General features: G+C 43.1%; 4 protein-coding genes across 8 annotated transcripts; 1 reads left to right on the top strand and 3 right to left on the bottom strand.

Moving 5' to 3' along the window:
* Nucleotides 1-3,501: 3,501 nt before the first annotated feature.
* Nucleotides 3,502-13,645, bottom strand: ftcdnl1 (formiminotransferase cyclodeaminase N-terminal like 1). Of its 5 annotated transcripts, none has more exons than XM_078263098.1 (6): nucleotides 13,326-13,642; nucleotides 12,070-12,206; nucleotides 11,274-11,369; nucleotides 10,162-10,317; nucleotides 8,344-8,532; nucleotides 3,502-6,593 (listed from the first exon to the last, which is right to left on the bottom strand). In XM_078263098.1, exons 2-6 carry the CDS (start codon nucleotides 12,182-12,184, stop codon nucleotides 6,157-6,159), a joined length of 993 nt encoding a protein of 330 aa, XP_078119224.1. In that variant the 5' UTR covers nucleotides 12,185-12,206; nucleotides 13,326-13,642; the 3' UTR covers nucleotides 3,502-6,156. The 5 variants fall into 5 exon arrangements, with proteins under 5 accessions (XP_078119224.1, XP_078119222.1, XP_078119223.1 ...); XM_078263096.1 differs by having other exon boundaries at nucleotides 12,070-12,220; nucleotides 13,326-13,640; XM_078263097.1 differs by lacking the exon at nucleotides 13,326-13,642 and adding an exon at nucleotides 13,216-13,314 and having other exon boundaries at nucleotides 12,070-12,220.
* A 51-nt stretch (nucleotides 13,646-13,696) lies between these two features.
* c11h2orf69 (chromosome 11 C2orf69 homolog) lies at nucleotides 13,697-25,479 on the top strand. Its single transcript, XM_078263101.1, has 3 exons — nucleotides 13,697-14,315; nucleotides 21,465-21,703; nucleotides 22,464-25,479. The coding sequence occupies exons 1-3, from the start codon at nucleotides 14,073-14,075 to the stop codon at nucleotides 22,939-22,941; spliced, it is 960 nt and encodes a 319-aa protein (XP_078119227.1). The 5' UTR covers nucleotides 13,697-14,072; the 3' UTR covers nucleotides 22,942-25,479.
* Nucleotides 25,052-37,874, bottom strand: stk17b (serine/threonine kinase 17b (apoptosis-inducing)). Its single transcript, XM_078263095.1, has 7 exons — nucleotides 37,272-37,874; nucleotides 32,515-32,727; nucleotides 31,360-31,498; nucleotides 30,218-30,344; nucleotides 29,762-29,810; nucleotides 29,222-29,401; nucleotides 25,052-28,568 (listed from the first exon to the last, which is right to left on the bottom strand). The coding sequence occupies exons 1-7, from the start codon at nucleotides 37,391-37,393 to the stop codon at nucleotides 28,334-28,336; spliced, it is 1,065 nt and encodes a 354-aa protein (XP_078119221.1). The 5' UTR covers nucleotides 37,394-37,874; the 3' UTR covers nucleotides 25,052-28,333.
* Nucleotides 37,875-42,311: 4,437 nt separating this feature from the next.
* On the bottom strand, nucleotides 42,312-107,469 carry hecw2a (HECT, C2 and WW domain containing E3 ubiquitin protein ligase 2a). The gene is made up of 30 exons (XM_078263094.1): nucleotides 106,981-107,469; nucleotides 95,694-96,431; nucleotides 89,976-90,083; nucleotides 86,525-86,619; nucleotides 85,343-85,409; nucleotides 81,320-81,489; nucleotides 80,583-80,722; nucleotides 80,284-80,384; nucleotides 79,324-80,180; nucleotides 74,763-75,066; nucleotides 74,450-74,542; nucleotides 72,529-72,679; nucleotides 70,816-70,922; nucleotides 70,379-70,503; nucleotides 69,000-69,185; nucleotides 67,594-67,728; nucleotides 64,587-64,689; nucleotides 64,397-64,493; nucleotides 63,946-64,029; nucleotides 63,344-63,426; nucleotides 59,088-59,208; nucleotides 57,553-57,666; nucleotides 56,239-56,391; nucleotides 53,117-53,215; nucleotides 49,676-49,805; nucleotides 48,840-48,986; nucleotides 46,577-46,691; nucleotides 43,841-43,926; nucleotides 42,731-42,843; nucleotides 42,312-42,557 (listed from the first exon to the last, which is right to left on the bottom strand). The coding sequence occupies exons 2-30, from the start codon at nucleotides 96,070-96,072 to the stop codon at nucleotides 42,446-42,448; spliced, it is 4,575 nt and encodes a 1,524-aa protein (XP_078119220.1). The 5' UTR covers nucleotides 96,073-96,431; nucleotides 106,981-107,469; the 3' UTR covers nucleotides 42,312-42,445.
* Nucleotides 107,470-117,418: the final 9,949 nt, after the last annotated feature.

Here is a 117,418-nt window from a genome sequence, read left to right as displayed (position 1 = left end):
TGATGTAACGAAATAAGCTCCTCTATCTCTGTGCTGTGACACACAGTCACATCTTGGATGGTACGCTGTCAGGCTAAGTCATATCAAAGGCCTCCTATGGTGCTTCTGCAGCAAGGATGCACTTAAACTGTAGCAGCATGCAGGGACATCCATTTTGTCTTTCTTGAACGCAGGCGCGCACACACACACACACACACACACACACACACACACACACACACACACACAAATACTTTTAGGCTTCAGTGGTAAAGTGTTTCTCGAATGAACTGATCGGCTGTAGAAAGTGCACTTAATGAAGGAAACAAAGGCCTTGTAACGATCACGAGAGACATTAGACTGAGTCACATAACCAACGAGGCTGTTGGGGAGGGAGAGGAAGGAGACGAAGCTGGGGCGGGGATTTTTGAGAAAATATCTAATTCACCGGATTTATTTATGGTCTTCTTTTCCTTGGGATGTGAGTCTGTTGCTGTCAAAATGAAAAGCAAAGGCTTTTCACAGTCAGGTGAGGGGAAATTAGTCAAGTCGAAATGGGATTTTATACCCGTGGACCTGAAGAAGTGATTTTGCTTGGAAATTTAACAACGTGCGTGCATATGAGCGCATGTGTTTGTGGAGACCAGGATACCTCTGGGTTTATGCTGTGACCTAGATAAGGCCTTGATGCTCCCAAGCCTGGCAGGCTGAGTGTATATGTGTGTGTGTGTGTGTGTGTGTGTGTGTGTGCCATACGTAGAGAAAATGCATATGCTCGTGTGTGTCTACATGCAGAAGAGAGAGGAAGACAGCAGAGAGGAGAGAGAAAGGGTGTGTGGGTGTGTGTGTGTGTGTGTGTGTGAAAAAGGGAGAAAGTTGTGTATGCACGCATTAAATAAGCAAGCTGCATGGCTGCGTTGCTTGTGTGACTAAGAGCCTCAGCTGGATGACAAAGAGGTGAATGTTCACACAGTAAGAGAGCTTACACAAAGAAGTGCACACATTGATGAAAATTGCACAGCTTCTGCCTCAAAGGGCAACTTTACGTAACTTCAAATGCAGAAAAATTACACAATATAATAAAAGGATAGTAAATTCAGACATTGACGCCAAAGCATACCAATGTCACTGGAAGATTTTGTGAATCCTACTACCTCGGTTTGTGCGTAAAGCTGAACAGATTAGCACCCACTCTGTGCATGTAGATTAGGCAGTTATTGGCTCTGGAGTCACTAATGTCTCCTACATATGGCTTAAAATTAAACATCAGCTTGGGGGGGGCTTTTAAAACTCACCCTGCCAAAAATGGATATTAAGAATTTCACAATTCTTATTGTATTTGACTCTATTTTCATATAACTTATTTATTTCTGTTCATATTTTCTTTCCTCTCTCTCAGGTCCAATGTTAGGGAATGTTCTAAAAAAATAAAATAACTCCCCCTGCCTTTTTGCCACATCCATACAGTATAGGCCAAGCCATTATTACCTCATGACTCAAATCCATACCTCTTTATGAATGTGCGGCTATTCAATATTAATACTGACCTTATGTAAGAAATGAGTGGAATCATCTCGCCCCAGTTAATTCCTGACCTGTCCTCTGGCCAAATTCGCCTCTGTGCTATTAAATGGTTAATCATGTGCGTCACAAGCTTACACTGTGTATAGAATTGCTTTATTAGATGAACTACAAAAAAAAACAATCATACATTTCCAAATTGGGTTGCACAAGTTGGTAAAGATGGATGGATGGATGGATAGATAGATACTTGATTCATCCTGAGGGAAATTTTAGACTGTAACATGCTGCCAAAGCGCTGGATGGTTCTAGAAGATTCAGTCCGTGACTTGTGATAAAAATAGCTGTTTCACACACAGATGGTGACTCTCCCACAGAGTCATGTATGCGTTTATCTGTGTTTTTAAGCCCCCAACGTCTCCTTCCAGGCAGCGCTGCCTGCCTGCCTGCCTGGGCACTAGGATTAGGCAATGGTTAGGGTTAGGGTTAAGGGTTATGGTTAAGGTTAGGGTTAGGGTTAAGGTTAGGTGCCTTGAAGTCAACGGTCGCAGTGCTGCCTGGAAGGAGACGTTGGGGGCTTAAAACACCATGGGGCCATGTATGCTAAGGCTGATGGTGGAAAAGGATGGGAGAAGACTCAGCAGAGAATCAGCAGAGACCCAGCAGTAAACACAAGTGTCCCATTTGGTCCAAACAGGAAATGACAGAAAATTGAAATTGCACTCTGAAAGAATGATATGCTGGGATTCCTGGGTTTGGTTTTGGGTTGGCTAGAGAAGAACTTCTGAAATAAAAACCAAAATCTTTTTGTGTCAGATTAGGAAGGCACAGAGCAGACAGGTGTTAGGATGTGGGAATATTTGCCCCAGTTTGTCTTTAACTTTAATCTCAAATGGGTCGGTCTGAAGTAGCTACATTACTCATAGGTGTGGTTTGGGCGTAACATGCAATAAACCAATCACAGCGTTATCTCACATTCCCTTTAAAAGCAGGCAAGCTTGTTCCATGGCGGATTGCAATTATAATGGTGGATTTGCTAGGAGCACGCTCTTAATACACCCATGGGCGCACGCCAGGAGCGGTTCACCGCCGAGGAGACCAACGTTTGCTATTGATTTTTCGTTTTGACAAAATGTAAATAAATAAATGTCACAAAAACATACTTTCTGATGTTTTGGGCTCACTCTCACTGAATCACGAGGTTATGAATGCATGCTGATATTTTTGCAATGTAGTCTAACATTAGACCGAGACGACCTCACTATAGACGATGCAGCTCTTCTGTCTCTCCTCTCCCGTGCTGCTGCTGCTGGGGAATTTGGGTTAAGTGGCATCGGCACATGCAGTTCAACATCACATCTCCTTAAGTCCTCTAATATTTCCTCATTTATGTCATCAACACATCCATGATTCATGGAAATGTGTAAAACAAGGTCATATTTTTCCTTGTATTTATGTACGGTTTGCAAAAATGGGAACTGCTGGGTCCGTGAGATGAGAGAAGCAAAGTGTATGCGCGGTGTGCACACTCTACATTACGGCCAAGCATGCGCCCTTAAAATAGCATCTGAATAATACACCACTGACTTTAGACTAGGTTTTTCCTGGTCTGTGGCGGAACCGTTTTCTGAAACTGCAAAATAGCACTAGGGGACGTTTGCGCCTGAACACGCCTCCTCTTTTTGCTGAACCGCCCCCGGGAGCGCAAGTTCATTCCCTAATTTACCGACGTGAGTCTGTGGAGGGAAAAGTCCGCTGTGCGTCGGGTGCAAAACAGGAATGATACATGCGTCGGTGTACAAAGTCAATTGTGCTGGGTGCAAGATAGGGCCCTGATCAGAGCCAGAGGTGGGAGTGAGTCACGAGCGAGTCACAAGTCACTGTAGTGAGAATCAAGTCAAGTCGGGTCTCTGCTTTCAGTCAAGCAAGTCACAAGTCAAGTCATACATAATTCTGATGATCCCAGTTTCCACATTTAAATCAGTTTAAAAAAGACAGACGTCATGAGAAGTTTTGTTTTATTTTCAAAAGTACAACCTCATAAATCAAATACAAAATCGAATTCACTTCAGCAGCCCCTGTTATGAGCCCGTTATTTAGCCAGCCGCAGCACCACATGTGCCCTGTTTAGAATTGCTGGATTAAGTTAGCTTGCCCGTTCTCACAATTAACGATTAGCATTGACATCGTTTGATTGAACAATAAACCACATTTAAGTTACATAAACGGTTCAGTTCTTCACGTAATCACACTTTAGACAGGTGTGCTGCATACGATTATAACACAGACAGTAGTATTAATGTTTAAACTTGATGTTTTTAGTAGTACAGTGCTCCAGAACTCTTACCTTGCGGAACACAAACAGAATCCAATTTTATAACCTCCGGCGGCTGCGGAGGGTCAAAAACGCTCCGCACTACGGCAAGCAGAAGGAGCATTTCAAAAGGGTTCTTAATATAATACAAGATCGCCATCTGCTGGCCAACATATAACACTCCCTTACAAGTTGTATGGTATATACAATATATTGAAGGACGGAAAGCACAGCAACAGTTGACAATAATGAACAGTACAAAGCCCGTCTAAAGTGGGGCTTGAATTTATGATCTACGCATTCCTTTATAGCCTGGCTGGCCTTGGTGCAGTTGGTAGAGCATCAGACTCTTAATCTCAGGGTTGTGGGTTCGATCCCCATGTTGGGTGGTAGTATTTTTCACCAGCTAAGTGCTGGTCAAAAAACAGGTAACACAGAATAATGCAAAAATATATATAAATGGGTCTGTAATTAAAATAATAATTAAAAGAAAGAATCACGGGTCCCTGTACAGTTGTCATGAAGGCGTAAATTAGCTATAAAGGACAAAATATTTTTTTGTAGCCTACTAGGTTGGGATTTTTTTAACATGGGGGGGGGAGGGGGTCTATGGGGATTGACTTGCCTCAAGTGGGCACTCGAGGAACTGCAGTTCAGCCCCGGAGCTGCTGCTTCAACAACACACACCGACAAACATCATTTACAGCATCTTACTGATATAATAACTTAAATAAAAAATACTTTACCTGACATAACTGGCATTATCCAAATTTAGTATCAGGACGGTCACTTAACTTAAACTTATTAGCTGAAGGATTAACGTTATCTCTTGTGATATTAAATCCAACAACAGTAAAATATTGTAAAACATCTTTTTCATCTGTGAAATTCAATGCTGCTTCAATGTTTTGGCATTTCTTTTGCATGAACATCCAAAAACAGCACAAAAGTCTGTCTTTTTCTATGAGTCTTGGTCAGAACAGCAGCAACGGCAGAGACACACCTCATAAGCCGGAGGCAGTATTTACGTATTCATATATTTATATCAATGTGCCTGTGGGTCGACTCGTGCACTGTGCTTGTCATACCCCCTCTCTCTCCCCTTTCATGTCTAAGCTGTCCTATACAAATAAAGGCCTAAAATGTCCCCCAAAAAAAGTTGTCACGTCCAGATTGCTTCCATGGTTTTGAGTTGTCAGGATGAGCAAAAAGGGACTTCAGGTCTCCAAATGGAAGGGTGTGTTCAAATCCCACTTCTGACAAGAGCTTTTTAGCTGCAAGTTTGATGATGTAGATATGTCTCCTGTAGAGGCTAAGCTGAGCTTTGAGCAACTGCAACGGATGACATTTTTGGACACACTATTGCTGACTACTGCATGGATGTATTAAGGACTACTGCTAGAGTGTGTGTGTGTGTGTGTGTGTGTGTGTGTGTGTGTGTGTGTGTGTGTGTGTAACTGTTAACCTTCCGGGCAGAACACCTGCCCAGACAAAGATAGGTTCCTCCATATAGATTGAGGTTAGTCATTAGCTCCGACATATACGTTTTTTTTCTGTGCAAAACAAGTTCTCCTTGAATATGTACATGTAGCAAACAGACTGAACAAAGTCATGATGAACATAGAAAACAGAACTGCTGTAAGGCGTGCAAAATGGACGTAATTATGAGTTATACATTTAAAAAAAAAAAATGTACTGAACTGAACAGAAGTTACACAGAAAGTCATTGTAAGACATCAAATTCCTTAATAGTGTTGGACCTGTGATGGATGGACACAGACTGACACCTTGTTGTACACCATGTGGAGCACAGTATGCATGTTATACTGTAGTCTCGGTTTGCCAGACCCTCCTCCAAAGCGCGCTGAACAAGCACAAAGAAAAAAACCCTTGGTGTCTGCCCAGGACAGTGATCACCAAATATCAGCCCAGCCCCCACACACCACTTAATATCAGCACTCTCAAGTGGATGAAAGTATCCTCTAAAGTAACCTAGACCTTCTAAATCGTCCTATTATATGTATTAATAAGTCCATATTCTTATACATAAGTAAAAAAAGGTCTTCCATATGTTTGAACTGGATGTTACATGTATGTATACAGTGTATCTAATCATTTAGAAAAGTAAAGACTGATCAGTTTTTAAATAAACTTTAAGGTGTACATTTCAGAGCAGAATTTGATAGTTACCTTTTAGGGCTATATATATATTTTTTAATAGGGTAATTTGTTATTTGTATTGTTCAATAATTTGCTAAAAACTTCATGAAAAAAATCATAAGATCTTTTTGCCAATCCCTAATGTTGCGTGAGTTTTCACTGGTTTTGGCAAGCTTTCTATTTCACATACGGATCTTGTCCTGCTCCTTCCAGAACTCGGCAATCCCTTGGGACAGTGCTAACTCTGCCAGGCCCCTGCACTCACAGGGGGTGAACCCCACCAGCGCTGTGCCCACGGCGCCGACCCCGTGCCTCCCTGCCAGCTCCGCCACCCTCGCTGTGATCAGGGAAGCTGGCGCGTGACGGTACAGCTGGCCGCCGATGCTGAAACACGGCCATGGTTTACCTGCACTCGTGTCGCCAGTTGGGCTCCCCTTCACGCTTTCCACATTACAGGCGATTTCCACGGCACCCTGATGTGGCAAAGCAAGCACCTGCACCCCTGGCAGCCCCCCCGGGGCCGACTCCCTGATGGCCGCGGCGATGCTGCGTCCCATGGCCATGTCCTGGGTGTCGATAGTGACGTTGCAGTTCATGACGTATGGACTTGCCCCAACACCTGCAGGACATCAGCCAAAATCAGAACTAAAGAAACATTTTCCAAATGTTAGACATCCTCTGTCTTTTATTTTCTTTGTGAGAACCAGTGCACCTTAGTCTCATCTAGTGATAGACCAATTTTATCGGCCGGCCGATATATTGGGCCGATATTTGTGTTTTTACGTGTATCGGCATCGGCCGATACGCGACTGCTGCGTTCGCCGATAGTTTTCCCCCGGCATTATTTACAGACAGGCGTCCACAGGCAGCTCTGTGTTGCTGGAGACGCTGCAGTTCACGTGCAGACCATGCACTGCCCCTCCCCCACTAGCAGAGTGCTGGTGCTGGAAGCCTGGCAGGCTTCCAGCACCATGGCAGTCTTAAATTACAAATCAAGCACTTTATTTCAATGGCTACTTTTCAGGTTTATTGTTTTCTTAAATGATTTAAATGTGTCGACAAAGGACATTTTGTGATGACCTGATTATATCTGTCTCATAATATGTCAGCAAGCAATGCATCATCAAGGCTGTGTTGTAGATATGGATGAAAGCCTTTTACCCTTGCACAGTTAACCATATGCAGTGCACCCATCCATATGATGCACATTGCACACATAATTTGGGTGATATGAATGTAAGATGATTGCAGAAGTGACACTGATCTGTGTTTTTGTTTATTATTTTTAAAGAAATGACAGAGCAGATTCTGAAAACAAATCCAGTGTGGCAGGGTTTACATTTTTATGATGTAAATTGAGGGAGCAAAAGCAGTATCGGCTCCAAATATCGGCTCAAGAAAATCAGCAGCCCGTATCGGTCATCGGCTAAGGCTGATGAAAAAAAAAATCGGTATCGGCACTAAAAAATCCATATTGGTCGATCCCTACTTTTACTTAAGTGAGAGTAAAAGGCCCACCTAAAAAAACAACAACATCAGTTTAAGTGTAGGCAATATTTAGAATATTTTAATTGCTTTACCTTGCTGTCACAAAGCCCTTTCCTCAGGCACTACATTTGCTCAACCGTAGAACTTCTGTATTCCTCCGCAGAAGTGCAACTGTATTACGCCGCAGATCTGCTGTTTGGGTCTGACTTTCAGTGGATTATGGAAGAGATATAAGAAAATAAAACTGAGTGATTACACAACAGTGACAGCGTAAACTGTGGAGACGAGACGATACCTTTATGAGCCAGAGTAAAAAGAAGAACTTTTCCAGAGTGAGGTTGAACGGGCCCCAAAAGGGAGAGAGGGGAAACTTCCGTGGAAAGGAAAGGGCTGTCTGACAGCAACGTAAAGCAGTGAAAATATTCTAAATATAGCGTACACTTAAACTGACATTGATGTTTTGGTGGCTAAGTACACTGCCCGTGCTGCCCCCCTGTCCACAGCAGTACATTGCTCAGCTTCCGTGTCTGTACTCCTGTCTGCGAACGCCATCTACTGTAGCTAATACACTGTGTTAATACAACCTCACCAAAATATCCAACTATCCACACATTTTTAAACAGTTCTAGTAGAAACCCAAAATACAAGTACGATGAACCTGACAATGAGCAGAATACAGTATGTCCCCTTTAAAAGAAGAGTGTTGTGGCCTGGGGTTGGGCTGATACAAACAGTTTTGTAAATACAGAGACAAAGTCACCTGCATTGTACAATCCTAGCAAAGAAATATTCTAACCTTCCTTACAGGCTCAAACATTGTCCCACGGAAGCAAGTCTGCCGTATCAAATTTAGCGTAGACTTTCTAACAGCTCTGGCTCACCTGTGAGACCAAATCGTTTCTGTGGCTGCGGCCCCATGTCGGGCCTGACTGCCTGCATGTCTGGCGTCTTTTTGAACCAGCCCATCTCCTTCCTTCTCTGTGCCAGCCCCCGCTGAAGGGGGGAGTCCGCCCAGCCAAACAGGAAAGCACTGGTGCCCTGGACCCGCTCCGTGAGTCCCTCAGCCACAGCTGAGCCTCGGCAAGAACACAGACATGTTAGTTCACCAGCAAATGGAGCGCATGTCATCACATGCACACAATTTCGGAGACACGAGAGTGATAAGAGCGGGACAGACAAAACACACCTGAGGGTGTGTAATTCAGTCAGAGGAGAATATGCAGACACATGGACCGCTCATTACGCGCATGCATAAATACAGTGCGTTCGCCAATTATGATTCTGCAATCAACACCACACACATTAGCATGCAGAGTGAACACATCGGGCATGCAGGCACACATGCTGGGTTACTGCTTATTATCAGCGAGACACGTGGCTGCTAAGTCAACTGGGAAACTGTGAAAATAACCAACAGCACAGGAAGCTAAATATCCCATCATATAGACACTCTGGATCAACTCATTACACTATACAGACATGATACAGATACTCACTTACTGTACTATAACTAAATTACTGTGGTATCATATGCTAACAAATAGCTAAAAACAGGGTTACGTGTAAATTACAGCTGCCTACTGTAAAGGAGAAATTGCAGTTTCAAGTAGGACTGCAACTAGTCTCGCTTTGCCAGACCTTCCTCCACAGCGCTGCGGAGGAGGGTCCGGCTAGTCCACACGGCATTCTGGGACGGGATATTGTCATTTCTTTAAACCAATCACAATCGTCATGAGCGGCGCTAAGTGCCAGACGGAGCAACGGTGCCTCTGCTAAATAGCCTCTGGAAGGAACTTGTTTTGGTGGAACGTGTACGTTCAAAAGTTGTTTTAGTCGTGCAACAGAAAACTCAGATTGGACAGATTGTCTAGCTAGCTGTCTGGATTTACCCTGCAGAGATCTGAGGAGCAGTTAACCATAGTCCTCAGAAATCCAGAGTTTAGAACGCCAACACAAAGAAAGGGGAAGGGGACGGACATTCAGCTGAAAAGAAGGACATCCGGTGGAGTTTCCAGCGGCACCGGAGCAATCCCAAAAGTGGATATAGACTAGGCTGCATCTAAAAATTATTTTCATTGTCGATTAGTCTGCCGGTTCGTGATTAATCGATTAGTTGTTTGGTGTATAAAATGTCAGAAAATGGTACAAAAATGTCAGTCAGTCAGTCAGTCAATTGGACCAAAGCCCAAATTGACCCAAACCATAACCCTCAAATGTCTTGTTTTGTCCACAACTCATAGATATTCAGTTTACTGTCACAGAAGAGTGAAGAAACTAGAACATATTCACATTTAAGAAGCTGCAATCAAAAGAATTTTTACTTTACTTTCAAAAAAAAAATTAGAGATTAATCGATTATCAAAATAGCTGGCGATTATTTGAATGCATGTGCCATCCCTGTGTGCACACACACACACACACACACACTTCTATTTAAGCCTCTGGGCAGAGTCATAACATGCTCATCTCTGACCTCAGCAGGTGCTGGACTGAATACAAAGAAAGAGAATGTGGCCTGAAAGCTAAGAAATACAATACAGGATCAAGACACACACACACACACACACACACACACACACACACACACACACACACACACACACACACACACACACACACACACACACACACACACACACACACACACACACACACACACACACACACACACACACACACACACACACACACAATCTCACCCCTAGCCTCTGTAGCGCAGTCCTCCACCCCCACGTCCTCCCCCAGGGGGTAGATGGGTATGAGGTCGACAGCACCCATACATGGGTGCACCCCGCTGTGAGCACGCATGTCGATCAGCCCATAGGCTTTCTCGCATGCAGACAGAACCGTCTCCCCTGGAGTACGACAACATGACATGAAAAAAATACTACAAAGCAAAGTAATGTGTTGGTAGGAGATTAAAGTATTCATCTAAAGCAGTCCGTTTTTAAATTGAAAGATGTGTGTGTCCTTGAGCAAAACTACTGATCCGAGTCTGGAGTATTCAATAGGATAAAAAATGAGGGATGGAACGATGCATCGTGAGTCGGTTAAAGTGGATATAAATGTGTAGAACAACCGGTGAGATAATAAATGAATCAGACTGCCTAGAGCGTAATCTACTTTTGATTTCACTATTTTGAGTTCAGACGTCACCACGTCTTCTTAGTGTATTTATTTGAAGAGATTCTTTTTTTCTATTTATTTAGTTATTTTAATGTGGGTGAGTTGTTTTAAAAAATCTCATTATAAATTTTTTTATTACATTTTTGTTATTTGAGATAAAATACAATTTCAGTTGCACTTTTGATAAGAGAACACATCTGTTGTTTTGCACACTTCATATAGATAGACAAAGGAATCTTTCTTCAGTCAATTGTCTGCAGCTCTTTCTGTTTAAAAAATAAATGGTGAGAAAATCGTACCTTGAACATAAAATCATGAAACGACTCGTGAGTTGAGTGTACCGTTACATCTCTAATAAAAATCAAAGATTTGGTCAAATGAAGCTGATGTATCTGGTCTTTAGGAGTGAGCGTAGGACAAACAACTGTAGAACCTCGACAGCTTTGGCTGTCAGAAGGTTGTGTTCAGGATAAGTATTCAAGAAAATGTCACTGTGTTGTGCTGCCAGACAAATGTTCATCCTGAATTAGTTTGTGTTTAAATCCCTGACAAAGCTTATTAAAGGATCCCCCCCCCCCCCCCCCCCTCAAAGGATTAAGTAGCTGACTCTGTTCTTCCCTCTAGAGTAAGAGCATGAATGTAAAAGCGTGATATTTCACCACAAGTGTAAAGGTTCAACACTTACTGATAGAGTCGATACTGGCCACAATGGTGATGACAGAACGGTTGTAGTCGTGGTCATTGAAGATGTTCAGCACTGTGGTCCCCTCGCGTCTAACACCTGGTGTGGAGTTGTATAAAAAATGGATGTTTTAGGTGATTTGCCAGAGTCTTCTCAGCTCACCAAACCAGAAACCACGTCTAACAGCATCACCAAGGACGGCTGGCGAAGTGGTTGCGGGGAAATATAGTATTGTGCTGGTGCGACTACGTAAACTCAGTAATGTGAAAAATGAAGAGTAGCGTGACAAGGAAAATTTGCCTCCAGACTGAGGTTAGCTGCCTTATCATTGGCTTTTAGCCTGCTTTGGGTTGTAACGCAGCTTGAGAATAAACGTTTTTTTAGGGCTGCAACTATCGATTATTGTCATTGTCGAGTAATCTGTCGATTATTTTCTCAATCAGTTGTCAGAAAACGGTGAATAATGTGGATCAGTGTTTCCCAAAAACCCGAGATGACGTCCTCAGATGTCTTGTTTTGTCCACAACTCAAAGATATTCAGTTTACTGTCACAGAGGAGAGAAGAAACTAGAACAATATTCACATTTAAGAAGCTGCAATCAGAGAATGTTTTTTTTTCATAAAAAATGACTCAAGCTGATTAATCGATTATCAAAATAGTTGGCGATTCATTTAAATGTTGACAACTAGTCGATTCATCTTCGCAGCTCTGGTTGAGCCGATTTTGATTTGATCAGATTACTGATTATCGCCAGTCTCATTTGATTCAAGACGTGATACAAAACAAAAGTGCACTTGCCTTCAGCGTTGTATAAGGCTGCCTTGGCCACAGTCTCCACCAGGTCTTTCCTGCGAGCCTCGGAAACGTTGAGAAGACACGCCACCAGTCTACTGCCCAGGGAAGATGAGGCCATGTTTCTGCTACAGCTGCTGCTGCTGAAAGTGCAGGACTGAAATATGAAGACTAAAGATGAACCAAAAGCTGGAGAACAGTCAGTCATATACAATATTCCACGCACACCTAAATGATTCTGTACAGAAACAAAGCAAAGATAATGACTTTCTGTGTGCTTGACAAAAAGATAAAGTCCCTTTTCAAAATGAAAAGTTAAATTCATAAGCAACACAATAGCCTTACTTGTTCTGGTAGCAAATAACTTTCAACGGTCACTCTGCTGACTTCTATCTACTTGTGCTATTGTTAGAATGTTACCATTATCATCTATTATTGTCAATTGTGGCCATCACGGCTCCTGTTCAACAAAACTTAAGAGCTCCCTTTGATTATTAATAATTTGTTTTCCTTTTTGTTTTTGATGCGACCGCATCTTTAAATGTGTCACACTGTCACTATAAACATCTATCTAATAATGTTATTCTTTTATTTATTTGTGTGTTATTTTAGAAATAAGTGGAGTATTTCTTTACTAAATGCATGGCTAAACATAAACCATAAACTGCTGAATGTCAACTGTTCCTTCTAGATTGCCTTTAATGACGATGATGGCATCAACACACATGAGCTGCCCTTTACTACGGGAAATATAAAATACTTGTTTTTGGCATAAAAAATAAATGCAAACGTTTACCATGACGACAACAGCTTATAAAAAAACTGTGAGATGTGTTTGAGTCCATCACCTTGGCAATGCGAGACTACCTTACGTCTAGACTGTATATGACAAATGATATATATGATGTATATGATAAATTATTGAAGTGTTAACGTTAAATAGTTTATAAAGTCGTCCAGTGCAGCCTATGGGAATTATGAAACCGAGTAGTGTTTCTTCATATCAGTGCTGACTGTCAGTACAGTTACAGAACATGTTCAAAGTCCACGCTGGAGTAACTAACTCGCTATTGTATGCAAGTAAAAAACAAAAAAACAAATGTAACGTTAGGCTAATAGTATCTAATATCAGTCCATAAACTAATGGCGTACCTGCGTTACATTGAATTATCTTTCAGCATTGACATGTAGTCTGGTGTTGCACCACGGTGAAAATGAGCAATTCACTGATTTCTGTAAGTAAACACCAACAGAGCACTAACTTTAGAGCAGCTGCTGTCAATCCGTGTAGGTCCTCATCCACCAAAATGAACACAAGTAGACTTTAGCATGTGTAGCTAAAGATGGTTCACTCCTGTTTTCACCTCACCCTACTGGAAACCTTGGGTTTTCTGAAGCACGCTAAATTGTCAGCATGTGACGTATTTTGCACAATTTTGTAACTACTCTTTCTTGTGCGTGAATGTATTTATGTATGTGTTCCTTTCTGCATTTATTTCTCTATTTTATTTTACCCATATGTCCTCATCCTAAGCCCTCGACTAACCGAACGGTCTGGTGTAGTTGACTGACTAGTCAAACGGAAGTAGATAGGAGTTCACCATCTCGCTCACCACACCACAAATGCTTTTGGTTTCCTGGCAGCTATGGTAGTATGATAAACAGCGCCCCTTCGTGGACAAAAAGACCCATAGGATAACTGTCAGAATTAAATATTTTAGTTTATTCTGAAACTGCTACAATGAGAGACTGACGAAGGACATGGCACCGTGTGCAATGATAAGTATTTGCGCTATAGCTCCATGTTTTGTCGTTAGCTGCAGATAATGTGATGATGTGTTGCTAACAGAGACAGCTCATATATAGCCAGCTAGCTAGCTAGGTGACAGCAGCAGTAGCATGGCGTGACTGCGTTGAGAAAGAAAACGCCAAATCATATTCTTATTTTAGAGTCCAGTCGATGCAAGCCACTCGAGCAGAACTTCACTCTAACAGTTGTGGCCAAAACGATGACTTCTGTGGCAGCGACGACATCCTCTGAACCTCCGGGGCTGCACGTAGCAGCCAGCCGAGTTGTACGCTCTGGGAGCCCGCGGCAGAGGCTCCAGAAGCTGCTCGCGGTGCCCGGATACGACCCGAGCCGAGTTAACGACCTGCTGCTCCTCCGGCCTGATACAGACGGTCAGACTGCAGCAGAACCGAAGGAGGAGAGCAGCAACGCGCATGTTGTGTTTTTCCACGGGGATATTCAGGTGAGTGCGATGGACGGTAAGTGTGGGGTCTCAGGTTATCCACGGTGTTAACAGAAGATGATTGATGACTGACCTAACTAAATGTTTTTACTCACTGACAGTTGTTACTGTGATAGGCTTGTTATACGAATGCCATTTACTGACACCCACATAAACACAGATGGGTAAATACAATCCTGTCAGGGCTCAAAGCCACAAGGAGATATGGATTTCAGATATATATGGGTAGCTCCATCCCTGGCGTTTTAAAGGGGATGTTGTGGAGAGGTGTAGATCACACCCATTTAACTTTTTCAAACTTTACAAAGACACACACTATAACAATACAGACTGACTTACTGACAAATAAAATTATGGATTCTTTAATCAGAATCAAAAAAAGTTTTATTGCCACAGTTAGTACACTTATGTGGAATTTGCCTTGGTAGTTGGTGCATACATAAACAGACAAACAAACATATTAAACATTCATAAGAAATAAACAATAAATACAGAAAAACAAATATATACATACAACATAACTGTTGCATAAGAAAAAGGAGGCAGAATGGGTTTAGTGCAAAATTTGCAAAGAATATATAGTATGTGCAGATGTAAGTCCAGGATGAAGGTTAATGCTAAGTGTAGTGACTAGGGATTGTGTGTGTGTGTGTGTGTGTGTGTGTGTCAGTGGGGGTCATGGACCGCAGCCTTTTGCCAGAGGGGAGGGGTTCAAACTGTTTGTGTCTGGGGGGAGAGGGACCGGCTACAATCTCTCAGCAGTGTCCTGGGGGCGTACAGGTCCTGGAGATTGCAGCCAATCACCTTCTCAGCAAAGCGGCTGATACGCTGCACTCTTCAGCAGCGTACCAGATGGTGATGGGAGCAGCTAAGGATGGACTCAATGATGGCAGTGTAGAAGTGCTCCATCATTGTCTTTGGCAGGTTGAACTTCTTCAGCTGCCGCAGGAAGTACATCCTGTGCTGGGCTTTTTTGATGAGGGAGCTGATGTTCAGCTCCCACTTGAGGTCCTGGGAGATGATGGAGCCCCAGGAAGCGGAAGGACTCCGCAATGTTGACTGTGGAGTCACCCAAGGTGATGGGGGTGGGTGGGGCTGCGTCCTTCCTAAAGTCCACAACCATCTCCACTGTCTTCAGAGCGTTTAGCTCCAAGTTGTTCTGACTTTACCGGGTGATTTTGACAAAATTGAACATGGTTATCTGAGTAGGAGCTGAACCAGACTTCAATTTCCAGAATCCCACTGCGATATAATTGTAACACCTTTTAAGTGATGGTATCAGGCATGTAATACAAAAATGATCAGTATATCAAAAAAGCTTTTTAAACTAGGAAATGCATTTCCTGCACAAAATGCGCGCAAACGCTGAAAAGCTAAATTGCTAAAGCTAAACTGGATTGCTAACTTAACCTCGTAAGAAGAAGGCGAAGAAGTGAGAATAGTTTGATAAGTGGGAATGGTTTTAATAAGTATGAATTTCGTTAAAAAAGATGTGGGATATTTAAAGTGAATTCCAGTCAATTCCAACACGTAGCTCTGTTGTTTGGAAATTTGGAGTGCTGGCAGTAGCAAAAAAAAACAATCAGTGCTGCCTACACCGTGTTATCCCCCTGCTAGCGTTAGCACCCAACAGGCTTAAACAGGGCAGGTTTTAGAAGTGTTTTAAGCCTCTGAACATGCTCGAAATGTCATTACAACTGCCTACCCATGTGCAGTGATTCCTTCCGAGGGAACACAGCGAATCTGACTGCAGTAGATGTGACAGGAAGGCATAAAAGTTGTGTTAATCCAGCCAGTGCACATACCTCTGTTTATTTCCTGTTTTCCGGTCAAGTCCACACTAGTCGATTGTCGAACTCGTACAATCCAATATTCCAGTCAAATTTGCTGTGTTCCCTCAGAAGGAATCACACGGGTAGCACATGGGTAGGCACTTGTAATGACATTTTGAGCATTTTTAGAGGCTAAAAACTTGCCCTGTTTAAGCCTGTTGGGTGCTAACGCTAGCAGGGGGATAACACGGTGTAGGCAGCACTGATTGTTTTAGTTTTTATTAAAATTTTCAAACAACAGAGCTACGTGTTGAAATCAACCGGAATTCTCCTTTTTAAAGTTTTCTTTGAAAAACTAATGCTAAACTGAATTGGCTTTAAAAGTTCAATAATGCCAAAAGATGTAGAACATTGTACGGTTTGAATTTGATTTCTAGCTGAACGTATAAGTATGTCTAAAACAGTCATAGTACAATATGTCTAAAAAAAGTCAATACAGTATGTCAAAAAAAAAGAATAGTTGTCGCTAATATTAGCGGAGGTAGAGTAACTAAGGAGGGACAATCTACACCCAGACCAAGCTTTCACTGACAAAGTTGGAATCATATACAGTACATACAAAATAGAAAAATCTGCTAACACACTTCACTCGAGCCGAAAGGTGAAATAACTGAACTTGTAAAAAGAACCGTGGAGGTAGAAGGCCATATTAGCGCAGCAGAAGATATCGAGAGGAGACACGAGAGAGCAATGCAGTATTTACTACACAGGGAGATGGACCAGACGGCCAGCTGGGAAGACCTGCAGAACAGATCAAGACGGAATAACCTAAGAATGTACAGAGTGCACGAAGGAAGTGAAGGAAAGGATGTAAAGGCTTTTGTGAAGGAACTTTATTCAATTGGTTCTTCAACCGATGCCTGGAGTGAATGTACAAATAGAGAGAGCCCACCGATCCTTAACAGCTAAGCCAAAGAAACCTACTGCTGCTCCGAGATCTCTGATTGTCAAGTTTATAGATTATTCAGTGAAAGATGCCATTCTGAGACAAGCATGGAGCCAAAGGCAGATCCTGTCCAAAGCAGCGCCGATGTCAATGATTTCTTTAGAGGAGTTGAATGACCCCGAGTTTTACATTCTGGAGTTTGAAAGTTAACGTTAGGATGACAACACCACGATTTTCTACAATGGAAGGAACTTAATGAGCCGTGTGTAATACGCTCACCGAGCAGCAACGACTGTTTCACAGGCAGGACGTCAGCAGCTCCGCCACTCTGTGTGTGATCCCCACAGAGGAGCAGTCAACCTCCTCTGCCCAGGCTACACCTGGGACTGGTTACTGTTCAGGTTTGAAATAAATGACCGAAAAAAATTAAAATCTGATGACACTGAAATCCAGTTTTGTATGTGGAAGTTCACCTTACTTTGTTCAATGTTATTTGTTGTGTTCTGCCTTAAGACTAGATATGGGCCATTGTCATCATGCTGTAGGCTATACCTGTTTTCTTTGATGTGTGTATTTGGAAAGAATTAAGAGCACGCTAACACGTTCAAACCAATAATACATGGATAGCTTAACCTTGATCAGTTATGAAGTAAAGGGTTTGGGTAGCCCAATTAAAAGACAAAAAATACTCAGCCAATGATGATAGTTGGCAATTGGCCTTCCCAGTTAGATGACCTGGTCTCTTTCAGAAGATCCATTCAGGGATTTAGATATTTCGCGGTTGTCTTTACACCTAAAACCACATGATAAACTGATTTAAGAAAATTAAAAAGGATCTAAACAGATGGGATGTGCTTCCTTTGTCACTCTTTGGCAGAGTAGAGTCCCAATCTCAAAATTCATCTGGCAAAATACTATACTGTAGACTTTTTTATCACTTTTTTCAACATAATATACTATGACTTTTTATCTTTTTTTGTACATGATATACTATGACTTTTTACCCTTTCTTTTCGACATACTATACTATGATTTTTAATTACTTTTTTAGACCTACTATGACTTTTTATCCTTTCTTTTCAACATACTATGACTTTTTATCACTTTTTTCGACATACTATACTATGACTTTTTATCACTTTTTTTGACATACTATATTACTTTTTATCCTTTTTTTTTGTACATGCTATACTATTACTTTTTTTTATTACTTTTTTTCAACATACTATACTATGACTTTTTATCCTTTCTTTTCAACATACTATGACTTTTTATCACTTTTTTCGACATACTATACTATGACTTTATTCTTTCTTTTCGACATATCATACTATGGCTTTTTATCTTTTTTTTTTGACATACTATACTATGACTTTATCATTTTTTTTAGACCTACTATCCTTTTTATTTTTTTTTTGACATACTATACTATGACTTTGTATTATTTTTTTTTTTTGACATTCTATACTATGACTTTATTACTTTTTTCGACATGCTATACTATGGCTTTTTATCTTTTTTTCGACAAACTATACTATGGCTTTTTATCCTTTTTTTTGTACATGCTATACTATGACTTTTTATCATTTTGTTTTCAACATGCTGTACTACGACTTTCTTTTTGATATACTATGACTATTTCTCACTTTTTTTTGACATACTATAATATTACTTTTTATCCTTTTTTTGTACATGCTATACTATTACTTTTTTTATTACTTTTTTCAACATGCTATACTATGACTTTTTATCACTTTTTTTGACATACTATACTATGACTATCACTTTTTTCGACATATACTGTGGCTTTTTATCCTTTCTTTTCGACATACTATACTATGACTTTTTTATAACTTTTTTTGTCCATTTTTTGACATGCTATACTATGACTTTTTTATAAAAAAAATTTGACATACTATATTACAACTTTAATCACTTTTTGACATACTATACTATGGCTTTTTTCGACATGTTATACTATGACTTTTTCATCACTTTTTTCGACATACTATACCATGGCTGCAGCAACAGGCTGCTGCACGACACAGCGACATCTTGATTGATGAACATGGTTGAGGAGTACAGATACCTGGATGTTAACATCAACAACAGGCTGAACTGGAAAATCAACAGCACTGCTGTTTACAAGAAGGGGATGAGCAGACTCTATTTCCTGAGGAAGCTGAGATCCTTCAACGTGTGCAGCAGAATGTTGGAGATGTTGTGGCCAGCGCTCTGTCCTCCTCCACCATCTGCTATAGAAGCAGCATCGGAGCCAGTGACACAAACAGACTTCACACACTGATCAGGAAGGCTGGCTCCGTTATTGGCTGCAAACAGGTGACATTTGAAGATGTGGTGGAGGGGAGGTCACTGAACAAACTTATCTATCATGGATAACCCTGACCACCCTCTCCACCCCACACTGGTCCTTCTCTAAGAGGCTCTGAAAGCTTCCATGTCGCAGGGACCGCTACAAAAAAATCATTCTTGCCACAGCTGTGTTTGAGATAATTTTCTCATTACCTAACACATTACAATACTGCACTATTAGGCCTCCTGCACACTGGTTACTTCATATTTAATATTCTACATGTTTTATTTTGTTATATATATATATACTATGTATGTAGGTGGTAAATTGTATTCTACACTTGTATATACATGTACATTCTTTTATTATCCCTCTAAGTATATTATATATATTATTATATATCTGTAGTTGTTCTGGCATTTTTATCTTTGCTATCTTATTTTATTTATTATTTCTAGTAAATTTCTTGTTTTTTCTGTATGTGTGTGACTATGTCCTTGTAACTTGCTGCTTGTAACAGTAATTTCCCAATTTAGGATTAATAAAATCTATCTATGACTTTTTATCACTTTTTTCAACATACTATACTATGACTTTTGACATAATACATTATGACTTTTGACAGACTACACTATGCCTTTTTCAGTATAATATATTTTTTCTGACTTTTTTCAACATACTATACTATGACTTTTTTTTTTAAAGATCATCATCATTTTTTGCCTTTATTATGACAGGCTTGCTTAGACATTAAAGGGGAGAGAGAAGGGAATGACAGCAGGAAAGGGCTGCTGCGTCAAGGACTGAGCCTTTGTATATAGGGGCGCGCGCTCTATCAGGTGAGCTACCAAGGCGGCCATACTTTTTTTTGACATACTATGACTTTTAAAAAAATTTTTTTTTATATATACTATACTATGACTTTTTTGTATCAATTTTTTTCGACAGGGGCTGCATTAAATGTTGAAGTTATTGTGCAATACATTTCAGGTTTTTTCCCCTGAGACATCAGTGTATGTTTGAATCTGCAGAGCTGAGAAGCTGTGTGTGTGTGTGTGTGTGTGTGTGTGTGTGTGCGCACAGTTCTGAGTAAACCGCTTTGGGGACTAGGTAGGACATGGTAGTGTCTCTCCAGCCTGTGCCAAACATCTAATTGCTGCAGCTGTCATATTATGCAAAACTGTCTCATCAGAGGCCTATTGTTTCTTTTCTTTTTTTTTAGTAAGTGGAAGGGACACTTACTAATCAGGTGTAAAAAAAAAAAAAAAAAAAATCACCCATTTGTTTTCCTTGTCTAATTGCTATCAAGAATTCAAGAACGGGCCTTATGTCCTGAAGCTTTTCTTGTGCCCCATCCATCCATCTATCTATTCATTGTCCTCATTTGCAATTCATTATGCAACTTACCAGGCAAGTGTTAATATTCCCACCGTGTGCTGGTATTTGCCAGGAGACATTTGTATGTGCAGGATGCTGTCACAGTGATGTTTCCATGTTAATAAAAATGAATGAAGTCATTGTGTTCAGGACCTCACAGTCTGACGGCAGGCTGAAGAGATGCTGCTGATGGAACTAATTACGCGCGTCAAAGAGAGACTGATGCGTGTAATGTTTTCAGTCAGGCTCACTGGAGAGGCTGTTTGGCTCACAGATCGAAGCTAACATTTGTCAGAGAAACAAATTAATTTTAAGATGTTTTTTTTCTTTGCATCGTTCTCTCTGAATTTCAAGTGTTTAAAGGCCCAATAACACAGCGTAAGTCACCCCCTAACAGCTAATTTTAGTAAAAGTGGACACGATCCCCGGTCTCCTGGGTGAAAGTCCTGTGTTTGACCCATCCACCCCCCCCAACCAATCTCTCTACACGTATTTTCGGCCTTTCATACCACTCCCTACAGCGTCAATTCACACACAATTGCAAGGTAATGTAAGTCAATGGAGGCCAAGCGAGTATGCGTCTTGATAACACGCCAATAACGGCATACGAATTGGCGTGTCATACATACGCCACTTCATGAGATCAGTCTGTCCAGTGTGTAAAGTTGTGTACTGCAGCTTTAAACAACCTGTGTGTGTGTGTGTGTGTGTGTGTGTGTGTTTGTTTGTTGTCTATGCAGAACTTTGAGGAGGAGATGGCTCTGCAGCCTGAAGGAGCCCAGTGGCTCTCCTGGAGTCTGGAGCAGGTGGCCCTCACCCTGGGCCGACGCTTCCCTGACCAACATGTTTGGGTGGTCCGAGCCTCCCGCATGTATCTCCACAAGTTCAGCTGCTACCAAAACTTTGTGGAGAGCAACATGTTCGGGGCACCGGAGCACTCGCCCTACTCACCTGACATTGGAGTGTTTCACCAACTCAGGTTTCTTCTTCTTGTTGTTGTTTTTTAAACTTTTTCTTCCATGATCAGTTTATCCAACATATAGCATCTGAATTATGTTGTATGGGTTAAATCCCATTTGGTCACTTGGGGGGCAAGCAAACAAGCTTTGAACTCAGCACTTCTTACAGACATGTAACTTATGATGTAAGTCCAATAGTCGTTCCTCCTGTAGCTCTGCTTTGGTCCCTACCACCTCTTGAGGGAAATATTTGACTAAATGTTCCACTATGTTCACCAGCTAGTCGCTAACTTTGTCCGTCTGCTGAGCAGGTAGTGTACAGTGTGTTTATAAAGGCACCAGACCCAACCAGCCAAGGAGCGGGCCCAAAGCCCAACACAACAGAGGAGCGGGAATCCTCCAACCCGAGGTGTAGGACCCATTAAATAACTGTGCTATGGTTAAGTAGAGGCCGACACCTTCTGTGGGCAATATGAAGGTGTAGATGTCGCCAGGTCTGGACTCTTATCCAGCATGTGAAATTTGGGGCAGGCAATTTGCATGTTTTGCCACGGTGACTCTGTTCTAACTAATTGGGGGGCTGTTACGGCCCTAGAGGTTAGCCTTTTGCTTTAACAGTCGGGTTTACTACAGCACTTTTACTAACACAGTTAACGTAGTACTAGCACAGCGAAAACACATTACAGTATGAGCTTTACCCAATGACTGCATGGTGATTGGGTTGCGTTCCAGTTAGCTGTATCATCCTCGCACTGAGTCTAAAAGCCTTTCTGATCACAGGGCCCTGCTGAGCCACGGCATGGAGCGAGCCAACTTACCAAACCCCCTTCAGCCACAAGGAGGCGCTGACAGCATCCCCCCAGGGTTTTCCCTGACACTGGTGGGCTTCAGCAAAGGCTGCGTGGTGCTGAACCAGATGGCGTACGAGCTGGCCGGCGCCCGCGCAGACCTGCAGATGTCGCACTTTGTCAGTCGCGTCTCGGACATTTACTGGCTGGACGGCGGGCACCCGGGGGGCAGTGAGACCTGGGTGACCAACAAGCAGGTGTTAAAGGAGCTGGCTTCCTGCGGGGTGTCGATCCACGCCCACGTGACCCCGTACGAGGTGTGTGACCCGATGCGGGCCTGGGTGGGCCGTGAGCACGCACACTTCATTAAGACCCTGGAGGAGTTTGGGGCCTGTCCAAGAAAGAAGCTGCACTTTGAGGACGAGCCCCCCTCCATCGAAAACCACTTCAGGGTCATTCAGGAGTTTTGAGTTTGGCTTCGATTGGTCCTGAGCACTTAACACTGAGTGTCTCATTCGCTGGTCTTACCTCATTTGTTTTGAATGATTTAAGGGCTCAGGATTTAGAACATGTAACAGATGCTGGTGTGTTGCACTTCCTACTGCTAAATGCACTTGTCCTGAGGTTGATGACCCAGGAGCCTTTCCCCTGGAATTTCTCTCATTTCCGTTGTATGTGATCAAGTGTAACGTTGTGACTTGTTTTAATTTCTGCATTACTTTTAACTGAACTTAAAAAAGGTACAATCTTGAAGATCTCCGTTTCGATGCCGATCGCAGGTGTGTTTTCACAATGAAACTAGTGATCTCACGTTCACTAGTTTCATTGTCCGTAGACATCGATGTTTTCTTTCTTTGTTCGGCCAAAGTAACCGTTTACTCACAACGGCAACAGAGACGGGGAAGAAAACAGCACGCCGCTCTACACAAAAGTGAGGTCTGTTGCGTTAGCGCCGCCTACCGTCTCTGGACCAATCACTGCTGGCTGATGGAAAACGCCTCTCTAACTGTGCGCTGCTTGTGATTTTCCCCGGGAATGTCGCCACAAGGGTTGGGTCCCGAAACCCGGTTCCACTATGGAACCGGTTCCTACGCAACTGGTAGGAATCGGACCTGTATTAGAACGCAAATTTCGGTTCCACTTAATGTGTCGAATGAAATATTTTCCCTCTGTCGCTCCGAAACGGACGTAGAACTATCACACTTTCTCTGTAGTCTACCGTTAGCTAGCTACCGTGAATGTAGGCTGCTTTTAAAATGTCATATTTTCTCTCTGGGCTCACCAACAGACGTAAAAGCATATTAACCATTCACTGCACGTGATCGCTAGTAAACATGTTACACTTTTTCAAGAATCGGTTTAGGATTCTGAATCGTTTTAAAAGTACCGGTTCGGCATCGGAATCGTAAAAATCCAAACGGTACCCAACCCTAGTAGCCACAGACACCCAGTTTGTAATACTGCAAACGCAAGGCCATAGGCTCAATCACCATCGTGTTACCTCATTCAGCAATAGATAGTAGCAGACATTTATTTATGGAAACCTTCTTCGAGATTACTTCACGTTCGGCTGAAGCAGAACAGCTGATTACGTTGTGTTTCTATGTGCACTTGTGTTGAGCTACTTTAAGACATCTGAATGTCTGATGCTGAATTATTGATTGTTTTCAAACGTTTGGCTAATTTACTTGGTTAACAACATAAAAAAAAAAAAAGGTTCTGTTGTCATTCCTTTACTTTAGATCCCAACACAATCGAGGTCAATGTAGTAGCTGTTCCGGAGCATTCAGTCATATCACAGGTTCTTTTTCAGCATATGGAGTCGATTAGCTTTGAATTTCATCTGCTGATGAAGATGATGTGCACCCTGAGGAGAGCTTTTGTCACGCGCCGTTAGGAATGAACTCAATGTAACGTCGCTTTGACATACCGGACCATTTCATGATGACATCCTTTTAAAATATTAACTGAGCATGTTAACTTTGGAGTAGTCCCTTTGGTTAGTTTTGACACTATATCAAATTACCTTAAACAATTGTTCTAACTAGACAAACTAATAATGTTATGAGACAAGGCACATTTAAACTCTCGGGGTTTTTTTTCCCCTCATGGTGGCAGAAATGCATTATATACAGAACATATTGCAATATGTGAAAAATACACATGCCTGCTCGTTTTGCGCGAATGTATCAGAATTTCTATAGGATATACTCCAGTCTGTATGATCTCTGTGTAAGCATCTTTGCACTATGCTGATGGCTGCAACTCATTTTGCTGAATGTAACTTTAAGTCATTCCATTAAGTTAACTTCTTGTATGCTAATGCTGACTAAAGAGGACATGCTTTATTTAAAATCATCTGCTTGCTATTTGGTATACATTGTCACCATGCTATTTAGTCCTATGAACGGTTAGCCAATGAGAGAATGCAACAGAGACATTAGTTTGTCACTAGTGGAACAGAGCTCTCTTGAATCAGCAGGTGGCAGCAGTGTGGAAAGAGTAGGACATTGAAAAAGATGCTGACCTACGCTGGATTGATTCAAGGCAACAAATAAAGACATACAATACTCTAACAGATATTTTTCTACAACCTTTAATGAGCTTTTTCAGTTTGCTTTGTGATGCCTACATATTAGCCTGCAGTTGATCAGAATACAATAAGGATTATGTCTTGTTTTTTTTAGTCATTTCAGATGCAATCAGAATGCTCATACATTAAAAAAAAACAAAAAAAACAATATAAAATGCAAAATAAACATACATCTCGAACATTTATTTGCTTGTGCTTGTGGCTGGTTTGACTGTAACCTACAGTATCCTTCAGTCTCACTGCGGTCTAACAGGAATGTTGGGAGACATCAGTGGTGCTCCACCTTGTGAGGATGACGGCCTGACTGCTCAGCTGAGCACTGCTCGGACCACACACACACACACACACACACACACACACACACACACACACACACACACACACACACACACACACACACACACACTATGAGTGACTAGCTGATGAAAATAACTAAATCAACACCACAGCACAAGTCATGTTCAAGTGGTGGACAGACAAGGGCCAGCAAACAGGAGCCACTCTGTCCGACCCATTCGAGCGTTCCGTCATCCTGCAAAGTGAGCTCCCTGACATCACTGCACTGCAAAACAAGTCCAATCTGCTCAAGATCACGCTACTCGTCAAGTCTTAAAATCGCTTTTTCACAGATGCTGCTGCTGCGACAGGAAAAGCTTTACTTGTTTCTGTACAACTGAGCCAAGTCACATCATTTCAGCATGAATTAAGATTATTTCAAGACGCCGACACCTGTTTGGAGAGGTATTAGAAAAAGCAGAGTAGACTGACTGGACGTACTTTTACTCTTCAGATTCAAGCTTATTTCTTTATACAGTAGCAAAACAGATGCTGCGACTTCTCTGGCTATACTTTCCTGCTGTTTAGAAAACAAATCTTAACAAGGTCAAGTAGAATCTGCTAACTCGGTGAGATGAAATGACTCGTCGAGATGAAAAACGTTATACAGCGTGGTGTTCCAGTTTTTCTAAGTATGACAGCATGGCCGTGGCTGGAGACGCCCATCTCCCACACAAAGGCCATTGTACCAGCTGGTGACAACAACATACAAAAACACAATGTGGTCTTATTCGGTTTGGCACCTCGGAACAAAAAGCGGAATGTTTCACTGGAGATTAAGAGCAATCAGAGTTGCCAGCTCTGCACTTTAGGAGGTGGTGTTTTTTTAAAACTCATTCAAGCGAACAAAAAGATGGCAGATCCTGTGAATCAATAGCACCTCATATTTCACATTATACAGTGGTTCGCTTTCTTGGGACAAACAGTCTCTTTTTCAAAAACACACAAAAAAATATCATTTCTACTTTCTCATCACCCAAAAAGCCTTCGGCGCCTACATATCTCAACACTCGACTTAAAAAAGGACTAGTTCGACGTTTTGGGAAATGCGCTCATTTCCTTACAAAAAAAATGGAATTAGTCCTTTAAACGCTTCTTTCAAGACCGACAGATTTCCAACTCCACGTTTGCGGAGTATTTCATTATCTTCCTCTCGACTGAAACCATCGGACTCATCTCTGTCTTTACTTCCCGGTACCATCATCAAACTCTTCTTTGCTTTCGTCTTCCCCGATCCACTGCAATCAAACATTCCCATTTCATATTCATTACACTAGAACCACAACAGCTGGTTTTAAATAACACCGTAATCATCCTCTCCCACCATAATCAACACTTCCTTATAATAAGACACATTAGCACATTATTTACATCAAAATATAAAGTATAAGTCCAGCACATAAATAATAATGATAATAATAATAATAATAATTAGGCCTTTAAGAATAACATTAGGAATACAAAACACAGTGAGCAGAGAGTGAGCAGCATGCCCTGAGATGAGAACAGGAGTATTATATATATATATATATATATATATATATATATATATATATATATATTTTCTATTACTTCGGGCACCCTGAGCCAACAGGACTGGAGTAGCTTTTTAATGAAAAGGACACTGAATGGCTTTGGAGAGGCTCTGAAAAACCCAGCGGCCACCTCTCAGGAACAAGCACACAGACACTCTTTCATCAACAGCTCCCCGTTTTTTGCTTATCGGTTCAACGCGCGTGCTGATGAAGTAAGTGCTAAAAGTTGTGTTTCTCTTTTTCCGGCCAACAGAAGAGGAACTTGCAGCTCGGTGAGGAAATCATTTGAGTAAGTGTTAGGTGTGGCATGTGAACGACTGCATGAGTCACTGGGCTTTTTTGTTTAGTTTTTTTTCTTAGCCGGTACAGTTTTTAAGTTTCTATCTTACTACAGAAGAGTATACAAGAATGCAGAAAATACTGCGATTTGTTGCTCATGTTGGCATTGAAAAAAATTCATAGTAAATGTGGGAGACGTTGAATTCTTTGGAGGGGGACTATGCTATGATTGGAATTAATAAAATGAGTTTTATATAAAGCCCTGAGCTAAATAGAAACCCTCGTGCTACTGCAGACATGGAGAAAAAGACAAGATATAAAGGAACGTTTTAGGCTTGTGTTGTAACTCAGCCTCTCTGCTGGGTGGATGTGAAATACAGCGATGTTTGCAGGTAGTAAGAGATGGAGCTAAGGCATCAGCAGCAGCATGTTTTATGAATTTTCAATGAAACGGTGACTGAATGACATGTACCCAGACACCGAGAACAAAATCGGAGTCGGAGCGTTTCCCGTAACGCGGCTGTCCAGCTGTCCCTCAGTCTGGTCCTGCATGCAAATAAAGGACGTCTGTCATACTTCCTCAAAGCAGAGGCGCTTATCTCGATTCTCAGACGAGATAAGCATAAGAACACTTGACTTCCCGGTCTTAAGGCAGAGCGCTACTAACTTCTTTAAAGGTTTTAGAAAATAGATTTAAAATGTACAAGAGAAGCATTGCATAGATTTCCCTGGAAATACTCCACGCTAGCCTTCATCAGTACAGGAACAGCGATACCCCCAACACAGAGTGGAATTGGAAAACACCAGAGGTTTGAACAATGAAAAGGTATTGAACACTTGAGGTTAAACACACTGCATTCATTAAGACATACTGTACCATTTGCACACTTTTTAACAGCGCTGGATCAGAGAAAGATCTCAACGTTTTAGCTGGTTATCTTTGGTCTGAGTGGTCGATCTTGGAATTTTTGAAAATTATTGAAATATAAACACAACCTAAGTACTTTTGAGTGGTGACCGCGGACTGCTGGTTTTTCCGGAGGCTTAAAAGAATTTAAAAGCTCACAGGAAGGAGTGTGAGCAACTTCAATTTCTTCCCGTTTTCTTTTGTTTACGTTTTCAAAAGTCACCGTCTCCAGCGGCGGGCCTTTCGTCGTCGAAGCGAAACCTTTTTGCGTGAGAGTGGGGCGAGTCCAGGAAGTTCTCCTTGTCCTCGGGGTCCTCGGGGGGGGCTGCCCACTTGGTGCCGCAGCTCCTGTCGCGGACGGTGCGGGTGGCGGTGGTGTGGTCGGGGCTGAGACAGAGCTGCCACAGCCAGGGGTGGCTCATACACTCCGCAGCGCTGGGCCGGTCCCTGTGGGCCGAGCACAGCGTTAAACACTCCCACTCCCACTCTAACAAACATTAGCATTCATGATTCACAGTAGGGCTGCACCATATGAGGAACATATCTTAATTGCGATTACTTTGACTGATATTGCGATTGTGATATGATTCACGACATTGGAGGGAATGATGGGACGTCTCTGCAGCACCACAATACATCCAGAATAATGCTCGGACACATACATCGAGAAAATTAACTCTAATTAACATGCAACAGGTTCTTTTGGGGATCATTCCATGAACTATTTAGTCTATAAAAACAGCAGAAAATGTTCCTAGAGCCCAAGGTGACCGGACTTATTCCTATGTATAGATTACAACCTAAAATCTCACTAAAACACGACAGAGAAGTCAGAATTAGGACTGCGGTGTATTCCCCCCCCCCAGTTCATCCTATCATACTTGCTAGCGCTACATGTTTTGACGTCTGTGCGGGGGAAATGGAGCTTTATTTGCTCTCAGCTGTGCAGTGCGCAGTGCGTGTGAATCCCCCTCGAGCAGACTGTTGGGCTGTCTCGTGGAAACTCCTCTCGAACCGGCTCCGTGCTAACATTCCATTTGGATTTCATTCAAAAAGAACTCACTTGAGGGCTGAATGGAGTGCGAGGTGGTTCTACTCACTCGGGGGTTTTGACCAGCAGCTTGCGGATGAAGTCCACGGCCAGCTCAGACACCCTGGAGAAGGCCTCCCTGCTGTAGTCCACGTTGACCTGGGACACGTTCAGATACGTCTCCTGCTTGTCGTCCCCGACAAAGGGAGACTCGCCCGTCACCAGCATGTAGGCTATAACACCCACACTCCTGAAGAACACACACACACACACACACAGCGAGAACACCGTCACAACACGTACAGGAGCCGAGTGGGCTGAGCACCGCAAGGCTGGCTGATTTAGTTTCAATCGTTCTGTGAAAACTAAATCCCATTTCCATAATTTTGGGCCACTTACAAAAGTCAGAACAAAGGTGACCATTAAAATGATTACCCAAACTGTAAACAGCTATTAGCTTTAGCAGCAGCTACTTTGTGGCTTGTGGCTTCTCAATGGATCCCCCTTCATTTTCATTTACAAAAGGATTTAGTTTAGAGTCCAGATGATAGAAGTGACGGTCCAAGCGGCACATTTTCGGTCACTGCCAGTTTCGCCGGATCGGACTCACCATAGGTCAGTGGCTGTTGTGATTGGCTCATAATTCAGGATCTCAGGAGCTGAAAGAAGACATGAGAGTGAAAAAGTCAGTTGTCATTCGATATTGCAAGAATGCCTTCATGTAATTTCCTGCCGTAGCCTTTCACACCGCACGCTGTTGAATTTCACCACGGCTGACGTTTTGCATTTCTGTTTGGGCTTGGTTATTGTTGTGTTGAGTCATCGACTTATCTGTTTCAGGAATGTACAAAAACATGGGAAGGCCGGACAAGAACTGTGGGACAGCAGGGTTGTATTGAAAGACAATGCCTCAATCCATTAAGTGTAGTGAGACCTACAAAGGCATTTCTATTAGCGTTACACAAGAGCGGTTTGACTCTGGAGCAGGTTTCCGGACTGAATGTGGGCATACCCTCCTGTGCATGTTTTGGAGTAATCAAAGCGCGTTTCATGAACACCACCTTACCCACATATTCAGGTGTGCCAAGAATCTCTCTGAGCTCTCCAACCGCGCCCAGTCTGCGTGCCAGGCCAAAGTCTACGATCTTTATGTCTCCTGGAGGACACAGGCTGGTCAGGAGAATGTTCTGCGGCTGAGAGAGAAGCAAAGTGGACACACATCACGCCGAGAGCCGAAGTACGTACTTCAAACTTATTACACAACACGAGTCAGGTTCTCTTTTGAATACTTAGTCAATAATAACAATCTTTGCCCTCCAAGGGAGAGGTGTTTACCTTTGTGTAAAATGATTATTTGTGTGCTGAAAAACACTCTGAGCACATGACACTGTTCAAACATTGCTGGAGTTAAACTATTGCAACATTCTCTACAAGAGAAGTTACTGTACATACAGTACAGCACAAACTCCTTTTGTTTACACCAAACACACACATTTATTTTGTGGTTTTGAAGCCGATCAGCATCTACTGCATGTTGAAATAACACACAGTGGAATGTAACATTCTGGGGACATGGGGATCCATCCGAAACAGGAGTGTATGAATCATAATTTGTTTTTACACTGTGCTGTTGAGCTTTCCCACTCTACCCTGACCAAAGGGTTCTGTTACCAACTAGAATGCTACTCCTGGGCTTGACTGTGTCATGAAAATAGGAAATTGGGGTTTTGAGTCCACAACTTAAAAAAAAAAATTAAAAAGGGAACACACAGCCAAGCACTTAAGTGGGCAGTTTGTGGTGAAGCGAGTGAACGTGTAAAAATAGATTCCCTCGACTCCAGCTCCACTCATGCATGTGACTGTGTGTGTGTGTGTGTTTAACTATATTCGTGGGGTCCAAACACCGGGAGTCCAGTATACTTGTGGGGTCCCGACAGCTTTGTGGGGCCAAAATGCTGGAACCCAAAACTTTAAAGGGCTGTTTGAGGCTGTTTTAATACTTGGTTTTAGGATTAGGGTTAGAATTAGGTTCTGGTTATGGTGAGGGTAAGGGTTAAGGTTAGGCATTTAGTTGTGATGGTTAAGGTTAGGGTAAGGGGCTAGGGAATGCATTATGTCAATGACGGGTCCCCACAAAGATAGTGCCACAAACCTGTGTGTGTGTGTGTGTGTGTGTGTGCGCGTGCGTGCGTGCGTGTGTGTACAGACCTTGAGGTCTAAGTGCACCAGGCTGCTCTGGTGGAGATGGTGGACTCCCTCCAGTGTTTGCCTGATCAGACGAGTGATCTGGGCCTCTGGCAGCAGCTCCTCAGACACGCAGTGGTCAAATATCTCTCCACCGGCCGCACTGGGCACGGAGAAAACACACTGTTAATATACACACACACACACACACACACACACAAAAACACACACACACAAACACACACACACAAACACACACAAACACACACAAACTGCATCGACTGCTCATCTACTGAAATGTCCAAGGAAGAGTAAAATAACATTTAAATGCAGTTTTGTATGTGACGCACTTTCAACAAGACAAACGGAAATATACTGTAGTCATGGATTGCAGGGTGGCCTAGTGGTTTCAGGGGCCAACCCATCGCCAGAGGGCCACTGGTTTGATTCTACATGTCCTGGCAAAATGGGGATCAGCAAGATAGCAACCTCAATCCTGCTTACTCACTGTAAAGCACTGTAGGTAAGAGTGTCAGCCACAGACTGATTTTACAACATTTCAAGTTATTCAGGTTTGTAATTTGTTAATTTCCTTAGCCCTTTTGGAGCGGTCCAGAGATCAACTAAGTGCTGTCCTTTGCTCTCGGGAAGGGATTAACATGTCTCCAACAACAACAACAACAACACCACGTAATAGAGGTGTGGTTGGATAATGATAGCGATTCGCTCAAGACAGCCCCTGTGTATTCTTCTTTCTAATGTGGGCCTGACATCTAGTTTCTGTTTTGATGGTACACAGAAACAAGATGAATGTCAGGCAAGGAAGGCCGGTTCATTTGAAAAAATGATTGAACGTGAAAGGTCAGGAGGTCAGAAGAACATGATACCTAAGACCATGTTCGTTCAGGAGTTTCAGCTCTAAGCTGTACAATAATCTAGCTATCCAGACAAACCTGTTAGGAAGAATGAGCATTACATGAAAAAGCAGCGAGTTTTAAGATTGGACTAACAGGACTGTGCCCTTCAACGGGATCATACTGCTGCCTGTGCATGTTTTTACTTGTTTGTGGAAGAAACATTTAGCCTAGTGTTAAGACTCAGGTTCAGAGCTTGTTAAATATGATGTGCCACATTATTAAATGAAAAAAGAATATGCCACTGGTGTTGTTGGGAACTCACTATTCCAGCAGCAGGACGATGTCGTGATCTGTCTCGTAAGCAGCGTGCAGGTTGACCACACGGGCGTTGTTACGGGCCGCCTCCAGGACGGCCATCTCGTGGATGACGTCGGCCCGGCAGTCACGGCCTCGCCTCCTCTTCCGTAGGAACTTGGCAGCAAACACCTTCCCCGTGGCCTTCTCCACACAGTGCTTGACCACCGCAAACTTCCCCCTAGGAAGCAGAAAGTGGGCATACGGTTTCGGTCATATTCATTTTGCCCCGATATCACAAATCATAAGTTTGCCTCGGAGGGCTTTACAATCTGCACAGCAAATGACACACACTGTCGTCAGAACTAGAAAGTCTCCCATAAAAAAACTAGTTCAGATTGAATTCATTTCATCCATTAAAAGATCTAACATTCTCCAATTAGTGAAGTTACAGGGCTTAGATTTCTAATGTATTACACATCAGGTTAAGTGACATGGAATTTAAGAAAAAGTCCCATTTCAATATGGCTGACAGTACATGTTAAGGGTGGGAAATCACAGGTCAACTTGTCCAGCTGATGTCCCTCGCATTACAGTGGATGGGGAAAGCTAAAAGGCAGTTTGGTGAAAATGATGTTCAGTATTTACTAAATTGTATCTCTTTAGAATGGTGACTTACACCACAACATGTTTCCACGACACTTTTAAAATAAAACAATACATGATATTAATGAATATAGTGGATATATTCTCAAGCCTAATGACATATGGCTAGTTGTAACTGATTGCAGCATTGGGACAATGGTGCTATACAAGCATTGGCATTAGATAACTGTGTGTTATCTAACTCCATGTCTTGATCATTGGGGCAATTGTTCACGTTACTCAAGACTGGGAAGATACAAGTGTCTATCTGCTACTAGATGGAAGGGGAAAGAATTCATCACGGCTGAGCAACCTGAAAAGCAACAATCCAACAATACGGAATCATCAGAAACATGCCGTGCTTATTTGGTATTCAGGACACATTATACGGTCTTTTTTTTTTTTTCCTTTCTTAAATGATTAAAGTTTAGCTCCTAAACTATACCTGAACAAGAAGGCCGGCAAAATGAGTAACCCCCAAATTGTCCTGAGAACTAGACCTTCCTTCCTCTAACTTAAACATTTGGTATTTAGCGGATACAGTATTTTATGCCATTAGTGGAAACCCTTCTCCCCATGGCCATGGAAAAGCTATTTCAATCCAAAAATATCCTGAAGGTTTCAGACCCAGAAGGACATTGATAGAACAATAGAGCTAAACTATGCTATTTCTCTGTAGCACCACCTATCACTGTTAACTTACAAGTCATGTTTTCATGCAGTTTTAGCATTTGATACACAACATTTTCAAAGCTGATAGCACAGCAATGATACTCCATGCCATACTGAATAGTCCTGCTTTCCTGTAGTATCTGGCAACCATTTATGAACTAAGCTGAATACATGTTGGGACTTATCACACTAAATGTGCAATTTAAGACATGTGATGGCCATTTGTCATTATCATTGACTTTTAATTATACAGTAGTAGTAAATGGTTATAAAAGAGGCATTCCAGAAGTTCAGGATTCCACTTCACTAAAGTCCTGGGTCTCTAAGCACTGATGATGTCATCAGGGGTATTTTCTCTTGACTAAACTTGTTGATATTGTACAATATACAGCCTAACTTACACTCCTCATAAAAGGTAAACTCATCTTCATGTATACAACTGGTCGACTGCCCTTTGATAGATTGCATTTATCAACTTTTGGCTACCAGGGGGAAGGAAAACATTAAAGTGCTCATATTATGCTTTTTGGCTTTTCCCCTTTCCTTTATTGTGTTATATATCTTTTTTGTGCATGTTATAGGTTAACAAAGTGAAAAAGCCCAAAGTCCACCCCAAAGGGACTTACCATCTCCAACAGAAAACACTGTTCACAAACTGCTCCAAACAGCTCTATTGTAGTCCAGCCTTTACTTCAGAGACAAACATGGTCACTTTGTAACACACGTTATGATGCTCGCCTAGCTGCTAGCATGGCACGGCCTCATACTCTGCTTCTGACTGGCTAGTAGTCCTTACCTAGCTACTGTCAGGGAACGCCCTCATACTCTGCTTCTGACTGGCTAGTAGTCCTTACCTAGGTACTGTCAGGGCACGCCCTCATACTCTGCTTCTGACTGGCTAGTAGTCCTTACCTAGCTACTGAGCATGTGCGACTCCTAACAAAGATGGAACAGAAGTGAGAGGTCTCACTCTGTAGCTAAAACAGAGAGCTCAACACACAGGGTGAAAAGAGGAGCTGCAGCAATGTGCAGTACAACAAAAATATGGTGGTTTTTGAAAAACGAAACCACATAAACCTATTCCGGTACAACCTCTAAATACAATTATGAACCTGAAAATGAGCATAATATGAGCACTTTAAAAAAGGTGACAGATACTAGGGCTGAACGATATGAGGAAAACATGTGATATGCAATAACGTTGATTACCGTGATAACAATATTATTTGCGATAAATAAATATTAAAGTCTACTCAGTTCTGCTGCTTTCAGTATTCTGCTTGAATGCAAAAAGTGCTTGTTGAATTTAAAACAAGTGAAAGAAAATCATTTTCAACATTCTTGTATTGAACAAATTGAACATTGAATTGAATATAAAAGGCACTACTAAATTGACAGTTACATTATAAAGTGCAGTTTTCTACTGATATTTTCTTTCAAATAACAAAAAAAAATCTCTAAGTGTCATCGGCGATGTGTCGCAGCTTTCCCGATATGTGTATGCTGCACCAGTTGATATTGCGACGATAAAAAAAAATATATTGTGCAGCCCTAACAGATACACAGCCACCACATGGTCTACACCAAACATTTCTAACTCTATAGCTTGCTGGATGCTAGTCTAACCTGCTAGTCACTAACTTTGACGTGTGACGCTGCGCAGGTAACAGATTTTTATCAGGGCTTTAGTTCAGCTGCGTACCATAAAACCAAAACAATGCTAAAACAAAGTTGCAGACTGGGTTTTATAATTATTTCTGTTACTGTCTTTCACCCTTCTCACATTACCAAGTCATCCCATACCATGTGAACAGAGAAAATACTGATGAATGCACAACCAGTTCCAAAAAGAAATATTGACAGACTGACAATAAATACCACTCAAAGTTCCAACCTGACAAAGAAATATGTAAAACGCGGTGAAACTGAATTTCTCCACTGTTAAATGTCACTGTTTATTACCTTAAGACTTTGCTGTACTGAAGCTGACAATAAACATTCCTTAAAAGGACAAAAGCAGAACTAGAATTGCCCTTATCATGTTCTTATAAAAATATCGCACCTCAGAACTTCCTGGTTTGACAAACTGCACACACATAAGTGAACAGAAGTGGCCTGTACCATTTCTTCTTTCTAAACGTCTGGTTTCCACATGTGCGCATTTCCTCCCCCACCCCCTGTTTTGAAATCAGAATTATACAGTACATGCTTGCATGACACATCCCTTCAAACACACCTCAGAGATCTTAGGGCATGATCATCCACCCTCAGCTGTTGCCATGGCTCACACACAGTGCCGAACACATGACAAAGGTCTACTGTAGCACCATCATTCAGGTCATCCCTGCACTGCGAGGCTCGTGTATTTACAGTGGTTAAAGCGCACAGTCCAAAGTCCAAATGCAGTTAAAGTTTCAATGACTTGATCTGTGCTACTCATGTATGAAAATACAGAAATTACAGACAATGCAGACTTGAACATATCATTATAATTGGTCAGATAAAATGTTTCTGTTGTCCGTATGTGATATGTGGCAGTTATTGCGTGTTTATTCTCATGTTTAAAGTTGTCTTCAATCTGTACTGACAATATAACTTAATTTAGTCTCAATACTCCGTTTCTATAATACAGAATTGGGATTTTCTTTTTCTTCTTGAACAAAAACTAAAGTGGAATAATACACTTCTAGAGACAATATATCATGAGACATTTTCTAAAAACGGATTGTTTTCTGAAAAAGAATGCAGTTCACATGTCAGTCAGTCAGTCTGACATTTATTTCATTTGTAAAGAAGTACAAAACGTGGATTTTCTGCATTTTCGGTATCATATAAACACAAAATATTAAGGTGAATCATTGGTAAACAAATAAAACATCGAACAAAGAATCGATTTTAAAAATCGTCGCAAAAATCATGATACATACGATTTTCTATTTTTTCCCCTAACAGAAACGGACTGTCATTTCTAACTATGTAATAATAAATTGTATGGCACTAGCACAAGTATCGATTATAAAGAATGATCAAAATTAGAATACTTCATAAACTACCACTGAGTTGAATGACAATGGAAATGTATGACAGTCTCAGGCTCTCCTTGCTGTTGCATTGATAAGGCTTTCCTAAGCAGTCAGTCAATAGTTCCCAAACTTTATGTTATACAATTGTAAACTGTGGTCTATATATAGGCTACTGTGGTTATGAGCTTATCAGAATGTTGTAATGCAATGCTGCCCTGTTAATAACGTTATGTATCAGTTGGACTTCCTATTAACAATCCAGATCCATTTCAAATGCAAATTGTACAATTGATACACTCATCCCTATGAAAGCCTAGCATACTAGTGCATAACGGAACAACTTTTAACATTCGTGCAAACAGCATTCTGCCCGGAGGAGACCCTCTGAACCTCCCTCAGGGACCCTGATAGTCCCGGGACAACAGTCATATAATGTTGGACTCACCTTCCAAGCTCTCCAGTGATTTCATACACACTTTCCATCGGCTCCGTGCTGATTGGAGTCTGAATTTCGCCGAGCAGACCAGCTGCGAGCCCGCTGCGACTGTCCAGCCGCCTCCGAGACATCTTTCTCTCCGTAGGTCAGTCCTGCTGCCAGCTACCCGGCTGGATACGTTAACGTCACCGCGCTGAAAGCTAAATGAGAGACGAACGACCAAACTAACCAAAGTGGCTATCTAACGTTTACACTGCCAGTTTAACATTAACTACATGGTAATGTTAAATAAGCCGGTTAACGTTACCATGCTACTGTTTAGTTTGGCTACTTCACCGAGTCCGGTTAGCTCAACTGTCGCTAACTAAGTTAGCTCGACGGTCAATGTCGCGGGTCCAAAAGTAAGTTAAACCTATTTCCTCAGCTCAACTGAAGAGGAGTGGTTAGTCTATAACATTTACAGCTACGGCTGACTCCAGGGGTTAAGTTATCCAAACTGCCGCTGTGGGCGACTACTAAATATCCTAGTAAGTTTATCTCGAGTGTTTTCGATCATTTTTACATCCTTCTGTTTGACACTTACTCGACACGTCACGGCTTGACGCATGCGCATTATTGTTGTGTTTGAAAAAAAGCAATAAAAAAAACGAGGTCAGAGGATCTTTGATATTTCTTTTCCTAGGATGTCGAAGGCATGTCCCGCCCTACTCTGCCTCTGATTGGCTTACAATGGTATACCTAACCCTGACCAGACCAAACCAAACTCCTTAATGCTTAAACCTAACCAATCCAAGCCAATCAGAGGCAGAGTAGGGCGGGTCATGCCTTCACCATCCATGGAAACGCAGATTTGAAACGTAAATACCGATTTAATTATAATTGTGCGATACAATCGTTATGAGTGTTTATCAGACCTTTCATTTAATCCGACCCCAGATTGAAATCAAACAATTACTATTTCCATTGTATTTCTTTTCCTTTTTTGATTTATTCATAATTTCTTTGTCATTGCTTTCATTGTATCTTCTTCACTTTTGTTTATATTGCACTGTAATACTGACTATTATGTTTTCAAATTGTATCAATGTGAGAAATGTTGGCCATAAGATTTGTATTCTGAAATATTGTATAATAAAAAATAAAATTAAAAAAATTGAGCTACGTAGAAACGTTGACCGTCTAAGTAATAAATATGACAAACTAAATCAGAAGTTTGACTTATTATTCAAAGTTTTCCTTTTTATCTCACACGACACTTAAGACTTTAAGATTTTACTTGTGACATAGTGTTAGTTTCTCATAATTTTAACATAAGCTACTGTCTAAAAATGAATCAAAACAAAAACAAGTCATCATTTTTGAGATAGCACGTCCAAAATATGAGATATATTGCCTCAAATGTGTGAGATCAAAAGTCTAAATTATGAGATCAGCTGAATTTTTGACTTACAGTCTCATTTCTTTCTCATATTTTATGTAGAAAGTCAAACTTACTTAGTATGTTTTGATTTTAGCTTACCATTAGTTTTTATTTTTGTCATTTCTAACATGAGCTTCCACATATACATTTGTTTAATGTGCACATGTAAATTCAATAACATGTGGCAAATCATCTGCAGGGCACTGACACCTCAGGGTCTAAATACTGCAACTTCTTATAGCTCCATGCAATAACAAATGTATGAAGAATGTATAGGGATAGTTTTGATATTTTTAAAATACATTTTTCTTCATATTGTCTTTAAGATTTTTATTTAGTCAATTGCCCTTATTTTATTTTTCTATTCCTTTTACGGACATATCTGTCTGGACAACTTTGGGTTTAGGAGAGGATTATTTAATCAAGGAAAGATAGTGGTAACCTAATGATGAAGTGTTTTTCTAATTTCCTAACAGATCGAGTTTGTACTATAAAGATAATACATTTATTTATTGTACTCGTTCAATTGGTACCAAAACTCTTGTAAAAGATAAATAAGGGTCTTGTATCGTTAATCAAAATTTGCCATTTGTTCTCTTTTATTACAATCATTGGGGTGAAATGGAGACACACATACAGGAGCTTTGCATAGAGTGGAATTCTGAAAACCGGAGCCTGTCTTTATTTGGGTGTGAAGCAAGTACTCAATCCTACCAATCTTCTGCAGCAGAAAAGCCTCGTTATGGAAAACGTCAAACTGTACTGTACTGTATGTCCTAACGTGAAGCGTTGTTGCCCATGCCACAAATCTGCCCCTCAAGCAAACATGAGGTGATGCTCTGTAAGGATTTGGCAGAAGCCAGAAGTGGGATGTGTTTGTTAGACAGAAATAGAGAGCAGGCCTAATGGTTGACTTTGCAAGCCCCAAACCTTTGGTACATTCGGTGCAAAATAGATATATTTATACACACAACAGGACAGACATACATATACATTTCTATACAAAGAGACAAACAGGACCACACACATGGTACACGTACATGTGCTCTCACGTTTCACAAAATCAAAACAGCCCTATTGATTCATGAGCAATGAACCATAACCATCGACCTATTACTAAGATAGGCAGACACGCACATGTGAAAGTAACATTTTTTTGAAACATGCTGCCGAGATACTCGCCATTACACTGTCATAGATAAAACAAACTATTGCATTTGCACATTGTCCATTACCTGGAGCTAAAACTAAGTGACTAAAGCACCTATTTCCCACACCTTGTTCCCATGAGCTTAACACTCAAGGTATGACAGTGCCAGGTAAGCATAAGGCCGCATGCCTCAAGTGAGCGCCACAACCAAAGTCACGCAACCTAATTGTCTCCCTCACACCTTTTTCTGAATGGATAGCAATATCCTCATGCAAAAAAAGCTAGTAAGGACAGTGTGTTGCACTATTTCAGCATGCAATATCGAGCTATAACACAACGCCATCTAGGGGGTTTCTGCTCCAGCACAGCTCACAGAGCTGACCGGGAGGATCCCGCATGCAGTATTGGACTGGGAGAGGGGGGGGGGCTGGGATATGAAAGTCTGCCTCCACATCTCGCATCACATGTGGGGCTCACTAGCACTATTCCAGCCCCCTGTGGTGTAGCTCCAACAGGACTCTGTACAGTAGGTGTAATCGTGCATGCACCCCATAGAAAACGAGTATGTGTGTGTGTTTTTCGTGTGCATGTAAGAAAGTGTGTGAGAGACTGAGTGAAAGGGTCCTCAGGGTTTGGGTCGTGCACTTAAGAGTTAGAGAAATGTTTTATCACATGCTTTATAGACAGAACTATTGCCTGGCATGGACTTGTATGCCAAACGTTCTAAAGTATAATATCCATACAGCACTAAAGGCTGCTTGCTTGTTCCTGACAACATCATCTTCATCACACCTGGTCAGGTCATTCAGAAAGGAGGAAATCCCTGGCTCTATGCTTTGAAGTTGCCAGAGTAATGACAGCACACTTTACTGCCCCCTTGTGTTGATATCTGTTTGGGGAATTTAAACCGCCCTTAGTTTCACCATCTTTTTTTACAAGGAAATAAAATCACTTCCCTTACGAAATTTCACTTTATGGTCAGGAGAACCCAAGAGGCACTAAAGAGATCCCAACACTGCTCCCTGACCAGGTACCTGGGTGACACCAGGTCAGTGTCTTTCAGTTTACAAGGCCTAATCCGGTGCCAACATGGAGTGAAGCGCATCCTCATTCCTCAAGCAACCGTGTCGCGTTTGATTCCCTTTTCCCTCCACCTCCAACTCTCCACTTTGTGTTTCCCTGGAATCTTCTTCAGGGACCCACAAACAGAGTTGCTTGAGGTCCATACATTCAGTCACTTATTTGGTACATTCATCACTTTCATAGGATGGAAAGAGGATTACATCAGTGAGAAGGACCTCGTGGGTCATACTTATAAGCTGACGTCATCTGTCTGTGTGAGAAAGTGCATCTATTGCCCATGATTAATGTGTGGAACAGTTTGGAGGACAGGGACCCTGCACATCCATCTGACTGAAGTGTGTCTGTAAATCTATCTGTATTAGAGTGCATCTGTTACACTGTAAGAAATTGCACCCACAGCATCCAGGCTAATGTTATAATATTGTGTGTGTGTGTGTGTGTGTGTGTGTGTGTGTGTGTGTGTGTGTGTCTGTGTGTGTTTGTGATACTGGACACCTTGTTGAGTATATGCAGAAACAGGGCTGCATGTCTCAGATATGTCTTTACCTTTCGTGCCCATGTAAGAGCTCTGATGTCGCAATATTGAAGGTAACAGTCCTGACCAGAACCTGCCATCATTATCACGATGGGTCTGTAAGTGTCACTGATGAGTTGTGATTCATTGTCCAGCTTTTTCAGGAAACACAACTGTGAACACAAGTGTATTTTCACACTTAGAACAACTGGTTTTATGCATTTGTGTATGTTTATCTGTGTGTGTGTGTGTGTGTGTGTGTGTGTGTGTGTGTGTGCGCACTAGTGTATCCCCTGCTCTCAGACAGATAAGGAGGACCAGCCAACATCCAGTTCTAAGTCTAAAATGTCACATATTTCCATGCTGATAAAAAAAAAAAACACATCTTGGGGGAAACACTGGTTTGCACCATCAATAAAAACAAAATGTCTCATGTTTGTGTGTGTTTTGTGCAAAGGTGATTAGTGTGTGTGTGTATTATAGTTCATAACGTTGCAGCCCCAGTGCAGAAAGGACACAGTTTAGAGGTCCAGAGAGGGAGAGGAGGGTGGGGGGGAGCTTTGTGGTTTTTGAGTAGCTGTCTCTGAGGTGCAGGTTGGAGGAGGAGGAAGAGGAGGAGGAGGAGTGGGAGGGGGAGATGCTAGAAAGCCAGTACACAAGGCCATGACTGAAGAGATAAGCACACACGTAAAGGTAACCATGAAAACAAGAAATGGTACTGTACAGCTTTTCAAGCCACACTCCGATTCTCCGCCTTTCTTCCAGAGGATGTTTACTCGACTGACCTCTAGTAGACATGTGACAGAAAGGCAGGGAATCGGAACGAAGCCTGAGTGCTGAGTGACGAAAAGCCAGTCGGGAAAAAAAAGCATAGTTGTTGGGGGGGGGGGGGGGGGGGTGTTAGTTGCCATTTGAGGATATTAGTTTTATTTTTCCACGTCTCTCTTAAGTGAGATGGGTGGATTTCCAGATGGTTCTGTCTCCCAAGTTAAACCTGGGCGTGAGCTGATTTGAGGTCACTCCAAACCGAACGTGCTGGTTTCCTCTACGGCGGTGACCAGCTTCTCGTACAGCATGGAGAAGGAGGGGTACGGTGGAAGGTCCAGACGGTTAAAGCAAGTGTGAGCCCTATGGAAAGACACACACACACACACACACACACACACACACACACACACACACACACACACACACACACACACACAGGTCAGGGTAAGAAAAGAAAAAATACACCTTTTGCATAGTTAATCATGTCTGTGCAGTCCCTAAAGGCTGCCTAGTCATCCCATTGGGCATCGTACCTGGGTAAGGAGGTGATTTTCCCCCACTTCTCCACACAGAATCTGCGGGGTCCATTACTGCCCCGTAGAGAGGCGAATCCCTCGTAGGGAATACTGGAGGTGCCTGTCACAAACTAGAGAAAAGAAGGCCACAAACGTCACACAAAGTATAAAAACAGCCTCCTAAAACATTGTTATTATTTATCACTCAAAATTGATAAATAGTCTGTTTTAAACAGAGGATTTTCCAACTTCAATGAAAACTGAAAATTGCATGGAAATTGTTTAATCTAGCCTCAAACACATTAGCAAGCTACAAGTAAAACCACCATCATCTGTGCAACGCATTCTCATGAACGGGTTTGTTGAACTCTAGACGCACCCTAGTGGCAGCAAATGTAACTTGCAGCCAGGGTCAGTCTAGCAACTCTCCGTTGGCTTGCAAGCTGGAAAAACCAAATTCTGGTCAGACCAATCACGTCGTGTATAGAGTCGGTGGGCGGGCTTAACATAAGGACGGCAGAGTTGCAACGGTTCCGCGTGAATTCCCTGCTACTTGAAAACAAAGAAGATGGCTGCTGCTGCTGGAGAACAGCGGCCTTTGGAATCGGCTTTGACCCAACATCTGGATGTGGGTCTGGCTTGTGCGGCTATGGGTTTGTATCATATCCTACGAAAACGTATGCACAACAATTTGCATGATATCCTACAAAATTAGGCTGGTGACGACCGGTCACATGACAGTTAAGTTTAGCGGTCTTTACAGTTACATTTAGATAACAAAAATGGTGACTGGGAGCCGGCTATAGAGCACCATGAGGTGCTGGTTGTTTCAGGGCCCGTTACTAATTGAGTTTAGCCGACAAAAAGATTGTGGTTTGGATTAAAACACACCCGTCCTCCCCAACCTCCTCCCTGCGCGGACCTGAGCGTTCTTTTTACAGCAGCTATCAACGGGGTGCATACAGCAATACATACGTGGAATACGTACAAATTACAGTGCTTTACTTTTCGTAGCTATATGTACGAATGGTTCATGAGAACAGCCTGGTCTGTGATGTGTGGCGCCTGCAGGGCACCCAGCCTCCACATGACGGCAGCCTGTGTGCATGCGGTCCCCCCATGCTGTACCTGCAGTAGTCTCAGCCTCTGCTCGTTGTTGAACCTCTCCACAGCGGCCCAGAACCAGCGAATCACTATGTGGTTGTCATGGTAACCTGAAGGGAGATTGAGGATGACGATGATGAGTCAGATGAATAACAAATAAGGCCTCTGTAACCTGTTCCTCCCTCTGCTCCTCCTTCCACCTCACTATTTCTCCGGTGTGATTCTTGAATGGGCTCTGCTGTTTAATGTTTAATGGCCGGAGCTGTTCGGTCCGTCTCAGTCGATTCCTCTATTAAAAGAGCCTCCCGCTGAGTCATGGCCGATTGTCCGCTGGGGTTCGCTTGTCTCCCTGCTGCTGGCTGCTTTTCAACTGTTTTGGCCAGACCCTCAAAAAGACTTTTAATGTGATCTCTTAGAAAGGGTTCGGACACTCGTACCGTACACGGTATGTATTACAATCATGAAATAGCAACAACTCCCCAAAGTTTCAAGTGCTCATTATACAGTACTTTACAGTAGAGCCTAATAAATAGGTAATGAAAATATTTCTCAAACTCAATAATCACTATTTATTGTATAGTAAGTAGTTACACATACAGTAAGTACAGCAATGATGGCAGGGAGTAATATGTAATTTACCTTTTTAGATTAATTAACAGAAATTCAGATTCAAATGAATTGATTTCAATTTTAAAATCCAGGTAGCTAGTTTGAACCCTTTGTGAAATTAACGTAAAAATAATACGAAATGTTTGACATCTTTCTCACTGATCAGACATCGTCGTGAGAAACATCACAACTTCACTTATGCTACATTTAGGACTACATGTTGTAGTTAAGTTACGCATCATGTCCACTGTAGAATGTGTATTTCCTGGAATTCTATGTAATGACAACAATTCTGTCGGTGCGTCCACATGACACAAGTCTTCCGTGATCGCGCTTCACCCCCACCCCTCCTCAATACAGTTGCCAGTAGCCAAGGAGTATGACACGGAGGATAAAAAACCAACATGATGGTAATTATCTTCACTTGAGTTTCTGTGCGCGAAAGTCGCCGGACGACACCATATTGTAAACATAGCCATACTGAGAAATACAGAGAGAGTGGAGCTGATGGTCTTAATTAGCTCTGTATCAACTCATTTGGCAATGGCTTCAATGTAACAGACGTTCATTAATATAAAAAAGTTATGCACTAAAGCTTTAAGAGGTTAAGATGTATTCCACCCTGTGACAGCCCAGAGCCTGTTGTCTTGTGCCTGGTTACTGTTTTCTGTCTTGTGCACTTGCAGGTCTGAGGCTGAGGTGCTAACGACATGACTGGGAGCCCATGGCCAGTCCTCCCAGTCTATTTAACCCCAGAGACCAGTGTGCAGCGTTCTCTTCACCCAGCACCAGCATCAGTTCATCTTTATTTAGTTACTTCCTTGGTTAGACACTGGCAATGTTCACTGCATCCATACACCCTCATACACCACTGATCCTGACTACCTCACTGTTCACTGCATCCATACACCCTCATACACCACTGATCCTGACTACCTCACTGTTCACTGCATCCATACACCCTCATACACCACTGATCCTGACTACCTCACTGTTCACTGCATCCATACACCCTCATACACTACTGATCCTGACTACCTCACTGTTCACTGCATCCATACACCCTCATACACTACTGATCCTGACTACCTCACTGTTCACTGCATCCATACACCCTCATACACCACTGATCCTGACTACCTCACTGTTCACTGCATCCATACACCCTCATACACCACTGATCCTGACTACCTCATTGTTCACTGCATCCATACACCCTCATACACCACTGATCCTGACTACCTCACTGTTCACTGCATCCATACACCCTCATACACCACTGATCCTGACTACCTCATTGTTCACTGCATCCATACACCACTGATCCTGACTACCTCATTGTTCACTGCATCCATACACCCTCATACACCACTGATCCTGACTACCTCATTGTTCACTGCATCCATACACCCTCATACACTACTGATCCTGACTACCTCATTGTTCACTGCATCCATACACCCTCATACACCACTGATCCTGACTACCTCACTGTTCACTGCATCCATACACCCTCATACACTACTGATCCTGACTACCTCACTGTTCACTGCATCCATACACCCTCATACACCACTGATCCTGACTACCTCATTGTTCACTGCATCCATACACCCTCATACACCACTGATCCTGACTACCTCGTTGTCTTTCTGTTTGCACTTTTATTTAATAAATGGCAGTTTGCTAATACTAAGTTGTTGGCCTATGAGCCGGTTATAACACACTCTCATGCATCCACTGGACATTGGCACGTTAGCTGGAATGGCAGGGGATCACAGTTGTGATGGACCTGTTATGCGTGGTATTGGTATTGGGTGTAGCTGTTTTAGCCAACGTAAAGTTGGTTTTGTCATTTCATTTTTTCTTACATCTTCCTAGTGGTCAGGTCAGATTTCTGGGTTCTGGCTCCTCATACTTTTACCCACTATAGCAATAACTTAAATCTAGGCCCTTACGCAAGGCATCTATCTAATCCCCCACTGCTCAAAACAAAGGGTTAGTGGTTGCAGCTTCAAGTTGTTGGATAAATATGTCACCTGAAAATGAGCCAACTTGGCAAGTTTTCTCACCTTGCTGTCAGCGTGCCATGAACGCTCTCATCTACATCTCCGCTCTGTTGCCTCACCCCTTCCCTCAAGCTTTACATACCTCCTCTGTACTCGGTGTTGTTTCTCCAGTCTGCCAAGTCGATCTCTGCAGTGCCTGCAATCACCAGCTCCAGCTCCCTGGCATCAAACACTGACACCAGTCGCACATCCACCACCTAACACACACACACACACACACACACACACACACACACACACACACACACACACACACAGATGAACACATTGTATACATACTGTATGGTAGAGCCTATTTATTTATCACAGTCTTCCCCACATACATCAGATAGTTTGAGGAATTTCAGAGCATTCAGACAAGAGAGCTACAGTAGATCCTTACTGTGGAGATACAAAGTGACACAAATGTAGAGCTGCAAAGATGAATCTATTAATCGTTTAGTGGTCAACTTTTAAATTAAGCGCAAACTATTTTGATAATTGATTAATCTGTTTGAGTAATTTTTTATGAAAAAAGGTAAAAAATTCTCCCATGTTAGCTTCTTAAACGTGAATATGTTCTAGTTTCTTCTCTCCTCTGTGACAGTAAACTGAATATCTTTGAGTTGTGGACAAAACAAGACATTTAAGGATGTCATCTTTGGCTTTGGGAAACACTGATCCACATTTTTCACCATTTTCTGACGTTTTATAGACCAAACAACTAATGGATTAATCGAGGAATTCATCAACAATGGAAATAATCGTTACTTGCAGCCCTACACAGATGGCAACAGAATAAACTGTACTGTGGGAAAGGTTTCCATCAGCTTGTCTACAGTAGATTTGATTTGTTTAGCAAACCGAGGCCTGTAAACTCACATTGACACACAAGTAGCCCACAAAGACCCGATAATCTGTCATCCCGCCGAGCAACGGATTTAAACAGGGGTCTGTTGGGTTTGTACCAGTTATGAAAACACACGAGAAAAAGCAGAATATGAGCACCAAATCCAGATTACAGTCTACTCTTGGTTTACTTTGTCATGCTGAGCTTCCACAGCTTGTAGGAATGTGAGCTATCACATGCCAACATCCATCTTCTTAAGTTCTTTCTTGTACAAATATTATAGAGAAATACACACGTTTATCATTATTCAGAGTTTGAACAGACCACTCACACTACACATCCAAACTGAGGAGTGCACAATATGTAACCATTCTCTCTGTTACAAAAGTAACTATCTACTGTAGTGTAGGCTATATCCACTGGGGTCACAACAAGCGTGACACAGGTAGGGCTAGGAATCGCTCAAAAATGTGGTGCGTCAAACCGAAGCAGAGGGAGAGACACAGAGCTGTAGCGGAGCCACTTTTTAATTAATTAAAGGTGCAGTAGGTAAGCCTTCTAAAACTAACTTTCTGTCATATTTGCTGAAACTGACTCTATGTTCCAGTAGAACTACATGAAGCAGGTCATTTAAAAATAAATCCAGCTCCTCTGGCTCCACCTACAGCCTGTAGTGTGATTTACAAAAATCCACAGCTCCCTGTTCAGATGCACCAATCAGGGCCAGGGGGGGTGTCTAACTGCGTGTCAATCACTGCTCATGCACACACATTTATTCTCCCTTGTGGGGGGAGGGGCTTAGGAGACCGTTTTGGGCTTTAAGCAGAAAGGGGGGAGGGACTGACAAGTTGTTGATGTTCACATTTTTTGGCTCAGTCCTGGATCTTCCTACCTACAGCACCTTTAACTCTATCAGTTATCAGGCAAATAAAACGCCGATACAGATAATCTGCAAACGGACCGATAATCGGCCAGGGGGCGATAATCGGTCTATCCCTAGTAAGCTACATTCCCATGGTGATAGGTGGTGATAGGTAAGCTACATTCCCATGGTGATAGGTAATCAATATTTCCATGGTGATATAGGTAAGCTAACTAACACGAGCAAAGATCGAAAACATATGTCTGGTGAAGAGCTATTATGTCAAGATGTAGTTTGCTCTTTAGGCTGGATCACAACTCTTCTTTCGCCTTCTAGTTAAAACGTATTGGGACACCAGTAGCTTGCTCAAAGCATACTCATCCACCCCTGAATCAGTCCCAGATGTCAGACGGTGGGTGTGGGTGAAAGGATGCTCCTGGGGTTTTGAGTTTATACTGATAAAAAAATAAATCTCAGATTCTAAGCAACCAATGCAATGACGTCACCACTTTGCGTCATTGGTATTGATCAACAATACTGTCATAGAGTGTATTAGCCATCGTGTGCTATAGAGAAGAACATCGTACTTATTGCCCTTTCAAGTGGAGCTCAAAGCCTCGTTAATACCTCTAACACCGATATTAAGTACTGTACCTCATAGAAGCCTCGGACCAGGCTCTCCGTCTGCTGGGCCACTCCTCGCTCTATACGCCACTTGACCATACGCTCGATGTACTCCTTTTTGTTCTTCTCTGACACGGGGATACCAGCCCCGCCTGGCTTCAGCTCTCTCTCTGTAATCTGCACAGCCACATGCACACATGGAAACTTCAATCTCAAACGTAGATGTATTTTTACCAGGCTGCTGTCACACATTTAACAAATGCATCTGGTGGAATGTAAAAAACTAAGTACATTTACTTAAGAACTGTACTTAAGTACAAATTTGAGGTACTTGTACTTGAATAGAGACTTTTCATGCCATTTTCTACTTCTACTCCGCTACATTTCAGAGAGAAATATTGTACTTTTTACTCTACTACATTCATCTGACAGCTTTAGTTACTAGTTATTTTACACATTAAGATTTGTGCACACAAAACACATGTAGTTTATAAAACACAATGTTCAGCTGAAATGATTAGACCATTAAACACTTAGTTAATGGACAGAACTGTTTGGATCGTTTCCAGTTTCTACAATGTGAGGGTTTCTCTGCATTGAGTACTTTTACTTTTAATACCTTAAGTACATTTTCCCGATGATGCTTACATACTTATACTTAAGTAGCATTTTAAATGTAGTAACAGAGTATTTTTAAAGTGTGGTATTAGTACTTTTACTGAAATAAAGGATCTGAATACTTCTTCCAAAACTGAACAGATGCAGGAAGAGTCATGTTGTCCAATCACACACACACACACACACACACACACACACACACACACACACACACACACACACACACACACACACACACACACACACACCTGTCCAAAGACCTCCTCATTGACAGTGAAGGTGAGGTCCAGCATGTCTTCGATGTCGTTGTCCTTCATCCACTGCAGGCTCTGGTGGAACTCCTCGTCCAGAAACTCCAGGTCGCTCAGGTCACAGGGGCTGCATGAGCACAGGCAGAGCTTAGACCACGGCCCATTGTAAGCAGGGAGGTTAAAGCTTAATTAGCTGATGTACAATGGCATAAGACAGCGTTCCTCAAAGATAGTAAAATACAAGACACGGCGTGATGCATGGCAGGATAATATGTAATATGCTGAAATGTATTATGTATCAGGATAAACCCCTCGGGAATGTAGCATCTCAGTTATAAGGGATGTGAAAGCCACGTGTGCAAAACTCTAACTACAGTCTGCACAGCAGCAGTTCATGTGGACCAAACTAGTTCATTTTTCATAGCTTGAACACAGTTTTCAAAACTCTACACACTAATCCCATGGCTTTAACCACAACGTGCACAACACTGTGGATTCACAGCACATTGTTCAAATGCTAACACACTGCTGTCAAAACTGGATTTCTGGGGCGCCCGGATAGTGATAGTTGGTAGAGCAGGTACCCATATATAGAGGTTTACTCCTCGACGCAGCATGCGGCCCTTTGCTGCATGTCATCCCCCCTCTCTCCCCTTTCATTTCTTCAGCTGTCCTGTCAATAAACAGAAAGCCTCAGAAAGGCTCAGAAAGCCTTTCTTTGTACACAAACACCAAATAAGAATGAAACAATTATACACTGTACCGTTTGCGAGAAACAGGGAAAAGAGCAAAGATACCAACATGTCCAGGTAAGATGTCTGAGGTTACATACACAGTTATAATAAAAAATGTGAAAAACATTATATCTTTACTATAGTAAAACTGCATTCTTACTGTTTTTCAGAAAGTAATGGAGGTGAAAGCAATGGGATCACCACACTCATTTGTATTTCAGTCCCTCCAGAAAAACGTGATTATGCGATCTCATATTTCAATGCATAATGAGCCAAAGTCCGCATAGTTATGCGGGGGCCATATTTTTTCAAATATGCCACACTTTCACCCGATTTTCACCCGAAAACCGCAGTTTTTGCAAGTTCCTGCAATTTCATCGCATACAATTGCAGAAATATCCCGCATATTCCATCGCATTTTTTTTTTTGCCTGCAACAATCACAAAAAAACTCTGGATTTTTCTGGAAGGACTGGTATTTAGAGGTGATGCAGACATCCGGTGTGATGAAGAAAACTTGCTGCATGATGCTGGAGAGAGGCAGGATTAGTCACACTACTCTTTGTTACTGTTATGTACCTTTAGTTTTTTTTCCAGTAATTCCATAAATTACTAGAGACAAAATACTATATTGAAGCAAACTGCTGATTTTCATTCCTTCTTGTTTACCTTATGTAAAAGTGGTATATTTTAAAATCTATATCTTTTCTTTAAAGGTCTAGTGTATAACGTGTTTAGTTGTGTTGTGTTGTGTTGCCCGTTCACTAACATGTCCTTTTTATGAATATTTACCACCACCATCAATTCCAAGTATTCCTATTGGCTTGAAATTTTACATTTGCGATTGCATGAACTGGGGTAGACGCTCCATATTCATGCTCCATCTTGAAATACGTTAGCCGGTAAGGGACATACAGGACATACTGCTCCACCTTTCACGTTTTCGCTGTCACATGATAAACTCACAGGTGCTGCTAATGCTGCTAATGGGTATCGTAGCTTCCCGGCCCCGGCAAGTTTGAAGAAGGAAACGTGGAGGACCACACGTATTCAAAATCCAAATTTCAGGAACAGGAGTCTTCTTCTTCTTCGCCCAGAAAAAGAAAAAGGATATTGAAAAGAGCAAGAGACCGGCTTTTTGGAGCGTGAAGGCTACCGTAGCTGTAATACGTACTTTGAACTGCGTGGCGCGAGAGAGTTGATTACGATATATGATCTCAACGCTAGATGGGAGAAATTCCTACACATTGGACCTTTCAAGAAACTATTGAGTAGTGTGAAGTTACTTCAATTGTTTAAACTGTAAAGATGAGAAAGTTTGTAATTTCTGTATTGGTGTGTGTACTCTCAGTGTGTTCTGAGTGACTGTGTGTGTTGTCTCAGTGAGGATTGTTCTGAGTGTTTGGCTGCTCTGAGCCTGTTCTCAGACGTGTGTGAAGAGCTGTGTTGTTGTGAATGAGTTCTGCAGGTGATGTCAACTGTTTAGCTCAGGTGACTGTTGGTAGTGCAGACTGTGGTTAGAGCTTTGCACTGTGCACTGTTTCAGCTGTGCCCAGTGTCCTTTAGCAATCGAAAAAAAACAAAAAACCCTGTAAGGTAACATCTTGAACATCTTGACTTTTACCTTTCATTTTCCAAATATCCCCTAAATGTACCTTTAACCCTTCATTTTATTTGGTTTTTCAACACATAGAGTAGCATAGAGAAGGGATATAATAACCATGGTGACGGGGCATGCTGAGCCTTGGTAATGTTAATTATTGTGCTGACATGTAAAACCAATGAAAGCACTATCCTATTCTGTTTTTGTTCCTTAATAATATATACTATCCCCATCATGCATTGAGTGATGTAAACAGGAAGTATAGTGTTGCTATGGCGACAGTGAGTTAGGTATTTATAGCCATTTTTTTTAGCTTATATTTATTGACTGAACAGTCGTGTGGATCACTTTTTTATACCCAAAACAAAAAACATGAATTCTTTATATATATATATATATATATACACACACACTTCACCATTATAACAGATACAAAAATTCAAGATATCATTTTCCCTGTAATGCAGCATGAAATATTTGATGTCATTAGAAAATAGAAATTAGATTTTTAGGCTCCGGAGGTTACACCTGATGATCCTGAATCAAACACAAAAGGTTTTTTTAAGAGCCACACACTTAAACCTAAAGAGAGACGAAATGGATAAAGATAAAGGCTTTCAAAGCCCTTCCAGATGGTTCTCTCCACAATACTAAAGTTATATATTATTATATGTTATACAGCATTACATGTTATATTTATATTATATAATAGAACTTGAGTATTAAAAACGTGAAAAATTTTGCTTTTAAAGTGCATTTAGAACAGATAAAAAAATTTGTGATTTACTTGCGATTAATTGCGAGTTAACTAGGGACAATCACGTGATTAATCAGGATTGAATATTTGAATCGATTGACAGCCGTAGTAAACAGCTGTCTTTAGTGCAGACATTTGGCAGGGTTTATGGTGGTTTGGACAGAGCTATTAATAAGGATGCTGCTCCTACTGCCAGCTGCTGGCTGAGAGGATCTGGCTCAAACGCTTAGATTCTCAGCACGCTCTCACAGAGTTAGTGAGGGGGATCTGATTAGAAGTGCTGGTGCCCTGCAGGCTGGCACGGAACAGGAAGTCAGAGGAAAGCAGGCTGAGGGAGGGTCTTACATGCGAAGAAGCCCCTTGTAGAAAGGTCGGGTAAAGAAGGCATCCAGCAGGTATTGATGGACCAGGGCCAGGCCCAGGATACGCCCACTGAAGCGAAACCTACAACAGAGAACATACAGGTGAATACAGGCATCACAATTGAATTAGTCCTTTGAAATGATTTTTTCAGATCCTCAGAAGCAACCATTTGCATAGTTTCCTATCAGGTCCCACAATTACACCTTTCTGGACTCATCTTTCAAAACATTTCAGATACAGGTGCTGGTCATATAATTAGAATATCATGAAAAAGTTGATTTATTTCAGTAATTCCATTCAAAAAGTGAAACTTGTATAATGTATACATTCATTCCACACAGACTGATATATTCCAAGCGTTTATTTCTTTTAATTTTGATGATTAGAACTGACAACTAATGAAAACCCCAAATTCAGTATTTCAGAAAATTAGAATATTGTGAAAAGGTTCAATATTGAAGACACCTGGTGCCACACTCTAATCAGCTGATTAACTCAAAACACCTGCAAAGGCCTTTAAATGGTCTCTCAGTCTAGTTCTCTAGGCTACACAATCATGGGGAAGACTGCTGACTGGACAGCTGTCCAAAAGACGACCATTGACACCTCGCACAAGGAGGGCAAGACACAAAAGGTCATTGCTAAAGAGGCTGGCTGTTCACAGAGCTCTGTGTCCAAGCACATTAATAGAGAGGCCAAGGGAAGGAAAAGATGTGGTAGAAAAAAAGTGTACAAGCAATAAGGATAACCACACCCTGGAGAGGATTGTGAAACAAAACCCATTCAAAAATGTGGGGGGGATTCACAAAGAGTGGACTGCAGCTGGAGTCAGTGCTTCAAGAACCACCACGCACAGACGTAAGCAAGACATGGGTTTCAGCTGTCCCATTCCTTGTGTCAAGCCACTCCTGAACAAGACACAGCATCGGAAGCGTCTCGCCTGGGCTAAAGACAAAAAGGACTGGACTGCTGCAGAGTGGTCCAAAGTTATGTTCTCTGATATAAATATACATTTAGCATTTCCTTTGGAAATCAAGGTCCCAGAGTCTGGAGGAAGAGAGGAGAGGCACAGAATCCACGTTGCTTGAAGTCCAGTGTAAAGTTCCCACAGTCAGTGATGGTTTGGGGTGCCATGTCATCTGCTGGTGTTGGTCCACTGTGTTTTCTGAGGTTCAGGGTCAACGCAGCCGTCTACCAGGAAGTTTTAGAGCACTTCATGCTTCCTGCTGCTGACCAACTTTATGGAGATGCAGATTTCATTTTCCAACAGGACTTGGCACCTGCACACAGTGCCAAAGCTACCAGTACCTGGTTTAAGGACCATGGTATCCCTGTTCTTAATTGGCCAGCAAACTCCCCTGACCTTAACCCTATAGAAAATCTATGGGGTATTGTGAAGAGGAAGATGCGATGCGCCAGACCCAACAATGCAGAAGAGCTGAAGGCCCCTATCAGAGCAACCTGGGCTCTCTAACACCTGAGCAGTGCCACAGACTGATCGCTGCAGTAATTCAGGCAAAAGGAGCCCCAACTAAGTACTGAGTGCTGTACATGCTCATACTTTTCATGTTCATACTTTTCAGTTGGCCAACATTTCTAAAAATCATTTTTTGTATTGGTCTTAAGTAATATTCTAATTTTCGGAGATACTAAATTTGGGATTTTCATTAGTTGTCAGTTATAATCATCACAATTAAAAGAAATGAACATTTGAAATATATCACTCCGTGTGTGATGAATGAATATAATATACAAATTTCACTTTTTGAATGGAATTACTGACATAAATCAACTTTTTCATGATATTCTAATTATATGACCAGCACCTGTATTATAAACACTCCATTAGAACCACAACCTTTACTGATTTGTCCTTTAACATTAAGAAATCTCCCAAGAAAAGTCACAACAACAATTCTGTTCTCACTGTCTCATCACAGCAAAAGTTAAAAACTTTCTCTGTCATGGAAAGGGACAACCGTTTCCCACACCCAAAATGTTGCATCTGGAAAGGATAGAATATGAATGGAAGGACAAACTAGCACAATGCTGTAAGATTTGGCAGCCCTTTATATCATTCCTGACGCCCTGTTGTATCTTGTTGGTGAGATGAATGAGTAAGAGTAGTAAGTTGAGGAACAGGAAGGGTATGGGGAAATGAAGGTGTGGTCTTATGTCTTTTTGTTTATTTTTTATTCTGTATTTTTGTTCCAAATGTTCTTTATACAGATTGGTGATTGTACTCTTTTACTTTCCAACAATAATGAGCTTCAATTACAGTTACTGTCTGTACAATAATCTTTGGTAACCATAACAATATTCCATGACGTGTTTCATGTAGTATTTAACAGGCTTGTAGGTGCAGTAGGTAAGACTTATAAAACTAACTTTCTGTCATATTTGCTGAAACTGACCCTATGTTCCAGTAGAACTACATGAAGCAGGTCATTTAAAAATAAATCCAGCTCCTCTGGTACCACCTACAGCCTGTAGTGTGATATGCAAAACTGACGCGTCTAACTGCGTGTCAATCACTGCTCATGCACACGCATTCATTCTCCCTCGTGGGGGGAGGGGCTTAGGAGATTGTTTGGGCTCCAACTAAGGATGCACCAGATTGTGACATTGTTTATGACAATACATTAAAAAAAACAAGATTTACTGTGAGAACAATGCACTGAGTCAGAACAGTGCTGAAGTGTGTAGAACAGGGCCTAGCAGAACCAGCAACGCTGATGATTCAGACGATCTGTCTGGTCGTCATACACATCTGTCTCTGCGAGAACACAAGGATTGACTTGACATTCTTCAATTTGTGCCACTAGGTTTGTCCCGTGTGGTAAACAAACCCCTGAAGACTTGAGTTTATCTTAGTCTTTCATCCATCCATCATCCAATCACTGTCACTGACTGGTGAGCCACAAATTGCTGTCCTAAATTTCCACACAGCACCCCGCAAATGACTTCTATTTTGGGGATCGGCACACAGCAGTAAGAGCACACGAGTTGGACACTTTACAGTCAGCACAAACAAACATACATTAGACAGACAGACTGATGCTGCAGATCGAGTACACAGATACATAGATATAAAGAAACCTCACCATTCATGGTGGTTGTCTACAAAGGCAGACATGGGGCTGATCTGGACAGTGTATGTGTCGTTGGCCGAGTATTCAAACAGGCCGTAGTACGGGTTGAACAGTTCTCTGGACACCAAGAAGAAAAACTCTCTGGAGGGTCCGCTGTAGTCCAGCCTGCAATCATCACATGGTGAAATACACATACACGTCAGTCAGAAAAGTAATTTAGTGAATGTTGTCTTGTTCTTCTGCAATTACCGGGGCCACACGGAAGCTGCGGACGCAGAGGATTTACCAAGCGCATGGCACTGGTGCATTTAAGGTTTGTCCAAATCCACTTTTGCTAGTTTGATGGCGGAAAAAAAGGTCCGTGCGCCGGGCGCATGGTTCAAAAGGGTTGTACTTAGTGTCTTCATTAATCAGAGGTGTGTTTTGGGCGTAACATGCAATAAACTAATCAGAGAGTCATCTCCCATTCCGTTTAAAAGCCAGGCGCATTTGGACCTTGGCGCATTGCTATTATGATGGAGGATTTGCACCCTAATATTTTTATTTGTAATCTTCTGCATGTGTGTGTGCTGCTGCGCATCCCTGTGTGTGTAACAAGCATAGTGTGCGTGCTGTGCATAAGCCTAGGAGTATTTTACTAATGCTCTGTTAAAATAACAATGAAATGCTGCTGTATTGACTTTAGACCAGGTTTTTGTTGGTCAATGGCGCGATCACTTCCCGCTGCCTCAAGATAGCAATACGCCAAGAATGCAGCTGAACACACCTCCCTGGAAGACCAGCCATGGGCACAGGTGCATTTGCTATTTAAATAACGCGGGCGTTTGACGGGAAATTGACAACTGCGTCGGTCTTAAACTAGCAAAGACACTTGTGTCTGGCTTTGCGCTGCGCTGCGCCGGGTGCAAGATAGGGCTCCTACAATCATCTGCCTTTTTGCATTTACAAAAAGAAAAAGATAATACAAGTAACTGAGACCAACAGATATAATAGTCATTCAAAAACAGTGTAGATGCTGCCAATCAGCTCTGTAATGAGCCTGATCTGTTTACAATAACAACCTATTGATGTTAAAATATTCCAAGTAATTCTTTTCCCACCCACTTGCTCCAACTGCTCATTCACCAGAAGACTTGCTGGGATGTTATCAGATGTGTGTGTGTGTGTGTGTGTGTGTGTGTGTGTGTGTGTGTGTGTGTATAATTATACATGGTGAAACTAAAGATATAATGAATGCTCATCAAAACTCCCCTGAATCAATTACAGTTAGCAAATACACACACTTCACACTTGCACTGGTCTGAAAGCATGATGAGGAAATCTCACCCGTCCTCGCCCACGAAGCTGACGTAAAGTTTACTCCGCTGCAGGTCTTTACGGGAGTAACACATGATCTGGTTAAAGGCGTCCTCCAGGAGGTGGTCCCTGCGTATGATGAGCCTGGGAGCACACGCACACGCACACACATACAAACACACACACACACATACAAACACAACCACCACACACACACACACACACACACACACACACACACACACACACACACACACACACACACACATACAAACACAACCACACACACATATATACAACCACACACACACACGCGCACACACACACACACACACACACACACACACACACACACACACACACACACACACACACACACACACACACACACACACACACACACACACACATAACCACACGCGCACACACACACACACACACACACACATAACCACACGCACACACACACGCACACATATAAGGCCAATGAAATTGACTACACTGTAAAACCCAGCTGAGAGTTGAAACTTAAGCAAGAAGGGTTATTCTAGAAATGTTCCAACCAATAATGCCTTAGTCCATCTCTCAATACTTTCCCAGTTCCCTACTCTGTCTGTGACACTTAGCCCAAAAATGTGTTGGTTCCTACTAGTGATGGCCAAATGAGGCTCCGTGAACCATTTCCTTTATTTTCTGAGCCCACTAGATGGCGCGCTCTGTTAAAAAAAAGGGTTGAAAGCATACCGAATTGCCATTCCATGAGCCTTTTTCTCAAGAGTGCCATCTAGTGGGCTCAGAAAATAAAGAAAATGGTTCACGGAGCTTCATTTGGCCATCACTAGTTCCTACTGACGACATGAACCTTTACAGAATCACAAATGTGTTTGTTTAAAAGCCTCGGTAGTTTTGATAGTGTGTACTCTAGTGAGAATTTCCAGCAGCAGGACGGTGTGTGTGGGATTGAGTCTAAATAAACTACAGTGTGTGTGTGTTCATGGTGAGGGAACATGTCAGCCAGTACAACAGTGTGACTCAGTGTGTTTTAATAGTTTTTGGATGACACTGGAGCCCTATGGCACAGAGGAAGAAGATATATCAGGCTTTGGATACACACACAATACTTTTTGTCTTTTCATTTGTTGACAGCAAGAACATAATACATCTTTCCAGACGTATCCTTTAACACTGGAAAGCCCAAATTAAGTGTCATCCAACGTCAACATATTCATACTGTATTCATCATGTAACTCCATTTTTTTTGCATTACTGTTAGACAGATTTTTGTACCCTTCAGAGAAACTAATCTCCCTTAAGTATGTCAATATAATGACATGTTCTCAGTATAAGATGATGCTATAGACAGAGGAATTAGCACTGTTGCTCTCCTATCTCCCAACCCACTCCTGAAAAGACATCCCTTCCTGTTTGGGGTTTTAGAACAGTAAATGCAGAAACCTTCATTAACTGGCCATAATGACTAGTTATTTTAGATGTTTGTATAAATCAGTGTTACATTTAGACAATCCTTTACACAACTCTCTTTCAACTGCTGGGTTTAAACCTACTTGACTTTCCCGGGTCCCTGTCCATAGCCTTTGGTCTCCAGCTTTCGATAGAAGTTTCTCAGTTTAGCCTCAAAATCTCGCTTATAGGGAGCGGGAGCACGGGCATTGGCTCGCTGGGTGCCTGAGACATAAGAGAGAGAAAGAAGGCATGGGAAAAAAGGCAGAGAAAATGGACAATGAAAGTGGGTTAACCAACAAAGAAAAGGTGGACAGAGATGGGTAAAAAAAACAATGGAAAACAGATGCAGGGAGATTGAGATGAAATGAAATTTGAATGAAAATTGGCTTTAGCCTGAACGGGTGAGAAAGAACCTGAAATCTGAGAGTCATAGTAGTGCATGCAGGTCATTCCTGGGTTGTGATTTCGTATCAGACTGTTGTAGCCGTCATTTATTTGAGAGACACTCAATGCACAGAGACACATCTCTTCATCCGTCTGTGTTCTGGTTCAACAGTTTAAGACTCCAGGTTGGCTCAGTGTAGAGAGAGAACAGACAGACTAAACACTGACAGATGAGTGTGTGTTTGTGTGTCAACTACTTAAACTACTACTACCACGACTTAAAAACCCATCTTATATAGGGGTGTAAGAAAAAATCGATACACTTGAGTATCGCAATATTTTATTTAGCAATACTATATCGATTTTCAAAAACGCAATATCGATTTATTTGTTGTTGTTTTTAGTTTACGTGCAAAAATATTCATGTAAGACAGTGGTTCACGTTTATGTTGTGTTCAAATCCCCTACTACTAGATGGCTATGCTGAGACGCACCACTAGTATTCTTGCCTAACAGTGCCTAGCAGTGCCTAACAGTGCCTAGCAGTGCTTAGCAGTGCCTAACAGTGCCTAGCAGTGCCTAACAGGGCCTAGCAGTGCCTAGCAGTGCCTGACTTTTTGCTAGGAGCTAACCATGTAGCTATGGCTGACCTTTGGCCTACTTTAGCATATAAACATTAGCTCACTAAGAACCTGGGAACCACAATCCCAAACTGGCAGTTTGATTTTCTGTGTACTGAATTGTTTACCTAAAGTAAACTTCTTTGACTTTTATGCACATCATGTCTTTTTTTAAGTATTAGATTTTCTAATATCCATCCATCCATCCATCTTCATCCGCTTATCCGGGGTCGGGTCGCGGGGGTAGCAGCTCCAGCAAGGGACCCCAAACTTCCCTTTCCCGGGCCACATTAACCAGCTCCGACAGGGGGATCCCGAGGCGTTCCCAGGCCAGGTTAGAGATATAATCCCTCCACCTAGTCCTGGGTCTCCCCGAGACCTCCTCCCAGCTGGACGTGCCTGAAACACCTTCCTAGGGAGGCGCCCAGGGGGCATCCTTACCAGATGCCCGAACCACCTCAACTGGCTCCTTTCGACACAAAGGAGCAGCGGCTCTACTCCGAGCTCCTCACGGATAACTGAGCTTCTCACCCTATCTCTAAGGGAGACGATTCAATTTATCGCACCGTTGTGACGATTGAGAGCTTTGCCTTCTGGCTCAGCTCTCTTTTCGTCACAACGGTGCGATAAATTGAATGTAATACCGCACCTGCTTTGCCGATTCTCCGACCAATCTCCCGCTCCATTGTCCCCTCACTCGCGAACAAGACCCCAAGGTACTTGAACTCCTTCACTTGGGGTAAGGACTCATTCCCTACCTGGAGAAGGCACTCCATCGGTTTCCTGCTGAGAACCATGGCCTCCGATTTAGAGGTGCTGATCCTCATCCCAGCCGCTTCACACTCGGCTGCGAACCGATCCAGTGAGTGCTGAAGGTCACAGGCCGATGATGCCATCAGGACCACATCATCTGCAAAAAGCAGCGATGAGATCCCCAGCCCACCGAACTGCAACCCCTCTCCACCCCGACTACGCCTCGATATCCTGTCCATAAATACTACAAACAGGATTGGTGACAAAGCGCAGCCCTGGCGGAGGCCAACTCTCACCTGAAACGAGTCCGACTTACTGCCGAGAACCCGGACACAGCTCTCGCTTTGGTCGTACAGAGATTGGATGGCCCTGAGAAGGGACCCCCTCACCCCGTTCTCCCGCAGCACCTCCCACAGTATCTCCCGGGGCACCCAGTCATACGCCTTCTCCACATCCACAAAACACATGTAGACTGGTTGGGCATACTCCCAGGCTCCCTCCAGGATCCTTGCGAGAGTAAAGATCTGGTCCGTTGTTCCACGACCAGGATGGAATCCGCATTGTTCCTCTTCAACCTGAGATTCGACTATCGACCGAACCCTCCTTTCCAGCACCTTGGAGTAGACTTTACCGGGGAGGCTGAGAAGTGTGATACCCCTGTAATTGGCACACACCCTCTGGTCCCCCTTTTTAAAAAAGGGGGAACCACCACCCCGGTCTGCCACTCTTAGGCACCGTCCCCAGACTTCCACGCAATGTTGAAGAGGCGTGTCAACCAAGACAACCCTCCACACCCAGAGCTTTAAGCATTTCTGGACGGATCTCATCAATTCCTGGGGCTTTGCCACTGTGGAGTTGTTTAACTACCTCAGCAACCTCCACCAGGGAAATTGATGCCAATCCCCCTCATCCTCCAGCTCTGCCTCTACCATAGAGGGCATATTAGTCGGATTTAGGAGTTCCCTCAAAGTGCTCCTTCCACCGCCCTATTACCTCCTCAGTTGAGGTCAACAGCGTCCCATCCTTACTGTACACAGCTTGGATGGTTCGCCGCTTCCCCCTCCTGAGGTGGTGAACAGTTTTCCAGAAGCACCTTGGTGCCGACCGAAAGTCCTTCTCCATGTCTTCTCCGAACTTCTCCCACACACGCTGCTTTGCCTCTTTCACGGCAGAGGCTGCAGCCCTTCGGGCCCTTCGGTACCTTGCAACTGCCTCCGGAGTCGTCTGGGATAACATATCCCGGAAAGACTCCTTCTTCAGTCGGACGGCTTCCCTGACCACCGGTGTCCACTACGGTGTTCGTGGGTTACCGCCCCTTGAGGCACCTAAGACCCTAAGACCACAGCTCCTCACCGCAGCTTCAGCAATGGAAACTTTGAACATTGTCCACTCGGGTTCAATGCCCCCAGCCTCCACAGGGACGCACGAAAAGCTCCGCCGGAGGTGTGAGTTGAAAGTCTGAACTCTTGTTTGGTGCATATGCACAAACAACAGTCAGAGTTTTCCCCCCCACAACCCGCAGGCATAGGGAGGCGACCCTCTCGTCCACCGGGTTAAACTCCAATGTAGCAGCGCTCAGCCGGGGGCTTGTGAGTATCCCCACACCCGCCCGGTGCCTCACACCCTGGGCAACTCTGGAGAAGAAAAGAGTCCAAACCCTATCCAGGAGTATGGTTCCAGAAAAAAAAGACTGTGCGTAGAGGTAAGCCCCACCAGATCTAACTGGTAGCGCTCCACCTCCCGCACAAGTTCCGGCTCCTTCCCCCACAGAGAGGTGACATTCCACGTCCCCAGAGCCAGCCTCTGCTGCCCGGCTCTGGTCCGTCAAGGCCCCTGACCTTCACTGCCACCCATGTGGCAGCACACCCGACCCCAGCGGTTCCTCCCACAGGTGGTGGGCCCATGGGATGGAGAGATGTCCGCCACGTAGCTTTTTCGGGCTGTTGTTAAATTAAACGTATTAATATATGGCGACTTGATATTGTTCTGAATTAGGCCACTACTGGTTGTGGTTGATTGTACTAATTGAACTGTCAATCAATCAACAGGCAGTATTAAGTCTGTTGTACAACCTGTAGACGTTTGATCATTTATTTATTAATTAGATTGCTTTTGTCCATTAGATTATTATGGAAATGTTTATGCTTGCTTATAAAAATGTATGTGCGGGAATAAAAGACAGAAAACTAAGTAACTAACTAACTAACTAACTAACTAACTAACTAACTAACTCATTTTAAGGACAGCTGAAGATGTGAAAGGGGAGAAGCGGAATGACATGCAGCAAAGGGCCGCAGGTCGGAGTCGAAGTCGCGGCCGCTGCGTCGAGGAGTGAACCTCTACACATGGGCGCGTCCTCTATCAGGTGAGCTACCCAGGCGCCCGTAAAGTATGTTTTATATTAGCCTGACATCAGTGTATAGCAGTGTTGTATACGAAGGCACTTTGAAATTGAGCCTTTTTATTTAGAAAAACAGGGTGAACCAAACCTCACGGTGGTAGGCGTAAAATGTTAATCAAAAGAAAGAATTTAATAAAAGAGGCAAAGGTGTATGGTGCCAATAAAGTGGATGCAGACGCAGAGTGAGACAGACACTCACCAGGGGAGCTCTGAGGAGACGAGAGGCAGTGGCTCGGGTGGAGTAACGGCGGCACGTACGACATCACCTCTTCCTCAAACAAGCTGGAGACAAGAGAGAGAGAGACGTGCACGCACACAGACACAGTCAGGAGGAGATGAGATAAGACAGACTTCACTGATCCCGCAGTGGGAAAATTCACTCGTCACAGCAGCTCAGCACAACACAACAATGTAACAAGAAAAATACACACACAAAAAAACATAATAGGAAATAGAAAAATAAGAATAGCGTATTAACAGTAAATATGTACACTACAAACACTTCTTTTATATACAGGTGGGAAGAATATATACAGATATACAGATGAATATGATACAGATGAATAGCGAACGCCATATTGCACAGTGGGCGGTGACACGGCGTAATAAATAAATAACTAGTGCAGACATTGTTAAGTGATGGCTCATGTTACAAGGAAACATACATCTTAAGAGCATTGGTATTAGCATACTGTAGGTGGATAAAGTGGCAATTACACATTAGACTTGTATTCCTGGAAGTGATGGAGCCAGCTGGTTATCATTTTCACCCACCCCGACCCACAAACACACAGTTCTCACCTCAGCAGCATGACCAGGTCAGCGTCGCTGGAGAGGCGAGCCAGCCCAGTGACTCCCTCACTGCGAATAAACTGCACCTTCTCCCTGCACACACACACACGCACGCACGCACACACACACACACACACACACACACACAAACGTCAGGGGGTAAACTGACACAATCCATTAGGATTAAAGGTTAACTGTGTGTTCAGTTTGACTGATGATGATAATGGAGGTGTTGGATGTGAGCAAAGCTACAGAGGTAGAGAGAAAGGGAGAGAGACAGAGAAAGGGAGACAGAGAGAGGGAGAGGGAGACAGAGAGAGGGAGACAGAGAAAGGGAGACAGAGAGAGGGAGACAGAGAGAGGGAGAGGGAGACAGAGAGAGGGAGAGGGAGAAAGGGAAACTGTGAGCCAAAGATAGATGGAGGAAGGGAGAGGAAGACAGAGAGAGTGAGAGGCGTACTTGAGCGAGTGATTCCTGGCAAGCTCCGGTTGCCTTTCCTGCAGGATCTCGACAATGTTGGGTTGCCGTAGAAACGCCACTATCTTGTCATTGTAGGCTGCAGAAAACGAGGAATGTGCATTTATATCTGTGTCTCTTGTGTGTGTTTTTACACGTTATGCATGCCCACATTTGCTGGCGCCTGACCTACCCACAGGAACCACGTCGTGGTACTGACTTCGACTGGAGCCGCTGAAGGTGCTGGACGGTCGGGGCAGGATGGGCGGGTTGGCTTGGCGAGAGTCGTCCACCACCTGTGACAGAAAGAAGCACTACGGTTCAGGTCATGTCCTAGTTCTGAGACCGATCCACCTGTCAGTCAGCAGCCTGTCAGTTCTGCATGTTCTGGCCCATTGACTGCAAATGTCGTATTTTATCGTATATTATGTTTCTGCCAAACTTTTTCCATAGCACACCACTAACATAGATCTACAATCTCCCAAGCTGCCATTTTGTGTCAGTTCATTCCGGTATTGTATAAAATCAATGTGCAGAGAATTGAATAAGTTTGAAAAAAAGTTTTAAAAAAAATCACAGTAGAAAATGTAGTCAGCCCAGAATTTCAGATGGCTGCTGTGTACATCAGAAAGCCAAACCTAGAAGACAAACTAGGTAATCCTAGACAGTTTCCTGTCAGCCTCTCAGATATCACATATTCCACAAAGCCCTTGAAAGCATCAGGTGAAAGATTTATTTTTTTAAAGGAGAATTCCGGTCGATTTCAACACGTAGCTCTGTTGTTTGTAAATTTGGAGTGCTGTCAGTAGCGAGAAAAACGAAAACAATCGGTGCTGCCTACACCGTGTTATCCTCCTGCTAGCGTTAGCACCCAACAGGCTTAAACAGGGCAAGTTTTAAACTTGTTTTTAACCTCTAAACATGCTCAAAATGTCATTACAACTGCCTACCCATGTGAAGTGATTCCTTCTGAGGGAACACAGTGAATCTGACTGCAGCAGATGTGAAAGCATAAAAGTTCAGCTAATTCAGCTCTGTTTAGTCCGGTGTTGATACTGCAAGGAGTGCTTCGGGACCGTCTACAAAGTACAAACACCTAAAAGAGATGCAAACATATTTTCAAAAATAGGCATTTGCTTATTTTTTTAAAGTAAGTGCTGCAGTACAACTAGCAGGAGACAAGTTATAATTGAGGTAAGTTTGGAGACACTACCTTATTTAATCATTAAATTAATAGCCTACATATTTTTGTTGTATCTCTTTTCTGTATTGTAGTTTATAGACGGTCCCTAAGCACTCTTAACTGCCGTCTCAACACCAGAACTAAACAGAGCTGAATTAGCAGAACTTTCATGCATTTCTTTCACATCTACTGCAGTCATATTCACTGTGTTCCCTCAGAAGGAATCACTTCACATGGGTAGGCACTTTTAATGACATTTTGAACATGTTAAGAGGCTAAAAACACGTTTAAAACTTGCCCTGTTTAAGCCTGTTGGGTGCTAATGCTAGCAGGAGGATAACACGGTGTAGGCAGCACTGATTGTTCGTTTTTCTCGCTACTGACAGCACTCCAAATTTAAAAACAACAGAGCTACGTGTTGGAATCGACCGGAATTCTCCTTTAAACATTCCCTGCTGCATTAGTATACAACGCACAGATTCCTTCCTAACAGGAACCTGTTAGCTCAACCAGATAATGCTGTAGCTTCTATGGATTTAAAAGGCAACAAAAGCTATTTACTGCGTTCTCTGTGTTTATAGTTATCATGCGGAGGTATCACTAGTAATTTGACAATGACTAAGTGATGCTGTCATTCCTACATACAGTTGAGATTTGGAAGAGATGAGTGGCAACAAGATGGGCGCAACCTGCCTCTCTTCCTTATCAAATCTACATATGTTTATGAAGACTCTTTTAGTTATTCCGGGGATAGAGTTAAGCAATATTACACAGGAGGGTGTGATATAACCTCATTATTAGCAAGACTGTGATGCGGCACTCGCCTCGGTCCGTAAGCATCACTGAAGTGCCATTAATATGACCTTATATCACGGTGTTTGGTGTTTTAAGCCCCCAACGTCGTCTTCCAGGCAGCGCTGCATGGAATGCACTAGGGTTAGGGGTAGGGTAGGGTTAGGGTTAGGTGCCTTGAAGTCCACATTCGCAGCGCTGCCTTGAAGTCGACGGTGGGGACTTAAAACACCATTGAGCTTATATCACACCCTCTAGTGTAATATTGCGATAATACAACAACGGTTACCAACTAAATGAAATTTATAATCACTGTTTTTGTATTGTGGGGCAATTCGCTCTCAAAATAAAAATAGAAATCAACAGAGATGATTTATATAGTCCCTCCCTCTTTAGTCAGCCAGTCAACTTAAAGGTGCAGAAGGTAAGACTTATAAAACTAACTTTCTGTCATATTTGCTGAAACTGACCTAATGAACTAATAACTGAACTAATCTGGCTCCTCTGGCACCACCTACAGGCTGTAGTCTGGTTTGCAAAAATCCACCACTCCCTGTTCAGATGCACCAATCAGGGCCAGGGGGCACCTGGCCCTAACTGCTTGTCAATCACTGTTTATGCACATGCATTCATTCTCCATTCTGGGGGGAGGGGCTTAGGAGACCGTTTTGGACTTTAACAGAAAGGGGGGAGGGACTGAGAAGTTGTCGATGTTCAAATGTTTTGGCTAAGTCCTGGATCTTCACAATCCTACCTACAGCACCTTTAATGTAACGTTAGCTTTGTAGAGATTGGGGGATTTCCCAAACTGAATAATTACTATACATATAAAAACAAAACTTTGAGCTCGTTCTGAATGTCTACTTGACCAATCAGATGGCCTGGGCCGATCTACTCGTTCGTATAAAAGAATATCTAGAAAGACTAAGTCAAAGACAACAACATTTGATGATTTTAAAATGAGGTGATGTTTCACTGTACTAGGGATTGGGTCAAATTACTGCAATTAACTTTCTACTCTCTACATGACTTGACTGATGTCCTTGCTGAATGGCTCCGCCTCCGGGACTACAGTAGCAGGAGAACTTCCCTGCCTGTGCCCACAGCGCAGAGACTCACAGAGCATTTCTCTCCTTCTAAATGGCATCTATAAACAGTGCGGTGTCTCTCCTAGCCTTGAGTTGACTCCAGGTGACAAGTGGTGCAGTGGCGGCTACTCTCTCACCTCCCCGGCGCTGTGGCTGCGCTGGCGGCTCAGGTGCTGGCGGTGGGCCAGCAGCCCCGTGGAGCGAGAACTCTGGAGGGGTAGCCGAGGGTCGATGAAGGTCGTGGAGCGACAGTTGTGATCCACAAAGAAGGGCTGAGGATTGAGATGCAAATAGCCACGGTCACGCATGGATAAAAACAGACACATCTTCACATCCAGCGCACTGAGAGTACAGATTATAAAGAAGCAAGCAGCGAAGACTACTGGACAGCTGAGCAGAGACTACAATCCCTGCATACACAGCAGCTTCAGGGTTGGGCTAATCCCAGGTCAAAAGTCACAAGTTTGGGGTCAAAAAACACACTAGTACGGATCAACGCAAATTCATTACCAGAATAAAGCCTGACATCTGGTGCGTGGCTCACTTGAGCTAACAAGCTACACACTGAGTTTTGAAGACAATTTTGATCGTGCAACAAGGCAGGTCTGCTTGGTTCTTTCAGGGAATGATTGTAAAGATTTACAAAGAATATGTTTACGGCATTTCCTCTCTAACTGGGACGTTTTGGGACCGATTGGTGGGATTGCTGTGGACGAAGTACACACGGAGAGACACTGGTGAGACCAAATGAGGTCTAACCATATATCAGCTAATTTAAATAAATCACGTTACTGTATTGTGTGAACAGTTATCTTCATTTAATATTGTATGAGGTGTTTTCTTTTGCAGGGTGCAAATGTTCCACCAAAACAAGTTCCTTCCTGAGACTATTTAGCAGAGCCACCGTCGCTGCGTCCGGAGCTTAGCGCCGCCCAAGACGATTGTGATTGGTTAAAAGAAATGCAAACAACCCAGAGCGTTTTTTTTGTCCTATCCTGTATCCTTAGTGTGTGCACTTTGGAGTCTCGCTTTGCCAGACCCTACTCCAAAGCGCACTGGAGGAGGGTCTGGCTAGTCCACATTGCATTCTGGGATGGGAGGAAAACGTGCTCTGATTTATTGGCATTTCTTTAAACCAATCACAATGGTCTTGGGCGGCGCTAAGCACCGGAGAAAAGCTGCGGTGCCGCTACAAAATAGTCTCGGGAAGGAACTTGTTTTGGTGGAACGTGTACGTTCAAAAGTTGTTTTAGTCGTGCAACAGAAAACTCAGATTGGACAGATAGTCTAGCTAGCTGTCTGGATTTACCCTGCAGAGATCTGAGGAGCAGTTAACCATAGTTCTCAGAAATCCACCGGAGGTTAGAACGCCAACATAAAGGAAGCCCAAAGCAACGGCTACCCGGCCTAAATGAGTGAAATCCGGTGGATTTTCCGAACACCTGAACAATCCTGGTGGAGGATATAGACTAGGTGTGTCCAGACCTTTCTCCACAGCGCTGTGGAGACAGGTCTGGCATCGCGAGACTCAGAACACACCCACCTTCCCAGTGTGGTCGTGCTTCATCTCCCAGCCCCGGGGAAGCTCCAGCTGCTTGTTGGAGAACATGTTGAGGAAGGTGACAAGGTCGCGGTTGTGCTGGTAGCGCTCAAAGTAATGAGCGTCCCGACGCACCTTACTGATCATGTGCTTCAGGCAGGTGTTGCTCGTAAACATGCGGTAGGCACTCTGGGCAGAGAGGGCAGAGAGGTGAGGTCATCAGAGAGGGACACGAGGCAGAGTAGAGAACAGCTGGCAAGACATTTCACTTCATTTACTTAAGATGGAAGACAGTGTTAATAAGACTTCTCTAACGCCAGTGTTTTTTTTGATCCACGGAATGTCCTTAAATGGGCAAAGTAGAAGTGATTTGAGTTAGATGCTAGACATACAGTACTACCGGTCCTGCATAGGTAGTGTAGGATCAGTACTGCATACAGCATGGTGTCAGAACTCTGATCAAATACTTCAAATGTCACTTTGTTTTCCTAACTAAATTGAATACATTTTATTTTCAGTTACGAAAGCAAAAGTGACATTTGAACTATTTTCATACACTATCAAGCAAGTTTTAGTTTGCAGTTCTGGAAAAACAATCACTACTGCATCATACATCAAAATGCATCTTATTGATCTCATCCATAATTTCCATATGGCATATGGAGCTGGAGACTGAACTAAGATTTGAAACGGCAACTGCAAGTCACTGATGCTGCAAACGATGAATCCAATTAGGCTACAGATTCATTTGTCTTCCATCAAATGATGTATTGCTTAGTCCAAAAGAAATCACAAATGAAGCAACGTCTTGATGGATAAAGTCACCAAATTTACAAAAAAAACATTTTATGACATATTTTAACATGTTTTAACACCCCCGGCAACATGTTTTGCAAAATGCTGAGTTTGAGTTCATGAATACAGTATGTCTGCTTGTATGTAGACAGACCTCTGTAAGAGGAATCGGGCTGTGCAATGAATTGAATTGTGATTTTGAATCGTGATTTTGATTTCCGCTCCAAGTGATTACAAAAACAACTTCAATCGAGAAACAATTATTGCGCACATTACATCTTGCAAGTAAACTCTTATGTTGTGTTGCGTTCTGAATGAAAGAAACTTTCAAAAGGGACATTTCACAGTTCAAGGTGTTTCAGACGGTTGGTTTGTTTGACTGTTTCTCAGGTTTTTTTCTTCAAATTCAATAAATGCAACATCTTTCCAAAAGACAACGAGTAATCGTGTTACATAATTGTGATTTCAATGTTGACCAAAGTAATCATGATTATGATTTTTTTTTTTTTTCCCCCATTATCGAGCAGCCTTAAGAAAGGGAGTACAGGGTGAGAGGTGACGGAGGCGGTGAAGCCTGTGGGACTGACGGGGTTAGAATGCAGCACGGTGAAGAAGTCGGGGCTGCACAGGAACTTGGCGCTGGGCGACTGGAGCAGCAGGGAGAGACGCGAGCGACCACTGGAGTGAGCCACTGCACTGTCTCGCCGGTATTCTGCAACACAATCAACCCATACGAGTCAAACCTTGAGACAGGGAGACACTGATGGAAGCACCTTAGTCAGGAAACAAAGAAAAAATAGATCATAGATCATCTCCACAGCACAGACTATCGCTATTCTGAGACATTTGTGTATAAAATAATAGCTTTTTCAGACACGTGGCTTAACATAGTATTTCAAGAGATGAATCATTCTCAAGAAGTGAGTCATTTAATTGGGCAAAAATCGAGTACTGAGCTCTTGTGAATGAAACCTCTAATCCTTCTATTTGTGTGTTTTTCTGTAATCGCTCTGTTGAAACTAACCCGAAATGGAGTGAGGCATCAGTTCACTTTCTGGTTCAGGAATCAGGTCAACGGGGGTTTCCTCTGAGCGGTCACTGTTGGTTATGGTCCTCCTGATGCTCTGGTACCTGGGATCAAGAGGAAACATTTTCTCATTTTTCCTTGCTTTCTATGATCATTTTAACGTATGTTAAGTGCCTTAGAGTACCTTAAAAAGTGCTCTATAAATAAGGTGTATTATTAGTAAGATAAAGTTACTGTAGTGAAAGTATAGTTTTCTCCTCGGGTCCCTCACGTGGTCTGGGGGGGGGGCGTTAGTACATGCGTACGTACCCTCGGCAGTAAGTCAATACTTGTTTACAGTGGGTGTTGGCCTCCGCCAGGGATGTATCTTGTCACCGATCTTGTTTGTGGTTTTCATGGACAGGATTTCAAGGGGGCAGCCGGGGGGGACCGGAGAGTGTCCGGTTTGGGGACCTCAGAATTGGCTTCTTCGGACCGCGACCTACAGAGCGCGCAGGAGAGGTCTGCAGCCGAGTGAGAAGCGGGAGAAGTCGGGACGACGGTCAGCACCTCCAGACCCGAGGGCCCAACTGAGAGACATCGAGTATCTCGGGGTCTGGTTCACAAGTGAGAGTATGGAGCGGGAGATCGACAGGCCGATTGGTGAAGCATCTGCAGTAAAGCAGGCGTTGTATTGGACCATTGTGGTGAAGAGAGAGAAACTTTCGATTTACCAGTCGATCTACAATCCAACCCTCACCTACAGTCAAAAGCTTTGGGCAGTGACCTAAAGAACTAGATCGCTACAAGATACAAGCGGCCTTAGTGAGTTTCCTCCGTAGGGTGGCTGGGCTCAGCCTTAGAGATCAGTCCTTCCAGAAAAAGGTTTTTTTGTGATTGTTGCGGGCAAAAATCCTTGATTATGCGGCACGTTTTCTTAAAAAATGCGAATATGTGGGAACTTGAAAAAACTGCGGTTTCATCATGGCTTCAAGTCGCGTAATTACGTCACTTCATGACGAAAATGCGGGGATTATGAAAACATGCGCGGAAATCGGCAATTTATGCGGCGAAAGTGCGCCGTATTTGAAAAAGTGCGGCCGGCGCATAAATATGCGGACTTTGGCTGATTATGCATTGAATTATGCGATCGCATAATCGCGTTTTTCTGGAGGGACTGAGCGATATGGTAAGGAGCTCAGACATGCGGAGGGAGCCCGGAGTAGAGCCATTGCTCCTTCACATCAAAAGGAGCCAGCTGAGGCGCCTCCCATTGGAGGTCTTCCAGGCACGTCCAACTGGGAGGAGACCCCGGGTGTAGACCCAGAACACGCTGGTGGGATTATATATCTCATCTGGCCCTGGGAACGCCTTGGGAGGGACATCTGGGCTACCTTATTGACCTGTAGCCACCGTGACCCCAACCCGGATGACAATGGATGGATGGATGGATGGAATAAGTTCTCTGTCAAATCAAAGACTACAAGGAAGGCATTTTGAGCAAAGAGGGATTAATACAACATGTTACATTAGTTCAAAAACCTCAAGATAAAGAGAAACAAAGAGAAACCAAAAGGCAATGTCCCATTAGAGAGAACTCACAACAAGACAAATTGGAGAGAGGACAATTTGGTAAGCATCTTTCATTCTGGTTCATGTGGAGCACCTAACTATACTTCTCAATAAAAGCATTTCCTGGTGAGACAATACGTGTGTGGTCCCAAAGCCCACCTGCGGTTGAGTTGCTCCATCTGCTGAATGGAGCTGGAGCGGGTCAGGCCCTGAGGCGCCGGGGGTCCGGTGGGACGCTGCCATGTGGTGGTTCTGTTCACGTGGTCCACGAAGAAGATCCTCCCATGGCTGTCGATGCGAGCCTCCCAGTCTGAAAGGCAATTCATAATTAATACACAATAGGTGTGTAATGCCTCAGAGGAACATAGCTGTATCGATAAATGCAAGCAAACAATAAATGACAGATAATAACCTCAACAACTGAATACAAAGCATTCTGTTAAAAGACATATACTCCAGTTGTAAAGAGAGACATAAAGAATCCTTTATTATGTATCTATTTTACAATATACTGTATTTGTGCGTTTTGAGTCAACAGACATTTTAGTAACCTTGTGAGCCTAATGCTAACATCAGCATGCTAACATCCTCAAAATGACAATGTTAACATGCAGATGTTTAGCGAGTTTAATGATTGCCACGGTAACCATCTCAGTTTGGTGTGTTTTAGCATGCTAACGTATGCTAATTAGCACTAAACTAGGGTGACCAGACATTCCCGAAATCCAAGCACTTGTCCCGAATCCCGAATCCTGCCCTAATTGTCCTGAAAATTAGAGCAAAGTCTGGAGAGCAGACTCTCGAGCAGTTATAGTCTGATAGAACATTAAAAACTGTTCATGGTTGCCAAATCTGGCTACACACAGTCACCCTGTAGGTGAGCTTTGGGCCCAAGCACTGAAGAGCAGGTCTGCGTTCCCTCATTAGCGCTGGGCGATACGGAGAAAATCAAATATCACGATATTATTGAACAAATACCTCGATATCGCAACAATATTGTAGTGTTGACTATTGGTGCTTTCACAAAATATTTACACAATGAGATTTTTGATAAATAATCATCAGTAATGTTGATATAATGACTAAGTGGGTAAAGGCAAATAATAGAACAGTTACAACAGTCTGGTGAGTTCAGAAAATGACATCACTTTACTGTAATGCAGCCTTTAAAACCAGGAAAAGACAACACTTATGTCATATTACGATATCCAAAATCTAAGACGATATCTAGTCTCATATCACGATATCGATATAATATCTATATAATGCCCAGCTCTATCCCTCAGTATGCCAAACAGTTGTCCTTTGTCCTGAGAATCCCCATGAGCGACGCTTACTCAGAGCGGGTGTTTTCCATCGTGAAAGGTGCCTGGTCTGATGTGAGAAACAGATGCTCATTTAACCTGATCCACAGCGAAATTAAAGTAAAAATGAATTTACTTTTAAATGAGCTGTGTAGAATTCCACAAACTCATCATGGGAAAGCCGAGAGTGCTGGCAGCAGTGAAATCCTCCGCGAAATATGCCAGCGCCGGGCCTCCAGCGCAACCCAATCCCAATTGTATAGCTTCAGTGCATTTAAACTTTTGTTGTTCCTGTTATTTTATACGCACAAAGAAAATACAACCTTTTTGTCCCCTTGTTATGTTATAGAGTAGATGAAGAGGGCGCAAGTTGCAGCCATGAGGCCAGGGAACGCGCACGTGCAGGCAGCCACGTGAAGTTAAAGCGTAGTCATTGGGTTTGTTTTGTTTGTTTCGTCTCCTCCTGTCCCCGAATATTACACATTACACATTCTCATCTGGTCACCCTACACTAAACACAAAGTACAGCTGAGGCTGATGGGAATGCCATTACTTTTTTTTCTTCCAGATATTAAGTTATTAAGTTATAAACCAACGTTTTGGACAGTTATCAGAATTCATCCTGTGGGGAAACATGAATATCTGTACCATATTGAATGGCAATCAATATGATATTTATCCAGATATTTTACTCAAGGGCCTCCTGGTGGCACTAGATGAAAAGTCAACAGATAGAATAGACCAACAATACGGTGCATGCAGACACACACACTCACTGGGAGGAAGAGGCTCGTCAACACGTTGGTATCGGTGGATGTCATGACGCACAGAAGGAAGCGAGCGAACAGGATGGCCGTTAACGTGAGTGCCTGAACACAGAAAAACATACGACAGAGGAAATTTGTTTTAATGTGATGAAAAGGGTCAAATATAAAAAAAGATATTGTTTGAATGGCACTGTTGTTCAGTTAACTTTTGAGCAAGTGGGACCCTTCCAAATCCAAACAAACTTTTTCATTTCAAAAATGCATTTCTGGGGAATTCATTTTGGGGGATGTCATCTTAAAAAAGTAATTCAAAGTCGAGTACCTTCCTCTCCATCTGTTTCTGTGGTGGCTTGCTCTGAATCAGCAGAGGCCGCCTCCTCGACGGGCTTTGTCTCCGCCCCTTCCTGTTCTGCAGCCCCGCCCCCGGCAGCCTGCAGGCTCAGCCTCCTCACCGTGATCTCTGCGACCACCACCACTTGCTCGCTGGCTGGGGGAGCTTCTCCTGCGGCCCCGGTGACAGCCACCTGCCCTCCCCCTTCATCGTCTACAGCTTGATTAGTTGGTGGGGTTCCGGAGACTACGTCTCCCCCTGGATCTATGGCTGCCTCCGCTCCCTCCTCCGCTTCCTACAAAATATCCCACAAAATGAAACATGAGTGAAAACAATAGACAAAATGATAACCATTAAAGATGAGGATCTATAAAAAAAAAAAAGATTGATATGCAAAAAATAAATATCCGTGAATTACATGAAGTCGGGTAAAGGCCGATTTATGCTAGTGCGTTAAATCAACGCCGTGGGTATGTACGTAGGTACGTGTAGAAAAAATCTAATATTGCGATATTGTTGACCAAATACCTCAATATCGATATTGCGGCGATATTGTAGGGTTGACAATTGGTGCTTACAAAAAAATTATTTACACAATGAGATTTTTGATAAATAATCATCATTAATGTGTATAATAACTAAGTGGGAAAAGGCAAATAATAGAAAAGCTAGAACAGTCTGGTCAGTTCAGAAAAGTACATCACTTTACTGTAATGCAGCCTTTAAAACCAGTAAAAGACAACACTTCTGTCATATCACGATATTACGATATCCAAAATCTAAGACGATATCCAGTCTCATGTCACGATATCGATATAATATTGATATATTGCCCAGCCCTGCTATTCACTTAAAGAGATCGACGCACACACCAACGCACAAGTATAAACTTCAGGCCACTTAAGTAGGCTACGGCGAAAGCTCTGTGTTGAGCCTCCTCACAACCATAAATCAAGCTTAAAGTGCTCAGATTATGCTTTTTGGCTTTTTCCCTTTCCTTTATTGTGTTATATATCTTTTTTGTGCACGTTATAGGTTTACAAAGTGAAAAAGCCCAAAGTCCACCCCAAAGGGACTTACCATCTCCAACAGAAAACACTGTTCACAAACTGCTCCAAACAGCTCTATTGTAGTCCAGCCTTTACTTCAGAGACAAACGTGGTCACTTTGGAACACACGTTATGATGCTCGCCTAGCTGCTAGCATGGCACGGCCTCATACTCTGCTTCTGACTGGCTAGTAGTCCTTACCTAGCTACTGTCAGGGAACGCCCTCATACTCTGCTTCTGACTGGCTAGTAGTCCTTACCTAGCTACTGTCAGGGACACGCCCTCATACTCTGCTTCTGACTGGTTAGTAGTCCTTACCTAGCTACTGTCAGGACACGCCCTCATACTCTGCTTCTGACTGGCTAGTAGTCCTTACCTAGCTACTGTCAGGACACGCCCTCATACTCTGCTTCTGACTGGTTAGTAGTCCTTACCTAGCTACTGTCAGGACACGCCCTCATACTCTGCTTCTGACTGGTTAGTAGTCCTTACCTAGCTACTGTCAGGGCACGCCCTCATACTCTGCTTCTGACTGGCTAGTAGTCCTTACCTAGCTACTGTCAGGACACGCCCTCATACTCTGCTTCTGACTGGTTAGTAGTCCTTACCTAGCTACTGTCAGGGCACGCCCTCATACTCTGCTTCTGACTGGCTAGTAGTCCTTACCTAGCTACTGTCAGGACACGCCCTCATACTCTGCTTCTGACTGGCTAGTAGTCCTTACCTAGGTACTGTCAGGGCACACCCTCATACTCTGCTTCTGACTGGCTAGTAGTCCTTACCTAGCTACTGTCAGGACACGCCCTCATACTCTGCTTCTGACTGGCTAGTAGTCCTTACCTAGGTACTGTCAGGGCACACCCTCATACTCTGCTTCTGACTGGCTAGTAGTCCTTACCTAGCTACTGTCAGGACACGCCCTCATACTCTGCTTCTGACTGGCTAGTAGTCCTTACCTAGGTACTGTCAGGGAACGCCCTCATACTCTGCTTCTGACTGGCTAGTAGTCCTTACCTAGGTACTGTCAGGGCACGCCCTCATACTCTGCTTCTGACTGGCTAGTAGTCCTTACCTAGGTACTGTCAGGGCACGCCCTCATACTCTGCTTCTGACTGGCTAGTAGTCCTTACCTAGGTACTGTCAGGGCACGCCCTCATACTCTGCTTCTGACTGGCTAGCAGTACTTACTGAGCATGTGCGACTCCCAACAAAGATGGAACAGAAGTGAGATGTCTCACTCTGTAGCTAAAACAGAGAGCTCAACACACAGAGTGAAAAGAGGAGCTGCAGCAATGTGCAGTACGACAAAAATATGGTGTTTTTGGAAAATGAAACCATGTAAACCTATGCTGATATTACCTCTAAATACAATTATGAACCTGAAAATGAGCATAATATGAGCACTTTAACACCCATGGCAGCTCTTAACATGAGGTAGCATTGGCTCCATCAGCAAGACAAATGCATTGGTGTGTAGCGCGACAGCTAAAAGGAAACAATTATTGATCTTTTGTCTAACAATCCCATTACAAAAGGAGACACAGAACACTGGGTTCCACTCATGCTCTATTCCTAGAAAATCTACTGGTTCAAGACAAGTCCGACAGAATGAGCTTTCAATAACTGACTCCTTGAGAATATGCATTTAACAATCCTGTCTTGAACGTGGAATTAATAGATTATCTATAAAGATGGACGACACGTCACCACTTCCTCCCATTTGTACAAGAGTGAAGCCAAAATTCCCCGATACGGGCGCAGCCCTCTTGTCATTTTGGAGCCAGAGTCTGCGCAGTAATGATCGGGCGGTGGAGCCGCAGTTTTGAAATCTCGCGCATACACCCGCCAGACCAATCGCGAGTCAATCCCAGCTGTCAGTCATGACGTTTCATACCTTTTTTTATACATCAAATAACTAATAAAAACCTTGAACATACATCAGCATGATCAGAGCTACTTGAAATGGCAGAAACCATCTTTGGGGAAAATGTATTTGACCTGTACTTTGATTATTTATTTGGGCCCATATCTCATCCACTAACATGGAGAGGGCGATCCAGTCAATGCGGCTACACTAGAGTGATATAGTGCAGTGTCACAGGAATCCAGCTGGGACTAGGACCCAGTGGAGACCGCTGCTCAGTACAATGTGTGCACTGTGGGGACAGTAATGGCACTCAGCAGAGTGGACTGTGGCTACTAGGGTTGGGTACCGTTTGGATTTTTACGATTCAGATGCCAAACTGGTACTTTTAAAACAATTCCGATTCCTAAACCGATTCTTGAAAAACTGAAAAATGACGTCAAAGAAAGGCTCTTTTATGGAGTTTTTTTTTAAATTGAAAATTATTTAAATTTAACAATATATTAACGTTTTAAAGTACGTAAATATATAATAAGTAAACCTAAGTCACCTAATAATAATAATAATAATAATAATAATTTATACTTTATTAATCCCGCAAGGGGAAATTACAATACCTAAAACATAAAAACATGTTCAAACTTTAGCAGTTCTTTTGCAGAAAAATGACCATATTAGCCTTCTCTGGCAAGAAACACACCTCTCCTGACTTATGGCATGTCCTGCACAGGAGAAACCTCTCTCAGATGGTGTCCAAGAGGCCTGAACACACAGGTATGAGTTTGAAAGAGCAGACAATTTGGGGAGGCTGTCCCGCCTCCCCCACCACCAGGCTACAGGGTCGGCAGAGCAAGTGTAACATGTTTACTAGCAATCACGTGCAGTGAATGGTTAATATGCTTTTACGTCCATGTTGGTGAGCCCAGAGAGAAAATATGCCATTTTAAAAGTAGCCTACATTTACGATAGCTAGCTAACGGTAGACTACAGAGAAAGTGTGATATTTTTACGTCCGTTTCGGAGCGTGTACAAAAAGCCGTCTATCAGCTGTGATCGTAGAGTCCATGTCGGGGGAATAGCGCGGACACGCGCTTCACACCGCGAGCGGGCACGTGCGCCAGTCGGCATAAAAGGGTGAAAGAAAAAAGAGTTTGCCACTGTCCGGAGCGACAGAGGGAAAATAGTTCAGTTGGTACCCAACCCTAGTGGCTACACATCCACTCAAACATAAAGAAATGGCACAATGCAATTTGACAAAAGCAAAATATACAAAAGAGACATGACGTGAACCCAGAGTTGAATCTTGGGTCGTGACCGTAGGATACATGTGTCAAACTAAAGGCCCGCAGGCCAAATCTGGCCCCTCGCAAGTTGTGATCCGGCCCGCATATCAATTTAAGTACACAATAACTTTTGGCCCGCCTAGTTGCGCGCCAAACCAAAAGCTGTCTTTGACACTCAGAAATTCCCACAGAACCAGAGAGTTTTCATATTCAGGCTATGAAACGGGTTGCTGTAACATATGTAATCATTGTTTTGCTTGATTTGCTGAACTCTATGATGGCTAAGGAACTTTTATGCTGACGTTTTAGGGCTTTATGTCGACCAAACTTTAAGTAGAAGGATAATGTGAACTCACCACAGCAGTTGTCACTGTGATTGGACAGCTCTCTGATGATGAGAAGACTGTCTGCGGGGCTGTTGCCATGGAACAGGTGTCAATCTCTGAGGAGGGGTCCTCGCCAGGCTCCCTTCCTTCCTCATGCACCTCACCCTCTGGCAAAGCATTGTGGGACAACGCCTCTGTGAAAGGAGCCTCATCCACTTCGGAGAAGACGTCCAGCTCCAAAACATCCTCCAAGTCCAGACCTGCCCCCATCTCCAGGGCCACCTCTGCCTCAGGGGGCGCGTCTTCCGTCCCACGGCCTGCACCCTCGGGCTCCTCCTCCAGCACCGAGGGCTCCAGCTGCTCCGGCTCCTGGTGGAGCTCGGGAAACGGGTCGTCTTCATCTGGGCCGCCCACATCGGAAGGTTCTCCATTCATCAGCAGCGGTGACAGCGGCACCGGAACAATGTCATTTGCACCGGACCTTTCATCGTCCTCATCCGAATCAATGTGCAACATGGCGCTGAGCCTTGTGTGTGTGGGGAAGCTGGAGCGCAGTTTAGGTGAGGCCGCTCCCAGGGGTCTCTCACCGGGGCCTTTGGGGGCCTCGATAGCTGCCAGGCCCTCACTGAGGGACCTCTGGAGCATTTCATGGCAAGACAGACTTTCATGCTCCACAAATCTGCCCCGGGCTCCAACGAGAGGCAGGTCCTTTTCTGGGTAGGCCATGGCCCCGCCTTCCCACATGCCTTGGGAGCCCTGGGAGCCGGTAGGAGAAGGGCCTGAAGAGACCACTCCTGGAAGATGATGGGGCAGGTCTTCATCATCGGACGGAGTCCCTGGAGCTCCATTCAAGGATGAAATGCCAATGATAGACTCAGGAGAGGCACCTGCAGTAGGCAGAACAGGTTGCATTTCGATGTTGAGAAAGACAAACGCAAAGAAAATAAAATTCAGAAGTAATGGCGGGTACAATTACAACGAAAGACTTACCATCAGGCCCGGTCGAAGTGAGCTCCAATTTGAACTGCAAATGGCCGCTAACGTGTTCAGTGGGCAGGCGCCGACACAGGGGGAAGCTCACAGGCTGGACTCTGGACAGCAAAGAGAAAAACAGATGTACTAACACCATGATATCGGTGGCATTGCACGCGTCAAGTTGAAGTAATAAAGTCATGAACTCTCTCTCATAATCACTGTCCTTGTGACTGAACTGAAGCTGACTGTTGTCACATGGAGCACACAGAGTATGTTCTGTGTGTTTGTGTGTATGAGCATGTTTTTTTACCCACCCGGGTATTTTTTCAATAAGTCGCTGCACAGGGATGGTGAGCTGACCGAGGAAGCGTTTGATGATCGGTCGGCTTTTCGCAAACTTGTCCTTTACCTCGATGTACAGGATGTCGGTCATTAGCGCTACAAACGTGTATTTCTGCAGAGAAGCAGACGGACATTTACAGTCAATACATTCTTGTGTAATTGTGCACTGATAATGTATTGTTCGAAAGAGAATGCATGCCAATGTGTGTTTGGATACATTCTCTGAGTATATGTGTATGTGAAAGATGCATGCTCAGTGGATAGACTGCATATACTGTAAAGGCGGACGATGCGTTTCCACTTCCTCCCACTGTACAAAATATATATAATATGAAATGTATAATGTATTTATAGAAGCCAAAATATCTCTTGGAGCCAGAGTCTGTGCAGTAGTGATCGGGCGGAGGAGCCGCGCTATCAAAGTCCCGCCCGTACACCTGCCAGACCAATCGCGAGTCAATCACAGCTGTCAATCATGACGTTTGACCCCAGTTTTAATAGCATCAAATAACTAATAAAAAAAAAAAAAAAAAACATCTTGGGCTCGTGTCCAATCAGCTAACATGGAGGGGATCGCGGGGATTACGACGGCCAGCCACTAGGGGGCGATCCAGATGTTTTGGCTTCACTTACAGTATACAGTCTACACATTAACCCCTGGCTCAGTGTAGTGGTGTAGTGCAGTGTATAAAAGCCCTATAGAAAGGACCTCTCCATGCCAGACGGGGTTGGTGGTGTTAGCGATGATGGCTGATCGGCGTTCCTGTCCGTGGTGGCTGAAGATGGGGAAGACGCTCCTCTTCCCTGGGTGGATGGACATCTTCAGGTATGGGTCCGGATTGAAAAACATGCCCTTCTTTAGGCCAGTGGCACGCAGATCTGTGGCAAAGCGTTAGTGACAGCAGACAGCAGGCTTGTGAACAAGAGAGGGTTAAATACTAGGGGAAGTAAAAGACCAATGCTCTCTGCTCCGGAAACAAGATTTAAAGTCTACAGCCATGCTAGCAACTCTTTAAGGCTGTACATAGCACTGGACGTCAGCATGCCAACATGCTCGCACTGACATGGTTAATATGGTGATATTTGAGACCATGTTCACCATCTTAGTTTTGCATGTTAGCATTTGCTAATCAGCACTAAACACAAAGTACACAGGGCTCTAGAGTGCGACCAATTTGTAAGGGTGCGACTAAGATTTTCCTAGGTCGCACCGGTGTACCTAACGTCCTCGCATCCGCTGCCTGTCCACGAACGAAGCGCTGTCGTTTATATCGATATGGTTTAATGTTGCGTTACATGACCCATTCCTTCTGTAAAGCCGTTCCTGTGTTTGGATCTCTCCTCCGCGCAGCCCCGCCCCCATTCACTCACACATGGCTCCCCTGCAACATGGAGAGACACAGTGCCGCCGGTCCACATGCTGACATTTGTCTACAGTTTTAATTGTTATTAACACAGCTGTATATTGTTAAGTATGAGAGGGAAACCTATATTGGTACCAGTGTTTCCGCTGGTTACTCTCTGTTATTGCGGCCGCCACGGCGAAAAACACATGAGAAGTTATTAAATGCAACTAACTTCAGTTCGTTGAGTAGGCTAATAGCGTGTGAGACGGAGCCTGCTGGACCTGGGCGAGAGATGTGACCCATGGCCAGAATATCATAGTTCATAAAAATGCAGCGCGGTGACGATACAGACATTTCATAGCCTACACAAGACGTGTGTAACGCCGCTGACCTGCCAAAGCACATTCGACCCGTGCTGGACCCATTCATAATGAGTCAGCCGTCACTCTGTGAGTAACATACGCACTCCCCCTCTCTCCCTCTGTCTTTCTGTCTGTCTGTTTTTTTGTTTGTTTTTTTAAGATTTCGGCCTTTATTTTGATAGGACAGCTGAAGACATGAAAGGGGAGAGAGAGGGGGGAATGACATGCAGGAAAGGGACGCAGCTCGGAGTAGAACCCGGGCATCATCTCTCTCTTTTATTCTTGAAAACAAGTGAAGGAGCTTTCTCAGAGATATATATTTTTTTATATATATCCTAAGCTATTTATTTCAGATAACTTTCATTTACATGTGTTGCAGCTGTATATTTTCAAACTGGTAAAGGAAACCCTGTCTTTGCATTTTATTTGAATAACAATCTGTTTTAATGAAAGAGCTTGTGAAAAGTGGCTTTGACTTAAAACTGAAGATTTAGCCCACTTTGTAAAAAAAATACAGAGCTATATATTGTGTATCCCCATTCAGCGTTAACGGCGACGCAAGGAAAAATTTGGGTGCACCTAAATTTTGTGTTGGTGCACCTAAATAAAAAAGTTAGGCGCACCAGTGCAACCAAGGCAAAAAGTTAGTCTGGAGCCCTGAGTACAGCTGAGGCGGATGGGTCTGTCAGTAGTTTTGCAGATAGATTATTTGGTCATAAACCGACTTTGACCTGATGATGGCACTAAATGAACTGTCAGGTGACCACCAACGTGGTTACAATTCATCATGAGGATCCTTGATGTCAAATCAAATGACATCATTTGCCAGATGTCATGGCCATCCATCCAATAGCTGTTGTGACATTTCATTCTAATCTTCTGCAGATCCTCTGGGAACCATGAATATTTCTCCCAAGCGTTGTGGAAATCCAAACAATATTTGTTGCAATGATCTTTCAGTTAGGACCAGAGTGACGGACCAACCAACTGAGTGACCATCAGAGAGTACCATCTCTAGAGCCACACCAAACTATTCTCAAGTTGCCTGTTAGTTTAAAACTTCAGCTGTGGATGCATAATAAGGACAAACTGAACAAAGTGCTTTGGGTGACAAGTTCTCTGCTGTCATGTCTTCATCAGGTTAGTGCCCCTTCCTCTAACCCCTAAATAAACTAAAGGGTAAACGGTCTAAATATTGAAAGAAAATAAATCTTATTAATCTCTAACCAGTTTGTTTTTTTGTATACCTTTTAACATATTCACATGAAAAAATGCATTTTACTCATTACTTTACACACTTTTGCCATATTGTACCACCTGTATTGTCCACAATGCAGTACTATATAATTCAAAGTATTTGTATTTGTGACTGTACTAACTGCCCCCCTCCCATCCTTGAAATCAACATGCCCCCCCCTGATCTCTGGTCTGAGTCCATAAACACTTCCATACCTATCCATAACTGCATCAGAGCACTTCCAGTGCATAAAACTGCCTCTGGTTTATTAATGTTTTCATTACTACAGCGAGGCAAAACAGTTAAAAGCCACTTCTGATGCAATGGATAATTGAAACAAGCTGTACGGGTACATATTGGTATTTCCTGTAAACTTGTTTTAAAAAAAATCACGATACCCACTGACTTATAGAACCCAACTCCCTACGGACTGAGCTACTGCCACCCCAAATATATATATATATATATATATATATATATATATATATATATATATATATATATATATATATATATATGTATAAAATTTCCTGTCATGAATTACTTAATTTGTTTTTGGGTAAATTAGATTTTGTATCTTAATATAAAGATTCTGTATATTCCTGTATGCATGTTATGTTATGTTTAAATAAAAAAACATTCCCTCTCTTTCTCTGTCTGGGAAGCACATTTTTAAAATAGCAAGACCACTGTGTTCCCTGGACACAGCTTTTAAAGTTAACTCTAGCTTTTCCCCCAGGGACTGGAAGACAAACATGAGGAGCAGATTGCATCAATCAGCGTAAAAACCCAAATTCTGTGTGTGTTTTTGAGGGCTTTGTTAAATGTACTCACAGTCATCGACTTTGAGATTTTCAGACTTCTCAGATTTTCTGTGATCTGTTTGAATGATCACATGCCAAAAAGTTATCTGAATAGCAGCGTGTGACTAAAATCTGCAATTTAGAACATGTGAACCTCTCAACTCAATGGGGGGGGGGGGGGGGGGAGAGAATCCATACAGCATAGTATCGCGATATTTTCCGTGGCAATACTGTATCGATACACAGACGCCAAGCATCGATCTATTGTTATATATGTGTTGGTCAGTGTGTCTGCTTGACAATCCCATGTTGCAGCAATAAAACTGAAGTGAGAGGAACAAACAGAGAAATGTGTCTTTTTAACCCTTGTGTTGTCTTCCCGTCGACCGTGCAACTTTTTATTTTTCTGGGTCAAAATTTCCTCTTTTTTTTTCAACGTTGTGGTCGACTTTTTCCACACTTCTGTCGCTTTTCCCCAAAGTTTTTTCATACGTTTTTTTTGTCACTTCTTACCGATGTTTTTGTCGCATTTTTCCTGCGCTTTTTTTGACGTTTTCTTTGTTGTTTTTTCCCCACATTTTTGAAGCTATTTCCGGCACTCTTTAATCATTTATTTTTCCCCGAATGCCATAACATTGAATTAAACACCCAAATTCAATGAAAGTACTGAGCTGATCTTTTATTGGACTCGTGAAGAGTAATGGTTGTATGGAACCATCCATGTTATTTTTTGACAATTTGGTTGAAAGAAACCCACATTTCTGATATAGAAATGTTTTGAATATGGGTCAAATAAAACAGATGTTGACCAAAGTTTCCCTTTGGGGACATCATTTGAAATCGGGAAACATTTGAAGTTGGAATGAATGCCATGAATGGCAATATACCGCAGAATATTGCAATATGTTTCAAATTGCATATAATATGGTATTGTGACATATACGTATCGTGAGGCTTCTGGCGATTCTCACCCCTACAACTCACCTGTCAAAGTGAAGCTGATCAGTTTCCGTGGATGTTCGATGCCTACCTGCTCTGACAGGCCCTCCACCTAAGAGGGAACACACGGCGTCACGCTCCACACCACAGAAAGAAACACACACAGTTTATAATCCAGGGAACATGCTAACACACTCACACCTGTGTTAGTCCTACTACAGTCACACACATCTGAATGCTAATACAGGAGAAAACGTGGCAGGTGGAGGATGCCCTGCTCACACATGGGCAAACGGAGTGTACAAACAATGTCTGCCTGAACCACTGTGGCTCCATGACGACTGACCATTTTTCAAAGAAAACTACAAATGTGCGCAAATACAATAATATGATCTTAAAATAAGTGTAATCTATCATAATTATTTGATGTCATCTTTAGAGCTACAAAGATGAATCGATAAGCTATCACCTATTAATTTAATGGCCAACAATTTTGATAATAGTTGAATCACTTTGAGATTCTCCAATTCCAGCTTCTCAATTGTGAATATGTTCTATTCATTTTCTCTCCTCTGTGATAGTAAACTGAATATCTTTGAGTTGTGGACAAAACAAGACATCTAAAGACTTCATCTTAGGCTTTGGGAAACATTGATTGACATTGTTCACCTTTTTCTGACATTTTAGAGACCAAACTACTTATCAATTAATCGAGAAAATAATCAACAGATTAATCGACTGTGAAAATAATCGTTAGCTGCAGCCCTAGTAGCCCACATTTTAACCATAATGACAACTCAGAGTGTCTCAAACAGACACACACACACACACACACACACACACACACACACACACACACACACACACACACAGACAGACACACAGACAGAGAGACCGACAGAGAGAGATAGACAGACACACAGACAGAGAGACAGACACACACACACACACACACACACACACAGATACAGACAGACAGACACATAGGCAGACAGAGAGAGACACACAGACAGACAGACAAACAGACAGACACATAAGCAGACAGACAGAGAGACACACAGACACACACACACAGACAGACACACACACAGATACAGACAGACACACAGACAGACAGACACATAGGCAGACAGAGAGAGACACACAGACAGACAGACAAACAGACAGACAGACAGACAGACACACAGACAGACAGACAGAGAGACACAGATAGACAGACAGACAGACCAGGACTGCAGGATTCTTCACAGTGATGCAGGGGGTCGTGGCTCTCAGGGCTCCGCTCACTCCATGGTAGTATTTGAAACAGATCTTAGTCTCAGCTGCAGAGGAAGCAGCAAAGAGTTATGGGATGTGGAAGTAGTGCAAACATTATAACATTATCTGCCTATTGTTGGCCACAAAACTGTAAAGTTGTACCGTAGACTGTGATGATGTGTGATTTGTATATTTAATATGGTCTTAATTATAAATACATATACATTTCTATAACATATATGCACTTCATGTGCATAAAACCTTTAATTAATAATAGGACTGTCAAAATGAACGTGATTAAAATGATATAACGCAAATTCCTTTTAACGCCACTCATTTTTTTGACGCACGATTAACGCACGCACGTTCTGAGATTTGGACCTCGGGCCGCTCCGTAGTTTGGGAAATCAGGAAGCGATGCAGCAGTAACACTGGGGATAGCTAGCAGAAACTAAGCTCCTTGAGCAGACATGGATAAAGAAAATGGAAAGTTGAGTTTCAAAGCCCTTCCAGATGGTTCTCTCCACAAGACTAAAGTTATTTGCGTGTACTGTCGATGTGAACTGAGTTACCACCGGAGTACGCCCAGTCTCAAATACAACTTGAGCATTACAAACTTGAAAATATCCTTTGTGAAGTACATTGAGAACAGATAAAAAATGTGTGAATGTGAATTCATTTGACACTAATTAGGTTAAAGGTCCCATGGCATGAAAATTTCACCTTATGAGGTTTTTTAACATTAACATGAGTTCCCCCAGCCTGCCTATGGTCCCCCAGTGGCTAGAAATGATGATAGGTGTAAACCGAGCCCTGGGTATCCTGCTCTGCCTTTGAGAAAATGAAAGCTCAGATGGGGCGATCTGGAATCTTCCCTTTATGACGTCATAAGGGGAAAGGTTACCTCCCCTTTCTCTGCTTTGTCCGCCCAGAGAATTTGGCCCACCCATGAGAAAGAGAGAGAGACATCATGGCTTGAAGCATGGCAGTTGGTCAAGGCCACACCCCCTCCCCACCAAGGCTGAATTTCGGGAAAGAGACTTCAGATACAGTATTAGGGGACCACTAAGGTCTATATAAAAGAGACTTCAGATACAGTATTAGGGGACCACTAAGGCCTATATAAAAGAGACTTCAGATACAGTATTAGGGGACCACTAAGGTCTATATAAAAGAGACTTCAGATACAGTATTAGGGGACCACTAAGGCCTATATAAAAGAGACTTCAGATACAGTATTAGGGGACCACTAAGGCCTATATAAAAGAAACTTCAGATACAGTATTAGGGGACCACTGAGGCCTATATAAAAGAGACTTCAGATACAGTATTAGGGGACCACTAAGACCTATATAAAAGAGACTTCAGATACAGTATTAGGGGACCACTAAGGCCTATATAAAAGATACTTCAGATACAGTATTAGGGGACCACTAAGGCCTATATAAAAGAGACTTCAGATACAGTATTAGGGGACCACTAAGGCCTATATAAAAGAGACTTCAGATACAGTATTAGGGGACCACTAAGGCCTATATAAAAGAGACTTCAGATACAGTATTAGGGGACCACTGAGGCCTATACAGTGGGGAGAACAAGTATTTGATACACTGCCGATTTTGCAGGTTTTCCTACTTACAAAGCATGTAGAAGTCTATAATTTGTATCATAGGTACTCTTCAACTGTGAGAGACGGAATCTAAAACAAAAATCCAGAAAATCACATTGTATGATTTTTAAATAATTAATTTGCATTTTATTGCATGACATAAGTATTTCATCACCTACCAACCAATAAGAATTCCGGCTCTCACAGACCTGTTAGTTTTTCTTTAAGAAGCCCTCCTGTTCTCCACTCATTACCTGTATTAACTGCACCTGTTTGAACTCGTTACCTGTATAAAAGACACCTGTCCACACACTCAATCAAACAGACTCCAACCTCTCCACAATGGCCAAGACCAGAGAGCTGTGTAAGGACATCAGGGATAAAACTGTAGCCCTGCACAAGGCTGGGATGGGCTACAGGACAATAGGCAAGCAGCTTGGTGAGAAGGCAACAACTGTTGGCGCAATTATTAGAAAATGGAAGAAGTTCAAGATGACGGTCAATCTCCCTCAGTCTTGGGCTCCATGCAAGATCTCACCTCGTGGGGCATCAATGATCATGAGGAAGGTGAGGGATCAGCCCAGAACTACACGGCAGGACCTGGTCAATGACCTGAAGAGAGCTGGGAGCACAGTCTCAAAGAAAACCAATAGTAACACACTACACCGTTATGGATTAAAATCCTGCAGCGCACGCAAGGTCCCCCTGCTCAAGCCAGGGCATGTCCAGGCCCGTCTGAAGTTTGCCAATGACCATCTGGATGATCCAGAGGAGGAATGGGAGAAGGTCATGTGGTCTGATGAGACAAAAATAGAGCTTTTTGGTCTAAACTCCACTCGCCGTGTTTGGAATGAGGATGAGTACACCCCCAAGAACACCATCCCAACCGTGAAGCATGGAGGTGGAAACATCATTCTTTGGGGATGCTTTTCTGCAAAGGGGACAGGACGACTGCACCGTATTGAGGGGAGGATGGATGGGGCCATGTATCGCGAGATCTTGGCCAACAACCTCCTTCCCTCAGTAAGAGCATTGAAGATGGGTCGTGGCTGGGTCTTCCAGCATGACAACAACCCGAAACACACAGCCAGGGCAACTAAGGAGTGGCTCCGTAAGAAGCATCTCAAGGTCCTGTAGTGGCCTAGCCAGTCTCCAGACTTGAACCAAATAGAAAATCTTTGGAGGGAGCTGAAAGTCCGTATTGCCCAGCGACAGCCCCGGAACCTGAAGGATCTGGAGAAGGTCTGTATGGAGGAGTGGGCCAAAATCCCTGCTGCAGTGTGTGCAAACCTGGTCAAGAACTACAGGAAACGTATGATCTCTGTAATTGCAAAGGTTTCTGTACCAAATATTAAGTTCTGCTTTTCTGATGTATCAAATACTTATGTCATGCAATAAAATGCAAATGAATTACTTAAAAATCATACAATGTGATTTTCTGGATTTTTGTTTTAGATTCCGTCTCTCACAGTTGAAGTGTACCTATGATAAAAATTACAGATTTCTACATGCTTTGCAAGTGGGAAAACCTGCAAAATCGGCAGTGTATCAAATACTTGTTCTCCCCACTGTAAAAGCATCCAAAAAGCAGCATGTCATAGGACCTTAAAGTAAATATTAAGTTAACCATTAACTCCTAAGTTAACAATGGAAAATCATGCGATTAATCGCAAATTCAATATTTTTTTGATTGACAGCCCTACTTATTAAATATGTTCGACTTGTACTAAGTGATAGCATGCGAAGAAAAATGTTCTCAAAGAATGGAATGAAACTCTTCTCAGCTGCGACTGAGTTACCATGGTAACTTACGCTCCATAAAGTAGGCCCCGGGCTCCAGCCTCCAAACGATCTGACCCTTCTGGGTGCCATTCACCCCTCTGTTCTTACAGTCCCATACGTTGGACGGACTGGTTTCATCTGCAGAAGAGGAGAACTGTTAGTAATATGTGAGTGTGTGTGTGTGTGTGTGTGTGTGTGTGTGTGTGTGTGTGTTCATTCTCAGGGTTAGACAAATCCCGCTCATGCTGTGTTGACATTCCCCCTGATTTCTAACCAAAGAATGTTAAACACAACAGACAACAATGACAAAGTGCCCAAGCTCTGGATCCCATCTGTTCCGCCTTTCAGTATGTTTAGTCTGCAGACTCTGTCTTCCAAAAACACAAGTTTGCCTTTAATCAGTGAAATCCATTCCCAAAATAGCCTCCCTACAACCTCTAACCAAAAGGACAAACAGCAAACTTCCTCGGAGTTAAAAACAGGGAGGGGGAATTCCGCTGTACGTAGCACTTTCACACAGATTAATGAAGCACCCAACTCAGCTGACTGCTGGAGTGTCGAGAGAGGAAAGTGTGCTGAATGTGTGTGTGTGTGTGTTTGAAGGGGAGTGGAGGGGGGGAGAGGGCAAGTTGCTTATCATTGAATGTCTGCTTAGTCGAGGAAAGCAGTAGCCCCTCGGGGGTATAAGACCCTGGAGCAGGTAATGAAGTCCTGGCGGCCTTCTGATCGATAGCAAGTGACCTGACGCCCTGCCAGGCACCAGCACTTTACACTATCTCTCTCTACCATACAGCCCTCTCACCTACAAGGGAAATGTAATTGACTCATCCAGTCCTGGAGGCAGGCTTTAAAATTTACGTTTTTCGTCCACCAGCCAAATAGCGAGTGAATGTTCAAATTTTAGATGACTTGTGTAGAGCTGCAGGCACCACCTATGTTTCCGTCCGTCATCAATATGGCCGAAATGACCACTACTGCTGCTTTGTACCTGTTGTAAAAGTCCCAGGTAAGTCGGGAAATAACGGCGTCATGTCTGGATTGACAACATCATCTGGAGGAGCAAAAAGCATGGTCATGTTTTGTAAAATAATCGCATGAGGTTACGCATCGGCTGCTGCCTGCTGTACTGCAGCTCGGTCTGACCTCTCTCAAGTCAAAGACACCCATTGCTTTCAGAAATCCATTATCCATTACTGACACAATACATCATGCTGAACAGCTTTCCTCCGGATGTCACTGCATTACAGCAGTAATGATCTGGTGTAAAGGGACAACTTTTGGTTACACTTTACTTGAAGGTATCTACATAAGAGTGACGTGACACTGATACTGAACGTGTCATTAACATCATAAACGTTTAGTTATTAGGGTTAGGGTTCATGTGTCATGTCACTCTTATGTAGATACCTTCAAGTATTCAAGTGTCACCCGACGTTTTTGCTTCACCGTATAATGTTCCATATATGTTATGTACAGGGTCAAGGCAAACTTATGTGTAAGTTAACAATTACAGTGATCACTTTGACAGACTGGAACAACACTGATAGTGCAGTTAAACAATCATACTACTATAATATACTGAAAAATGATAATGCGTTTTTGTCTTTTGATCATTAATTATATTCTTCGGGGCAGCAGTATGTGTCCAGGAGCAGGTTTCAATATGTATTATGAAACTAGTGGAGGCATTAGAAATGTAGCAGGTCCGGGTTTTATCAACATGATTAGATCAAATGAAATGGCACTATAGAGAGCTGAAGCACAACCAAAACTTGTTGTTTCCTGTTCCAGAAGTAAAAAAACCTCATAAAATCACATTGACATTTCTAATCTAGTCTAGGAACATACTCGTGTGGCTGACAGTGTTTCGGTTTCACTTCATATGTACATTTTCAGAAAACAATCTAATGGCGCGTTCACGCCGCCCGCGTTTTCAGCGGCGCGATTGCATCCGAAGTCAATGCAAAGACGGCGCAAATGACGCAAATGGCGCCACACGAATGAGACGAATACGCAAAATTCGCAGCATTGGCGCGAGTTGAAATCAGGCCCCCAGGAACTGCGCTGGGCTTTGAAGCCAATTTGCCAAGGTGGCTAAACAGTGGAATTACAACTTCCGTGTCTGTCACGTGATGCCATGGGGCCCAAAAATACTTTTCCCCATAGACTTACATGGCGAACAAGACATCTGTAGATCAGTGGATACATTTTTTCCAGTGTCACAACCCCCGCGAAATGACTCGTTTTACTATCAGAATTTCATCCATTCGGTCCGATAACAAATTTTCCGACTTCAAAAGTCTAGAAAAGTCGCACGATTAAATAAATATACTGTATAGTTAGCAGAGCGCTAAACCGGAAGTAGCTGGCTCGGCGGGCGGAGGTCTAGTGCGCCTGCTCTATGGGCCCCATAGTGCGGAAGCAGCGCCGATCATCTGGGTAATTACATACGAGGAAGTTGCTGCAGAGAACTTTTCTGACGTCATGCGCCACTGAGCAACTCTCATAGGAATGAACGGGGCTCCGCCTCAAATGCTGTATCCAGTTTGAAATATTTTAACTCGGGTAAAAAACATCGCGCTACGCTGTGTCACGAAAGCCTATCAGTGTTCAGATCTTCCTGATGTCTTGACATTGATGAATCAGTAATGGAGGAACAAATGATTGTAGCTGTATGTTGCACCCAGAACTCTACAGTACCTCATTATTTGTACAGAGACCAAATGAAAAAGTAAGAGGGGATGTTGGACTACCTGGTAAGTTCTGAAATAGTCTATATCCTTGACGTTCCACTTCCAGGATTACTGCGATGCCGCAAGAAATACCTTCCGCTTTCTTTGTGTTGGAATTTTAAATCCGGTGGATTTGTGAGGACTATGGTTAACTGCTCCTCAGATCTCTGCAGGGTAAATCCAGACAGCTAGCTAGACTATCTGTCCAATCTCAGTTTTCTGTTGCACTACTATTTTGCAGCGGCTCTGTGCAGAGTTTAGCACCGCCCATGTAGTGTTTACCACCCCCGATTGTGACTGGTTTAAAGAAATGCCTTTAAACCAGAGCACGTTTTTTTTCCCATCCCCGAATGCTGTGTGGAGTAGCCAGACCCTCCTTCAGCGCGCTTTGGAGGAGGGTCTGGCAAAGCGAGGCTGGTTCTGAAATGATGGGTTATTGTGTTAATGGAGCAGCTACCATGTTAGCACAGCCCTGATGGAGCCGAACTTCATTCAGAAAACAAGCATTTCCAAAGTTGATTCCTTGTCGTCTTGCGGACAGACATGAGGAAGTATGAAGTCAGATTTTCTACAAAGCGGCATCATGATGTTATTTCGGCTTACTTTTTTCCCCCCGTTCATTGCAATTAAAAAAACAGCAAAATCTGTACCTAAAGTAGCGCTGGCTAATCCAGACCTAACGTTTCCTTCCTGCACAAGGCAGTAAACATGACCATGCTTTTTGCTCCTCCAGATGAAGTTATTAATCCAGACATGACGCCGTTATTTTCCGACTTACCTGGGACTTTTAAAACAGGTACAAAGCAGCAGTAGTTGTTATTTTGGCCATATTGATGACGGACAGAAACATAGTTGGTGCCTACAGCTCTACGCTGGCGGGTAATGCGAGTAACGCGATTAAACACAAATGATCCTATGGTCCTGCGATCAAACTCACGGGATTAAATCGACACAAATATTCGCTCTGCTTCAGTCTGAACATGCTATAGATAATGCTATTAATAATTCTGTTGATTTAAACGGTTACTCTAGTGATTTACAGTAGTATTACACATCCATAAAATTGGAGACTCTCAAGTGACAGATACAAAAAAAATACTGGTCAAAATCAATGGGTTGACATCAGCCTGGTCTCACAGAATTCCGTGAACTGATCACGAACTGTTAACATCGAATTACGTGGTGGTGGCACGGAATGTGTGAAGATTCCGTGTGGCCACCACGGAAAACAATGCCAATGTAAAGTCAATGAGAAGATGACGTAGCATTAAGAGCGAAAACGCTAGCGAGTAGTATGAAAGGCCGAAAATCTGCGTAGGGAGGGTGGTTGGGGTGGAGGATGGGTCAAACAACACAGGACTTTCACCCAGGAGACCGGGGATCGTGTCCCGCGTGTCACGTTTCCTAAACCCAACCGTCCCTTTGTTCTTTTCCTAAACTCAACCCGTCCGCTGTATACGGCCGTCCCGTTCTTCTATTCCTAAACGCAAACCGTTGTTGTCCCGCCCACCCGCGACCTTTTCCTTAACTTAAGGGGCCATGTTCATTTCACAGAATTATTCCGTGGGCCCATCACAGACTTTTAAGGGGCCGTGTTCATTTCACGGAATTCTGTGAGAGCAGGTTGGTTGAGATATCCTGACTTTTAGTCCCTTGTATCAGTCAATCTCCAACAACCCTGGATTTTATATTATTTTGCCATGACGCCACCAATAGCATCATTTTGTTTGATCCTCCCTGCCTAACAAACCACTTATGTCTTTCATGCCTCCTTTGTATGTTAACAAATGCATTGTTTAACTTTGTTAAGATCGCAAAGGTTTCAACACTAGATACCCATGTCTTAGGATTTGGAGAGTACACCACAGAAACACGTGTCCTTTTTTCAGAAAGGCAATGAAAGAAATGCTGAATGGAAGACGGAGTTACAGAAACGTCTGGACTTCAGCTCTTTATTATGAGGGCAAAACAGCATAGAAGTCATAGATTCTTAATAACAAGTGTGCTGGCTGTACACTATTGCTCCTGTATTACTTTTCACCTGGATGGACAGATCTGTCTGATAGCCGTCCTCAGCACACAGGTCAATGCATTTCCCCCCTGTCAAATTCCTGTCTCTAAGCAGGATTAGCACACATTATTGGAGACCACCCTATTCGGCTCAGAGATGTGAAGCTTTGTGATGGTGTGTATGTTATTGTATACCGAGGCAGAGCTGTTACATGTCGACTCAGCCTCCACTCCTGTGTAAAGTCGCAACAGCTCCTGTTGCAGTATTGACTCGGGAGTTGGAAGCCCCTGCACAAGACTCTACCTGGCTATTCTCAGCTCCCGATAAGAAAAAGACCTGGATCAGCTGAAAAGCTTTGAGGACAGGTAGGGTCAAGTCAACTCGGGTCCTGCATGCCTGCAGGTTTACCAAATACAGTAGATCAGCCAAAAGATTCTGGGGAACTGCACGCATAACTGTTCAGAGGCAGACAGACTCTACAATTCTTTATAGGCATTTATCGCACAATCTGACATGCCCCAAAAGGTCTTGCACAGTGTGACAGGTGCAACCAACCTGCAAAGGTGCTGTTACAGCAATTTGCTGTAAAGGACTTTATTTGAGATTGACTTCAGACTTGAAAGCAAAAACATTCAAGTCTCAAGTTCTGACCTATTAAAATCCCAGAACATTAAAAAATTAATAGGACAGCAACATGAAGGCCTTGCATAGCTGCATGCCTTGCATATTTATAATTAGGACTATGCATGACTATGCATAGATTTCACTTATCACTAAACGCTATTAACACAGCTTTGAGAGAAAGCTGTCCAACCGCTGCGTGTGAATTTTACGATCAGCATTTAGACCTAAAGAATTGAGACTTGACCCGAACCTGTCCCCAAGTTCTTGAGACTTGGCTCGGACTTGTCTCGAATGACTTGAGGTCTGTACTTGACCTGCCCGAGGACAGTTAAAAGCAGCTCTGCAAGCAACTACATGTGTTAAAACCATCATGAATCTCACCAATGTGGTACAGCCCGATCCAGTCGGTAGCGTCCACTTCCTCCTTGATGTCCCAGGATATGACCAGGTTCTGGCCGCGGTTCAGCGTGTACTCCAGAGTGGACGCCGTTAGCGAGGACCGGCTCTGGGAGGTCACCAGGTCTGTGTCACTGTTGGCCCGCGGAAGCCCTATTGGACTGCTGATAACGGAGACGGTGTCGACGGCGGCCCCGCCCCTCTCCGCCAGGGTCCGCAGGTTCTCCGGGCTGAGCGTGTGCCGGAGGTGGGGGCTGCGCCGTCGTGGCGCTGCCACGTGTTCACGGCCCCCGACTGCGAGGGTGGGTGGATTGTGGGAACGGGTCCTGGGCGGTAGGACTGCCGTGGCGAGGGAAGGACGCATGTTGTCCGACTGGTAAAGAGACAACTACGAGGAATAAAAAAACTTTTGATGAGAAGGGCCGAGGAGAGGCGGAGATGGGTAGGAGCTTCTTATCGATTGGGCTGGTCGTCAAAGTGAAGACACATTTTAGCCTACTGATTTATCCCTGTTGGCTCAATGAGAGTTGGTTGGAAGAGGCTGTCTTGGCTGGAAACATATGGGGGCTTTAGAAATATTGTCTCGATTGCCTCTCCACAGAGGCTCCTATTATCGGCCCTTCTGGTCCTTGCATCATAACACAACTGTTGAAGTAGAAGATATCCAACAACGGTCACAATCTTTGCCACTCTTATTTCATGTTATCCAACGGCAATGGGAGCCTAAAGATGGGGGAAGAGACAAGAAAAAGAGTAAGCTGAAATTGCCCGCACACAACAAAAGCAATGCATGCAGTGAGTTGCAATCAACAAACGACTGAACAAGCATTAGTCACCAGGGGGGCTGTGTGCTATCAAAGAACCAGAAACCAAAAAACTCCATCCTTTATATCACGACAACCCTTCTAATGAAGGGGGGAATGGATGTGAGGAGGGCTTCAACTGTGCACAATTGCTTTTGTTTGTTTTTAGGGCTGTCAGCGTTAACGCGTTAATCGCAATGCGATTAAGGGCCGAGCATAACGTGTTCATTTTTTTTTTAATCGCATTAATCGCATGCCGGCATTTATTAATTTATTTCACGCTTCACTCTGCTTTGCGTCGTGCCTAACAGGATACTATTTTGACCCTTTGCAGCACCGTTACTTATCATCAAGCTGCCACTTCCTCGTATCACATCCTGCTGCTGCAGGCTGCAGGCATGATGGAGAAAGACAGCAGCAACACAATTCTGAACGGCGCTTTTTATTTTCCAAAACTCCCGGACGGCTCAGAAGTCGAAAGCCACATGCACATTGTGTAAAGCCGAATTAAAATATCACCGAAGCACGTCAAGCTTGAGCTCCCACCTACGGAGCTAAGCATAGTACAGTTAAAGTGACTGGAGAGTGCTACTAGTTGCCGACCTGTGGATGAAACCAAATCCAAAAAAATGACTACAACTCTTGCGAAATGGGTGGAAACTAACTGCAGACCTGTCAGCATCGTAGAGGACTCGGGTCTTAAAGACGTACTACGGTTGGCATGTTCTGACCCGTGTTATACTCTGCCATCGAGGGGGACAGTAGTTTCACCACACAGCCTGTACGACACAGAGGAAGCAGCTAAAGTGGAACTGCTGCAAAGTGCAAACGCTGTCTCATTAACCGGTGATCACTGGACGTCAGTGAGTAATCAACATTATTTAGGAGTTACTGAACACTATATTGACTCTAATTCAAATTTTCTTTTGTTTACAGTAAATAAATAAATAATAAACAAATACAAATCTTAAAGTCAAGTTCATAAAGTCACTTTCTTTGCATTCATTTGATTCCCAATCAAGATCCACTGGTAAGAATTGCTTTTCATTGTTAATATGTACTTAAAAACAGTTCTGAAATGCTAAATAATAGAATTTTAATCATGTGATAGGCTAAAACATGCGATTAATCACGATTAACTATAGAAATTAAGCGATTGATCGCGATTAAGAAAAAATGAATCGTTTGACAGCCCTAGTTTTTTCCTAATGAATTTCTTGCTTACTTGTGTCAGAATGGTAAGGATTAAACACTACGCAGTCTTTACTTCTTTGAATGATTAATGTAACACTTAATAAGAGTGTATATGTTCTTCTTGGTGGTACAAACAATCCGCTGTGGAGAAGAGTAGACTGAAATGATCCAATTCAAAATCCATTATCTGTACGTGACCATTGGAAAAAGAAGTCATTAAATCATCCTAACAACCCTCAAACACACAAGCAAGCATGCGCACGCACGCACACACACACACACACACACAGCAATTGGGTTTCTATGGTTTCTGTCAGTATAAAGTGCCTTAATAAAAACAGAGAAAGGAGCTCCCAGGAGGCTCTTCAATCAGTAAATGCCAGTTTAGTTACTGTCTGGGGAGTGTTGTCAGAGTCTCAACCAGAGCCATTTTGTTTTGAAAGGAAAGGGTGGCATGTGACTTTAGAATCTAGCCAAAGGCAGCTGGTTTTAGACAGGCATAGGAGCGGAGTTATTTTTTTCCCCAACGGAGAATATTGGTAATATTCAGCTAATATGTGCCTGGTGCAGTCACTGGAAAAGCGTGTGGGCTCTAGTCTGAGCTAAGCCCTGATATCGTGCGTATACGTCTCAAAAGCTGAGCTGTTCAGTGATGCGTTGAAACCATTGCTTCCTCTGCCAGCCTCAGCGCGGGGTCTACACCGTATGCATTACTGCATTTAATAAAAACATTTGGATTGCAAAGTTATTAGCCGTTTAAAAAAGCTAAAGTGAAAACCCAAGCTAGACATCACTCCAGTTCAAATGACAGAACCGTCACTGACAGTTGATGCTCCCTCTGACAGCATATTTTGATATTTAAGGAATAGTTAGACATTTTGGGAAATATCCTTATTCTCTTTAAATGAGAGTTAGAGCATGATATACCACTCTCATATCAGTATGGTAAATATGAACTTAAATCTGGACAAAAATAAAAATGTTTAGAACAACTTTGTCTGGGTGCAGGGACTTTTCTTTGGTTACATTTTGGCAAATTAGCACCATTAAAAGAATGCCGAATTAGCTATTAGCACTTTCTGTTTGTAATGTACCCATGGATGTACAGACAACTATCAACGGAATACTTTGATACTAAAGAAAACTTAAAAACATGATGATTCTCAGGCAAGTTATAAGTTATAAGGAGCATCCCTCTTCCGTGATTTCTAAGCAGACTAATGGGATGTTTATTCGAGATGAAGGAGATAATGATATCTTTGTAAAGTGTAAAGCTGCAGACACCGACCAGATGGCCGACCCTCGCCAGAAAAGGCAGTTGGGCTGATCAGTCTCCCCGAGTTGGTCTAAAAAGTGCCTCAGAACACACCAAAGTGGAGAGACGTAATACGTCTCCGTAACAGCAGGCGGCGCTAATCTGTATTGTCGTCCAAAAATGAAAACCGGCAGCTGATTGGACGAACGCGTCACGTGGGTCTGGTTTCTCCGGAAATTCAAAGCCAGACTGTCATGGCGGCTTGTTCAGAGTACGATCTCATATTGTACTAAAATAGTTCACCGAAACGTGTTTCTGAAAACATTTTAAGAGAGAAATAGGCCGTGTAGTTGCTGAATCTGTCTTCATTTCAGATCAACAAAGGTCAGTTTAAAAGATTTTCATTAGATTTTGAGAGACTGTAGTCACGCTCATTCCGCTCCCCGTTTCTGGGTCAGCTCTCCACCAATCAGATGGGTCATTTGAGTCCGACTGCCGGCAGTGCCCGCCCCACCAATTATACATGTCAAATCGGCCAAAATGAAGGACGACGGCGCCTCGTTCTTTATTCGGCAATATGCTTCCCTCCACTGCACCCACTAACAACTTAGTCTGCATCATCTATCAAAGTCACAAAAATAATGAATTTGAGGCTGGCGGAAATGCTTCACGGTTGGTAAAAAAAATAGATAAATAAATAAATAAAACTGCTGTTGTGGATGTCTCCTCCAGTCAGTTATTTCATCCGTTTGCACTAACTTTCAGAGAGCTAACAGGTAGATTGTTTGCGAGTGTGACATTGTGGGAAATTCTCGACCATGCAAAGAATGGAATATAATTTCAAAAGCCATTCGTATGCTGTAACTTGTATGACAGATTGTTTAATATGCTGTATATATTGCTCCTGAGCTTCTGAATCAATTCACTTTGCATTTTGAACTAACTGTTTAGAAATGATGAACTGGCCTCTGCGCTGATGTATGTGGACTGGCTGAGTTTCTGGATGAGCCAGGGCCTTACACTGAAATAAGATCTGCTGCATTTGACATGGGGGGGGGGGAGCCTGGACGTCCCTGACTCGACAAGATTACCAGCGCGCGGCTCCGGCACGCACACACACACACACACACGCACCGCATACAGGGATTTATGACGGAATAAAACCTTCATCACAGATGCAGGAATACGTAAATCCAGCTCACGTGTGCTCACGGCCTCATACACAGTCACGTAGCACGATCAGGGAGATGCCATTTCCATAAACAAGCAGAAGCTCACTCTGTTAAAGAAGAAACTAAAATAAGTAACTGCTGAGTTGTTATGTAAGTGTTCCCTGGTTTGCCAGGCATTGTCTAACCCTGACGTGGCGTGGGAGACGCTGCGGCTGCGCCCGTCCCACTTAAAGCACAGGGGGATTGAGGACTGTGTCTACCAGCTCCAAGCAGCATGGACCACAACATGACCTCAGGAGGGGGCATTGCACATCTGGACTCACTCCAGTGCTTTTCCTTATAAAAAGATTGCCATGTCCCATTGTAATCCCAATTCGACTGCTCCGCACATCTTTGACCTGATGCGGGATTAGTGATTGATTCTCAGAAAATGGACATTGGTATTATACAAGTACCCAAAAATCTAATTGTGTTTCTATTTCTAACCATTCTCTGGGATGACGTTACATTTGATACCTGTCTAGCAGAGTCATCTGAGTACTGTTCTTGTTTTTAGGCAGCAAATACTTTGTCTGCACCACTGTGCAGCGAGTACTGAAAAGAAGGAGAGTGTGTTGATCGACAGACAACTAAATAACTAGACAATTCATCATGTTGGTTAATCATATACCATAAACTATTCAAACTTGATAAACTACACATCAATGAGCCACAGTGTAGCCCTGGGTGATAGGTTCCTTTATTAAACACACACACACGCATGCACGCACACTGTAGAGTCAATCCCATGCTGCAAGAGGTACTCAGTGGAACACCAATTGTATATTAATCCAGTACAAAGAAGAACAAATATTGCTTTGTTTTAAGGGTTTACAACCCAAAAAGATACTTTTCTTAAGTCTGTAGAATACCACTTGTAGGGGGGGCCCTCTGCAGCACCACGATACCTAATTCAGAACGGTATTTTAACAATAACAATGAAAGAAATGAATCAAAAGATTGACCAATAATAATTTATCATTAGTTTAAGCCCGTGTTTTGCCAATTGGATATGTGAGCTGTAGGTGCTGTGATGTAAGGAAAGGGATTCCTCCCGCTCTCACCGCTTTGTCTCTGTTCCTCACCGACTGTGTGTGTGTGTGTGTGTGTGTGTGTGTGTGTGTGAGAGACCCCTCTGCGCCCCTGAGGAGGTGACTGCTGCACTTTACAGCCTGAAAGAACAGCTGAAAGAACGGGCACCTTAGGGAACTGGCACACGCACGCACACAAAAGTGGCACTGAGGTCTTACTGTGCCTCACTGACGCATAATGATGAGAACAAAACACAAACCAGCACAAAGAAGCATCACACACTAAACTAAATGCACCGCAAGTACAGTATGTCTAACTCAGAGGATGAAAATACATCCCGTCACAAACTACCTCCTCACTGAGCCCCGACCTAAAAGGTGGATGAAGACTGAGCGGGCCCCCTGGCTACAGCTCAGAGCAGCAAGGCCTCACTGGAGGCTGCAGCTTTCAGAGTCATTCTGAGAAAACACAGGCTACAAGGTTGGTGTCAGAGTCTTTCCACCCCCCAGAAAATGTGCAGCCCTGACCCGCTCGGGGTATTTCTCTAAACACACCGCCCTGGGAGGGAGGACATGTCTGGGATGACTCACTCCTCGGGAGAAATCCCTCCGTGACAGGCTTCGGCGAGTCGAAAATTGCATTCACGCCTGAAACTGATTGATATCACCCTCTCCAGGAGAACGCTAACCTTTCAATAAATGGGAAAGCGGGTTGTGTATGGATTTATGAAAGGCAGAAATACTATAAACAGACATATTCAAATGATACAGATGGATCTGTGAGAGGCATTTGAGCTGCTGAGCAGACGCTTCTCTTTTCTTCAACCCATTTTTAAGAAGCAGCGTGGGGTCAGTCATTACAAATTCAAGTTGTGCAGCAAGTGCACATTGTACAGAAACACATAACTAGAGTTGTTTTTTTTCAGAGATCCAGAGTTTCCACAAATATCCAAATATCACAGGCTACATTTTAGGGAAATATATATCAAATGATGCACAACATATATGTAGAATTTAGTTTGTAGCGCCTTGGTAGCCGAATGGTTACAGCACATAACCACAATTAGATAGTCAATCTCTTTCTCACCCCCATCATACACTAAACCAGGGGGGCCCAAATTCTTTTATATGAAGGGCCAAAATGTGTCTGGATGTAAGCCCACAGGCCAAAAAATGTATGTTGATGTTATGTGAAAATGTCTTTTGTTATATAGAAAATTAACATTCTAAATCTCAAGTCAAATTTTGGTCAAAATAACACTGCTCTTTAATCTGCGTATATCTCCCATATTACAGACCTTGTGTTACATTCTTCAATGCCTTGTACAGTCATTTAGCACTGGCAAGATCAGTGGGGGACATGAAGCCTGGCTTTGTTTTTCAAAAGTCTTTCAACATTAGGCTCCAGGCTGACTTACTAAATGGTCATTTATCAGTGGGCCGCTGCCTCGATCTCCATCTTGACCGGCCACCATATGTCTTGTTGTTCTTCGTAGATAAAACGTACGTACACGTAATTTAAATGGGAAGTTTACCAGCACTGTGCTTCGCAATGCCGTAAAACTCAGTTTGAGTACTTTTTAGCTGCACAAAATGTACGTTTCGTTGTCATTATGGTTAGGATTTTACAGCACTTTTAAAATAAAAAGGTACGATAAGCACGAGCGTGTCACATGCCCTGACGGGCCAAAACAAAGGGCCCGGTGGGCCCGGTGCTGGTGAATTAAGGGTGCATAAAGGGCTGAGTATCATTTGTTTTGATAGTATAGTTCTGAGACTATGCCTTAGTTTCCCTATCAATCGCAAAATACTTTTTTTCCGTACATTACTTTGAGAAATATACAGTTACAGTTACAAGGTCTGTGTCTCAAAGTGCCTCCATGCAACACTTAGTTTGAAGTATATTGTGTAGATAACGCAAAAAGTCAGTGCACTGAAAGTACCCGGATGACCCCCTAAAAACGGTCGAAAAGTTCAGTGTGGAATGATGGACCCTACTCGCACTAAACGGGCGCCATCTTGACTACAAAGCGAAAGGGGAGGGACAACTGGCAGCTGATTGGACGAACGCGTCACGTGGGTCTGGCTGCTACCGAATTTCAAAGCCGACCATAATGGCAGCTCGTTCGGAATACGATTTCTTACGTCTTTTACGAAAATAGTTCACCGAAACGTGTTTCTGAAAACATTTTAAGCGTGCTAGCACATTCTGAATGGCAAAACACTGCTACAACACACACATTCACCATAATCTACAAAAGAACTACTTCCATGTCCCTGTACTGCAGGCATTCCACGCAAAGTTGGAAGTGTGCCCTCGTTTAGAAGAAGTCTCCCGGCTAATCCTGCCTTGTACAGGCCGAAGTTGGAGAAACAGCTAGCTAGCAATTGTGAGCTAGCTACTGCGCATGTGCGACTGCCAACAAAGATCTTACAACAGTGAGACGTCTCACTCTGTAGCTAAAACAGAGACCTGAACACAGGGTGAAAAGAGGAGCTGCAGCAATGGGCAGTACAACAAAAATATGGTGTTTTTTGAAAAAATAAAACCACGTAAACCTATTCTGGTACAACCTCAAATTACAATTATGAACCTGAAAATGAGCATAATATGGCCACTTTAACATAAGTGTTCCTTTTGGGACAATACTAACCATTGAAAGTGGGCACTACGGCAATAAGTGGTCAGTGCACATTAGCAGTGTACTGACGGTATACATGCCGAAGTATACATGCGGAATGAGAAACAGCTAATGTTGTCTAAACACAAGCAGCCAGCAGGAACTAAATAATCCGTAATAAAATGCAGGGTAAAGATGGAGAAAAAAAATCTTGGTAATTCTGGAATATTTCGTGTACAGTCAAAAGTACTAGATATACTAAATTAGTATAGTACTTTTTACTGTACATTTATTTGGAGCTTTCCTTCTGAGGTGTAGTGGAGTGCAAGTATACAGTAGATTAAAATGGAAATACTCCAGTAAAGTGCAAGTACCTCAAATCTGTTCTTAAGCACAGTACTTGAGTAAAGCTACTTTGTTACATTCACACCAGAGCTGGGCGATATGGAGAAAATCAATTATCACAATATTTTTTATTGTAAGGGTTGATTATCAGTGATTTCAAAAATATTTACACAATACGATTTGTGATAAATAATCATCAGTAATGTGGATATAATGACTAAGTGGGTAAAGGCAAATAATAGAACAGTTACAACAGTCTGGTGAGTTCAGAAAATGACATCACTTTACTGTAATGCAGCCTTTGAAACATCAATTGTGTCATATTATGATATTACAAAATCCAACATTTAAGACCATATCTAGTCCCATATTACGATATACTGTAGATATGATTTCGATATATTGCCCAGCCCTAACACACACACATCCTTCAGAAAACGTCCGATCAGGTTAAATTACCTTTGTGGGAGGACGAGCTTGTAGGGGCTTCAACAACTAGTCCCATTTTTAAAAAGAACAGCCCAATTGTGAGTTCCTCAGCAGTCGGACACATCAAACATCTCTTCTTCTAAAGTCAACCGCAGGTTAATTACAGGACAGCAGGTTCTCATGTTAGGAGAGCTTATGATGGATTCTCAGTGACCCTTCACACTGCTTTAATCTGCCACTTTCATCACTTTAGTATGGGAACTGAGGTGGGATGTGTGTGTGTGTGTGTGTGTGTGTGTGTGTGTGTGTGTGTGTGTGTGTGTGTGGGTTGTCATTAGAATGCGTGAAACCTGCTTTGAAACATGCAGCACGTAAGCAGATGTGTCTGTGTAAAGGCCTGTTCGGTGTAGTCTATAACGACAACGACTCATTTAGGGGATTGCTCCGGTGCCGCTGGGCCGGAAGATCCGCTGGATGTCAACTCTTTTCAGCCGGATGTCCGTTTCCTTCCTCTTCCTTTGTGTTGGCGTTCTAAACTCCGGTGGATTTGTGAGGACTATGGTTAACTGCTCCTCAGATTAGAGCTGAAGATCTTTGCGCACACCCGACGGGACCCGACAGGTTCGGTCTTACTTTCTATCATTGTACACGGGCTCGGGCCGGGCTCGGGCTTGCGCTCCGGGTAGCGCTGTAAATGAGCGGTCAGGTGAGGCATTTCGAGTAGCGCGAAAATGGATGCTGAGGAGGTGAAACGGAGGCTGGCCTCTGGAGGACTTATTTTATTTCTTTGTTCCAACTTCCAAGTGGCCTACAGCCTACGTCAGTCATGAATAAATGTATAAATCACTCATTCTTGACGAAAGGCAAAAGAGCTGTGTGTGCTTGCTCACATTTGAATAATGTCAGGCTGTAAACGGGTTCGGGCTTTTAAAAAAGCTGTCAATCAAAATGTACTTGTCGGGCTTGGGCCTTGTCGGGCCCGAACTTTTAAGGCCCGATTACAGCTCTACCTCAGATCTCTGCAGGGTAAATCCAGACAGCTAGCTAGCTAGCTTCTGTGGCACGACTAAAACTACTTTTGAACGTACACACGTTCCCCCAAAACAAGTTGCTCCGTCCACCGCTTAGCGCCACCCAAGACCATTGTGGTTGGTTTAAAGAAATGCCGATAAACCAGAGCACGTTTTTCTCCCATCCCGGAATGCTGTGTGGACTAGCCAGACCCTCCTCCGCAGCGCTGTGGAGGAAGGTCTGGCAATGCGAGACTAGTTTGAGTGTACAGCCAGCTCTTCTTCTGCATGTTTAAAGAGTAGATTCTGCATTTTTTTTTTTTTATATTAAATGGTGAAAGGGTCAAAGAGGATGTCCGCATCTTCTTACCCACGTCCTTTTAATTCAGGGGTGTAGCAAGTCATCCCAGACTGGACTCCCTTCCTTTTTCTCTCACCCTCTACTCTGTCAGGATATTATCTACCCATCCACAACCCAGTTGTCAGAGCCAAGCACTCACAGGTTTCCCCCTTGTCAAATTCTGTCAAGTGAAGAAATCTTTTGTGATGATCTGCAGGGACAAAAATCCAACAAAACTGTATTTCTGCTTGTTCCAGTTCGTCTCAGATTACATATTTGCTTATCACATTTTGAGAAAGCCGTGCAGCTTTGCAGATTTCAGCCGAACCCCTTAAAAGCAGATCACAGTTGGCAAGCAATCTCTGCACTGCAAGATCTCAAAGGGGAATTCAGCAAAGACACTGCAGGCCCATATGAAAGATTATAGCATAACCCAATCTTAATTATGAGTGACCATAACATTATTTCATTATAGATAAATGCCAGTGCGTGGTTTGGTGAGCTGAATGATAACCGTTCATATGAATGTAAACACAGGCCACTCTCTGGACTAGCTCATCATCTCAGAGTAAAAGAGACGTGAAGGTAACCCCCGCTTACAGCACATCACGTTACATAACAGTTTGTCTCCAACTTTAATCATTTCAAATCAATGTGTGCGCCGGCGAGGCCGCTCAGCGCTCATGACCGAGAGGCTGCAGGCCATATAGGGACCGCACTGGCGGAATGTGCAGGTGTCATCGCTCGCTATTGGATTACTGTGGGAATTCCCTACGTCATTTTTCTTTTTATGTATCTCTTTCGCAAGACGCATGCATGAAACCTATGTGCAAAACCACAGCAGCAGCAGCAGCAGAACACGCTACGCATAAATAAGACGACGCTGCGGTTGTTTAATGACAGATTAAGCTGCTTTGAGCATCAGCATCATCATCATCATCATCATCATCATTATCACCATCACTGCTGTAAGCCACAAACACCTACACGGCCCCTTCATTCTTACGGGCACACACTGGGTGGCAGAGCTTACCTTTGGCGCAGAGGTGCGGGTAGAAAAGAGCGGTGTACGGAGGATGACAGCGCCGCCACCAACACCTGCTCAGTGGTTCCTGCGCGGGGATATCACGGTTTAGGTCGTTATCCCTGCAGTCCAAATGAGGCAGGACGGGCGGGGTGCCGCCTTAGGACCCCCCCCCCACTCCCTCCCTCTCAGATTCCGAGCCTCGGCAGCTTTGGGCTCGCGGTCACGTAGCGAGGCGGTATCCCTCTGAAAAGCTGCGTCGCTGCAGAGACACCTCGGCCCTCTCCGGTAGCAGCGTCCAGAGGTGTGTGCGCAGAAACTCCACCGGCAACTCCCTGCACTCTGTCCGCACAGGAGGCTCCTGCTGCGGCTGCGGCGGCGGGCTTCACGCGTGCGGCTCCTTATTATTCTTTATCGCATTCTTATTCTCCCTCTCTGCATCGCAATGCTGCAGTCAGTTCCGACTGCCGTCGTCCTCCCACCACCAGTCCCGGCAGATGCACAAATCTGACTGGGCAGAGCATGTAACCGCTGTCAGTCCCAAAATAGTAGCCTACCGGATGATGGCGTAATGTTTGGTTATTTGCAGTGGAGGGGCTCTTATTGCTGGGGGGCGCGGAGGTTTTTATTCAGCAGATAGTCGTGCCTCAGATGTAGTTTTTTTTTGTTTGTTTTTTTACCGTTGATAACATATATTACACACACTACACATTGATGTGGGAAAATGCCAGAGTGGGAGGTGACTCGAGACACGTTCCTGAGAGAGAGAGAGAGAGAGAGAGAGATAGAGTGAGAGAGAGAGTGAGAGAGAGAGATAGAGAGATAGAGTGAGAGAGAGAGAGAGAGAGAGAGAGAGAGTGAGAGAGAGAGAGAGAGAGAGAGAGAGAGAGAGCACACCGACTGTAGCCAACCTGTAGAATAATTACACTGCACGGATACAGCTAACGTTAAGTGCAGTTATTCAAGTAGCCCTCTAACGTTATGCAATTCGAGGTAACGTTAGGCCTACTCTACAAGCCTACATGTCAGTGATAAATAGTGTATTCTGAACTGCAGTACATTCGTTTGAGAGCTAAAGTTACTGCTTTGCAGATTAAAGGCAGGGTTGAATGTTAAAAAGCTAGCAAGATTTGAAAGTAGCATCTCCTCGGGGCCCCGTTACCTTTGGGGGGCTCCAACCCACACACAGACGTGCACGGGCGCCACTGATTCAGAGCAGAGCGGAGAAAGGACCGCAATGTTACTCATCAAAAACTACTAACGTTAAGTTACCAAGTAGCCGACAGTGTCCATTTTTTTGCTCCATTCTCCAGTAGACTTGCAGTAACTTCGGTGGCAGCATGCGCTTTGAGCTCCGGGGCAGCCAGCGGGGCAAGGAGGCATTTCATTGGATCTTTCCAAGCAGACAGCGAGGCAGTGATTGGTGGGCCTTTTTACAGAATTCCAGCAGCAGCTACAGATAACGGATCTTTTTCACTCCTTCATCAAAGCCCATGAGTTATTTATTGCTGTCGGGGTGTAAAGACCATTTCAAACAATATATTAAAAAGTGTAGGCCTAAATTGTAAATAGTAACCAACCCTGCCTCATGGCAGAGGCCTAGTTAAAGCTATATTACGTAGTTTCTGCCGCCCCCATGAGGAATTCTAAGTAATGACAACAACACTGTCAGCGCGTCCACATGATACAAGCCTTCCATGACCATGGACGTTCATTAATATTAAAAAGTTACTCACTAAAGCTTTTAAAAAGCGACCACGACAACATTATAATGTTGCTTTTGCATTGATGCATCAATTGCATGCAATGTAATAGCCTATGTTACAGCTATCACTCCTGCATAATGACTGCTGACAATAGTTCATCTACTGAAGTCAAAATTTTAATGCAAGACTTTTACGTGAGTATCTTTACGTTGTGATATTGTTACTATTAGGCCACTTTAAAAAAAAACAATAAAAAAATTTAAAAAAAAAACTGAGTAGTGCTTTTCCACCACTGGTAGTGCCCTATCTTCCCCCAGTGGACATATGCAGCTGAATGATAGGCTGTCTGTAGACAACACAGCCTATACAGTATTCATTACAGTAGTTTTCAATTAAGGCCTATTATCCTAATGCAAATTAAGCCAAATTAGGAACCATGGGATTCATATTCTGCACTTTCCACCATAGTGAAACGATCCTACGTAAACACAATTATGAGGAAAGTACACATTTATTCAGCCATGTTGCAACTTGACACTTTCTACTTTCCAGGTGTTACTTGAACACCGTTAGCAATACCAGTTGATAACAACACATTACGCTGTTTTTGTGCATACAAACAGTGTAACATGTCCACAGATAGAAGTTGGACAGGACTGTGTGTACAACTGACTCACTTTAGTGAGACACAAATAAGACAGAAGTGCTGATAACTCTGTGTGTGTGTGTACATTTTTTTTATGTGGGGGTATTGTTAGGCCTTTATTCGACAGGGCAGCTGAAGACATGAAAGGGGAGAGAGTGGGAATGACATGCAGCAAAGGACGCACCTCTATATATGGGCTCACGCTGTACCAACTGAGCTATCCGGGCGCCCTGATAACTGTATGTTACTACAGCTTTCACTATTGTTGATGCACGGGGCATCCGTGCTGGATTTTGATTTGGGGTACTGCGAGGCTGTTCGACTTCCGAGCTCGGAAATCCAACTTCCGAGTACAAATGGAACGCACTATTAAGCTTCACGAAGCTTTGTGAACCATTGTTTTTATTTTCTGAGCCCACTAGATGGCGCTCTTGGTTTAAAGAAAAAGGCTCAAGGAATGGTGATTCAGTGTGCTTTCAACCCTTTGTTGAACAATGTAAGCGCCAAACTTTTCCATCTTTGACAAGGCGGCCAATGACGGGATGATTCTCGCTTCTCCACCGCTACTTGGGGCCGCAGCAGAAAATCACCTGACAAAATAAGGTAAAAATAATGGCAATTTTTATTTTGTCATCTAAAATGTATTAATGAGAAAGAAAAAAAAAACACTGACTATTGTTTGTGGTACTCTGTAGTAGCTAGCTCGCTGTTTCCTAACGGGATATCTCTTCACTGACTTTAGACTGTCGCATAGTTTTTACCCATCCATCCATCCATCTTCATCCGCTTATCCGGGGTCAGGTCGCGGGGGTAGCAGCTCCAGCAGGGGACCCCAAACTTCCCTTTCCCGGGCCACATTAACCAGCTCCAACTGGGGGATCCCGAGGCGTTCCCAGGCCAGGTTAGAGATATAATCCCTCCACCTAGTCCTGGGTCTCCCCCGAGGCCTCCTCCCAGCTGGACGTGCCTGGAACACCTCCCTAGGGAGGCGCCCAGGGGGGCATCCTTACCAGATGCCCGAACCACCTCAACTGGCTCCTTTCGACGCAAAGGAGCAGCGGCTCTGCTCCGAGCTCCTCACGGATAACTGAGCTTCTCACCCTATCTCTAAGGGAGACGCCAGCTACCCTCCTGAGGAAACCCATTTTGGCCGCTTGTACCCTGGATCTTGTTCTTTCGGTCATGACCCAGCCTTCATGACCATAGGTGAGGGTAGGAACGAAAACTGACCGATAGATTGAGAGCTTTGCCTTCTGGCTCAGCTCTCTTTTTGTCACAACGGTGCAAATAGTTTTTACCCGTTTATATCAATACGAGTTGTAAGTCATTATTCGGTCACAATGTATGTTGATATAGATACCGTGTTATAGTCTTCATTAGATATGTGGATCTCATACAGCAGTGCAGAGTCATGTTACTGTAGCAGGACCCTTATTCTACATTATTTTCATACTCACTACAAAAACTACATTTTTATTAAAAAAAATAAATAAAATTACAATTATTTTTCTTTGTTTTATTGCAACAACAATAGTGCCAAAAAATTGCACAGCTTGCCCATTTACAATGACATCAGATAAAAATGTGAGAAATATAAAAAACATCAAAGCAATCGATTTTGACACAGTAATGCTTAAACCTGAGGAGAAATACTCTTCCACACCAGAGCCTCACCACAAAATATAAGTAAAAGAAAGTATCCCTCAGATATATGGTACATGTTCACCTCCTTCACCTGACTGCCTGGTCCAGTACATGGGCAAAGGTCAGAAGACAACAAGGACCAGCTAGCAGGAGGTTACAGGTTTTAAAGTCACTCTAGGCAGAAGCAGAATAAAGGAAACTGATAGGGTTACCAGACATTAAAGCACTTAGAAACAGTAGTAACATTTAATACCATTTTTACTTCCGTATTAACAGATAAACCAGAATATATATTTATAACCAGCCATCTCTCAATGAGAAATTTTAACTCCACTAACACTCTGGCTTGGCCAGTTTTGTTACCAAATGTGATAGTTTCATAGAGTTCACGTTGGTTGTCATTAGAAGTCATGACGGTAACACTTTACTTGAAGGTATCTACATAAGAGTGACATGACACTGTCATGACACATGAACCCTACCTAACTCTAACCATGAAGGCGCTGCCACACCGAGTCGATAATCGGCCGTTGGACAGTCTGGCGAGGTCAGTGACTCGAGTCTGTTCGGTGCGTTCCGTGCCGTTGTCCGTCCGAGGGGCCGTCGTCCTTCATTTTGGCCGATTTGACATGTATAATCGGTGGGGCGGGCACTGCCGGTAGTCGGACTCAAATGACCCATCTGATTGGTGGAGAGCTGACCCAGAAACGGGGAGCGGAATGAGCGTGACTACAGTCTCTCAAAATCTAATGAAAATCTTTTAAACTGACCTTTGTTGATCTGAAATGAAGACAGATTCAGCAACTACACGGCCTATTTCTCTCTTAAAATGTTTTCAGAAACATGTTTCGCTGAACTATTTTAGTACAATATGAGATCGTACTCTGAACAAGCCGCCACGACAGTCTGGCTTTGAATTTCCGGAGAAACAAGACCCACGTGACGCGTTCGTCCAATCAGCGGTGTTACTTTTTTGGGCGACAATACAGATTAGCGCCGCCTGCTGTTATGGAGACGTATTACGTCTCGTCGCTTTGGTGTGTTCTGAGGCACTTTTTGGACCAATTTGGGGGAGACTGATCAGCCCAGCTGCCTTTTCTGGCGAGGGGCGGCCGTCTGGTCGGTGTGTCTGCAGCTTAACTTGTCATGACAAAAACCGAATGACACTTACTAAAAGAAGTGTTATGTCATAAACGTTTATGACTTGTTTATGATGGTTATGACACGTTCATGACTTATGTAGATACCTTCAAGTAAAGTGTAACCGTCACGTCTTACTGTGGTATCGTACTACAGTCTACCTTAATGCCAGATGTACGTGCTTGGAACATCGGCGCGTGTTCATGACCTGCCGATTCATTATTGGAACACCCTTCCTAAAAGTGCAAACACCATCTGGTTTCTAAAAGGGGAATTTTGGTTTGAATGAGCAACTCAATTTTTTAGAAAGTTGAGCTGAGAGCCTATTCTTTGTTTTCACCTTAACAGCTGCATAGCATTTGCCAAGTGGATGTTTACAGTCAATCCAAGTGAGTGGAGCAGATGATAAGAGTTTTCTTTAGTGGGCTTTGGTTCAAATGCTAAAAAGCTTGAGGAACAAGAAAAGTAAGCTCACGCAAAGAAGGGAGAAATCTCTATTTGTCTGACGTCTGTAGGATATTTGATGTTTTTTGATGATGCTATATGCCGCATAATGTACATTTGATTGACAAGATAATAAAGTAACAAGATACCAATAACTGGTCTGAGGTAACACCTACTTTACCATTTCCACAAATCAAATGTATCTTTCCGTACACCCAGAAGCATTTTAATAGAAATAATATAGCATATAAATATACATAAACAGAAATGTTTTCACTTGTTGTAAAAGATCCCTTTGTCTGAATTCAAACTATGTTGCCAAATGGGTCAGAAACGATTAATTGACATATAGACACCACAGCAACACCACAGTTTGTTTTTGCCGGTCTTTATGAAATGTAGAATTTGATTCCCGGTATTATTTTAGTCCAACCTTAAAGTTTTCAACCTAATTGTGGCCGTATTCAAGGAGCCGAGTTTCTCTCCTACTCTAAAATGGGACATATTCTGATTTTAGACCAGAGGCAAAACACACAAAACATTCCCTCATTTTAAACGCCTAATCTTCCAAAACATCATTTTGTCTGAGGTAATGTCACTTTCCCCCCCCCCCCCTTCCCAAGTGATGATTTTTCCGGTTTGGAAAGAAACCCCATCATGTGTAAATCTGGAACTACAAGATGATCACAGTGAACACCGATAGAATATAAATGACATTAATATTTATAGAAAACACAGCGCTCATCTGTTACTAAGTTCTTCTACAAAGTAGTGGAATGCCACCAATTCACAACGAGGCGGACGATGTGCATCTCAAAAGCACTAAAACTGCACCAAACAGACAAGTGCAAAGAAAAAGCTGATCACTTACATCACTAGTACTTGTATAAATTTCAAACCCACGTAAGAGACGTTCGGTGCCGGTACGTTCACATTGGGAACACACAGCGGTGTCTGCGCAGAGCATGCCGACGTTTGATTGTATGCTTGCTTGAGGGGCAAGAGTGATTGGTCCCTAATGACATTATCTTTAGGATCAGTTATTATAAAGTCACGCTAGTGTAAAATCGTAGTAAATCTCAGTGTTGGAGACATGTTTTTGTGAGTAAACCCATTCACACAGAACCAGTGAAGTACACTTACAATCACTGAAGGCCTTTGATTTTTTTTTTTTTTTAAATCGTTTAGCCACGACACTGCTGCTGAGGACTGAATGGTTTTTAACTGACAGGCAGGTGTGAAACAGATGCTCTGCTGCATACGCGAAAAAGCAGAAAGGCACAGCAGCTGCTTCACTGACATGAGGGGGTGTGAGCAACAGCAGGAGGACGTCAAGACAAAGGAATAAGACACCAGGTTCAACACAAAGAGGCATTAAATACGAAAAGGTGTTAAATCAAACTCTGGTCCAGCTGTGGGAGACCGATGTCCCATCACCTGGCATGTGACCCCATACTGTAAGTCACGAGTCATTATTAGTTGCGTTTCATATATTTTTGAAGTATTTCCAAGTTGGAAGTTTTTCTGAATCACACTGATTCATGAAAACGTAGTCACGGCTAAGGGGTGTCAGAGTGAGCGCAACAGTCAACCGGCTTAAAAAAAATAAATAAAAATAAATAAAATATCACTGACTCCCAAAACTCAAAAAGCAATCAAATGTTAGGCCTAAATGCCATAACAACACGCCACACTCAAACACACCACACCACACAGGGAACAGTTGATCCCAGCAATCAGAATGATGGTGTGGAGCAACTGTGGCAGAAACCGAAATCCAAAAGCTTCAAAATATCAAATATCAAATATCACATCCTCTTCTTATAAGACTTTCCGTTAAAAGAGAAGTCTGGTGATAATCTAGAGTTCTCTTTCTGTCAACAAATCACATGAAAAGACCCAAACCAACAACGAATAGATCCTACTAGGAAGGATTGTGTGTGTGTATCCAAAGCCTGATATACAGTATATCTTCTTTCTCTGTGCCGTAGGGCTCCATGTTGTCCAACAACATATTACTAAGCCGTTAATGAGCCACACTGTTGTGTGTATACACACACACACACACACACACACACACACACACACACACACACACACACACACACACAGCTGGAAATACTCACTACAACACCAAATGTGTATTAATCCACAGCTGAAAATAGTCCCCAACCAATGCACTACTTCCATCCGTTACGTTTAGTAAAAACTACAACGGGGTTAGGAAATTACTGAGCATCTTAAAAAAAAAAAAAGAAATGAAGTGAGTAGTTTTTAAACGTTTATGTACATCATCAGAAGGAAGCAACAGGCTTGGGGAACAAGTACTCAAACAAAATAACACATTTTGTTGACCGTCTTCTAAATTGCTCTTAAAAAAGGTTATAATCTGGAAGAGTTGTTACATATTCAAGCAAAAAAAAAACACTCAAAAAAGATTTGTGTTGTTAACTTCAAGACGTGCAAAAGGACACATACTGTAGCCCAGGATCTGTTTTAGATGAAAAGTTATTTTAAAAAACAAAACAAAAAAAAGTAAGACAAAAAGGTGATGGTATCCTTGGCCATGAGTATTCACCTGTACGCCTGCTATTGGGATAGTTATCGCTGCTTTAATAAACAGTAACCAAAGAATACAAGACACTTTGCTTATTAACCCCGATACAGTAGCAGTGCAAAGCATAGACACTCTCAATGTTTTGGGTTAAAAGCTTGACGTTGTTTGAAGCTCCAAACCGTATCGGCTGCAATACCGATCCCATTATCCTCCACTGAACATCAATCCAACGCATTACGAAAAGTAGGTCATCTGCCTTTTAAACTTTGCTAGCCCGAAGCTTCCCAAGAACGACATACTGTACACCTTCTGCTGCACTGTATCAAAATACCAATGAGCTCATTATGATTAGTCATTAGGAACCTCAGGGACTCGCTCGGTCTGTAGTGTTAGCATGCGACTGTGTCCAGAACATAAAAAAAACTCCATGAATATTTAGGATTTGTCCCCCATACCCAGATGCTAATTTGTCTGTTTAGCATATTTATCTCACAAACACCTCATTAACTTCCGGTGTAATCCCATTTAACCAGTCAACCTGTGCAGTCCTGCCAATTTGGCACAGAATAGAGAGAACAGAGCATTCTCCTCCCTCTGAACTTTTTCACGTGTCGTCGCTTTAAAACGCTGATGCACAGCGGAGGTAATTGGGGATATTTTTCATATTGATCAACAGGAAAATACTATAATGTTCAAGTAAAAACAAATGCAACTTTCTACACGTTTATTCAGATTTTGTAACCCTTGGATATGATGTGTCCTTTAGCAAAATATGTAACTGAGACTCCAAAAAAAACAAAAACTGACCTAGTGTGCATGTAAACCCACTCAGACTCGGCAACAGGCGCTTTACCACACACTGACATGATGGGGGGGGGGGGGGGCAATATTTTTTTCAAATGTTTGGTTTTATTTTGGTGATCAATTCAGAATTGCAGAATTAAGTGCAGATGTGCGTTTTCAATTTGGCGTTGAATAATATTTTCCTGTTGATCACCTTCATTACATCCACCGTAATTCAACGCCGTAAACAATAAATCTCAAAACACAATATAGATCTGTTCAAGTAATGCACACATGGCTCACCAGGACGCCTACAAATCTAACTGAAAAGACTCCCCAACTGCTGCGAACATGGCCGGGCTAAACACAGCGTAAAGAAAAGCCTCCGCAACACCTCGACAGAAAGCGTCCCTAGTGTAATAGTGGAGCTTTATTTGCCTCTCAGACCTCACTCCAGGGTGTCTGAAAGGACACGACGGAGCTGGTTCACACACACGACTCCAGCCAATCCCGGAGAGAATTAGCTCGCGGGCTAATACGCTACAGCTGATACCAGCTGCTCGTTGCTGTGCGACAGGCAGGGGTGGAAGAAGGATTCAGATCCTTTACTTAAGTCAAAGTACTGATGCCACACTGTATTCCTGCATTGAAAATGTTACTTACGTAGAAGTATGCAGGTATCATCACGAAAATGTACTTAAAGTATTAAAAAGTACTCAATGCAGAAACGTCCTCACATTGTAGAAACTGGAAATGATCCAAACAGTTCTGTCAACCAACTAAGTGTTTCATCAGCTAATCATTTCAGCTGGACCTGTTCATATTGTTGGGTAGTTTAATTTACAATAAAACATATTTCATAAACTACATGTATTCTGTGTGCAACAATCTTAATGTGTAAAGTAACTAAAGCTGTCAGATGAATGTAGTGGAGCAAAAAATATTTCTCTCTGACATGTAGCGGAGTAGAAGTAGAAAGTGGCATGAAAAGAAAAGACATGTAAAGTACAAGAACCTCAAATATGTACTAAGTACAGTACTTGAGTAAATGTACTTAGTTACATTCCACCACTGGTGACAGGTCACTATTCTTGCTGGCAGTAGACTGAATGAGCAGGGAGCTGCTGTTAGTACTACTACTACCACTGTAAATACCTTGTCTTTTAGAGTCAGCGTGGCTTAAAATTTTTCTGTTAGCTTGGCCCTGTGCAGGGGTGCTCATTTTTATTTGGCAACAGCTGGCAGGGAGATGAGGTTTACAGGAGAACTAAGAGCCGCTCCACACAGCACTGCACTGCTTGTGGCTGAACCATTGCTGCAGCGCCACAGCACCACTGGGGACACTTTGTGGCTGCACTCACATGGTAAGTTCAGCATAATGTCCATTTCAACAGCATTCATTCCATCGGTACTACCAGGTTTCTTTGAAAGAAAATACTGTACAGTAATACAGTTTCCATTCACTAATACAATTTGCTCCTGCTATGCCGTTTTCTCAATTTAAAAGGTCCCATGGCATGAAAATTT

Source organism: Sander vitreus, chromosome 11 (genome assembly GCF_031162955.1).
Source record: "Sander vitreus isolate 19-12246 chromosome 11, sanVit1, whole genome shotgun sequence".
NCBI classification, from domain to species: domain Eukaryota; kingdom Metazoa; phylum Chordata; class Actinopteri; order Perciformes; family Percidae; genus Sander; species Sander vitreus.
This window is presented reverse-complemented; position numbering and strand designations above follow the sequence as displayed.

Excerpts from the sequence above, each read along its gene's own strand:
- stk17b (XM_078263095.1), bottom strand. The coding sequence starts at position 37,393 with ATGTCTCGGAGGCGGCTGGACAGTCGCAGCGGGCTCGCAGCTGGTCTG. Across the intron at positions 31,499-32,514 it reads ATCGTCCTGCTGCTGGAATA|TGCGGCCGGTGGAGAGATAT; the intron begins GTGAGTTCCCAA and ends CTCCGTGCCCAG. Across the intron at positions 29,811-30,217 it reads TGGCACACCTGAATATGTGG|CTCCTGAGATCCTGAATTAT; the intron begins GTAAGGTGGTGT and ends GTCTTCTTTCAG.
- ftcdnl1 (XM_078263098.1), bottom strand. The coding sequence starts at position 12,184 with ATGGCCTCATCTTCCCTGGGCAGTAGACTGGTGGCGTGTCTTCTCAAC. Across the intron at positions 10,318-11,273 it reads GGCCAGTATCGACTCTATCA|GGGAGACGGTTCTGTCTGCA; the intron begins GTAAGTGTTGAA and ends GTCGTACTCCAG. Across the intron at positions 8,533-10,161 it reads CTGCGCTACAGAGGCTAGGG|CTGTGGCTGAGGGACTCACG; the intron begins GTGAGATTGTGT and ends GCCGAGGCTCAG.
- hecw2a (XM_078263094.1), bottom strand. The coding sequence starts at position 96,072 with ATGCGTCCTTCCCTCGCCACGGCAGTCCTACCGCCCAGGACCCGTTCC. Across the intron at positions 80,181-80,283 it reads CACTTCGACCGGGCCTGATG|GTGCCTCTCCTGAGTCTATC; the intron begins GTAAGTCTTTCG and ends TGCCTACTGCAG. Across the intron at positions 70,923-72,528 it reads ATGGAGCAACTCAACCGCAG|GTACCAGAGCATCAGGAGGA; the intron begins GTGGGCTTTGGG and ends TCTTGATCCCAG.
- c11h2orf69 (XM_078263101.1), top strand. The coding sequence starts at position 14,073 with ATGACTTCTGTGGCAGCGACGACATCCTCTGAACCTCCGGGGCTGCAC. Across the intron at positions 14,316-21,464 it reads TTTTCCACGGGGATATTCAG|AACTTTGAGGAGGAGATGGC; the intron begins GTGAGTGCGATG and ends TTGTCTATGCAG. Across the intron at positions 21,704-22,463 it reads GGAGTGTTTCACCAACTCAG|GGCCCTGCTGAGCCACGGCA; the intron begins GTTTCTTCTTCT and ends TTCTGATCACAG.